General features: G+C 42.7%; 1 protein-coding gene across 1 annotated transcript; it reads left to right on the top strand.

Annotated features, from left to right (window-relative positions):
• Window positions 1–14,706: 14,706 nt before the first annotated feature.
• On the top strand, window positions 14,707–73,510 carry LOC110501646 (anosmin-1). Its single transcript, XM_021579348.2, has 14 exons — window positions 14,707–15,000; window positions 21,709–21,756; window positions 46,308–46,370; window positions 46,767–46,989; window positions 50,689–50,873; window positions 51,313–51,442; window positions 54,002–54,207; window positions 55,295–55,442; window positions 55,694–55,837; window positions 65,240–65,328; window positions 70,440–70,611; window positions 70,872–71,089; window positions 71,983–72,124; window positions 72,339–73,510. The coding sequence occupies exons 1-14, from the start codon at window positions 14,806–14,808 to the stop codon at window positions 72,395–72,397; spliced, it is 2,022 nt and encodes a 673-aa protein (XP_021435023.1). The 5' UTR covers window positions 14,707–14,805; the 3' UTR covers window positions 72,398–73,510.
• The last annotated feature ends 41,751 nt before the right edge of the window (window positions 73,511–115,261 follow it).

Here is a 115,261-nt window from a genome sequence, read left to right as displayed (position 1 = left end):
CCTATGTAAGAATGCTGTTTATTGACTACAGCTCAGCATTCAGCACCATAGTACCCTCCAAGCTCAGCATTAAGCTTGAGACCCTGGGTCTCGACCCCGCCCTGTGCAATTGGGTCCTGGACTTCCTGACGGGCCGCCCCCAGGTGGTGAAGGTAGGAAATAACATCTCCACTTCACCGATCCTCAACACTGGGGCCACACAAGGGTGCGTGCTCAGCCCCCTCCTGTACTCCCTGTTCACCCATGACTGCGTGGCCATGCACGCCTCCAACTCAATCATCAAGTTTGCAGACAACACAACAGTAGTAGGCTTGATTACCAACAACGACAAGACAGCCTACAGGGAGGAGGTGAGGGCACTCGGAGTGTGATGTCAGGAAAACAATCTCTCACTCAACGTCAACAAAACAAAGGAGATGATCGTGGACTTCAGGAAACAGCAGAGGGAGAATCCCCCTATCCACATCGATGGGACAGCAGTGGAGAAGGTGGAACGTTTTAAGTTCCTCGGCGTACACTGAAGACTGAAATACAGCTTCTATCTCAAGGCCATCAGACTCTTAAACAGCCATCACTAACACAGAGAGGCTGCTGCTTGCATACAGACTTGAAATCATTGGCCAATTAAATAAATGGATCACTAGTCACTTTAATAATGCCACTTTAATAATGTTTACATATCTTGCATTACTCATCTCATATGTATATATTGTATTTTATACCATCTATTGCATCTTGCCAATGCCGCTCAGTCATTGCTCATCCATATATGTACATATTCTTATTCCATTCCTTTACCTAGATTTGTTTGTATTAGGTCGTTGTTGTGGAATTGTTAGATCACATGTTAGATATTGCTACACTGTTGGAACTTGAAGCACAAGCATTTCGCTACACTCGCAATAACATCTGCTAACCATGTGTATGGGACCAATCAAATTTGATTTGATTTGATTTAGTAACAATTTAGTTTCAGCAGAACTGCTAAATGGGCTCGTATATCAAAAGCATCATTCATAGGTCAAATTGAATATCAATAGAATGAATTGGAATTTCTATGTTATCATGACAGGAAATCCCCAAATACATTATATAGTGTTTAACATCAAACAATTCTTTAGAGTGAAGTTGCTGTTTTTTTGCATCACAGATATATCTGGAGACATATGATCTCGCTTTCACTCTATAATTGTTTGTAACAACTATCTCTTTACTATCCAGATTAATGAGATATATTGGCTGTAAATACAGATTCAAGTGTTTGATCATATTCAACTTCACATTGTCTTATTACATTATAACCCCCTTATTTATTTTTACATACACCGGATAGGTGCAATGAAATGTGTTGTTTTACAGGGTCAGCTATAGTAGTACGGAGCCCTTGGAGCAAATTAGTGTTAAGTTCCTTACTCAAGGGCACATCCACAGATTTTTCACCCTGTCAGCTCAGTATTCAAACCAGTGACCTTTCGGGTTACTGGCCAAACGCTCTAACCACTAGGCTACCTGCCTACCTTATTTATGGGTCAAATGAGCAAAAACATGGACTTTCATATCTGCACGTGTAGCCACACTATCCAGGCCTCTGGTGATGTTGTGTTCTGAGATACATGTCTAGCTGGCTATAGTTTTCTGCCCTGAAGTACACCAATGGCCCTGAAGTACACCAATTCTTATTGCTGGGCTTTATTTGTAGCCTGTGTGCACAGCTATTAGTGTATGTGTGGTAAAGAGCACTTCCTGCCATGGTGCTGGGGCTGACCTCCTAACAAAGAACAGGTTCAATCTGCTTCCCCTCCCCCAACCCGGGAGACTGATGAGGGTCACATGACCTTTCTAGGCGGCACTGAGCGGGGGATGGTAATATATTGATGTGGGGGAAGGGTGCTGCTAGTCACACCACTCTTGTTTGTCTGGTATTAGGCCTGGGAAGCGCTGGCAAAGCACAGCCTCTAGCTGGGATTATCCAGCTGTGTCTCTGTTTCTCACAGTGCTGCAGTACCATCAACATATTGGATTTAGCTCCCAAGCCCTCCTGCTTTATTCATACCATAAAGAGATTACGAGCACAGGCAGGGTGTGAGTCAGTCTGGCAGGGCCAAGACCATCCACCCACCAACACAGAAGCCTACTGTGTGTGTGTTAGAGTGTGTGTGCGCGAGTCAGCGCCTGTGTATGCCTCTGTGAGTGCATGCACGTGTGTGTGTGTGAGGAAAGGCTTTGTGTACTCAGTAACACTGAACCACCCCTCCCCCACTCCCATCCCTCCCATCCCCCACTGCAAGCAGCCACACAGGCGGGAGACGCATTAGGGTTTCTTTGGTGCTGTTATGTCATACAGACCCATTTTCCAGACACAGCAACACATCGTACAAGAAAAACAAAGCTATTTTCAGACACAGAATTTGAGTATGTTTACCTTCATATGAAATTTGACTTCACAGAAGGAATATACTTTTTATATGACTACACAATTTCCTGCAAATGTATACAACCTTCTTCTTACATAGATCTATACTTACATATTACATTTATTTTTGTCATTTAGCAAATGCTCTTATCTGGAGCGACTTACAGGATATGTCTCACCTACTCAAAATCACATTTTATTTGTCACATTCGCTGAATACAACAGGTGTAGTAGACCTTACAGGACACCTACAGCACCCGATGTCACAGGAAGGCCAAAAAGATCATCAAGGATATCAACCACCCGAGCCACTGCCTGTTCACCCCACTATCATCCAGAAGGCGAGGTCAGTACAGGTGCGTCAAAGCTGGGACCGAGAGACTGAAAAACAGCTTCTATCTCAAGGCCTTCAGACTCTTAAACAGCAATCACTAGCACATTAGAGGCTGCTGCCTATAGGAATAGACTAGGAATCACTGGCCACTTTAAGGAATGGAAAACTAGTCACTTTAATAATATTTATATATCTGGCATAACTTATCTCATATGTATATACTGTATTCTATTGTCACGTCTGCTCCTGCTCCTCCCCTCCGGCGTACGACGTCGCCAGAGTACTAACCACCGGTCCTGGGATTCATCACAGGTGTGCGTAATGATGAGTGCCAGGTGTGCGTAATGATGAGTGCCAGGTGTACGTAATGATGAGGACCGGTGGTTAGTACTCTGGTGACGTCGTACGCCGGAGGGGAGGAGCAGGAACAGACGTGACATCTATACTATTCTACTGTATCTTAGTCACTTAGTGTTTACGTATCTGGCATTACTCCTCTCATGTGTATATACTGTTTTCTAAACTATTCTATGGTATCTCACTTAATAATGCATGCATAGCTTGCATTACTCATCTCATATGTCTATACTGTTTTTCTATACTATTCTACTGTATCTTAGTCCGTTTCACTCTGACATCGTTTGTCCGTATGTATATAGTCTTAAGTCATTCCTACTTAGATTTGTGTGTATTGGGTAAATGTTCTGTAATTTGTTAGATATTACTGCACTGAGGGAAGGCTTTGTGTAACACTGTACCACCCCTCCCCCACTCCCATTGCGGTCAGAGGCAGAGCAGTTGCCATATCAGGCAGTGATGCAACCAGTCAAGATGCTCTCGATGGTGCAGCTGTAGAACTCTTTGATGCCAAATCTTTCCAGTCTCTTGAGGGGGAATAGGCGTGCCCTCTTCACGACTGTCTTGGTGTGTTTGGACCATGATAGTTTGTTGGTGATGTGGACACCAAGGAATTTGAAGCTCTCAACATGCTTCACTACAGCCCTGTCGATGAGAATGGGGGTGGCTCAGGTATTCAAACCAGCAACCTTTGGGTTATTGGCTCAACACGCTTAACCACTAGGCTACCTGCCGCACTACAATAATTATCTGCTAAGATAGGAAATATGTACAGTACCAGTCAAAAGTTTGGACACACCTAGTCATTCAAGGATTTTTCTTTATTTTGACTATTTTCTATATTGTGGAATAATAGTAAATACATCAAAACTATGAAATAACACATATGGAATCATGTAGTAACCAAAAAAGCGTTAAACAAATCAAAATATATTTCACATCTCAACATCAACGTCCTTTGCTCTGATGAGTCCAAATTTGAGATTTTTGGTTCCAACCGCCGTGTCCTTGTGAGACGCAGAGTAGGTAAACGGATGATCTCCGCATGTGTGCTTCCCACCTTGAAACATTGAGGAGGAGGTGTGATGGTGCTGGTGACACTGTCTTGTTATTTATTTAGAATTCAAGGCTCACTTAACCAGCATGGCTACCACAGCATTCTGCAGCAATACACCATCCCATCTGGTTTGGGCTTAGTGGGACTATCATTTGTTTTTCAACAGGACAATTACCCAACACACCTCCAGGCTGTGAAGGGCTACTTGACCAAGAAGGAGAGGGATGGAGTGCTGCATCAGATGACCTGGCCACCACAATCCCCCAACCTCAACCCAATTGAGACGGTTTGGGATTAGATGGACCACAGAGTGAAGTAAAAGCAGCTACCAAGTGCTCAGCATATGTGGGAACTCCTTCATGACTGTTGGAAAAGCATTCCTCATGAAGCTGGTTGAGAGAATACCAAGAGTGTGCAAATCTGTCATTAAGGCAAAGTGTGGCTACTTTGAATAATATCAAATATAATCTAAATGTTTTGGTTACTACATGATTCCATATGTGTTATTTCATAGTTTTGATGTCTTCACTATTATTCTACATTGTAGAAAATAGTAAAAATAAAGAAAAACCCTTTTGACTGGTACTGTACATATGTTCACACACTGAGGAATGCAAAGGGTTACTCCAGTGCATTCTTTCTCGGCTATAGTCAAATGCCTTACAGACCAAAGGGAAGGAGAGAGGGAGAGAAAAGGCGGGAAAAGCAGACATATCAGAGATTGAAGGGCTGAGGTCAGGGGTCAAGGGTTGATGACCTGTGGATCCTGCTGCTTCCCCTCCTCTCCTCCCTCCATCTCCTCCCTCCTCCTTCCTCTCCCTCACCAGGCACTCAAGCAGTAAGTGCTACAGAATGGCATTACAGTTTATGTCTCTAGGAGGCATGTCTTCTAATGTACTGTGAATGTAGAAAATAATGTGGAAAACAGGTAATAGCTGTGGATGAAAAGCAACTTAATTCCCTTCATAATTGAGAAGTTGTCTCTTATAGAAAATCTATCTTTATTTGGCTCTATTACAACAACAATCAGAATCCAAACTGCAGTCTGTTTACTCATAATCTGGGCATAATACTAATCTAATACTGCTCAAGATGTCTTGGGTCAAGAAAATGTCAGAAAGGCTAAATAAAGCCTAAAATTTGCAATGATATCGACATTCATTTCAAATCAAATCAAATCAAATCAAATGTATTTATATAGCCCTTCTTACATCAGTTGATATCTAAAAGTGCTGTACAGAAACCCATCCTGAAACCCCAAACAGCAAGCAATGCAGGTGTAGAAAAACAGTGGCTAGGAAAAACTCCCTAGAAAGGCCAAAACCTAGGAAGAAACCTAGAGAGGAACCAGGCTATGAGGGGTGGTCAGTCCTCTTCTGGCTGTGCCGGGTGGAGATTATAACAGAACATGGCCAAGATGTTCAAATGTTCATAAATGACCAGCATGGTCAAGTAATAATAATCACAGTAGTTGTCGAGGGTGCAACAAGTCAGCACCTCAGGAGTAAATGTCAGTTGGCTTTTCATAGCCGATCATTGAGAGTATCACTCCCGCTCCTGCTGTCTCTAGAGAGTTGAAAACAGCAGATCTGGGACAGGTAGCACGTCCGGTGAACAGGTCAGGGTTCCATAGCCGCAGGCAGAACAGTTGAAACTGGGGCAGCAGCACGGCCAGGTGGATGGGGACAATAAGGAGTCATCATGCCGGGTAGTCCTGAGGCATGATCCTAGGGCTCAGGTCCTCCAAGAGAGAGAAAGAAAGAGAGAAAGAGAGAATTAGAGAGAGCATACTTAAATTCACACAGGACACCGGATAAGACAGGAGAAGTACTCCAGATATAACAAACTGACCCTAGCCCCCCGACACATAAACTACTGCAGCATAAATACTGGAGCCTGAGACAGGAGGGGTCAGGAGACACTGTGGCCCCATCCGATGATACCCCCGGACAGGGCCAAACAGGCAGGATATAACCCCACCCAGTTTGCCAAAGCACAGCCCCCACACCACTAGAGGGATATCTTCAACCACCAACTTACCATCCTGAGACATGGCCGAGTATAGCCCACAAAGATCTCCACCACGGCACAACCCAAGGGGGGTGCCAACCCAGACAGGAAGATCACATCAGTGACTCAACCCACTCAAGTGACGCACCCCTCCTAGGGACGGCATGGAAGAGCACCAGTAAGCAAGTGACTCAGCCCTTGTAATAGGGTTAGAGGCAGAGAATCCCAGTGGAGAGCGGGGAACCGGCCAGGCAGAGACACCAAGGGCGGTTCGTTGCTCCAGAGCCTTTCCGTTCACCTTCACACTCCTGGGCCAGACTACACTCAATCAAATGACCTACTGAAGAGATGAGTCTTCAGTAAAGACTTAAAGGTTGAGACCGAGTCTGCGTCTCTCACATGGGTAGGCAGACCATTCCATAAAAATGGAGCTCTATAGGAGAAAGCCCTGCCTCCAGCTGTTTGCTTAGAAATTCTAGGGACAATTAGGAGGCCTGCGTCTTGTGACCGTAGCGTACGTGTAGGTATGTACGGCAGGACCAAATCGGAAAGATAGGTAGGAGCAAGCCCATGTAATGCTTTGTAGGTTAGCAGTAAAACCTTGAAATCAGCCCTTGCCTTAACAGGAAGCCAGTGTAGGGTGGCTAGCACTGGAGTAATATGATCACATTTTTTGGTTCTAGTCAGGATTCTAGCAGCCGTATTTAGCACTAACTGAAGTTTATTTAGTGCTTTATCCGGGTAGCCGGAAAGTAGAGCATTGCAGTAGTCTAACCTAGAAGTAACAAAAGCATGGATTAATTTTTCTGCATCATTTTTGGACAGAAAGTTTCTGATTTTTGCAATGTTATGTAGATGGAAAAAAGCTGTCCTTGAAACACTCTTGTTATGTTCGTCAAAAGAGAGATCAGGGTCCAGAGTAACACTGTGTGTCATCCGCATAGCAGTGAAAGTTAACATTATGTTTTCGAATGACATCCCCAAGAGGTAAAATATATAGTGAAAATAATAGTGGTCCTAAAACGGAACCTTGAGGAACACCGAAATTTACAGTTGATTTGTCAGAGGACAAACCATTCACAGAGACAAACTGATATCTTTCCGACAGACCAAACCAGGCCAGAACTTGTCCGTGTAGACCAATTTGGGTTTCCAATTTCTCCAAAAGAATGAGGTGATCGATGGTATCGAAAGCAGCACTAAGGTCTAGTAGCACGAGGACAGATGCAGAGCCTCGGTCTGACGCCATTCAAAGGTCATTTACCACCTTCACAAGTGCAGTCTCAGTGCTATGATGGGGTCTTAAACCAGACTGAAGCATTTCGTATACATTGTTTGTCTTCAGGAAGGCAGTGAGTTGCTGCGCAACGGCTTTTTCTAAAATTTTTGAGAGGAATGGAAGATTCGATAAAGGCCAATAGTTTTTTATATTTTCTGGGTCAAGGTTTGGCTTTTTCAAGAGAGGCTTTATTGCTGCCACTTTTAGTGAGTTTGGTACTCATCCGGTGGATAGAGAGACGTTTATTATGTTCAACATAGGAGGGCCAAGCACAGGAAGTAGCTCTTTCAGTAGCTTAGTTGGAATAGGGTCCAGTATGCAGCTTGAAGGTTTAGAGGCCATGATTATTTTCATCATTGTGTCAAGCGATATAGTACTAAAACACTTAAGTGTCTCTCTTGATCCTAGGTCCTGGCAGAGTTGTGCAGACTCAGGACAACTGAGCTTTGGAGGAATACGCAGATTTAAAGAGGAGTCCGTAATTTGCTTTCTAATGATCATTTCATGAATACATAGTCTCGTTGGAAAGTAAACATACGAAAGCTTTTAGATTGTAATACAGGCTAAATTAATATTAAAGGTCCTTTTCCACAGCCAGACATGATATTTGGTGACATTGTCTCTGATTTCAATAGCCAAAATAGAACGTCTGAAAAGAGCACTGGTGTCATAGGGCATGTGTTTGCTATAGCATGAAGTGTGCCCCAGCATGTGCAATGCAGATTACTTTAATGGTACTGCTAGTTGAAATGTCAGCAATTCCAGGTTTCCATGGAGATATACCCTTCACACTCAGTAGCTTTATAGAAACTAAAATGTTCTGTTCTAATTCACTGTCCACGGAGGTGACAAAGCTCACTCAAAACCATGGTTTGATCTAACTTTAATTCAAACCAATGTGTACCACCACCGCAATGCTATCCAGTAACAACATTGTGAAGGACAAAACCTGTTTTAGTATGCAATTAGACCTTGATGATATTTATACATCATAAAACAGGATTCAATTTCATGAAAGAGGAAAGCAAGCCACATACAGTATTAACATGACACATTTCAGCCAACAGTGTCTGGTTTTTACCTTCCACAATGCCCCCTATGGGCAACTAAATGCTTCGGATATGGTTAATGATTTCCACCTAACAGCCTGGATACATCTTAAACAATTTATGATTTATACAGAGAGAAATTAGTAAATGTAAATCTCACTGGAGATCTGATACCGACAATGTATTGTTTGCTGGGGGATGGGGATGAATGCTATAGCTAGTTACTGCTGTGTAGTCAGTGGATTCAGCCCAGAGTTTTGTCATGTCAGCATATTGCTGTGTAATGGGGCCATCCACTCAGCCAATGACAGTTGTAATGCAGCTAAGTGAGCTGTCACCCCACACTATCACCTGGTTTTACTTACAGGATTGTTTGTATGCATTGGGTCTACTTAATTACTGAGCTGCATGCCCTAGTCCCTACAAAGACACATATCAATGACACTGGCTGTATGCAGTATGGGCCAGGGATTTTGCATGTGGCAGAGGAAAGGTGTTGTGTAAGGTGGACTGGAGGAAAAGACAAGCAGTATTTATCTCATCATGATAAAGGTCATTCATATGAGGTTGACAAGCCCTTCCTGATGATCTTTTACCAGGTGAGACGAGAGTGATAGAACAATGCCAATCAATATATCATCTAGTAAAATAGGTCATAAAATCATTATACAAATGTTGTATATGTTTGTGTGTGTGTGTGTGTGTGTGTGTGTGTGTGTGTGTGTGTGTGTGTGTGTGTGTGTGTGTGTGTGTGTGTTTGTGTGTGTGTGTGTGTGTGTGTTTGTGTGTGAGAGAGAGAGAGTAAGAGAGGAGAGAGAAAACAAAACCCATTTAGAATCCAAGACCTGTTCTATTTTCCATTATATATCTTATTTTGGTCATTATGATCCTCAGACAAGAAAAACAAAAGTAATTATCCATTGTTTACTATTAATGCTGAATCTTCTCCTGGAAATAATTATTTCCATATAAAAAGTACGAAACAAAGTAGAGGGCTCAGCATCCAAAAGTTGTGTGTGGCAGCATTGCCATCTAGTGGACACTAAATGCACTGACGCTAGAGTGGACAAGTCAAGGTTAGCCCACCCAGCAAAATAATAAACATTGAGTTTCTCTTTCTACCCGGCTGACTGCCGCTGAGGGACACTCACACATCAATCAAAATACATTGAGCACATTAAAGTATATAATTAAATTCTACAGATATTGGAAATAACTAAATGAAGCTGTCCACTTTGGGAAGCTTGTAGAGATGGTAGAGATGAGAATAGCAGCATGCTGATCTGAGTACCTACAGTGCTGCACAATGCAGTGTTGTTTAGGGAGCTGCTGGTGATTGTCAGAACAATGTTCCCAGGGCGTCTATGTTTAGAACTCTTTCACACTGAACAGTTTTTCCGACCTCATACAGAGGATAAATATTGTCACAGGGAATATGGGAAAGTCTTGTGAATAGATACTGCCTATTAAGTCCAGTTTAGACTCTAGAGTTACAAACAAAGACTACTGTACCAAATTGAGAGGGGCCATTGTAAGTCTGAGGAGAGTGTAATAATTTCCTAAGACTGGAATTGTGACATACTCAGTTATTTTATTAGAACCCCGTGAAATGAAGCCCAGCTCTCATGGTTGAATATCTGGCCAATGTAAAAAAAAGACACTAATTTAAGTCATGGCTTTTAAATCTGATAAACCAAGATTAAAGTCTGTAGTATTGGCAAGGAGTTGATAACTGTCATCAATGCATATTGAAATGTTCCAAAAGAAGCCAAAATACATTCTCTCAAATGATGCCCCCTGGTTGTAGGAAATAAAACCGCCATGTCAAGAATGAAAAACATTTCGTGACTACACTAGAATCTAGATCTAATCGTTATATAATTTAAGATACTGTAGTGTTTGTGTTTTAAATGGCACCATTTCAGCCCTACTTGCCTCCACTTGGAAGATATCTTGCATCTGTTGTAATGATGTCATCCCCGGTGTCAGCACTCATGATGCCATGAGACATCATCATGTTTGCTGTTATTTTTGGCTTTTGAGCAGCTTATACGGTATCTCAATATCATCCCAGAGACCTCAGCAATGTGCAATCGTGTCGTGCTTTTAAATGAATAAGGGATCATCTGTAGCGATGAAAGACTTGTATGGGAGGGCTTGTATGGGAGGTCTGGGAACTGTCCCTTTCTTTTGCCAGTGGTCTGTTTTCTCTGCAGTAGGCTGAAGAATATCATGCAATGGCTATAGATAGTATTGTCTGCTCTGAGACCAAATAGAAAGTGTTGGGGGGGAATACGTGAAAATGAAAGGTGAGCCAGCCATGTAAAGGTGTTCTGCATTCATTCCACAACAGAAAGTGTTGGATTTATTGGAGGGGTTAAGGTTAAAGGCCCAATACAGCTGTTTTTATATCAATATCAGACCGTTTCTGGGTAACAATTAAGTACCTTAGTGTAATAGATTTCCATTAAAATGGGCAAAAATAGCTTTCTAGCAAAAAACTATTTCTCAAGTAAGTATTTTGCAAATAATGTCTGGAATTGGTCTGAGTGTGGAGTCTATTAACCAATTTACCGCAAGGGGATGTCACCATGGAAAGCCAAAACTCCCGCCCATGCAAACCTACTGATTAGAAGATCCTGTGGAGATTGTATTATCACCCAGCAACTATAAGGAAATAACACGGATCACATTTTGAAACACTTTGACAGTGTTAGTTTTATAAGCTGTTGTACAATAGGACATGTATTTTGAATTTTGATTGCACTGGGTTTATAAGATGAGTGACTTACACATTCCACATCGACCTCTATATATTGTGTTTGTGATGGTTGTAGCAGAGGCCATTATGGTTCAGAGATACTCATCTATAATACCACTGTTGGTGTTGACCAGGCTACTGACTGACAGAGTCTGTATGACCAAACATGGGCTTCAATGAAGAACACTGGCAGATGGCAAAGTGAGGAGGTCCATGGGACTGTTAATACCTTGATGTATTTCAGTTAATCATACTCTGTTCCTCCAAAGACGCTAGTTATAAAATAATCAAATGTGAACTTTACAGGATAAGTAACAAGAGCAACGATCAACATGATCACAATCACTATCAGAACCTATACAAACGAAATGACCTCATTTAATTTGATCGATAATGTCATTGGTACACACATAGAGGTAGGCAACTTTCAATCTGTCTGCTTTTGTTTCATGCATTGGATAGGCTACTGCTTGAACACTAGAGTATTTTACAGCTTATGTACTTAGTCTGCCCATACCTCACTAAAATAACTCAAGCTATCTTGTTCTTGATCATCAGTCAGGATCCTGTACATGCTTGTCCCTTCTGATCTTCATACCACTGCAGTCACAGGTGTGTGTAACAATGACTACACCTGCAGCCTTTGGGATCAAAGATGGGTGCTGAGCACTTCTTCGCTCAACAACATCAATACTGGGTGAAAACGGATGCTGGTTTGTTATCAATTCAAAAACTTTTTTTTCCATATCATGTGTCAAAGCCCATATTTGTGTAACCTGGGGGAAAAAGCAGACCATGCAACCAGTGGAATATACCAGACTACGGCAGCTTGGAAGTCATGCTCAGTGAGATTGACAGTTTGACAGAGGGTTTCCTATATAGAAGCCCTCAACTGGCTGAAACACCACTATTTCCACATATTTTGCAGGCAAGGAAGTGTACCCATAACAACCTGGCATGTCACACTCAATCATCTCCAAGATACTAGAAAATTAGGGTACTTCACATCAATTCTCAGTGTTTGGTTTATCATTGATATTTTGTTTATGTTAAGGCACCATTTTGTGTATGGGTCTACAGCTTGAGGTCAAAGGTTGAGGTCAGAACAGAGGTCATGGGGTGTGGTGGTTAGGGTCAGGCCATTCAGAGGTGATGCAGGGATTAGGGGATTTTAGAAAGGAAGTTCTGGTTAATGGGCTTCAGTTGACATTGTCCTGGAATATATTAACACACAAAGATTCTAACCAATGATTGCAATGATAGCATTATGCTCTCACCCATCTCCTTTTAGAGAAGAATGCCAACAGGGCAATCATACAAATTCTATATCCAACAATACAAAACAGTGTCTTTATACTTTCTAGGTAGTTACCCTATAGATGGCTCATTATAGAGAATTCAGACTTCTGAGCCAAGTACACACTGGTTTATTTATGTGTGTAAACATCAGTTGCCAGTAGAGACCCCCACAGTAATTAATGGAGCGAATTAACACAGTGACGTGGGTAGCTGAAAAATCAGGTTCCACCTCTGCCCAGACAAACACCTCCGCTCCTACTCTGGCTTTATGACCTGAGTTCAGTATTGGCAGATTTTTCCCAGTCAATGAAACACTGGAGTCGGTCAGAGGAGGGATGCATGCGTGTCCTACAGGCTGTAGGAGACATTAGGACCGCACACAGGCACCGTGTTTCCTTCACCACACACCATAAAACCCCTACCACACATGGCTGTAATAAGCCAGAAAATGAAGCCATTACACCATTTTTAAGGTACACAGACATCCGTGTTTAAATATTTTAAGAGTGGCAAGGGATCTCTCACCACAAGTTACATTGTACTCTGGGACCACCAGGGAAATGGACACCCATTCAAATAGGGGTTCTGCAGCCACGGGGATGTATTTACACACCATGCAGCAGCATCAGAAAGCCTTATCTCTTCTATAATCACAAATCATACCCTAGCAGACATGTATAGAGGGTTAATAACCTACAGGAGGCTATAGAATATGTAAATGATAAAAACTGCATTGTTATTGGAAACAGAAACTATTATTTTGGGGGTGATCCCTATCCTTGGCACTGGCAGCCTCATGCTTTCCAGGATGTATTTGTATGGCTGTATTAACAGACCCATTTCATTAGAGAGAGAGAGAGAGGGGTAAGGGCTGAAGTGCTTGGCACAGAGCATCGCTAGCCTAGGGCGAGCTGCATGGCTACCTGAGCCAAAATCTAATGATTGTGTTAGTCTCCGTTTGGATCCCATTCTGCAGACTGTTTAAGAGCAACACTTATAAAAGCTCATTACAATACTTCTGTAATGGTGTACGGCAAAGTACTCCATAAGCTGAGAACAGCAGAGAAAGAATGTCTAGTAGACCCCCTAGGGAACTTCCTTATTAAAGATGGATGTTGTTTTTCTTCTTCTTCAAAGATTTCAACCTTTTCCTACATGTCATATTTGCTCCATTCCCTGGGCTATGAAACAATGCCAAATTTTGGGAGACCATGTTGAGGAATTTGTTTTAGGGCGGTTTACATTTTTTCCAGGTAGAATAGTTTTTCCAAGCTACTGTTTAACGTTGAGGCACAGACTGGTGGAAAGGGATTCCCTGATATGTTGGCAGGCTTTCCAGGGGCCATATGTGGGGGCTTGGTTTAGACGACCTGTCTATTCTGTATTTCTGATGTATTGTGTCATCAGTAGGTGGCAGTAGGTCGAATACTTCCTGCAATCCGCTGCACACATGAAATGTGGAGCTTCCTGTAAATGGTGTTGCTTATGTATGAGCCATTTATGTTTTGGAGAGATTGTCTATAATTAAGATCTGCTGAACGTCTCATTGCACACACTAGGATAGAGGTTTTCCAAGTGGACCTGATAAACTAGGCTACCCTGTTTATCATGCAGTATTACAATGTCATGAGGTGGCAGGTAGCCTAGTGGTTAGAGTGTTGGGCCAGTCACCAAAAGGTTGCTAGCTTGAATCCCTGAGCTGACAAGATGAAAAATCTGTTGATCTGCCCTTGAACAAGGCACTTAACCCTAATTGCTCCAGGGTCACTGTCAATCACTCTTATAGAGTACCTGACTGTGAGGCCACTCTGTGAGAGTGTTTCAGGGGGAGTTGGGATACGCAAAAAAAACACATTTCCCATTTCACACCTGACAGGTTACCCACTGGTACATGCAGGTAGAGACAGTTCAAATAATCAATATATTTCCAATACATTTGAGGTGACATTGAATATAAATGTTATTCATAACAATTGTCTTAATTGATTTTCAGCACAAAATCATTCAACCATCTACTCAAATAGAATTCATATTTGAAAATGCTTGATAGTGAGTCCATAACCTCTACCTGCTGCAAGGCACTCGCAGTATTTGCCAATCACCACGGTATCCGCCAATCACAAAGCGCACGCGGTTCTGACTCCTCCCCAGTGTATAATTGAAGTTTCTTTAGTTTCTACAGCCGAGTCAACACGCAGTGTAGCCCGATCAGTGAACGCATAAAAAGCAGCACCCGTCGTCGAACAATGTTGCCCAGGAGCTTAACTGTATGTGTGACCCTGTGTCTATGGATTACAGTGTTGTCGACCCATGGAACCTTCGCTGCGAGGACCAGGCAGGATGACTCGTTCTTCACTACTAGCATTTACCGAGCAAGATGCGCCTCGAGATGTCTCAGCCTGCATATCACTCGCATCTCTGCTTTTTTCAAGCACTCCCAGGTAGGAGCGTGTTGCTCACAGTCTGTCCAACTTTTACGCTTCATGTGTCCCCCTCAAAATAAAAAAAGTGTGTGTGTGTGTGAGTGTGTGTGTGTGTGTGTGTGTGTGTGTGTGTGTGTGTGTGTGTGTGTGTGTGTGTGTGTGTGTGTGTGTGTGTGTGTGTGTGTGTGTGTGTGTGTGTGTGTGTGTGTGTGTGTGTGTGTGTGTGTGTGTGTGTCACCCCATATGGATGAGTTGATGAATAGGCTATTGGACATGAATGCGTCTGTCACATTACAAATGAAACAAGGCATAAATTAAGTGGTTCTGAAATGTAAACAAAATAGCCTACTGATAGTTTTGTTGGACTTCACTTGTCACACAGTGACTAAAACAGTGGCAGCTGATGACCCTATAGGACTTGGAGTCTATTGGTTTTGCTTTCCACAGCTGCAAATTTGATGCATATTGTGTACATACTGTATTGTGGGCACTTATTATTATTATTATTATTATTATAGTGGAAGGACATTATAGCCTTGCTGTTTTGTGCATGTGAAAACCTTTTTTGTCAAACTGGTTCATTAATTCTCCATAGTAAGAAATATGAGGGCTGCTTTTGATTTTGAGTCTTAAGAATGTTGTGCTTAGATGTTTGATCTGATTTGTTTATATCCCTCTATCAAAATGGGCCAGTTTTATTTTTCACCCCATATATTCAATTACCTCACAATTAGCACCCACAATAACCCAGAAAATGGGTCACAATATGATTATGCATACCGAAGATGACCACCAAGCATGTTTCGATGCTCTTCTAGAATTTGAGTTGGAAGAAGTGATTTGCTGTGGAATTAACCTTGTAATTGGGTGATTTGGTATGTGGTGTCAGAAGTTGTTTTTCACCCTCCACTAGACACATTGTTCTCTCCAAGGACACAGTAAAAAGATCATTTTCTTCCCCCAACTGTCTTTCACCTCCTATCTGCACTCAGTTTTTAGTTTTTACTTAAGAACATTTGCAGGATGAAGGCTGGGCTTATACTCTCTATTCTATTTAATTACTGATTGCTGTGTGTTTTGGAATCAATGTTGGGAGAGCTCGTCAACTGTTATTAACTATCATTGAGTGCTTTGTCTCCCTCTCCTGTCTTCTCTCTTTATATTAGTTGGTTTTATGTTAGGAAGCATTGATATATTTTATTTCAGATTCTTTATTATACCATTTAGTCTAGTGAAGTTCACCGAAATGAAATGAAGATAATTTCAACAACTTCTCAGCACTGCCCATGTTCTTAATATGGAGGCCTATAATCAATCACTATTTGACTGAAAAGTCTTAGAGATTGAGATGAAATGTATTAACTCCCCTGCAATTATAATGGGTTAATTGTCTGATAATTGACTGCTGAGCCCCAGAAGTTGTATTCAACCTCTGTTGTGTTCAGAGGGCAGGAAATTAGGAGGATGTGTTTATAAAAGAGAGGTGCATTTTTGCTCCGTGATAAGGGACTGGTTGAGCATGCTTGGAGCTCCAAGAATAGAAGCCAATTGTTGTTGATACGCTGAGTACTGTTAAATGTATTGTGTTCTCAGCAGGCTCTTTCATGTGGAAATGGGAGGTCTGGTCAGCTGGAAAAACATGCCTCCCCCTGCTCTAGCCCATGGCCCTAACCCTTGCCACCAAATGCCAGCATCACACCTCATAGCGGGGACACTGGCCCACTGATGCTATCCCCAGTGAGGTCACCTTCCTGCTAAACGCAGAGGCCCACTTTGGCTAAATGTGATAAGCTCTAATGTACTGTTGCCATAACACTGGAGCCTGCCCAGTCAGCGCTCAACGTGCTGCGACCTACAGGTGGATCTGCTTCCTCTGACAGATCTCATTACAGAGCAGGCCCAGCTAGGCGGGGGCTTGCCTCCAACCTCTACCATGATTGAGACTGCAGACCTCTTAATTCAACTCAGAAATCATTCATGCTTAGGATTAATGTAATACTTTATAAGGACTCCAAGACACACAACGTTTCCAGTTTCATGGAAATAGACCCTTTCAGCAATACGCCTATAGAAACGTTAAAAAAAAAAAAGTTTACTGACTTAATTTTATTTTAAAAATTCTACACAACCTACAACAAATTTTCGAAGTGAAAGAAAGTTTTTTGAAAATGTTACAAATTAAGAAACACCTCCCCTGAAATATCATAATTGGATAAGTCTCCACCCCCCTGAGTTAATGCTTGGTGGAAGCACCTTTGGTGGCCATTATAGCTGGGAATAATTTGTATCAATATTTTACCAACTTAGGGCATCATATATCCATCGTTTTTGTCAAAATTGCACAGACGCAGTAAATTTGTATGGGGATCATCGATGGACAGTGATATTTAAACCGTGTGTTTGATTATTTTTTCTTTTTTTTAAAGCAGATTTAAGTCCGACTGAGACTTGATCGGTCAGGAACATTCAACACCTCTTTGAAAGCAACTCTGGTGTATTTTGCATAAAAATGTGTTTAATCCTCCCCCATAAAAAATAAAACCCTATCTCAGAGTTAGGTTATGTAGATCTGTATGAAAAAATCAAATTGAATCCCTTATTAGAAAAAAATGAAGGAAGCATAATGTGAAAAAGTTTAAGGGGGTGTACGTTTTTTGTATTGTCCTTTGTAGAAGTTATACATACATTTTTTGCATATTGAAATAAAACATTTTAGCAGTTGAAGCTGTAAACTCCCACAAGTCCTCCTTTGAACTTGGCCGAATCAGGATCCAAAGATAATTGTCAGTGATGAGTTACTGAGCTCAGCAGGAACAGATACAGAGTTGGAAAAAGGCATGACCTTTTGGGCTTTGGATTTATGGCAATTTAGGATTTATAAATGTAGAAGTACTTCCAAAATACAGATGTATTTATTGAACATTTCCTTCATATATGGGGGACTTGTCACCCTGGTACAATAGACAGAGAGAGGGGAACACCCAGTTATAAATATGGTCACTGGACATTTAAAATGTTAGGAGTGAACTGGGACCTCTGTTCACTAATGCATTCTGAACGCATCAGTCTTGTAGTGGATTATTTATGACTACCCATGAAACCAAAAAACAAGGTGTGTCCATGTGGTCTTGTTATTACATTTTAAGTCATAAAAATATAACATTTTAAATTTGGTCATTCATTCCCAGTGAGCGGGGGGGTGCTGAAAGTTAAAGTATTGCACTTGTGAGACCTGTGTTCATAGCGAAGGAAAGAAAAACATGGGAAAGTAGTTTTTCCGTATCCCCTTGTTTTTGTCTTTTGATATTAAATAAGTTGGGGTGGAATCAAACCACAGCCACTGCTCGTCTCATGTGTGGACTTTTTCATTAGTGAAGACAGGGGATGAATAGGGCTCTGTGTAGCTTGGCCTCACCTCTCTGTAAAAGCTTTTAAACCACGACCGTCATGTCTGTAAATCTCGGCTCCCAGTGAGTGCTACTGCCTGCTACACCCTCTAGTGCCTCCTCAGACAAACATTACACATTCCTAACGGGATACAGGCTCAACGTCTTCACCATTTCAATTTGATACAACATTCACTTTCATATTAACCTTGATGCTGAAGAATATGACTGAGGAACCTCACTGTCACAATCCATGCATGTCAATTCCCTGATTTATTTGCTTCGAGCCCACAGCTATTTGACCAGTCAACAGGGGAACCTGAAGGGTTGCTTAGTTATTTTGGTCCGGAGAGGCTTCTGGGTTGTTGATAGACATATAGAGAGGTTGCCAGCTCTTTGAATTGTCTCTACCTGGGGTTCCAATTGCCTATGAAATCAAACACTTTGCATGGGGTGCTTTGCCATTAAAAAAAAATCCATAATATAAAAAAAGATGGTCTGCACATCCCTTATGTGCTACACATATTTTATTGGTTGACAATGTTTTGATCCAAACAGATTTTTGTCAGGGCTTTTACCAATGTCAGTGATGTATAAGTGACCTATTGTAATTTCTGTGCGGAAGTGCTGAACTTAAAAAAGCAGGACATTCATCGCTCATCAGCACTGCGGGATGTAATGTAGGCCTACAGCGACACGATAGTTGATGAAGGGTCAAATGGATTCAGAAAGTGAACACTGAACAGAGATGGATGGGGAAACAAAATGTATAGCTGTTTTCAAAAGAAGGAATGCTGTACTCAAACGCAGAGCAGGCTTTTTGTCTATGTTCCTCAGACGTCTAGAAAAACAACATGGCCCTGGTCACCTGCTCTGCCTTCTCAGCTGGCACAAGCCAGAATACATCTCTGGGGTGAATCTGTGTTTACATGACTTTACCAGTGACACAGAGAAAGCTGTGAGTTCACCTCTGCGTTCAGACACACAGAGCAACTATTTGGCTCTCCAAGTCGTTCTAGTGAATATCCGGATGTGGAAAGCATTCATCGACCGGAGTCTTAAACAGTTCCTCGGCAGCACTGCATCATATTGAAACTGCTGAGGAATGCCACTGAGTCGTTGGGATGAAGTCCTGACCTATAATTATTCCCCATTGGTCCATGACATGCTGAGGTCAGGCCTGGACAGCTGGGGCAACATCCCACAGAGCCCTGCCGGTGCTGCAGAGATGCTGTCACTGAGCAAAATTAGCCCCTCCACAGATCTCTTTCTGTTGCCACTGACGGATGGGCAAGAAAATGTGTAAAAAAAACTGTGCCTGTGATTTAGGAGCAGGCTGGAGTCATGTCAATGTGTATAAATGATCTTGAGTGATTGCCAGGGTTTTATTTACAGAGTCAGTGGCACTGATATATTATTTTGACATGTTTGATTGATCTTTTTTGGGTATATTTAGTGCCATTAGATTTGTATTACACATGTTTTTTAGATGTACATCATGTTATTACACATGTACATTCATCATGTTATAGAACATTTCAATCAAAATACAGTACATATAGTACTACAGAAGAAAAAAGTTTCATTTCCTGCTGCAGCCTGCCTTTTTAAGGTGAATTCTTCAGGTTTTCCTGTTCCAAACTAGGGCTGACTATGAAATGTAAGCTATAGGTAAAACATGTCTATTTGTTACCTACATTTCCGTCTATTAATTTGCTCTTTGTTTAGTAGAATTATGAGATTTGTCACGCTTGCATCCTATTCATTAGTAACGTGGATTTCTTCATGATGTTATTACAATTAGCAGTAGGGCAATTCCACGGTAGGGCAAATCTCCTTCAGTTTTACTTTGTTACCAAACTTTCTATCTGCATTGTTCTTCAAGTGAATGTATTTCTGTCAAATGGAAATCAGTGGAAATTGTTTTGCTGAACTTTGCAATCATTGTTTTTTTATTTGCCATATACATTTAAAATTGAAACATCAGCGTCTCACTGTCACTCTGTTACCGTTGCTGTTAAGCCTCTGCTCTAGACTTCCCGATGCACCATGGGATGCTTTTTAAACTGGCTGACCATTATCCTTGACACCTAACACACACTGGTACTGGATGGCAAATGAAATCCTTTAACGAGAAGTTCTTTCCCGAGGTCTCACTGGGAATTTCCTCTGGATTACATTGTTTGAGAATACTTTGAACTTGACATTGAACTTATGCAGACTTTCTGGTTCACAGACCCTTAAGGTTTGGCTAGTCAGTCATTCCTGGTGCAGTGTCTTATTGTAAGGAACAAAGCACGGATTCATGTATAACGGTGACCTTTCATTTTTAACATATGGCTGGTAATGGTCATTTAGAGTCATCGCCTTTAATGAGAAGGTTTCCTTTCTCTACATTTGGAATTTCCCAACTATTCATAATGGCAGACAAACTTCAATGGGGATTTGAGTGAATCAATGAAACACTTGCACCCAAGCCTTCATACCTAGAACCTTGAGTTCAGGGAAATTCCACGGTAACAAAATGATGCTGAGACTCAGATTTTTCACTTTAAAATGTATATCAAACAAAATCATTGTTAACTTTTTTTTTTAGCATACACTTTAAAGTGAAAAATCTGGGAATCGGCATCATTCTGTTACCATGGAATTACCCCCACCAGCGAATTAATCAACTGGTCAATTTGTCTGGGCGATCATTTATCTTACATTTAATGTCCAAGTGAAACCATAATTGAAGATAATAGCCTTGTGGTTTCTTGGAGCTCAGGAAATGGACACTTGAGCCAGGCATTTAGCCCATTGGAACTTCTCAAGATGACAGGGAGACACTCTCTTTAGCCGGCACAATTAGGACCAAATGTTTGGCTTCATGGAACCCAGAAGGTGGCACTTCCACAGCAATTAGGGGGAATTGGAGGTGTCTGCAGTCTACACAAGAGTGCTGACATCAGTTCCTGTGTGAGTGACCTCTGGGATGTCTGTTGTGAGATCAAACGCAGGCTGATAAGAGTTGAGGTCACAGTGCTCTGCTGAACGACACTGAAACTGACCAGAGATCTGCCCCCACCCCTCTCTGACCTTGCTTAGGTTACACATAGGGGTGTATTACTCCGTTCAAAGACTAAACTGAGTTTTGATACATTTCCCATGGCTTCTAAATAAAGAAATTAGAAAGTTTTGTGGTGAAACTGATTCAGAGCATTCTTTCTGTTTTTGATGTTCTTATGAATTATTGTGTGAATAGCTACTGGACTGAATTATGATGTGTTTAGCATTTAATTGATCATTCTTGAATTGAAAATTGTAACTCATAATCTGCTCTCTATTTTCATTACAGAATAATGGATCCTTGGTTTGGTGTCAGAATCACAAACAGTGCTCAAAGGTAAGTATTGACTGCATGTGCTTTAAATAAAATAACAAACTTATAAAGCAAGTTTATACCCAAACTTTATACAAGTTTTAGGTGAACAATTTCAAACCATGATAGCCGTTACGTGAACACACTTCACCTTTTCATCAGTCAAGTTCTTCTAGGGTTATTGAGATTCCACCACCCGTCTCTGACACCACTAAACAAACCCCTGTTCATTAGAATTACAGTAGTCCATTTTATCCAGCGTTTCCTGAAGGTCTTGTTTGGTTTTCGTGCCCTGTCCCAAAGACAGTTGGTACAAAGATGGTGTTGACAGGTCCTCTGAAAGGATGGTGCTGACACGTCCTCTCAGCTTCTCTGGGAGCTGTTGACAAGCCCCTCACTGTGGTGCTGAGCCCACTGAGTAGACAGTATACTGAGGACAGGCTCAGCCCAGGGCATTCTGAGAGGACAACCAGGAGGGAGGATGATGATGATGACACAACAGTGGGGATCAAAGACATGGGGCAACTTTGAACCCTATTCACAAAATAGTGGACTACCTTTCAGCTTGTCCCTATGTGACTCTGGCCAAGATTAGGGTACTGCAAATAGGGTGTCATTTGGGACAGTAACTGATACCCTATCTCTGTCAAAGACTCTTCTGTTCATATCAACCAGGACAGCAGCAACCAGCCTACACGTTGTTCATGATGATGTCATCGTCGGAGGACTAAATTCCACCCAGGATGTAAATAGAGTGTTGTCATTCACACTTCTACGGATGCTTACAGTTTTCTCTTTCGCGAGAGTGTGTCTCTGTTTTGTTTTTCATCTCTCCCGTGTTTTCCTTTGCATTTATAAAAATGTTGTCTTAATAGCTTATGGGAAGCGTGCTGTTGCGGAGGCGATGACAAATTGGATCTCATCCTTGTCTGTACTGACTACTTACTCGTATGGCTTGTTCATGCAGCACGGGGAGAGAAAACAATGACTCTTGAGTCATTGTTTGCATTTCTTACACTGTTTTATTTGAGGTTTTATTATAAATCATATATTTGGAAATGTCCAAGGACACCCAGTTTATTTGTTAGAGCCTGTATGCTGAACATTTGGTCCCAATCAGTGTTCAATGATTTATTAATGAGGATTTGTCTATGGTTGGGCTATAGCAACTTTAGATTAAAAAAAACAACAACAAAATAATATGGGTAGCCTAGGCCTGTCTGTGTGTGCCAAAGCGCAGAGTGAGTAACACACTGTCAATCATCATAGGGTGCAGAGCAAGCAACTCTGTTGTTCCCAGAACTGGATAATGATAATACCAGTTTCATATCTTATTAGGCCTGGGGTACTATGGGTTGTAGGTAGCACATTGCTAGAATAATATGCCGATAGGCTACGTATCGTTTCTTTCAGGTCACAGCTCTTTTGACTTCTCATTTGATTTTTCCGTCTTGACATTGTTTGCTCAATTTGACTTCTTGTGGCCTGAAATATGTCATTCAAAATGTGATTGAGAATAGCATAGACTCTGACTTTCATAATTGTTCCCATTTTAATAGCTGCAACTTTAGGACATTAAACACTTTATTGGAATGTTTGGGAAATACTCTTCATAATTTTAATTTGTCTTAATGCTTTTATGATATTTCCATTAGTAGGATAAGGCATTTGGATGTTTGGTTTGCAACGGCAAGGATAGATTTTGTCTGGCCTCGCATGCATTTCTGTCTTGAACTGTAAGGTTTGTTCAAATATATAATTCGTTTTTTTCTATCTTGCTCATTGCTATTGGTTGTTCCATCTCCCTCAATATTACCTTAGTTTAGGACTACCATGGTTTTAGGTTATTCATAAACAACTTAAACTTCCTTAAATAGCCTGGAACTCCATTAGATTCAATCACTGTTTGATCATGAAATAGTGTGACGGGGGAAATCCAGTATGCATTAAACTGAGAAAATGTCTTAATAGTCATATTGATATCAAATTGAGAGAGAATAGAACATTGGGCTTCTATAACATTAAGACACCAGAGCGTCTTCTGTAAAAAGGAACTTTGGCTTTTGACCCAGATCATTCGAGAGGGAAAAAACGAAAACACATTTTCTTACCGGACATTCTGTGCTGCTTTGGTAAAACTCTTAAGGTCTGTCTACATTGTTCTTTTGCATTCTGTAAATATAACACATTTATTGTAATAGTCTGTAGCAAATAGGAATATATGCAGTTTATTCAGATTGTCATCCGTGCAGTGCTATGCTGTGCGCTTCTTGACTCGGCTCATTACTGTGTGCCAGCAGTCAAGTTGAAATGGGTTTAGGTATCGTCTGTCGCATCACGACGTCATCGCCATCAACGATGGCTGTCAATCATCCTCGATAGACGATACTATCGTAATATTGCCCAACACTAATTTGGGCTCCCTTTTTTTTATATTAATGACTACATGGATAATATGAAACAGTGAAATGTGGAACTGCTGAACACTCTTTACTGACTTTGCAGTATTGCATTTGTTATGAAGATTCATTACAATCAACTTCTTGTATTCACGCCCACATGCAAACCATCCCCTTTTATTTGAGATCTAAATATTTCTATATTCCTTTGATATTTAAATCAAATCCATGTGGATTGTGATTAATTGAAAAAGGTTTTGGGAACGTCAGTTTTTCAGGTCCTCATACAGGCGTGTGTGTGTGTGTGTGTGTGACATGCATATGTATGTATGTGTGTGCGCAGTACCAGGCAAAAGTTTGGACACCTACTCATTCCAGGGTTTTTATTTTTACTATTTTCTACATTGTAGAATAATAGTAAAGACATCAAAACTATGGAATCATGTAGTAACCAAAAAAGTGTTAAACAAATCAAAATATATTTATAAGTAGCCACCCTTTGACTTGATGACAGCTTTGCACACTCTTGTTCTCTCAACCAGCTTCATGAGGAATGTTGGAAGCTTTTCCTTCGATCCGCGGTCCAACTCATCCATAACCATCTCAACTGGGTTGAGGTCGGGTAATTGTGGAGGTCAGGTCATCTGATGCAGCACTCCATCACTCTCCTTGGTCAAATAGCCCTTACACATCCTCGAGGTGTGTTGGGTCAAAACAAATGATAGTCCCACTAAGCATAAACCAGATGGGAATGGCGTATCGCTGCTGAACGCTGTGGTAGCCATGCTGGTTAAGTGTGCTTTGAATTCTAAATAAATCACTGAGTCACCAGCAAAGCACCACCACACCACCTCCATGCTTCACAGTGGGAACCACACATGCGGAGATCATCCATTCACCTACTCTGTGTCTCGCAAAGACATGGCGGTTGGAACCAAAAATCACAAATTTGGACTCAGACCAAAGGACAGATTTCCACCGGTCTAATGTCCATTGCTTGTGTTTCTTGGCCCAAGCAAATTTCTTCTTATTATTGGTGTCCTTTAGTAGAGGTTTCTTTGCAGCAATTCGACCATGAAGGCCTGATTCACGCACTCTCCTCTGAACAGTTGATGATGAGATATGTCTGTTACTGGAACTCTGTGAATCATTTATTTGGGCTGCAATCTGAGGTGCAGTTAACTCTAATGAATTTATCCTCTGCAGCAGAGGTAACTCTAATGAACTTATCTTCTGCAGCAGAGGTAACTCTGGGTTTTCCTTTCCTCTGGCGGTCCTCATGAGAGCCAGTTTTATCATAGTGCTTGATGGTTTTTGCGACTGCACTTGTCAAGAACTTTGAAAGTTTCTTCATTTTCCTTATTGACTGACCTTCATGTCTTAAAGTAATGATGGACTGTCATTTCTCTTTGCTTATTTGAGCTGTTCTTGCCAAAATATGGACTTGGTCTTTTACCAAATATGGCTATTTTCTGTATATCACCCCTACCTTGTCACAACGCAACTGATTGGCTCAAACACATTAAGAAGGAAAGAAATTCCGCAAATTAACTTTTACAAGGCACACATTGAAATGCATTCCAGGTGACTACCTCATGAGAGAATACCAAGAGCATGTGAAGCTGTCAAGGCAATGGAAGAATCTCAAATATACAATATATTTGAGCATTTCTGTGGTTTCAACATAATTAATGCAGAAAATAGTACAAATAAAGAAAAACCCTTGAATGAGTAGGTATGTCCAAACTTTTGACTGGTACAGTCTGTGTGTGTGTGGATACCTACATATGTGATCATATGCATAGTATCAGTACATTATACTGTACAGTATGACATTTACACATGCTTATAAGTAGGAGCTGCTAAATGACTAAAGTATGTTCAAAGTTAATATTTCTGTGCTTCAGAAGATTACGTTTTGAGGTAATTTGTAATGACCTTGTCGGGGTGTTTTAAATGATATGTATTTTTTAAAGTAGAGCCTCCATTGTTTTCACTATAATGCAGCTCAACTTGTTTCTTTCCTTTCCATAGTGATGGCCAACATCGTTTCTTGGCACCAGCCATTCCCTTGTCATTCATCATGAGTTTTATGTTTGAAAAGGCTTTTGCTGGCTGCAAGTCAATGCAGAGCATACTGTTTTCATAATCAACCGGCTACATGGCTGAATCTCTGAAAATGCCAGAGATTCTTTAATGGACCTCTTGTTCTCTTGACAAGCATGTGACTTTGCACTCATTTACCCTCTGTCTGTGTGTGTGCGCGTGGTGTTACAAATCAGTTTGCACTTGTTTAGCCTGTACTTTCAGACATGATTTATTGGAGTGTGAACATGATGTAGCATCTTACAAAGTAATATTCAAAGCACCATCATAATACTGAACTCCAATTTGTTGATGAGACCTGTATCCTTCTGGTATATTTTAGAACTGAGCAAATAGGAGTTTGGTTATTCAAACAAGGACTAGAACCCTAAAGTTCTGTCTTGTTTAATGAGCATACATGCGCGCACACACACTTCATATCGACATAATTGAGTGTTTACAGAGTCTCACTCTGAGCCTCTCAAAGCACAGGGGCCATTGTGTCAGCTCAAACAATCACTACAAATGGCCCATGTCGTACAGTGCCTCTGTTTGGATGGCTCTACGGATTCTGATTAGCTTCTCCTCACTTCATGAACAGCTCACAGTCAAACAGACGGACAAAAGCAGTGGCTAAAAAGACCTCCCCCTCCCTGGACCGGTGTTCTTTCCATCCAAGTCCATAGTGGGGGTCCCTTTGTGAACAATGTGTGGTAAAGACTGGTTAATTATTTAGACAAAGATGCTATGACTCTCCGTCTGTCAGCGGTTTAGGAAATCAAAGCCTCCCAGTTTACATCTTAGACGGGGGAACGGCCGGAGTCACTCCCATTGCCTCCTAACTCCCAGCAGCCCCCTTTGTCATGGTGATTAACCCGTCTTCCCGCTTGCCGGGGCAGGGAGAGGTGGCGGGCAGTCATTAGCATGCCGTAACACCAGGCCAGCCCCTATTCAGCTAGGGGACACCAGGAGGATAGAGCAGAGTGTAGGCAGCATTTGTATGAGCTATTGTCATTTAGTCTACTCTGCTTTGATAGCTTCCCACTTGAGAGATTTGGATAAGGTACTCATCGAAACTTTTCAAACTACAGGGCGTTCTCTCTTTTCCTGCTCCTTGTGCTAAGAATGTGTGTGTCAGCCAAAAAGCTTTCCACATGCAGAGTATGACTGACATTTAACAGGGCTGATTTCCCAAAGGGTGTGATCCATGCTCCAAATCAAATGCTAGGATTGACTTGAGACTGTTAAATGCCAGTTTGCAAATAAGCAATGTACTTCATTACCCACACGTGTGCTACGCTCGGTTACACTTGTCTGGAGAGATGTTGGAATATAACCAGTTTTCAACCAGTTTCTCCAATATCCAGTTTAAAAAATTTGGTGTATGACCAAAGTGTATTTTTGATTTAAGAAGAAAATCATGCTTTGAAATGAAGATATAATGCCATGTACACTTGTTGACCAGGGAGATGGATTTGAGATGAACAAAAGTAATCCATTAATCTTTAGTCTAACATCCCTTAGCAGTGAACTAACGACTTCTCCTCTCTGTTTTCCCGGCCCGCCACATCACCAACCCACCAAGGTTTTCAGAGCTTGCCAAGAGAAGCTTTGTAAAGCAACATTGTATGGACAGCTTTTTAATGTCAATGCATGTCCTTCCTGGAACTGTAATGCTCCAGGTGTCTCTTTTGACTCTGCTTACCCATCATACCCAATGAACTAGACATCCCTGCATTAAGAACAAACAACATCTGTTTATTCTATTGGATAACACATGTCTCAACTGAACCTTTACATTTTGTGAAGAATGCTTCAGTGCAGTTTGCCTGAATAGCAAGAACTAGAGAGCTATGTACGTCTCTCATTCAAAAGTGTCTTTCAAAGCCCGTCACCCCCCCTTTCTTACCCACTAGTTTTCTCACGCCAATTTTTTTTTATCCGACTTCCCCAACAGTAGTGTTTTTCTAGGTCAATCAGTCTATTGGTAGTGTTGGCTCGGTCCTCAATCTGCATTAATCGTCATTAAAAAAGAAAATAATGGCATGCGTTCTGGGAAAATATAGCATTCCTCATTGGCTACAAACTTGAAGTGTGTCATGGCAATTTACTAAGGTCATTTGGCGGAAGGCAGTATATTTTGGAGGCGCAGTGAACATATCTGATTTAAGTAGATGCTGTGTGGATGGTTTATGGTCGTGGCATGGCTGGGTTTTTGTCTGCTTGGACGCACTTCAAAGCACCTTTTGGTGACAATTACTGTCAAGTGTGTGCCGCAGTGGCGGTCGGTGTCGTTTTAAGATGAGGGAGGACAATTATTTTTTTATGAGCATGGCCATATTTCTATTACAGCATATTGTCATTCCTATTCCATTCACACAGCTCAATTTAACATCAAAAGGTTTAGGCTACTACATGATACTAAAATGTTCCCTATAGCTATCATGAGGTTGCTACAACCTAGCCTATGAAAAGTTTACAACGTAGGTGCACAGGTCGAGAGAAAAATGTGAGTAATCAAGGTGACAGACAGTGACACATTCTATACAGCCTTGCACACTCTTGCCTGCATCTAGGGTGTCATCATTCATCCAAAATGAGAGTTTCTATTGGACAAATGTGGGTATTTTTATCCCCATTTTCATTCCGTTTGCTTCTGTTTAAGTAATGTTTTTTTTCAACAGAATTGGTTGATTGAATATACCCCTGATCACACGCGAACACAGTTCACGTTCATAGCAACCACATACAAACAGCATGATCTGCTCATTGTATAATTCCTTCTCGGATCGATGCGCTCCCCTCCTTTCACCATTTCCCTTCACTTGTGGACTTCAGTGCACAACACATCAGCTGTCTATGACCAGTTGGAGAAAAAAAAAATCCAAGCCAAACCTTCATATCATGACTGCTACACACAGCCTACATCGTTGTCACCATATTAGCTAACGTCGTAGTTAACATAGCTACTAGAACTAACAAGTTTGTAAACCCGCTACAATCATGCAGTACAGTCAGCAAGCAGTTTAGTAGTTACACAGGCGAGCCCCGGTGGAAATCAATAAATCCACAAGCTTACCTTGACTTGGACGAGTTCCAGTGTTGGATAGCCATAGCAGGGCTAGCTAACATAGCATCCCTCTCTGTTTGAGCTGGGTGTTTGAGTAGGCTAAACTGGCTAGCTGAATTCACTAACTAAGTGAAAGTTAGAGTGAAAATGCAACAAAATATAACTAGGTCGCTCTCTCGCTCTTGCTTCTCCATTTAAAAAAAATTAATTCATTTGATCAACTGTTCAACTATTCTGTCTTTGAATCAACTACTCACCACATTTTATGCACTACTCTGCTAGCTCGCTATAGCTTATGATTTCAGTACTTGATTAATTCTCTGATCCTTTCAGTTGAGTTGATAAACTGTTAGTTCATGCTGTAAAAGCTCGGATAGGTTGGAGGATGTCCTCCGGAAGTTGACATAATTATTGTATAAGTCTATGGAAGGGGGTGAGAACCATGAGCCTCCTAGGTTTTGCACTGAAGTCAAAGTACCCAAAAGAGGATGAAAAGTATCTGTCCTCCGGCTACACCATTATGCTACCCTATAGAGTGCTATTGAGGCTACTGTAGACATTCATTTAAAAAAACAATGTGTTTTAATCAATTATCAGTAACGTGTGTGTGTGTGTGTGTGTGTGTGTGTGTGTGTGTGTATGTGTAAACCAAATGGTAGTTTTGTCTTTGTTTCGCTATTAAATATTTTCTGAAATTCAATAAGGAGGATTGTTCTCCCCTTCCTCCTCTGAGGAGCCTCCAGGTGTGCTGCTAGAGTCTGACTGAAGATTAAAGCAGACCAAATATTGAGATGAACAGTGCATTTGGAAAGTATTTAGACCCCCTGACTTTTTCCACATTTTGTTATGTTTTAGCCTTATTATAAAATTGATTAAATATTTATTTTCCTCATCAATCTACACACAATACCTCATAATGACAAAGCCAATTTTTTTTTATAAAAAAAAAACCTTTTTAGCAAATTTATTACAAATGAACAGATACCTTATTTACATAAGTATTCAGACCCTTTGCTATGAGACTTGAAAGTGAGTTATGTTGCATCCTGTTTCCATTGATCATCCTTGAGATGTTTCTACAACTTGATTGGAGTTCACCTGTGGTAAATTCAATTGAATGGACATGATTTGGAAAAGTGCATACCCCTGTCTATATAAGATCCCTCAGTTGACAGTGCATGTCAGAGCAAAAATCAAGCCATGAGACCGAAGGAATTGTCTGTAGAGTTCCGAGACAGGATTTTGTCAGGGCACAGATCTTGGCAAGGGTACCAAAACATTTTTGCAACCTTCAAGGTCCCCAAGAAAACAGTGGCCTCCATCATTCTTAAATGGAAGGACTTTGGTACCACCAAGACTCACCCTAGAACTGACTGCCCCGCCAAACTCTGCAATCGGGGAAGAAGGGCCTTGGTCAGGGAGATGACCAAGAACCCGATGGTCACTCAGAGAGTTCCAGAGTTCCTCTGTGCAGATAGGAAAACCTACGAAAAGGACAACCATTCCTGCAGCACTCCGCGAATCAGGACTTCATGGTAAAGTGGCCAGACTGAAGCCACTCCTCAGTGGAAGGCCCATACCAGCCCGCTTGGACTTTGCTAAAAGGCACCTAAAGGACTCTGACCATGAGAAAAAAGATTCTCTGGTCTGATGAAACCAAGATTGAACTCTTTGGCCTGAATGCCAAGCTGAACATCTCTGGACAGACCTGAAAATAGCTGTGCAGTGACGCTCCCCATCCAACCTGACAGAGCTTGAGAGGATCTGGAGAGAAGAATGAAACTCCCCAAATACAGGTGTGCCAAGTTTCTAGCGTCATACCCAAGAAGACTCGAGGCTGTAATCTCTGTCAAAGGTGCTACAACAAAGTAAAGGGTCTGAATAGTTATGTAAATGTGATTCCACTTTTTACATTTTTTATAAATGTGTAAAAATGACAACCTGTTTTTTCTTTGTTATGGGGTATTGTGTGATATTTTAGAATAAGGCTGTAACAAAATGTGGAAAAAGTCTAGGTGTCTGAGTACTTTCCGAATGCACAATTATTATCTGGTATTCCTTCACACCACTTATTTGTCTCATTGGACAGTGGTGGTAGTTGTTTGAGAATACTTTTTATTTAGGTTCATTTCTGTGTGCACATCTCTTACTCTTTTTATTCATTCCACTCTCCGCCCTGCACTTTTATACTTGAATAGTGTTTGAGTCTGAGGCCTGTGTGTGTGGCGGAGGAGGAGTGTGAAGCAGGGCTGATCAGGCCTAGCAGGAAGGATCTGGACATGGCTGTTAAGTTTCATTGACTGAGGGGGGTTGCTCCATTGCCTGCTATCTGTGGAGCTCATTATACACAATGTGGGTGGCAGGGAGAGAACCCTCCCCCCCCCCCAGAAACACCAGACCATCGACGCTGGAGACCCGCATTCTCTCCTCACTGAGGTTACAGCCCCTAGACTTTCTCTAGTGGTGATGGTTCCCTTCCGGAACATTCCAATGATTCTGAGGAGGTGAGGAGTAGCTGAAGGAAAAAGTTGCATTACCATGGGTGTCTCCTCTATGGCATTGCTTGGAAATGTGAGTCGCTAATATAAACAGGTATTTGTTTGTCATTTCAAGGAGCTATTTTGATCACTTCCTGTTCAACCATGCATCAATGTACGTTTTTAACATACAGAAAGCATCTTCAAATGCCCCAAATAAACTGTTAAACAGAAATAAGCTTACACAGCTACAACGACACATCTCCTTGTCAAATGTCGGGCTTTTTTTTTCTTCGTGTTCTTTCTTTTCTAGAAGGATCATTGTAATCACAACTGCTTGTCAAATCCTTTTCAAGCAATAATGACCTGTCAAGCCGAGACAATCTGCTCTAATCCATGTTGTTTATTTCCATTCTGCGGACGAGGAGCTCTGTGCTGTTTTCTATTGGCCGCGAGGCTTATCAGCACCCACAAGCTCAGCCCATAGCTTAGTACTCTCCTCTCCTGATGTTGCCATCTCTACTTTGAGAGCTCTTAGATTATAATGATCTCTGAAGGAAAGGTTGGATTGTTAGTTTGTTACACAATCAACAGGAGGGTGTTTTTGACAATGGATATTTTTTTTATTGAATCAATCACGTCATGTTCGAGATGGCCAAATCCTGAAATGAAACTGCACAGATCTTGTGTGACATTCATTTGGGCATCACGGGTATGATGAAGTCCATAGTAATACTCTGATAATGTGGGCGTTAGTGTGGTCAGTATGTCAGCAGAGGAGTAATTTACACAGCTAGGATTTCCAAAGGCTCCAAATGTCTCTCTAATCGAAATTGACCATTCTGTCCTAAGCTCTCGCTTGATCCCTACAAACACGCAGCAGTGTAAATCCAGTGACCTTTGACCTGGCCCTATGGCCCTCTGGGTAAAGCCTTCCATGCTCTGAATATTGATATTCTGGCTGTTGTGTTCCTCAATATGTTCTCATTGGTAGAGATAATACAGATCACATTTTGTTTTTGAGGAAGAGTACTACCGTTTGTGAAAGTTAGTGGGGGCTGGTTGAGTGGGATTAGTGGATTTGAAGTGTTTCTTTAACCTCAAATAACAGGAGATGGCAGTGGAATGTTATCAGGTCAGTCTCACTCCCTCTGAAGACTTTTCATGTTGCAGATATTTCTGGCCTAGATAGGGAGAGTGGTCTGAAGTCTCCTGACTCCAAATCCTTCACATTTCATTTCTAATTCCTCGAGTCCCAGTCCAGACACAATTCCACCGCATAGTGTGTATGGGCCCAGCAGGAGCATGTTTTAACGAAGCCTAAATTCATTTATTCGCCCACTATCTCCCCAATTCACCACTGACTACACTGCCCATAACAGAAATTGTATTTTCTCTCACTTCTACTCTGTGGAAAATATGATCTGATAATCACAACTTGAAATCTTGCATTGCGAACAAAACCTAAACAAATGACTCAGTGATGCTGGGAAAGTGCATTAGCTCGTACTCCCATTCTACGCTACGCTTTCATCCGTCCATCATCAGGCAGGATGATGTGGTGGTTCCCATCATCACTGGTATGGGGGAGCTGCTAGAGTACAGTAAATCAGATGGGACGTTAAGCAGAGTGGCGTGGGACAGCCACAGAGTCAGAGGGCCCAGCTCTTTCCCAGGCCACCGCAGCATAGTAAAAGGACAACTAGACATGTTTTTAACCCATCTGACCCCATCTGATTGAGACATCCTGTTGAGTCTATTTGTCATGACGTGTCAACCTAGCCCTGAGAAAGGTGATAAGTGAGGCTCACGTTACCGGCCACTGTAATATCCATCTCTTGTCTGGCTGGTGGCGTAATGTAACAACCGTTCCAAAGGACCAGAACGTAATGAGTCACATCAGCTTCGTTGCCGCTTTGGTTGTTGTGTTGGTATGCATTTTCAGAAATATAGTAGTGAGAGGGATGTCAGTGGTTTGTTGAATGGCTGTTATGGGTGAAACTTCAGTCATGAAGTAATTAGTGTGAACTGCTATTGCATTCCACAGCAGACAGACAAAGCCCCGATCCTAGCTGGGCTGGGTGTTTATTTTAGCTCATAAATAACGCAGGCAACTTCGATTGTGGGGTACATTTATAATGCATGAACTCCTCTGTTTTTTTTTTCCCCTTTCTGGCAACATATTCCTCCAAGGCTCTGTTCCCTTCAACTGCATTTCAATGAATAATTAAAGTGAAACTCAAAGAATGTCTGTGATACCACCTGCTAGGTTGCTCATCGTTTCCCGCTCTCTATTGAATAACATAATAGCATGTCTTCAACCATATAGATTTCAGCCCATTAGTGGCAGCACAGCGCTGTTTTTGTTGGTTTGAAAACATTGGATAAATAATGATATTCACAACGTTTTGAACTACTCTTTCAAGGCTATATGCTGTTTAGAGGTGACATGTAATGAATCGCTAATTGTGTCAAAGAACATTAAAGGTATGTTGACTTACTTGGCATGCATGCCTGCAGGTCTTCATTGTTATTACCCTGTTAATTGCAATTGGTGCATGAGCTATAAAGATATTCCAGGTCATATTTAATTGCGTTATGCCTTGACAGCTTATGACTCCCAACAAATGGTAGATGAGTAAATCTATTTGAATTCAATCCCTTTTTGACAGCTCACCTTTTGATTTGACTGAAACCTTCCACACATATTTGATTATTGTAGAAATGAACAGAAAGTGACTTTTTAAACCTGAATGGCTAAACCTTCAAGAGATAAAGGTGCTCAAAGTTGATCCATGTTGCATACCCCACCATAGCATTAGACAGCCATGTCTTCTTCACTGAAAAATATAAATGGTTGGGATTGATATCATTTAAAAGCTTACAGACAGGGTTGTCAAACTATTTTATAATTTCTGTCGGGAAGAATTATTTGACTAAAATTGTATTTATTTGACCTTTTTTAATGTAAATCCCCTATCTGACCTAGATATTAACATATGTTGTAGTTTAGACCCTAATTTATATAATCTAAGGGTTTTGTGTTGTGTCTCGACCAATAGCGTACACAACATGCTCTTGAATACAAGGTGGCTGTCATGTTTTGGCTGATAAATGTACTAAAATGTGAATACAATTTTTAAATGTCAACTTTCAAATGGTACAACAAAGATGGTTGGAAGTCCACGCATCAGAGAATGTTTACTTGAATGGAAATATCTGTTACATTTTTGTGGTACTAACTAGAAGTTTAAATGGACATTTCAACGGTGTACCAGCTAAATTGCAGTGGTCTGAAGGGACAGCAATATGAAATCCAAGTTTGTGTTTTTAGATAATTGACATAATTTTTTTCAAGAAATTCTAAAATAGTTTGACAACCCTGTCTAAGTCTTGAAATGATATCAATCCCAACCATTTTGATATTTTCCAGTGAAGAAGACATGGCTTTCTCCATGGTATGTTGGTATGCTAACTGGCTCAACTTTGAGCACCTTTATCTCCTGGTTTTGTCATTCAGGTCTAAAAAGGCACTTTCTGACCACTTCTTCCATGGGCAAACATGTCTGGAAGGTTTTGTATAAATGAAAAAGGGATGCTGTCAAAAAGTGATTTGAATTCAAATGTAATTCCCCAGATAGCAAGTGATTGATAAATGACTTTTGGAAAAGATTTGAGATGAAGACCAAGGGCCTTATGAAAGGAGTTGACGATCTCCATAGGAAGAGAGAGATGGAAACCAGATGGTTTTTCCTCCCCTAGTCTGTTATATGACAGACATTGAGAAGAGGCATGTCTGTGTTATCCTTGCTCTGTGCTGTGAACTAATGAGAGGGCATATGGTGGACATGAGTCATGTCATCCATGGTAAACATCATAACCAACACAAACCCATGGGATGGACTTTGAAGTCTGAGTTTTCTTGAGTCCTACCAGGACATGCATTGTGATAAAAAGGTGTGTTTGTGTGCTGGGGAGAGGGATGTAGAACCATGTTTCAAGTTTGAGCACTTCAGTTCATCGGTCTCCTCCTCCAACCTTGAAATATCTAATCCACTCACACACCCTAGTGTGGCAGCATGTCTCAACTGCTTTTTCAAACCAGCACCTGTGTTGGTTTACTGGAAGCGCAGAGAGAGCGACAACCGGAGAGTCCTATGCACGACCACACCTCATCTTACTCACAGTCCACTGAAAGAAAAATGTGGAAGGTACACTGAACTTTATTGTTTATCAGTCACCGTAAATCACTCCACACTTTATTCTCCACATTTTTACAATCCTACGAAAGTTAATGACAAGTCAATGACATATTGGAAAGCCTTTAGGACGTACAATTTTCTACCTATTCACATCACAACCCAACACTCGATGAAATATGTTTAAACTGTTCTGATTTGTTGACCTCCGCTTGTTTTGATACTCCCAGTGTGCATCAGCTGACAGGCAACTCTTCACCAGCTGTACAACTTTAATTCTTTCATTTCAAATATGTCACGGAATTCACTTTTTGAATGTTTTCTTGTACATGGTAGAAAACAAACACTTGACTTGAATATGGATGTGGGCCCTAATCTATAGATTTCACATGACTGGGCAGGGGATTGGCCTGGGAGGGCATAGGGTCCAGGCCCAGTCAAGCAAAATGTGTTTTTCCCCACAAAAGGGCTTCATTACAGACCCCCCAGCCCCAGCCCCACTCAGAAGATCCTGCAGGTGAAAAAGCCGGATGTGGGGGTCATGGGCCGGTCTGCGGTTGTGAGGCCTGTTGGACGTACTGCCAAATTGTCTAAAAAGTATTGGAAGCAACTTATAGTAAAGAAATCAACAATCAATTCTCTGGAACAGCTCAGTTGGACTATCCTACAGTCAGCATACCAATTGCATGCTCCCTCAAAATGTAAGACATCTGTGGCATTGTGGATGGTGGATAGATTATCTTGGCAAAGGAGAAATGCTCACTAGCAGGGATGTAAACAAATGTGTGCACCAACATTTAGAGAAAATAGCTTTTTGTGTGTATGGAAAAGTTCTGGGATTTTTTTTTTTCAGCTCATGAAACATGGGACCAAGACTTTACATGTTGCTTTTATATTTTTTTGTTCAGTGTAAATCAAGCTGACTTTGAATTATCTAATGCAGTTTGAAGTGGGCCTTCTGCCATGAATAAGAATGAGGAGGGATGTAGGGAACCATTAAGAGTAATGGTGCTCATAGCAAGGGAGTGATGGAGGGAGAGAGAGAAAGAGACCGAGGGGGAGAAAGATATACAGAGAGCGAGAGAGATTAAAAAGAGAGCACTTTAACCACAACACCAGAGTAGGTCCTGGTGACCAGTGGTAGCTTCTGTGTGGGTCGATAAATATGAGCGGGGCGTCTAGCAAGCACCGCTGGAGTAATTGAGTCTGGTGGTGTGCATGAAAAGCGCCAGGGCTGCAGAATAGATGGGTGATATTTACAGCGTGTGATCAACGGAGAGCCCCTCCCTATCACTCTATCCCAGAGGAGTCTGGTCACTCCTGCTGCAGCTCTGCACACTCCCAGGGACTCCAGACATCCCCACCGCATTGCCAAGCTGACGCTAAACTTCAGGACCATGATCGACAGTTTCTAATGGCCCCAGCCATCTTTTCCTTTATGGGATAGATGGGGGGGGGGGGGACTTATACAATGGATTGGAAGGCCTGTTATGTATTCATAGTGGCTAGGTGACTTTATAGTCAACTTCATATTTGAAGGGATGTATGGAAAGCTCTCACATTTTGGTTATTCATGTGTAGAAATATTATGTTGTATCCATACCCATTGGATGCAGTGATCACAATATAGTGGCTATATCTAGGAGAACCAAGGTTCCAAAAGTGGGGCCTAAAATAGAGATCATCAAAAGTTTTCTGTGACTCTTATGTGGAGGGTGTAAAACATATTTGTTGGTCTGATGTGATTTAATAAGGAGCATCCAGATGCTGAACTTAATGAATTTATGAAATTGCTGCTTTCAATTATTGATAAATATGCACCTGTTAAGAAACTGACTGTTAGTACTGTTATGGCTCCATGGATTGATGAGGAATTTAAAAACTGTATGGTTGAAAGAGATGGGGCGAAAGGAGTGGCTAATAAGTCTGCATGCACACCTGACTTACTGCAAATTGAGAAATGATGTGACTAAACTCAGCAATAATAAGAAGAAACTGTATTATGAAGCCAAGAACAATGATCAAAACACTTTAGCATATTTTAAATGACATTATGGGCAGAAAGACATTCAACTTCATCTTTCAATTAATCAGATAGCTTACTCATCACAAAACCATTTGATGTTGCCAATTATCTTAATGATTACTTCATTGGCAAAGTGGGCAAACTTAAGCGGGAAATGCCAACAACGAACAGTGAGCCATCATATTCATGCGTAAAAAAACTAATGAAAGAAAAGCATTGTAAGTTAGAATTTTGCAAAGTTAGTGTGGGACAGGCACACTAGGCATTGACAACTTAGGAGTGGCCATACACAGTAGACTTCCATCTGTCTGTCATATCTTTTAATCTGAGTCTAGAGGAAGGTTTTTGTCCTCAGGCCTGGAGGGAAGCCAAAGTCATTCCGCTACCCAAGAGTGGTAAAGCGGACTTCACTGGTTCTAACCGCAGACCAATCAGCTAGCTGCCAGCTCTTAGCAAACTGTTGGGAGAAAGTGGTGTTTGACCAAATACAATGCTATTTCTCTGTAAACAAATTGACAACAGACTTTCATCATGCTTATTGAGAAGGACACTCAACATGTACTACACAAAGACTGATGATTGGTTGAAAGTGATAAGAAGATTGTTTGAGCTGTACTGTTTTCAGTGTAGCCGTTGATATTATTGACCATAACACAAGTTCTCAACAACAGGTTATGGCTTTTCAACTTCTGCTATGTCGTGGATTCAGAGCCATCTACCTAATAGAATTCAAAGGCATCTCTGTCAAACATGTAGGGTGTGGTGTACCGCAGAGAAGTTCTCTAGGCCCTCTACTTTTTTTTCCCTTCTATTTTTACCAATGACATGCCACTGGCATTAAACAAAGCCTGTGTGTCCATGTATGCTGATGATTCAACCATATACACGTCAGCAACCACAGCTAATGAAGTTATTTGAAATCCTTAACACGGAGTTGCAGTCAGTTTTGGAATAGGTGGCCAGTAATAAACTGGTCCTGAACATCTCTAAAACTAAGAGCATTGTATTTGGTACAAATCATTCCCAAAGCTCTAGACCTCAGCTGAATCTCTAGTAATGAATGGTGTGGCTGTTGAACAAGTTGACACTAAATTACTTGACGTTACCTTAGATTGTAAAGTGTCATGGTCAAAACATGTAGATTCAGTGGTTTTAGAGATGGGGAGAGGTCTGTCCGTAATAAAGCTTTTTTACACCACACTGCTAAGAAAGACCTAGTTAAGCTGCAGCTGGCCTAGAACAGAGTGGCACATCTTGCTCTTCGTTGTAATCAGAAGGCTAATTTAAATACTAGGCATGCTCTCTTGCCTAAGAGTTGATGAGACTGACTGCATCACTTCTTTTTTATAAGAAACTATGTGTTGAAAATTCCAAATTGTTTGCATAGTCAACTTACTCACAGCTCTGACACACACACTTACCCCACCAGACATGCCACCAGGAGTCTTTTCATAGTTCCCAAATCCAGAACTAATTCAAGAAAGCGTACCATCTTATATAGAGCCATTATTGCAAGGAACTCCCATCTCATATTGCTCAAATGAACAGCAAACCTGGTTAAAAAACCCCCCCAGATAAATCAACACCACGGCACAGCGTCACTCCAGTATCTGACCTAGATATTTTGTGTGATATGTAGGCTATGTGTGCTGTGTGTGTGTGTGTATATATATATATATAGTGTATTAAGAAAGGAGTCAGACCCTTGACTTTTTCCACATTTTGGTATGTTACAGCCTCATTCTAAAATGGATAAAATACTTTTTTCCCTCATCAATCTATACACAATAGCCCTAAATGATAAAGCAAAAACAGGTTTTTACACATTTTTTCAAAACAAATAAAGAAATACCTTATTTACATAAGTATTCAGACCCTTTGCTATGAGAATTGAAATAGAGCTCAGGTGAATCCTGTTTCCATTGATCATCCTTGAGATGTTTCTACAACTTGATTGGAGTCCACCTGTGGTAAATTCTATTGATTGGACATGTTTTGGGAAGGCACACACCTCTCTAAGGTCCCACAGTTGACAGTGCACGTCAGAGCAAAAATCAAGTCATGAGGTTTACGGAATTCTCTGTAGAGCTCTGAGACAGGATTGTGTCGAGGCACAGATCTGGGGAAGGATACCAAAACATTTCTGCAGGATTGAAAGTCCCCAAGTTTGGAAGCACCAAGACTCTTCTTTGGTCAGGGAGGTGACCAAGAACCTGACGGTCACTCTGACAGAGCTCCAGAGTTCCTCTGTGGAGATGGTTGTCCTTCTGGAAGGTTCTCCCATCTCTGCAGCAATCAGGCCTTTTGTAAAAGGAGGCCCAAACTGAAGCCACTCCTCAGTAAACGGCACATGACAGCCCGCTTGAAGTTTGCCAAAAGGCAACTAAAGGACACTGACCATGAGAAACAAGATGCTCTGGTCTGATGAAACCAAGATTGAACTCTTTGGCCTGAATGCCAAGTGTCACTTCTGGAGGAACCCTGGCACCATCCCTACTGTGAAGCATGGTGGTGGCAGCGTCATGCTGTGGGGATGTTTTTCAGTGGCAGGGGCTGGGAGACTAGTCGAGCCCGGACTTGAACCCGATCGAAAATCTCTGGAGAGACCGGAAAATTGCTGTGCAGCGACATTCCCCATCCAACCTGACAGAGCTTTAGAGGATCTGTAGAGAAGAATGGGAGAATATGTGTATGCCAAGCTTGTAGCCTCATACACAAAAAGACTCAGGGACTGTGGACACTACCAAAGGTGTTTCAACACAGTACTTTTTAAAATATTTGAATACATTTTCTACAATTCTAGAAAATATTTTTTTTGTCATTATGGGGTATTGTGTGTAGATTGATTGGGGAAAAAAAACAATTTAATCAATTTTAGAATAAGGCTGTAACATAACAATGTGGAAAAAGTCACGGTGTTTGAATACTTACACAATTCACTGTAGATCTGTCCTTGAGCAGTTCTTGTTTATTAATGTTCTGTCATGTTTCATGTTCTTTGTGGACCCCAGGAAAAGGGGCTGTGGCTTTCACAACTAATGGGGATCCTAATAAAATAGCAAATTATTTGATGGATTGCAGTATGGTAACGAAATGAAGGAATCATAGCTTGTCGTCAGAAAACCACTCATCTCTCCTAAACCCGCCCTATGATTGTACAAATATGCTCAGGCGGTATGGGAAAATGTCTCCTATACGTAATACATTAGCATGAATGATGTTCATGCCTTTTGTTATGTCTGCAGTGCATATGTGAAGCCCGAGGCAATCTCTACTGGTAGCGGTTCACACTTCATTAACTGAAGCAAAACACTTTCTGTGACATTTTATACAATACATTTTGTCAGAGTTTGTTTTTTCAGCTGTCCCCGTTGGGAAGTGAGTCTTTTTTTACGTTGGACCGAGAACCAGCGCACCCCTACCCCAGCCGCCTGGGGAAGTGGAAGTTCTAAGATGCACAAGCGCGCGCACACACACACACACATAGCCGAGTTGTCTTACCCCCCTCTTCCCCTTCGCTGTGACAAAGTGAGGACGGTGCTGTCGCATTGGCAGCCATTCAGTCCCTGACTCTCACATCGGCCCCACAGAAAGCCTTTCAGGGCTCCACAGTGCAACAACTGCTGTGTTTTATTACAGCGTGAAATGGGGAGTGAAAGGGCTCCAAGGCTGGTCCTACTTACCCATGCAGAATGTGTCACTTTTTTGGAAGGACGATAAGGACACAAAGGGAGAGTCGGGAGCACAAATGCTTTTGTTGGGAAACTGCTACAGCCAACTGCTTTGGTGGAGCTCTGGCCTCAACCAATAGCCAAAGTCCTTGTATACATCTGGGAATGAGAACAGTTCAATTCAACATCATTTAGTGTACTAACTTGCATGTTTATGCATCATAGAACATTTTCATGTGGTGTTGTTATGCCAACATATGTTAGCCTGGATGCCAGTCTCAGACTTTAGCTTCAACACCATCTCAGGCTGGCACCCAGGTTAACTAGACAGATGCAGCATGTCTATCCCAATTACCCGCCTTCCCTTCCATGTTGTCTCTGCCCAGCTGAGATCTCCTACACTGATTAAAAATATAAATGCAACATGCAACAATTTCAAAGATTTTACTTTGTTACAGTTCATATAAGGAGATCAGTCAATTGAAATTAATGCATTAGACAATCTATGGATTGTGAAATCTATGGATTTCACTTGATTGGGAATACAGACATGCATCTGTTTAAGGCACAGATAGTGCCTTAAAAAAATGATAGGGGTGTGGGTCAGAAAACAACCAGTCAGCATCTGGTGTGACCACCATTTTCCTCATGTGGTGCAACATCTCATTCGCATAGAGTTGATCATGCTGTTGATTGTGGCTTGTGGAATATTTTCCCACTCCTCTTCAATGGCTGTGTGAAGTTGCTGGATATTGGCGGGAACTCAAACACGCAGTCGTACACGTCAATCCAGAGCAGCCCGAACATGCTCAATGACATGTCTGAGTATGCAGGTCATGGAAGAACTGGGACATTTTCAGCCTCCAGGAATTGTGTACAGATCCTTGCAATATCGGGCTGTGCATTATCATGCTTAAACAAGAGGTGATGGCGGCGGATGAATGGCACAACAATGAGGCTCAGGATTGCGTCACGGTATCTCTGTGCATTCAAATTGCCATCGATAAAATGCAATTGTGCTCGTTGTCCGTAGCTGCCCATACCATAACCCCACCTTCATCATTGGGCCCTCTGTTCACAACGTTGACAGCAAACCGCTCGCCCACACGAAGCCATAGACGCTGTCTGCCATCTGTCCGGAACAGTTGAAACCAGGATTCATCAGTGAAGAGCACACTTCTCCGGCATGCCAGTGGCCATCGAAGGTGAGCATTTGCCCACTGAAGTTGGTTACGACCCCAAACTGCAGTCAGGTCAAGACCCAGGTGAGGACGATGAGCATGCAAATGAGCTACCCTGAGACGGTTTCTGACTGTCTGCACAAACTTTCTTTGGTTCTGCAAACTGTTTCATCAGCTGTCCAGTTAGCTCAGGGGTGGGCAATTCCGGTCCTCGATGGCTTGATTTGGTGTCACAGTTTTGCCCCAGCCCCAAATAACACACCTGACTCCAATAATCTCCTAATCAAGATCTTCAGTTTAGAATGCAATTTGATTAATCAGCTGTGTTTGCTAGGGATGGAGAAAAAGTGTGACACCAATCAGGCCCTCAAGGACTGGAGTTGTCCACCCCTGGGTTAGCTGGTCTCAGACCATCCTGCAGGTGAAGAAGCCAGAAATAGAGGTCCTGGGCTGACGTGGTTACACAGTCTGTGGTTGTGAGGCCGGTTGGACGTACTGCTAAATTCTCCTAAACAACATTGGAGGCGGATTATGATGGAGAAATGAACATTACATTCCCTGGCAACAGCTCTGGTGGACATTCCTGCAGTCAGCATGCCAATTGCACACTCTCAACTGTGTTGTGTGACAAAACTGCACATTTTAGAGGGGCCTTTTATTGTCCCCAGCACAAGGTGCACTTGTGTACCTGTGTAATGATCATGCTGTTTTCGGCTTCTTGATATATTCCACACCTGTCAGGTGGATGGATTATCTTGACAAAGGATAAAATGCTCACTAACAGGGATGTAAACAAATTTGTGCACAAAATTTAATAAATAATATTTTTTGTGCGTATGGGACATTTCTGGAATTTTATTTCAGCTTATGAAACATGGGACCAACACCTTACATGTTGCATTTATATTTTTTGTTCAGTAATGGTTAAACCCCATGTTAAAGACTCACAGAAGCAGATATTGTTGGAGTCAGCAGCAAAACTGTGCCAATAAAACTGTGGTTTTTGATTGAGTCACCTTTTTGTAATTATACGGAGCGTCTCCTATTTGCTTTGGCAAGACATCTGTCGTCACTCACGCCCCCTCCTACTAAAATGTCAGTTATGTGGGTGTGGCTGAGGAAAAACGCTGACAGATTGTCAATTATCAGCACACCTGTGGAGAGCTCTCACAGCGAGGAACTCAAATGCTTATCTTTTTGTGATCCTCATATCCACTCCCTCAAAGAGTGCAAAGACTTGCAAAATCCATAGGAATGCACTTCCTTTATTTGTAATTTGCCTTCGTTTTTTCTATTGTATTGAAAACACCTCTCTTGGACTAAATAATTTGTGTGTGTGTGTGTGTGTGTGTGTGTGTGTGTGACACATTGACGAGGTAGACATCATGCACTAAATTGGCTTGATTCCGCAGCTTACATGTGTATGCTCAGTGATTTGTAGAGGGGATTTTAGGCCTTTGGCATGTGCCGTGTCTGTTGGCAGAGGTTCCTTTAGACTAGTGTGACTGCTGGAGCAAAAGCCATTGCCTCAACACCTCAATGTGTCAGCATGGTGTCTCTGGAAGGAAGACTGGCTGCCCATTAGTGCTACTACATGTACTGTAGGTGTTCATCAAATCATATTCCCATGCAGTATGTGGGGATAGTGACATTGCAAGACTCTTATTTCAGTTTTTCCCACTATGTCATTCTGTGGAACCCACAATGGTTTCTTTTGAATCTCCAGGGGTTCATTCTGAACTCCTGCTCATCACATAGTATAGCCTATACTTGTTTTTATGGGAAATATGAACTACTGCTTCCCTACTGCCTCCTGTCTCCCTTTTCTCAGTCCTGTATCTCCTCCTTAACACTTCAGTGTCCAGATGGTCTTCTTCCAAACCCGCTCCGTGGGAGTGGAGTGGAGTGGAGTGGAGTGGATTGGAGAGAAAAAGCGAGACCGAGTTTTAACTGAGAGACCACAGTGTGTAATTGAGAACTGTCAGGCAACCCAAGTGTAGGGCCCTGATTGCGCCATGTTCCTCCTAGAAGCCAGGTTTACACTTCAACATGTGCCCGCCCTACGCACTCCATAAAAAGCAAGTCAACTTTTCACTGGCAATGGCATAATAAAAACAGGCTGCTAATGAGCTGATTAAAGACACATAAACACAGCTCCCTGACTAAGGTGTAATTTCTTATGTTGCCTTTTAAGACAATCTTATTCTCATGCAAGTGTCTCTGTACCATATCAGTAAAACATGGGCACATACTGTTTTATGCTCATCGAATGACTCTGTCTCTCTCTATATATCTAATAGGTAATGTTCTCTGAGATTGACGTGAGACATCCAGAATGTTCTGGTTCATCAAAGATGATTCCCCCCTGCTGACCAACATATTGGACTTTCCCAATACGAGGAATGCGGTGGTGGAGTCTGACAGTTAGCTGCTGGGTCTCTGTATTGGAGGTGGGTCAGAGAGCCTAAATTGAATGGGGCTGAATGGTCACTGTGGTTTGGGCCTGTCCCAGTGGCTGCCCAGAAGCAGCAGCCCAGCAGTGGTTCCTCTCTGGGAGACTCTCCTACTGGCTATAGCAGTACCACTGGTTCTGTAGCAGCCAGCTAGCAGCACCCGGAACACATCAGCCTCCAGCCACTCTATCCTATGAAGGTTCTGAACACATGCCCCTTTTTCTGCGGTGGCATCTGATGCCTGATTCCCTTGGACATGCATGAACTTTCATGTTTTATTACATTTAGCCTTATTGAGTTTGATTAGTTGAGGGCGAGCGGTTGTATTTACAGCGAGAGGAATTTGACCATTATTGGTGTATTTTCATTTTAAATTCTTCATCCGATATGTTGGGCTAAACGACTTGCCCTGCAGTCTCTTCTAGGATCCTCTTTGATCCCATGCCCGCGCCAATCATCCAGTAAATAAGTTCCACATGTTTGAAAAGGGAATCCCAAGAACATTTTAACTGGGTGTATTATCTATTAACCATCCTCTCTGTGTACAACTGGAAGAGGTAGGGAGGGAGAGAGGGCGGGTCCAGACATGCGGTGGTGGAGAGAGCTGGTGAGGGGGGGTTGGGGTTTATGCTGATGCATTTTTGTAAGGATTATGTCAAGGGCAGAAGAGCCAGACAAAAAATGATAGCTATTGAGTGGATTTTGGGAGTCACAGCGACTGTGCTCTATTCTGAAACGAATCCGCTTTGGCCCTTGGCCTGTTACCTTCTTTTGTAGAAAATTGTTGATGTTCTTTGAAAGTATGTGGGGATTCTGTAACAAAGAGGTGTGAATGCTGATTGTGGTGTGTACCATGGAAGTGGCTGTGTGAGGTGCTTGGCAGTCAGAGGGAGTGAGACAGAAAGAGAGCAAGGGAGAGCAAGAGATAGCACCCTCTCAGGCTTCGCTCACACTAAGCTCTTTAATGTGGCTGGCTCTTTGAAGCACTGACACCCTTCCTTCTCCCTTTCATAGTGCCTGGAGCCCTGCAAGGAATCCTGGGACCTGAAGGAAAATCAGTGCCAGGACTTATGCGAGGTACGTATGTCACTATTGCCACCGCCTCTGAGTTTGAGTGCTCCCTCTGGAGTGGGGAAAGTCTGAGGGAACGAAGAGCGTCAAGCAAAGTAAAGTGGAGGCTCTTTTTTTTCTCTCTACTGTAATGTAATGTAATGTAATGTAATGGCACTCCGTGTAAGATTGAATCAAAGCTGTTTAACTTACTCACCACTCAAATTAGTCATCAGGTTCAATGTAAACAGAAGAATCCCTGTTAGCTCGCTGACCTGCCTGTTCAAGCACTGGCACACTCAACTCTACAAGTCACCTGACACACATTTTTCATTTGCCTTTCCTTCTCCCCCTCCTACCTCGTCCTCTTTGTCCTCTTCTTCTCCTCCTCCTACTACCTCCTCGTCCACCTCTACCCTCCAGCCCCTCTTTCCCAAGAAGCACTATGAGTGTTTGACTAGCTGTGAGTTCCTGAAGTCTGTAGAAGGGGTGAAACAGGGGGACTGCTCGGCCCCCGAGAAGGCCAGTGGCTTCGCTGCAGCCTGCGTGGAGAGCTGTGAGGAGGATGGAGAGTGCTCCGCTGTCAAGAAGTGCTGCTCCAATGGCTGCGGACACACCTGTCAGACCCCCAAGAACCTCTACAAAGGTACAATGACACGTACTGTACAGGCGCCGTATGTGACATCATTGGGTACAACACTAACGCTAGTTACTGTACACAGACCTTTGTCAGATTCGGTTATTCAAATGCAACAGTAGCTTTCAGCGCCATAACTTTTGTCCCTGAATATTGTAAATCATCTTCTGTTATTATTTAGCAAGGCTATGCCTTTTTAGTGTGTGTTTGTGTATGCACGATATACCAAGTTTCACTAGTAGTGCTGCAAAATCCATTTAGCTATGCAGTGAACCATACATTTAATTTTATTCAAAATAGACCAATATTTCACTTGAGTTTCTTTGTCTCCACGCAATCCCCACATTCTGTACATGCTGTATTTTATGATACATCCAGTGTGTGAAATTGTTCTAAATCCGCTTTAGGCTCACAAAAGAACAGATGCATAGAGAGAGAGAGAGGGAGGGAGACCTCCAGTAAAACTGTTTTAATGGCACTGCCTGAGGTGGATGTTCAGAGAGGAGAGGAGAGCGCACAGCCCATTGTGGAAGAGCGAGAGAAGACTCTCTCAGTGCCTCTGGGCCAGGAGATGGAAGCTGGATCTTCTTCAGTTGTGTTTGTCAGCAGCACACTGACTCTCTCAGGCTGCTGACAGCCTTGGACCATAACAAGGCAGGAGAAGTGGAACGACTGGAACCTGCCTCTTTCAGTCTTTGAAGCAATGCAGTGACAGAGCTGTGGCTATTATTGAAGTGCACACAGACGTGTGTGTGTGTGTGTGTGTGTGTGTGGGGGGGGGGGGGGGGGGGGGGTCTGTGTTGAAGCATACATTAATATATTCTGAAAGAATGGATGTACAGTAAAGGCAGTGTCATGGCCTGGAGATTCACAGCCTGTGTGGATGGAGAAAGATAAAAGGAGATTTGCACATGTTTTAATTCGCAGTCTGCTTTAAGTCATGTTTGAATTCCAATCCTGATCTCCATTGTTGAAGGTGTAATTATGTGCTCACGGTGTGGAGAGAGTAATTGTTTCTGTATGTGCACAAGTGTGTGTTCAAGATGATCCATAATGCTGGAAGCCATTATTCTGACGCGAGCCGGGTGAAATGGAGTGTTCCCCCCCACGGAGATCGCTCTCAGATGTGTGTTTGTGTGCCCTGTGTGTGTGCAGGTGAAGGTCCCCAGCGAGTGTGTGACAGTGGAAGAGTGCGCTGTAGAAAGCAGAGCTCATTGTGTGTGTTATGTCTTTTGAACACAAATACACAGAAGACAACTACAGGGCCTTGGTCCCATATGTAGAGATTTTTTCTTGATATCAATAGAAGCCAGTGATGTTACATACTATTCACTAGACTGTAACGTCTTCTTTTTTGTTCAAAGCTGTACTAGCAAAGTGGAGTTTTGAATAAGATGTCTTTTCCCTCAGCCATGATGTGTTGGCAGTCATTTGTGATAGATGGTTATTCTGTCACCATAATGGAGATCACTGAGAGACCAGTGTGGAAAGGCAGTCTTGTTCTCAGCCCCGTGTCCTTATGTAAATATGTCAGTCTTTACTTATGGTCTCTCCCTCTGGAGACGCTATGATGCTTGATCCTCACACTCGCCAGCCAGCCAGCAGTCGTCCTCCCCAGCCATTCACAGCTCCACACCCCTAATGGATTTAAAAGATTGAACAGTGCATGACCATCCTGGGGTATGGATGTATTGCTGCCTCTGTGCTCCAAAACAAACAGTCATTTGATGCACATAAAATATGAAGCATATCTTTACTGTTAACCGTCAGAGACCTATGTAACCATGTATATTGATGACTCTGGGAACCATGGCATGACACTGAGCACTCATCAGTGTTTGAAGTCTATGGGAGGCCATTGTACTACAATCACCTTTTGAAGAATGTATTGTTGGATGTGTTCCTCCCACCTTGATTGGTGCTTGTTTGCCACTGCCCCAGTAATTAGCCTGGTCAGTGTGTGCGTGAGCACTCAGCATTATAATCCAGGAGCATTATTGTTGGAATGCACAATACATGAATGAATGCTCAGCTCTTGATGACTGTTCATCAAGGCAAACTTCATGGTTATGTTTTTTAGATGGGGCAGAGCAAGCATGTGGCCATTGGACGATGAATCCTGCTAGTACTTGGATGGATGGATTCTTGGATGGGATCTGGCCCCATAGGGGTAATCTTTGTAGGGGTGCGAGCTAAGAGCGGGTTTAGGGTTTGTCACTTTGCTGCGTGTGGATGGTTGTTGGATGGAGAGACGGGATGTGTGTGGCTGAGGGAAGATGAATCATGGCGAAGGGAGTAGGAATGCTGTGGTATTGTGTTCGTCTCACACACACACACACACACACACACACACACACACACACACACACACACACACACACTGGAGCTGTGAAACATCAGCACAATGGCACACAGCTGTTACTCTGTGTAGAGCCTCTATCTACGAGACTCAAGACAGACTCTGTGTCTGGCAAATGGGCCCACCTCCATCTCCCACCCGGCATTCAATGAGTATCAATCAATCACATTAAAAAGAATCAATAGAGATGTAACAAGTTGAAGCAGCCTGCTTATGCAGCACAGGCAATTCAACACTATTTTCAGCACCTTGTTTGCAGTTACTTTGACTTGAGTATGTGTGTTTATACTGTGTGCATTTCATGAATGCAGAGCAGCGCTAGGCGCTCGCTCTCCTCGGTTCGAGGGGTGAGGTCCTTGGGTAAGTAAGTGTGTGAGAACGGCAGGTGATTTATTGAGAGGTGTGGGATTTATTCAGTGTTCTTCTGTACTCCTGAACGCTGCGTTTCCAATCTCCATCTCATTAACACTCAGCCCGATGCTCAATCAACAACTCACTACATCTCAGCTGAAATAAATCCTCAAGGAGAGAGTTAGTCTGTCATGGACACTCACTTTTCCCTACACCGCACACTTAATAAATCGGCTTTATCGCACATGGGCACATTGACAGAGTTTAAATGGGTTGAATGTGAGGGACAATGAGGCAAATGGATTGTACACGTGTGTGTGTGTGTGTGCGTCTGAGTGTGTTTTGACATGGAGAGAAGATAATGTAAGCTCCTCGGCTTTCCACTACCTCACATACCCAGAGGCTAACTATCTGTGTCCTCCCCAAAGAGACAGCTGGTAAAACATGTTCTCTCTATCCAAGAGTATATCACGGTCCGTCACAGCACAATGACCATGATATTGACCCAGTGGACAGTGTCTCGGACAGTGTCTGTCAATTTCAAATCTGTGCTGTTTCTCCCAAAGTCAGTCTCACAGTGACGATGTTATATGTCTGTCCTCAAGCAAAGATTATCTATTTTATTGACAAGATAGCCAAGTGACCGCTCTAACAATGGAAATACATGTCCTCAGTGATTTGAAGGCAGGCGAGATCAGGTGGGACCATTCTAGACAATGAGGGCAGATACGCGTGTGAACAACAGGCATAACGAAGTGTTTTTTTTTCTCAAAGTTGGTGATATTAGTACATTTATAACAGCCTAAACATTACGAGACTTACATTCATTCAAATAAGCCTCACGTAATTCTACACTCCCATAGACCTCCATACAAAAAAGGACTTATCTAAATCATCTGGCTTCGCCTCTTCCTCTCTGCCTAAAGTCACTCACAGTGATGTCATGCCCCATTCTCTCCCTAACTCTGTCTCACAGTGATGTCAATGACTGTTTTCAGGAGCACCCCTGAAGCCCAGAAAGGAGCTGGTGTTTGCAGAGCAGCCGTCTGGAGGCCTGGTGATCCGCTGGTCCTCTAAGTTCAACATCTCTGTGGAGCCTGTCCTGTACGTGGTGCAGCGCCGCTGGAACTATGGCATCCACCCCAGTGAGGACGACGCCACAGAGTGGGAGACCGTGGCACAGGTAGGGCACCACACCAGGCTCCTTCTCTGACTACCTCAATGCTGCTGGAGGATTGCTCTTTCATTCACATACAGTATATTATAATCAAATAATTTCCTGTTTAGTTATCCTAAATTAATAACATGGTCAGTGCTTTTTAGGAAGATGAAGAATCAGTGATGCATTATTTTGTGGAAAAACCAACCCTAAAACTAAAGCATAATATGTTTTACACAAAAGAGAGAGACATAACAATGTCGGGGTGGTACTCCACAGCTGTGGAAGCACTGCACTCAATCACACTGTCGCACACTGTTGCACATTCCTTAGTTGCAGTGTCTTTGAAAGTTTGGCAAAGAGAAACAGACAGATGACTGATGTGGCAGCAACACTCACACGAGCTGCGACCCTGTGTGACCTTTAACCCCTGTGTGGCTGCTCTCTCCCATCTGTCGCTCAGACTACAGAGGAGCGCATCCAACTGGCCGACATCAGAGCCAGCAGATGGTACCAGTTCAGAGTGGCTGCCGTCAATGTACACGGGACCCGCGGGTTTACTGCCCCCAGCAAGCACTTCCGCTCCTCCAGAGGTAGGCTGTGTCTGGGAGAGTGTGGGGGTTGTGTGTGTTTGTGTGTGGCCCCTACTCGGTGTCAGTTCCTGTGTGACACCCTATCCTTACATTTACTACAGTCAAGGGCTATGAACAGGTGGAGACTTTGGGACAATCCATCACAGCCTGATTTGTCTCAGTAACGGCCAATTTCCCCATTTTGTTCATGGACAAATTGTGTTTTTTTGCATGTTTGTGAGTGTGTCTAACTTTTGCCTGAAATTCAAGCCACCCTGCAGTGAGGGGAAACACCCACACTGCAGGAACGTAACATTGTTCCTGTGCTGGAATATTCTGCAAGATTACACCCGTAATGCTCACATTTGTTAAAAGCAAATAACAAAATGGTTTTGGCACAGTGTCTTTAAATATCCATCACAACCATATGTAATCTGTTTCTTTTTCTTTCCCCTATCTAACAAACCCGAACCTTAAATCAGATTATTAAGCATTCCTCGTCCCTCCGTCCCTAAAGTTGTCCGCTGAGCTAAATGGAAATTGATGCACACTGATGCCAAACAGAACATAGAAAGTCATCAGAAACCCCTGTGCGTGCAGAACATGTGCTTTTCTCCATAGCGATGCAGCCACACCTTTGTACATTTAACTCTTCAAAGGTGGGGCTTTCCCTCTTTACAGCTGTATAAAATGTCATATGTCCAAATTAGTCAGGATATTGCAGGTTTCAACTGCATGTAAGTTATTGTCTGGCTTCCAGGGAGAATGAGGTAAGGTAGGCTGCTCAGTGCTTCAGATCTGTGTTACAGATTAGCATTGTGTTTGATAGTGGGCTGAGACTGTGCTGATGCCTGTACTACTCTGAGTGTTTCTATGTCGAATGACTCTAAATAACCCTTTAGTCTGGATTACAGGTTTATGAATGTAATATTGTGTCTAGATTTCATCTGAGGTAGAGCAGATAGTTTGGTTTGAGGTGTAGAGGCAGAGCTGTGAGCAACGTTCTGCAGTTCAGTTGATTTGGCTCCGGATTTGGCCCTTTGTCTGAGTTCTTGTGGTGTGTTTGCTTTACCAACATGGCTTTGGCTAGAGATTTTGTCTAGCAGGGACCACCTTTGTCTTCGTCTTCAATATGAATAGCTGAGGAAGTAATGAAGGCATTTCTTTTTTTACATAGTCTATGACAAGATTGTGGTGCAATATTCACCAGGGAAGCAAAATTAAGTACCTTGCTTCATCCTCATATGTTTTGTGGTAGTGGTAACTGTATGCTGCCTGAATGACCTTCCTTGTCATTTATATTCTAACATGAAGTCCCCTGGGTGTTCTGACAGGCTGCGTGACATCACCAGACACCAGGTGGAAACAGGATTGTGCTGCAGGCCTGGAAACTGACCTCCAATCAGTCCCACAACGCTGATGGATGGATGAGAGCTGTCACATGATGAGCGATTGATTCTGTCATTCCATTGTTATTTACACAGCTCAGCCTGATCATCTGATTGCAATTTCGCACCACCATACTTAGTTTGGGCAATTTGCAAAAAACTCACTGCTTATTTATATAGCGTGGATATAATTAGCTGGTTCACTCAGAAACGATGCGTCCAATTGCACTTTGAAACCACCCCAAATGTGTTTCAGGTGGGAGAAGGAAGAAAGGGGAGATGAGCTAACAGTAACAGGGCTGTAGTCTCCATCATTTTCTCAGGAATAGGCCTTTCCCTCTGGTCTGGCACCTGGCCCTGCCTCTGCCTGGCCCTGCCTCTGCCTGGCCCTGCCTCTGCCTGGCCCTGCCTCTGCCTGGGACCCATGGCCTGACATCAGTACTGACTATATGCGGCAGCCGGCAGCAATCCTGGGGCAGACCCCATCTGGCCAGGCTCTTAACAAGCTCTGAAACATCATCTTACACACACACTCGGATGCACACAGCTAGGTAGACTCAAGTTAAGATGGAATGTGAAAGTGAGGAGCATGTGTTTGGTGACCATTGAGCCGAGCTCTCTGTAATGTGTAACACTGCCGTAGACGTGACACCTGTCATAACATTTCATGACAGATTGTCAGTGGTGGACTAATAACTTTACACCATCATACTGGCTGGGCCTCTCATATGGGCCCCTCTTATTCTGGTCTCTCAGCTGCACTGCAAAGCTGTCTTAACTGGTGCAAATGTATCCTGGTTAGACACATTAAACCAAACGTCTGATATGATTTTAAGCAAGGATCAACACATTAATGTGGTTTAAGTGATCGTCCATTTGAATGAATCTCAATATTTAGTTGATTAGTGTTTTGGTCTGTGAGTCTCCAGTCACTTATTAGCACCAAAAAAACATTGCAGCTGTCACTTTTCTGCCGGCGCCGTTATTTGTGGTCGTTCCCAAATTGTACAAACAAAAACAGCTCTATCATGATCTCTTTCTGTCTTCCATTAAGAAACAATAGTCTTTCTGTGTCTAACATTATCCTCCTCACTCAGTCCCTGAATTAAAGCTTAACAGCTGGAGAGAGAGAGAAGGAGAACTGCTGTGGATTACATGACATTAGAGTACTGTGTTCCTGGTCTCTCTCCAGATCCCGCCGCCCCTCCCAGACCAACCAGCCTGCATGTTACTAACATGACGCTGGGTGCTGAGGGGACGGTGACAGTCCATCTTAACTGGACCCTGCCCTCGGAACCCGACATCCCCGTCCATCACTACAAAGTCTTCTGGAGCTGGACCGTTCCCAGGAAGTCGCTGGTGCCGTCCAAGAAGAAGAGGAGGAAGACCACCAACGGGGTAAGCATCGGCTCTTCTCTTCCCGTCTGGGTGATGTGTCTGCGGGTTGGGAGGCTAGACACCCAAGGGCCTGGATGGGCTGATTGGATCAGACCCATCTCAAGCTCAGCCTCACTCCCCTAGTCTCTGCACTGTAAATAAGAACCACAGGCCCCACAATGGAAAAAGATCAGCAACGTAAGCCATTTAAATACATAAACTCTTAAAGCAATCACTCATGCAGCACGGCACACTGCCCTTTTATTGTTTTATTTCCTCAGACAAATTAAATTACCCTTAAACGCTTGGTTAGGCTTTGAAAGAAAACATAACATATAATGTATTCCTCATTTACGGCTAGATAGTGTCACAGGGATGTGTTCCTTTGATAACTTAACCCATATTTGTCAAGGTTACTGTTATTTAGATTGACTACTGGTAACTGAGAATAAGTCCAGGTCCTTTCTTATTAATTGAATAACAATTAACAAGCTGTCAAATGAAGTGGTTTAACAAGTGCAATAGTATCAAATGTCTGTTTAGCTTAGCATCGCTATGAAGAATAAAGCAAAAACGCTATTGTCTAGACAGTCATTCCACTTGTGCTGACTTAGAATCCGGAATTAGTGTTGGTAACCAGATGCAGATGTGGCATGGAGGTGAGAAAGCTGGGAGACACCAGATATCTTTTGATACTTTGGCACCTCAGGGCTTTGAAAGCTACCTGCTGATGGTGGAATATCAAAACAAGCACTGGTCAATAACTGGAGCCTATCAGGCTCATGCTGCTGGAGGAATGCTGAGACCTAAACACACTGTAACGAAGCCCCAGGGGATGGGGATAACACTGCTCCCTCTCACAGCGCGTAAAGCCTCAGGCCTAAGACTCTATCACTATCTCCATGTTGGTTTAGACCAGCACACGTGTTCCCAATAAGGATGGTCCTTATTCCCACAGACCTGGCTTCGACTGGGCTAGCCTGGGCTGGGACTGGAATGGACTAGACTGGGACAGGGATCTGAGTCATCTGGTTTGAGTGATACGGTTGTGGTCTGGCCACATTGTGTTCTGGCTGTGGTTGATGTGGTGTTGTCTCTGGGATTTCAGGCCCAGAGCTGGGTGGATCTGGAGGGCCTTCTGACTAACAATAGCTACACAGTGGAGCTGCAGGCAGTCACCTACTGGGGTCAGGTGCGTCTGAAGAGCTCCAAGGCATCACTCCACTTCAGCACCGCTGCCCAGAACAATGACTCTGGTAAGGCATCATGGGACATTGAGTCTAAACAAGGCTGCACCCATCTGACTTAGTGATAAATAATGACACTGTTTAATAGTTTTTATGAGTTCATTTTAGAGTATTTATTAGCATAACTATTGGTACGATAATATATGTTTAAGCATACTGTAACCTTCCCATATTAGAGCTTTGAGCTACATTTGGAGATTTGATGAGATTAGCTGGACTAGAAATCCGATGTTAACTTCTCTTTTCCTTCTCCAACCCAGTGAAACCAGTGTCCAAGAAGGAGGAGGTTATGATGCCTGTTGGCTCCACCCTTGGCAAGCGCCCGGCCGGCCCTCTGGAGGTGGGCACACCCTTCTACCAGGACGGCCAGCTACAGGTCCGCATTTACTGGAAGAACCGAGGGGGTACGTACCATATTATTGTAGCGTGCGTGGGCCTTGGCGCCGACCCTACTGTAATTACCACATTCTGCCCTTCATCAGGCATCCTGCATCCTGCATTGGTTAATCAATGTCGAGAAATGATTGGTTCTCAATTGAGATAAATCTGTAGGAAAAGCTATTGGATATTGTAGATTAACTAAATGAAACGGGTTGTCTTTGACATGGGCAATACGAGCACAGGGTGAGTTTAAATCTACTGTGGACCAGGAGGAATGGCGGCCTAGGGTGTTCTGTTATGTGGGACGATAGCATCCCACCTCAGCAACAACCAGTGAAATTGCAGGGCGCCAAATTCAAAACAACAGAAATCCCATAATTAAACTTCCTCAAACATACAAGTATTTTACACCGTTTTAAAAATAAACTTGTTGTAAATCCGTCCACAGTGTCCGATTTTCAAAAAGGCTTTACTACGAAAGCACACCAAACGATTGTTAGGTCAGCACCCAGTCACAGAAAAACATTTTTCCCGCCAAAGAAAAAAAGCAGAAATAGAGAGAAAATGAATCACTAACCTTTGATGATCTTCATCAGATGACACTCCCAGGACTTCATGTTACACAATACATGTATGTTTTGTTCGATAAAGTTCATATTTAACATCCGGTGATTTTGCGGAGAGCCACATCAATTTACAGAAATACCCATAATAAACATTGATGTTATGCATGGAATTTTAGATCCACTTCTCCTTAATGCAACCGCTGTGTCAGATTTCAAAAGAACTTTACGGAAAAAGCAAACCGTGCAATAATCTGAGTACGGCGCTCAGACACAAAAACAAGCCATGCCGATATCCACCATGTTGTGGAGTCAACAGAAGTCAGAAATAGCATTATAAATATTCACTTACCTGTGATCTTCATCAGAATGCACTCCCAGGAAACCCAGTTCCACAATAAATGTTTGTTTTGTTTGATAAAGTCCATAATTTATGTCCAAATACCTATTTTTGTTTGCGCGTTTAGTACACAAATCCAAACTCAGGAGTGCCGGGCAAGTCCAGGCGAAAGTTCAGATGAAAAGTCATATTACAGTTCATTGATTCTATACTTCGTTTGACATGATTCTATCTTTAGGATGTTTTTATCATAAATCTTCAATAATGTTTCAACAGGAGAATTCCTTTGTCTGTAGAAATGCAATGGAACGCAGCTAACTCTCACGGGAGTGCGTGAGACTGAGCTCATGGCACTCTGCCAGACACCTGACTCAATCAGCTCTCCTTCACAGTAGAAGCCTCAAACAAGGTTCTAAAGACTGTTGACATCTAGTGGAAGCCTTAGGAAGTGCAATATGACCCCATAGACACTGTATATTCAATAGGCAATGACTTGAAAAGTACAAACCTCAGATTTCTCACTGCCTGGTTGGATTTTTTCTCAGGTTTTTGCAGGCCATATGAGTTATGTTATACTCACAGACATGATTAAAACAGTTTTAGAAACTTCAGAGTGTTTTCTATCCAAATATACTAATTATATATGCATATTCTAGCTTTTAGGCTTGAGTAGCAGGCCGTTTACTCTGGGCACCTTTTTGTCCAAGCTACTCAATACTGCCCCCCAGTCCCAAATAAATTAATATGAGCCCTCTCTCATATATTAGTGTTGAAACCTTACATTTTGTTTTACAAGACCTGACGTCACCCTCCAGAAACACACGGACCACATGTAAGAGTTAAAACATTCACCCCACTGCAGTGTCCACAAATTCCTTAGATCCCGTTCCCCAGCCCCTACGAAAATATGGAAACCTTGAAAGGCGTGCTCCAAAGGTAAGCCAGTCAAGTCCCATTCACTGGACTATATTATGTTGCTAATATACACTACTGTTCAAAAGTTTGGGGTCACTTAGAAATGTCCTTGTTTTTGAAAGAAAAGCTCATTTTTTTTGTCCATTAACTCCTTGACGCACCTATCCCGTTAGTGGGATCATTTTCATCAACACCCGCTGAATTGCAGCGCGCCAAATTCAAATTAAATTACTAAAAACGTGTATTTTTCATGAAATCACAAGTGCAATATAGCAAAACACAGCTTAGCTTGTTGTTAATCCACCTGGCGTGTCAGATCTCAATACAGCTTTTCGGCAAAAGCATAACAAGCATCTATGTAAGAACATCTCTCTCGGTAGACAAATATTACAAACACTAGCAGCCAAGTAGATTGGTCACGAAAGTCAGAAAAGCAATAAATTAAATTGCTTACCTTTGATCTTCGGATGTTTGCACTCACGAGACTCCCAGTTACACAATAAATGTTCCTTTTGTTCCATAAAGATTATTTTAATATCCAAAATACCTCCATTTGTTTGGCGCGTTATGTTCAGATATCCACAGGCTCGAGAGGTCACGACATCGCAGACGAAAATTCCAAATAGTATCCGTAATGTGCACAGAAACATGTCAAATGTTTTTTCTAATCAATCCTCAGGTTGTTTTTAAAATATATAATCAATAATATATCAACCGGGACTGTAGCTTTTTCAATAGGAGAGGGAGAGACAATAGCTGCCCCACTCTGTTGCGCAAGCAAAACTCTGCGAACACCCAGCTATCCACTGACGTGATGTGATCTTTCTCACTCATTTTTCAAAATAAAAGCCTGAAACTATGTCTAAAGACTGACACCTTGAGGAAGCCATAGGAAAAAGAATCTGGTTGATATCCCTTTAAATGGAGGAAAGGCATCCAATGGAACAGAGAGCTTTCAGGAAAAACAGCACTTGTTGGATTTTCCTCAGGTTTTCGCCTGCAATATCAGTTCTGTTATACTCACAGACAATATTTTTGATAGTTTTGGTAACTTTAGAATGTTTTCTATCCTAATCTGACAATTATATGCATATTCTAGTTTCTGGGCCTGAGAAATAGGCAGTTTCAAATGGATACGTTTTTTTTTAGCCAAAAATGAAAATCCTGCCCCCTACACTCAAGAAGTTAAAATAACATCAAATTGATCAGAAATACAGTGTAGACATTGTTAATGTTGTAAATGACTATTGTACCTGGAAACGGTAGATTATTTTATGGAATATCTACATAGGCGTACAGAGGCCCATTATCAGCAACCATCACTCCTGTGTTCCAATGGCACATAGTGTTAGTTATTCATTTTTAAAAGGCTAGAAGGCCAGCATCCTGGAATCACCGCTTCACTGTTGACATTGAGACTTGTGTTTTGAGGGTACTATTTAATGAAGCTGCCAGTTGAGGACTTGCGAGGTGTCTTTTTTTCAAACTAGACACTCTAATGTACTTGTCCTCTTGCTCAGTTGTGCACCTGGGCCTCCCACTCCTCTTTCTATTCTGGCTAGAGACAGTTTGCACTGTTCTGTGAAGGGAGTAGTACACAGTGTTGTACGAGATCTTCAGTGTCTTAGCAATTTCTCGCATGGAATAGCATTAATTTCTCAAATTAAGAATAGACTGATGTTACGGTTTTCTTGGTGAGAAGGAGAGTCGGACCAAAATGCGGCGTGTCTATTGCAATCCATGTTTAATGAAATAACACACTAAACACAAACACTATCAAAACAATAAACTTAACGAAAACCGAAACAGCCTATACTTGTGTAACCTAACACAGAACAATGACACTAAGGACAATCACCCACGACAAACTCAAAGAATATGGCTGCCTAAATATGGTTCCCAATCAGAGACAACGATAAACACCTGCCTCTGATTGAGAACCACTTCAGACAGCCATAGACTTAGCTAGAACACCCCACTAGCTACAATCCCCATACATACACACCACCTACAAAAACCCATGCCACACCCTGGCCTGACCAAATAACTAAAGATAAACACAAAATACTTCGACCAGGGTGTGACAGAACCCCCCCCCTAAGGTGCGGACTCCCGAACGCACCTCAAAACAATAGGGAGGGTCCGGGTGGGCGTCTGTCCATGGTGGCGGCTCCGGCGCGGGATGTGGACCCCACTCAATCAATTTCTTAGTCCCCTCTCCTCGCGTCCCTGGATAGTCCACCCTCGCCGCCGACCATGGCCTAGTAGTCCTCACCCAGAACCCCACTGGACTGAGGAGCAGCTCGGGACTGAGGGGCAGCTCGGGACTGAGGCAGCTCGGGACTGAGGGGAAGCTCAGGCAGGTTGATGAATCTACCAGATCCTGGCTGGCTGGCAGATCTGGAAGAGTCTGGTCGGCTGGCAGATCTGGAAGAGTCTGGTCGGCTGGCAGATCTGGAAGAGTCTGGTCGGCTGGCAGATCTGGAAGAGTCTGGTCGGCTGGCAGATCTGGAAGAGTCTGGTCGGCTGGCAGATCTGGGAGAGTCTGGTCGGCTGGCAGATCTGGGAGAGTCTGGTCGACTGGCAGATCTGGGAGAGTCTGGTCGACTGGCAGATCTGGGAGAGTCTGGTCGACTGGCAGATCTGGGAGAGTCTGGTCGACTGGCAGAGTCTGGTCGAGTCTGGTCGACTGGCAGAGTCTGGTCGAGTCTGGTCGACTGGCAGAGTCTGGTCGAGTCTGGTCGACTGGCAGAGTCTGGTCGAGTCTGGTCGACTGGCAGAGTCTGGTCGACTGGCAGATCTGGGAGAGTCTGGTCGACTGGCAGATCTGTGAGAGTCTGGTCGACTGGCAGATCTGGGAGAGTCTGGTCGACTGGCAGATCTGGGAGAGTCTGGTCGACTGGCAGATCTGGGAGAGTCTGGTCGACTGGCAGATCTGGGAGAGTCTGGTCGACTGGCAGATCTGGGAGAGTCTGGTCGACTGGCAGATCTGGGAGAGTCTGGTCGACTGGCAGATCTGGGAGAGTCTGGTCGACTGGCAGATCTGGGAGAGTCTGGTCGACTGGCAGATCTGGGAGAGTCTGGTCGACTGGCAGATCTGGGAGAGTCTGGTCGACTGGCAGATCTGGGAGAGTCTGGTCGACTGGCAGATCTGAGAGAGTCTGGTCGACTGGCAGATCTGGGAGATTCTGGTCGACTGCCAGATCTGGGAGAGTCTGGTCGACTGCCAGATCTGGGAGAGTCTGGTCGACTGCCAGATCTGGGAGAGTCTGGTCGACTGGCAGCTCTGGCTGCTCCATGATGACTGGCAGCTCTGGCTGCTCCATGCTGACTGGCAGCTCTGGCTGCTCCATGCTGACTGACTGCTCTGGCTGCTCCATGCTGACTGGCTGCTCTGGCTGCTCCATGCTGACTGGCTGCTCTGGCTGCTCCATGCTGACTGGCTGCTCCATGCTGACTGGCTGCTCCATGCTGACTGGCTGCCCTGGCTGCTCCATGCTGACTGGCGGCCCTGGCTGCTCCATGCTGACTGGCGGCCCTGGCTGCTCCTTGCAGACTGGCAGCTTTAGCGGCATCCTGCAGACAGGCAGCTCTGGCGGCTCCTTGCAGACTGGCAGCTCCATGCAGACTGACAGCTCCTTGCAGGCTGGCAGCTCCTTGTAGACTGGCAGCTCTTTGCAGACTGGCAGCTCCTTGCAGACTGGCAGCTCCTTGCAGACTGGCAGCTCCTTGCAGACTGGCAGCTCCTTGCAGACTGGCAGCTCTGGCTGCTTCATGTAGACTGACAGCTTCATGTAGACTGACAGCTCAGGCTGCTCCATGCAGACTGGCAGCTCAGGCTGCTCCATGCAAACTGACAGCTCCTTGCAGGCTGGCAGCTCCTTGCAGACTGGCAGCTCCTTGCAGACTGGCAGCTCTGGCTGCTTCATGTAGACTGACAGCTCTGGCTGCTCCTTGCAAACTGACAGCTCGGACTGCTTCATGCAGACTGACAGCTCAGGCTGCTCCATGCAGACTGACAGCTCAGGCTGCTCCATGCGGACTGACAGCTCCTTGCAGGCTGGCAGCTCCTTGCAGACTGGCAGCTCCTTGCAGACTGGCAGCTCCTTGCAGACTGGCAGCTCGGGCTGCTTCATGCAGACTGGCAGTTCTGGCTGCGCTGAACAGGCGGGAGACTCCGGCAGCGCAGGAGAGGAGAGAGGCTCCGGCTGCGCTGAACAGGCGGGAGATTCCGGCAGCGCAGGAGAGCAGAAAGGCTCTGGCTGCGCTGAACAGGCGGGAGACTCCGATAGCGCAGTAGAGAAGAGAGGCTCTGGCTGCGCTGAACAGGCGGGAGACTCCGGCAGCGCAGGAGAGGAGAAAGGCTCTGGCTGCGCTGAACAGGCGGAAGACTCCGATAGCGCATGAGAGGAGAGAGGCTCTGGCTGCGCTGAACAGGCGAGGCGCACTGTAGGCCTGATGCGTAGTGCTGGCACAGGACGTGCAAGGCTAGGGATGGGTACAGGAGGCCTGATGCGTGAGACTGGAACCAACTTCACCAGCCGACTAAAACGGACCTCAGGACGAGTATGGAGCGCTAACCCAGGTGCCATCAAATCCCTGACACGTTCCGTCAGGCGAATTCTATGCAAAATGCACCAACACAGCAACTCCCTCATTTCTCTCTCCTCCAATTTCCCCATTAACTCCTTCACAGTCTCTGTTTCGCTCACCTCCAACACCGGCTCTGGTTCTGGTCTCCTCCTTGGCTCCTCACGATAAACAGGGAGAGTTGGCTCAGGTCTGGCTCCTGACTCTGCCACACTCTCCCTGAGCCCCTCCCCAAGAAATTTTTGGGGCTGACTATGGGGCCTCCGTCCGCGCCGCCTTGCTTGCTTCGCAAACTCCATTCTCCTATATCCTTCCGCGCACTGCTCCATCGAATCCCAGGCGGGCTCCGGCACTCTCCCTGGGTCGGCCGCCCACCTGTCGATCTCCTCCCAAGTCGTATACTCCATACTGTACTCCTCTTTGGGCTGCTCCTGTTGTTTCTTCTCCCGCTGCACCTTTGGGCGGCTACACTCCCCTGGTTTAGCCCAGGGTCCTCTCCCGTCGAGGATTTCCTCCCATGTCCAGAAATCCTTATTGCGCATCTCCTCGTGCTGCTCCTGCCTGTTGACACGCTGCTTGGTCCTTTTGTGGTGGGTGATTCTGTTACGGTTTTCTTGGTGAGAAGGAGAGTCGGACCAAAATGCGGCGTGTCTATTGCAATCCATGTTTAATGAAATAACACACTAAACACAAACACTATCAAAACAATAAACTTAACGAAAACCGAAACAGCCTATACTTGTGTAACCTAACACAGAACAATGACACTAAGGACAATCACCCACGACAAACTCAAAGAATATGGCTGCCTAAATATGGTTCCCAATCAGAGACAACGATAAACACCTGCCTCTGATTGAGAACCACTTCAGACAGCCATAGACTTAGCTAGAACACCCCACTAGCTACAATCCCCATACATACACACCACCTACAAAAACCCATGCCACACCCTGGCCTGACCAAATAACTAAAGATAAACACAAAATACTTCGACCAGGGTGTGACAACTGATGAGTTTAGTTATTTGTTTCTAGCCATTTTGAGACACAAATGAGGATGCTCCAGATACCCAACTAGTCTAAAGATGGACAGTTTTATTGCTTCTTTAATCAGAACAACAGTTTTCAGCTGTGCTAACAAAAAAAAAGGGTTTTCTAATGATCAATTAGCCTTTTAAAATGCTAAATTTGGATTAGCTAACATAACGTGCCGTTGGAACACAGGAGTGATGGTTTCTGATAATGGGCCTCTGTACACCAATGTAGATTTTCCATAGAAAAATTGCCGTTTCCAGCTACAATAGTAATTTACAACATTAACAATGTCTACACTGTATTTCTGATTAATTTGATGTTATTTTAATGGACAAAATATGATCTTTTTTTTTTCAAAAACAAGGACATTTCTAAGTGACCCCAAACTTTTGAACGGTAGTGTATGTCATCGCCAAGCCAAACTCCACAGAGTGGAGGCAGGAATGCCCAGGCTGGCCTGGCTGAGGAGAGGCCCAGTGGTGCTTCTGATGGAGAAGCCATCTGCTCAGTCGCAGAGAGAGAAAGAGACCATGAAGAGATGGAAGTCTTCCTGGTCCAGAGTGATTAGCAGGGCTGGCCCGAGCTCCGGAGGCTGAGTGATTGTGACTGGGTCGGCTAAGCTTTCAGTCCCAGAGTGTTGTGGAGTTAGTTCTGGGCTCGCTCCATGGCCTAGCCTGGGGGGGATGACTACACTACGCTGCAGCAGTCCTAGTCTGTGAGGGTGATGGTGTGGCACAGACTCAGCCTCTAACTGGGCTGATGATGGATGCCTCTGGGTCTGGGTCTGCGTCTGACCACCCGGGTTATACTGGAAGAAGGAGAGAGAGAGAGAAACCTGGTCCCTGATAGCCTAGGATCATTTTTCTCATCATCAGACTCTGTGTTCAGAACTTCAGATTGAGGGACAGATTAACTCAACACTGCTGATTACTGCACTCGCTCATTCAGAGGCAGCTCAACATTGGGACACATCTGGTCAAGTAGAAATGTCTATCTGTACTGTTTCATAACACATAGGTTTATAAAGGACTGTCTCAAAGGGTGAGATAGTGGATCACTGACACAGACAGACAGACAGATCAGTAGACTTCTGAGGCGAGCTCTGCCACGCTGCTCTATACCTGATTTAATGTTCCTTCCCTTTTTTTTTACGTACCTCTACTTCTCTGTCAGCTCAGCTACGCATATCTTGTTTATTTTCCCCTAATTTCCCGCTTCCCCTTAATTCCTCTCTTCTGCTTCCAAACTGCTGGGAGGCTGAGCACGCCAGATCCGTGTCGAAACCTTCAAAGGCCTCCTTTTATCTCCCGACCGCAATCCAGTCCCCTGCCGAGGGCTAACACAGCGTAACTCAATTATTAATCGGAGAAGTATAATTTCACATCTGAACGCACACAGCCAGATGAATAATAATTCCTGTCAAATATCAGGGGGCAATGGGAGCATAAACAGCGCTGATTAGGCAATGAGGGTCTACGGTTTAGTAATGAAGCGAACTGGGGCTGGGACCCGGTGTTTGAGACTGGCGCTGGTTCACCATTGCTGAGGGTAGGCCTTTAAACATAGCCACGTTCCGCTGATGAGATGATTCAACACAACATTTAGGAGAAATATTTGTATGTACGTATTTAGTCGTTCAAACTCTTTTTATTTCTTATTTTATTATGTTGACATTAATGTCATGTTGAAATGAGTCACAGTAGGAAATGTAAGAATCGTGTTTTAATGTGTTTCACCAGCTAGTGTATCAGCAGCATCTGTTAATGCCTGACAAGATCAGACTGATGGTGGGACACTAATAGAGAGTACTCAGACAGTCTGACTGGGTGTTATTGTAAGATGATGTATTATACGATAAGATCGTTTTACCCAACAAGCAAGTATCATGTCTGATATTGTCTTTGTCATCGGGTCCTTTGTTGTTTTTGCACCAGGTCATTGAATACTCTCATCTCTCTCTTCTTCCTCCTCTCCTCCCAGATCCTTTGGTGAGTCGTTACCATGTCCAGTGGATGCCTGAGTACTGCAGTCACAACGAGACCAGAGGACCAGAGAAGTCAGTCACACAGGTCTGTCTCATACCCCAAATCATCCTTCTATCAAAGTACAGTCATTGCGCCAAGTTTGTGTCTGGCTGTGTCTTGTTCAAAACATGAAGCAGATTTCATTTCTTTATGAAAGCAGCTCTAGTGTCAGAACCAAACAGCATGTTGTCATTCAGTCACTTGTATTTATTTTCCAATATATTTGACGTACAGTAGGTTTTTAAAGGACCATAGAGTTTGGTCTGCTTTGTGTTTTAATTTTTGTCAAGGAAAAAATATAGCGATGCTGGTATCGTCACAGCCCTACATCTCAGTGGTATGCAAAGTGCCCGCCAGCCTTTTGTCTGGCACTAAGAAAAGACATCTCGTGTAAAGAAAAGGGCCCCACTCAGCGCCTCAGTCCTGCTGTGCAGCTTTGCAGCGGGTAAATCAGCGACTGTTTTGATTATGACTCAGTCGGTGTGGTCAAACATGGTGCACTGCCCAAACATGGTGCGCTGTACTAAAACAATGTTTTCGGGAATGATGGACCATGCACCCCCAGCATGAGCACATTTGGTGTGTGTGTGTGTGTGTGGGGGTGGGGGGGTGCGCCGTTTGAACTCAGCACTGTTCCAGGATGGCATAGCCTGGCAAGCAACACATTCTTCAGGGAGCCCTTCTCTGGTTGCTAGGAAATACACATCCTTTTTCTATAGATCCCTGGGAAGGATTCCAGCACAGCGCTGTCCTTGTCTCTTGTGTGTGAACATGGCGCCTTGGTTCGTTTTTAATCAGGGCTGTTGCATATCAGAGAGAAAACACTCGCCCTCTGAGTTCACGACTATTAGTGTAGAATGTCGTTATTACAAATGGAAGATTTAATTCCAGTGAGACACTAAGAGAGGCACATCCAATCCTTAAAAGTTGTCTCTTTGCTGTTATACAGATTAAAAACATCAATTTTCGGTGGATTGACAATGGAACCCTGTTTAAAGTATCCTCCTTTTTAAATGAAGCCATACAGAGTTGGCTACAATTCAAATGTTATCTTCCAGAAGAGGCAGAACATTTATTACAGCAAATAATATGGCTAAACTTCACTGTACTGATAGAGGGTAAGCCCATGTTTTTCAAGATAATGTATAGTATAAGGTGTCATGTTTATGATGTACTTTGGAAACAACTTTGTTAAAATTGTCATACAAGCAGTTAACCTTTCTGATCTCCCCATCCCGGATCCGGGTTCGTGAATACAGACTCAAGCTCATTACCATAATGCAACGTTAACTATTCATGAAAATCGCAAATGAAATGAAATAAATATGCTAGCTCTCAAGCTTAGCCTTTTGTTAACAACACTGTCATCTCAGATTTTCAAAATATGCTTCTCAACCATTGCAAAACAAGCATTTGTGTAACAGTATTGATGGCTAACGTAGCATTTAGCATTAGCATTCAGCTGGCAACATTTACACAAAAAAACAGAAAAGCATTCAAAAAAATAATTTACCTTTGAAGAACTTCAGATGTTTTCAATGAGGAGACTCTCAGATAGCAAATGTTCAGTTTTTCCTGAAAGATTATTTGTTTAGGACAAATCGCTCCGTTTTCTGCGTCACGTTTAGCTATGAAAAAACCCCTGTATCCAGGATTGTGTAAATCTATCAGCAAGCTCATTAGCATAACACAACGTTAACTATTTATGAAAATCGCAAATGAAATGAAATAAATATGCCATCTCTCAAGCTTAGCCTTTTGTAAACAACACTGTCATCTCAGATTTTCAAAATATGCTTCTCAACCATAGGAAAACAATAATTTGTGTAAAAGTAGCTAGCTAGAGTTAGCATTTCGTGTTAGCATTTAGCGTTAGCATTAGCGTTAGCATCCAGCACGCAACATTAACAAAAACATAAAAGCCTTCAAATAAAATAATTTACCTTTGAAGAACTTCTGATGTTTTCAATGAGGATACTCTCAGTTAGATAGCAGATGCTCAGTTTTTCCAAAAAGATTCCTTGTGTATTAGAAATAGCTCCGTTTTATACATCACATTTGGCTACCAAAAAAAATCCATAAATTCAGTCCTCAAAACGCAAACTTTTTTCCAAATTAACTCCATAATATCGACTGAAAACATGGCAAACGTTGTTTAGAATCAATCATCAAGGTGTTTTTCACATATCTCTTCATTGATACATCGTTCTTGGACACATGCTTTCTCCCCTGAATCAAATGGTAAAGTAGAAGCAGCTGGCAATTGCGCACCGAATTCGACGCAGGACACCAGGCGGACACTTGGAAAATGTAGTCTCTTATGGTCAATCTTCCAATGATATGCCTACAAATACGTCACAATGCTGCTAAGACCTTGGGCGAACGACAGAAAGTGTAGGCTCATTCGTTGCGCAATCACAGCCATATAAGGAGAGAATGGAAAACAGAGCTTCAGAAATTCTGCTAATTCCTGGGTGATGCATCATCTTGGTTTCGCCTGTAGAATGAGTTCTGGGGCACTTACAGACAAAATCTTTGCAGATTCTGAAACTTCAGAGTGTTTACTTTCCAAAACTGTCAAGAATATGCATAGTCGAGCATCTTTTCGTGACAAAATATCGCGCTTAAAACGGGAACGTTTTTTATCCAAAAATGAAATAGCGCCCCTAGAGCTCTAACTGGTTAATCAAGGTGTATGGAGATGTATGCTCAATACAAAATGATAACAACTCATTGCAGTTCTGTCACAAAAATGGAAGAGGCAATTACTTAATTTGTTTGTCTGCCAAAAATGTTAACCTTAACCTCTAGCGTCGAGCAATCCCTTATCCGGGAGCGTAATCATAGCCTCAAGCTCATTACCATAACGCAACGTTTCCTATTCATGAGAATCGCAAATGAAATGAAATAAATATATTGAAACACAAGCTTAGCCTTTTGTTAACAACACTGTCATCTCAAATTTTAAAAATATGCTTTAACCAAAGCTACACAAGCATTTGTGTAAGAGTATTGATAGCCTAGCATAGCAGTAAGCCTAGCATTCAGCAGGCAACATTTTCACAAAAACAAGAAAAGCATTCAAATAAAATAATTTACCTTTGAAGAACTTCGGATGTTTTCAATGACGAGACTCTGTTAGATAGCAAATGCTAATTTTTTCCAAAAATATTATTTGTGTAAGAGAAATAGCTTCGTTTTGTTCATCACGTTTGGCTAAGAAAAAAAAACGAAAATGCAGTCACTTACAACGCCAAACTTTTTTCCAAATTAGCTCCATAATATCGACAGAAACATGGCAAACGTTGTTTAGAATCAATCCTCAAGGTGTTTTTCACAATTCTATTCGATGAAAAATCATTCCTGGCAGTCGGTTTCTCATCAGAGGCAAACGGAAAAATGCTGCAGCTGGAGATTACGCAATAATTGCGACGGAGGACACCAAGCGACCACCTGGTAAATGTAGTCTCTTATGGTCAATCTTCCAATGATATGCCTAAAAATACGTCACAATGCTGCAGACACCTTGGGGAAAACGTGGAAAAGGTAAGCTGACTCCTAGCTCCTCCACAGCCATATAAGGAGTCATTGCCATGAGGCGGTTTCAAAAAATGCGGCACTTCCTGATTGTATTTTTATCTGGGTTTTTTCTGTAACATCAGTTCTGTGGCACTCACCGACAATATCTTTGCAGTTTTGGAAACGTCAGAGTTTTCTTTCCAAAGCTGTCAATTATATGCATAGTCAAGCATCTTTTCGTGACAAAATATCTTGTTTAAAACGGGAACGTTTTTCATCCAAAAATTAAAAGAGCGCCCCCTATATCGAAGAAGTTAAAATGACCCATGTAAAATGTGTCAGTTTCACTTACGGTCAAGAGGGTTAACAACTATGCCACATAAAATTCAAAATGGTTGGGCACAGATTTACGATGTCCCAATAACATGGCATCGGGTTTATGAATTGATATACAAAACAACAATTGACACATGAATTCTTTCTTTTCAATTTAAGCTATTATATAAAAATTATTGTTACAAAAAGAGTCAGTCAGCCTTGTGCAGACTATGCCACGAGGAAGCCGAAGCAATAGAACATATCTTTTGGTACTGTCCATCGGTGGCTTGTTTTTGGAGTCGGGTCCAGGAATGATTGTTATGTCAATATCAGAGCGCGGTTGGACCACAGTCAGTCAATAGGAAATATCATTGTGCTCTTGGGTAAAATGTTTATTTTGGGGGAAATTTGGACTGAAATGTTGCAGATGGAGAGTTTGAAGTCCCTCGTGAGACACCGTGGTAGAATGAAGTTTTGTATTGCAAGAGGAAATGGTAGAATAATGATTTAATGAGAAAGATGGGTTGATCTGTGTCTATCTGAAGGTTGGAATGATGGAGTGTGGGAATTAATACATACACACATGCACAGTATCATGTTTGAGGTCCTCCAATCAGGTGTGAGGGTGGGGATGTGATTATTGTATGTTTTGCATTTAGTTAATTCTGTTTTCTGTTTTGGTTTCACACTGAGCAGTGTGTGTGCTGGTCCTGGTGGTTGGGTATGCTCGCTTCCATGCCCTCCCGGGCGTTGGGCGGGGCTTGGTCCTTCCCGCCATTGGAAAATCCCTTCGGGCCAGGGGCGAGGGCTTTGCCCTGCTGGCGTCTGGGGACGAGCTCACCCAATGAACAGACTGATGGGAGCGGCCATTCATATTATACTGCATTGTTGTTTTTATTCAAAGAAATCATAATAAAAAAGATCAGCCACTCACTCAGCAGGAAATCTTCATGTTTTCTGGAAAAAGTGTCTGAAGTAATTCATTTAACATGTCATTTTCATTTCAAATGAACCCGAAATGCATTCTTGTCCCCTCGTCTTTATCAGATACCTCCTTTTTATATTTGTGTTACACTTGGAACCCATCAAAATAATGTAATCTTTTGTTCATTGTAGTTTTAATGGAGGACTAGTGGGTTAACCCCTAACATGTGAATGTTCAAAGTGGTTCAGTAATGTGGGCCATGTTCCAGGGCATAGGGAGGGAACCTGATCCTCTCTTGGCTCCATGTATTTAATTATCTGTGGTGGTTCCCTGGGATGTGACCTGGGTGATATCATGTCAGGGCTCTGAACGTTTAATGCGTCTCTTGGCTCAGGAGAACTACATCAACCTCCCGGGCCTGCTCTTCTCCTGCAAGTACAAAGTGACTGTTCACATGCTCAAGTCCAAGAGGCGCGCCAAGGACGAGAGCACCACCTTCCTCACCCCGTCCTGCACCACCATCAGGAGCAAGAGCCACAAACACATCCCCTGTCCTGGGGAGGAAGGTGAGTCAGCTGCCCAGTACAACCAAGTCATGTTATGTTCATACTCTTATTATCATGTTGCATTATGTGCCTGACTCCAAGACTCTCCACACGGTTGTTGAAAGAGGCTGCTTCTTCTCATGTTATAGTAGATTTTTGCCTTATTTATTTACTATGACTTATTTCTTCCCAGCCTAGCACATACAGTTTACATTATGCCAAGAATACATGTCCATCAGACGAGTGTTTTTCAACATAGTTATTCCGATCTCTCTCTGCAGCCCCACTTCCCAAAGTGTTGGCTAAGTCGGAGAATCTGACAGCGTCCTTCTCCATCCACGAGGGAAACATCACAGGCAGCTTTCTGTGGCGGGTGTCACAGGTCCTGGCCCATCAACGAATCACAGGCTTCCAGGTCACCTGGGCTGAGGTCACCACTGAGAGCCGACAAAACAGCCTGCCCAACAGCATCATCTCTCAGTCCCAGATCCTGCCTCCAGTAAGTCTATTCAACTCCATAATATTCAAATAACTATTATTCCTGTAGTGAAAATTCTTGTTTGGAAAGGTACATGCAGTCACTCACTTTAGAATTGCTTATACCAGGAAGTGGCTATTGTAATTTATTTGCTTTTGCTGTAGGACACAACATTTTAAGGAAAATGTTATCAAGAATATATTGTACTTTTCCCAGGGACACTGCCCTCTGTGTGCTGAAAAAATAAGTGTGATCTTCAGCATTTCATTATACAATGCCTGCCAGGAGTGGAGGTGTTTTTAAGGATACACTGCATTGCCCTCTTTACATGAAGAACTAGATAAGCAGTGCTGTGCAATCATACACAGAGATCTGAGGGAGGGATCCCGTTAGAAGTTCTCCTCCTCCTGTGTTTCATCTACCTTCCCTGCTTCCTCTTTCATCCTGTATGAGCGCGCTGAAAAACCCACTGTTTTACATAATCTACTCGATCAACAACACGTTCCGCCTGTCTGCGCCACCCAGTGAGCCGCTTGCAGCTCTAAAAAATAAAAACACTCATCACTACACTCAGTTTATCAGGATAAGTGTTTGTTTACCTCTGTGGCTGAATAGAGAGCAGATGGTGGATGGGATGTAGCCCAGGTTTACCTAACAGATAATTCAACATCTTAACAACAGAACGGACAAAAACTCTAGACTTCTATGGGGAAAAAGTTATACAGGTACCAGAAAGTTATACTAGCCCTGAAGTCCAACCAAGATTAATGCTTTAAACAACAGTCTGTCTGTGAGAAAGGTATTCAGCCAATCTTGGAGGACAATTAAAAGTTGATAGAACATTGCTGCTCAAATCCTTTACAGTTGTAGAAAAGATGGTTAATGGTCTTCTCTTGTGCTGTTGACCCTTTCAGGACCATAGTCTGCTGGTGGTGTCTAACCTGCGGCCAGCCACGTACTACAGACTGGAGGTCCAGGTGATGACGTCAGGAGGTGAGGGTCCTGCCACCATTAAGACCTTCCAGACCCCCAGTGTGTTACCAGTCCTTCAACACCGTAAGTACCAACTCACTGACCACTGACTGTTGATCTCCTGTAGTCAGCCACATGACTCATAGCTAATTTGAGAAAATCTGTGACGCTCCAGTGACATCTTCATCAATGACCAGTATATTTCTTGCACGACAACACATTACTCTATTTTGATCATTATTCTGTAGTACCATTAGGAACTGAAATTGACATGTATTTGTGTTGTGTTGTGTTGTAGGACCCAGACTCAGGCAGCACCATCCACATCACCAGAAGTCCTCAGCGGAGAGACATTGAGACCCCTGACCCATCAGACCCAGTGCGACAGGAACCAATGTCTCTCAGCACTTTCACCCAGGGAGGGAATACAGTGTGGAACCAAACTGCAACACAGCAGACCATGAAATCTGACCCCAACCTATGTGAAATGGGTTCACCTTCAGGCTGCACAGCATATGCTTTCCCCTCAGTCCTTCCTGATTCCATCCACTGACTGGACTCTCCATACGGTTAGATGCATACTGATATGTAGGACTCTTTTCTTTAGGACTGGCTGGTTCATTCTCCTGTTATTTATGGGACACTAAGACTAAGTTGGTTTAGGAATTCTCAAACTGTTTGTTCCAATAGAAACAATAACAAAGCAACAGTATTTTATCAATTCCAATTGTATATCGTTGTATATCTAGAACTCAAAGATTGTTAGATTATAAAAGGACAAGAAAAAAGTCAATCAGATTTTGTTTGAATATCATGGTAACTTAACTGAAGACACGTTAATAACCGTGGAGAGAACGGCATACAATTGTAAAACACAATCATGTATTCATTGAGAAAGGCGCGTGTTCACCTATTTATTTTGTTTCACCAAGTAAAAAGATGTCGCTTAGGCATACCCTATGTAGTGATGAATAATGTAACTAAAACCAGTGTAGTTTAACCCAGAATATTTCTCATAGTATGTTGCATGTAGAACATTAGAATTTAAAACTGTAAATAAATTACAAGCTTCAAATTGAATGCTTGTAATGGTTTTGCATGTCAAACGTTAGTGTTCTGTAGGCATGAACATGTCTGTTACCTCTTTTGGATATGTTAGCAATGTTTCATTAACAGTTAATTATATGGGGATTCATATGTCATGTTTATTAATGAAATTATAACGTTTATGTGGAAATTATGGAATTTTATGTTCTTGACTGTAGAAATATTTGTTGTGGAACAGTCAGTGAATGTCTATTTATTTGTGTGTGTGTGTTGTGTTTTTAGTCTAGTGTTTTTGAACCGGCAAAACATCTTGTAAAGACATTTTGTAAAAATGGAATTGTAAATATAGTCTCATGTTACATGTTATTTTTCCATGGTAGAAACTGTACAAACTGGTAAGTAATAAAATAATCCTTAACCTATTCCTTATGCTTTATCCTCTTCATTGAAATTGCTGTGAGGAGTCAATATCAAATAGTGTATATTGTCTAAACATTGGACTATTTGGCAGATACTGGTGCTTATGTTGGCTGTGTGGTCCATAACGCCAGACTCCAACAAAGCATATTCACTGATCTCCCCAGAAGCTTGAGACATACAGTCCAAATAAACAGGTCATTCAGAGCTTACCAGCAAGCCATGGCTGGAGTTGGGTGCCCTGGACATAATACTCTCCTTTAGACTACAGTATTGTGCCCTGCCAGTTGCGTAAAGTGTGCTGTTTGTATTCGAACAGCTTTAAATCCTTTTTGTCTCAATCCCTTCACTTTTTCAATATGCTGTGGAATGTTGACATTTTTGTGAGTACTTAAATTCTTATGGTATGAGAGAGAATAGAGTAAACTGTGTGAAATCGACTAAAATTAGCATAGGCCAGAGGTTTGTGGTGTTTTCCTTGCGTTTTGATATTAATCATACCTCACAGATGCCAGTGCTACTTAATGGTTATTTGTTGGCTGTGACGAGTCAGTCAGCTGTCTGCGACTGACTCATACCTTCTACGCTTGTGCCAGTAACACCCATACAACACCCATCAGCGCTGGCCAAGTGTGTTGCCTGATGTAGTTTTTACATAGTCTGGACATCCTGACATTTGTTTTGGACAACCCAGCATGTTACACTTGGTTAGCCCTTATGTCCCTTGTAATGTCTACAGTGCTGTTTTTGACCTCAAATTCTGGTTTGCTTTTCATATACACAACTGACAGACAGCCGATTTACTGTAGCTCTCCCACAGACCGCTAAGCGTTCTCTGCATATGGGTTTTATACAATGGTATGGTCTCAAGCTATTATGGGATCTATTACTGTTTATTAATGCAATATCATGAATCTGTGAAAAGTATGATAATTGCACTGTTTTGTGGTATATCAAGATTCATGTTCAAGATTATTGGATTAGTGTACTGTATATTGCCAAGTCTTCAATCCCAGTTGCCATGTGCGCGTGTATGCTTTTCCGTGTGTGCGCGCACTGTGCTTGAACAACTTTCTCTGTGACAACCGAGACCCTAGAAGTCTAGACTGTAGACGATTGGCTGCTGGGCCTCTAAGGACGTCCAAATTTCCAAGTGGTCAAGAACCAGCCCTGTCCTTCCACGGTTGGCAGCTAGGTAATTATTCAGAATCCTGCTTTTCCCCCACTCAGGCCCTCTCCTCTCCAGTCAGTCAGAGGCTGTCTTTGGATGTGGATGAGACTAAGGAAGTGGCAGGCCACTCTTCTCTCAGGATGTTGTTTATGTACAGTTCTATAATGTCACAAGAGATGAGTTCATCTCAGTCCATGCACACTAATCCTCCCCTGTGCTGCTCTGTGCTCCAGGACCATGGCCAGTGTTTTGCCAAGGCCTCCTTTCTCTGTGAGCCAGCTTCTCTCCCTTTCAGCCTGTCACAGTCCTCTCTACACACACACACCAAATACCACAGCCCTCAAGTGTGAAAATGTTAAAACAAAGGCCTCCATCCTCCTTTGAGCCACGCTGCACTAAGTCCAAGTCTCTGAGGACATAAAAGGAAAGAGAAACTGTAACTAAATAAAAGGCACAAAAGCTTGTCTCAGACTCTACAAGCCCAGATAGTGTTTATTCATTTTGCGTGACATTACAAGCTCATTGTTCCAGGCTAGGGGATATTGTTCTCCAATTGAAACATATTTTGGTAAACAATTATTCTCTTTTAGGCCCTCAAATAATCACGATCAGTCAAATATTTACCCTTCTGTTCGATGACATTTTGTCTTTTTGATTAAATGAGGTATGTAAAAACACTAACTCCTTTCAGTTGACAGCAACAACGATTGTCTGTGTTTCCCACACATTTCCTCTGACCCCTCAGCACCCGTTCTGCAGATTAGCAATGCACTGAGCCATGCTTCGCCATTTATCAAACCTTGCACGCTAGTTCTGTCTCCCCTTTTCACTTACAATAGACTCGCCACGTCCTAACGCAAGCACACACCCAAACAATATCAGCCGTACCTCATAAGGAATCAATGGATTTCAGATGGTTTTCATGCCCTGCAGTGTTGGGGTTGGGGCCCTCCTAATATAGTATTTACATTTCATTAGGCAAACTTAAGGACATCTCGCTAAACAGTAATTTCCCATTCATTGTCATTCGTGACGTTACCAGTTATGATGAGTAACCTTAATGATTTGAATGCTCACCCGTTTATTCCCATGTGAGTTCCAGGTCAGTTCCATTGCCATTGATGGAGTATGATATTCTTTTTAGATCACAACCACCTGGAACTATTCTATTTCCATTGGGACTTATATGAATGGTTGGACTGGAATACATTGTCTATGAGATTGATGCAAGGTAACTTGAATGTTATTTTTCAATTAGAGCAGGCAATGTTGCTGTAATGTTGTGTGCTGGTGCAAACTCTGACCTTGCCCGGGGCTGTGGGGTGTTACTAGTTATACTCTGGTTGAGCAGGACCAGGCTGGGGAGGTGCAGATGAAAGACCTCTGTCAGGCCGGGAGGATGTTCAGCCATAATCTAATGAAGACCAGAACATGTATGGACGTATGTAGACCTGCATGGCACACATTATACAACTATACGACACATACAAAATAATATTTCTGAGGGGAGGATTAGCACATATACTAAGAGTTCTACTTGGGCTTAGGAAGTAACTTTACAAATGTATTGTGGTCATGCCGGATTCGATGACCTTCCAATTTCAAGAGTTTTCATTTCTGTAAGGCACACTGCAGACACACACAGAACATAACTCTGTTATGCACAGAATAGTGTATGGATTCTCAAGGACCCATAAAGTGACAAAAATCATATTAATATGTCTTTCTGAATTCCCTTTATTTGGATAGCTCTATATTCAGAACTCTGCACACTTGTGGAGAAGGGTAGAGTTTTTATTGAGCCTATATTTGACATGAATTTCAAATGACAGTCATTTCAAAAGTAGTCATTGTTTACCCCTCTGTTTTATGGTCGTATATACTGTATCAATTCTACATTTATAAATGATATATTGTTCTCTAATCACACAGGTGATCCTCCTCTTTGTGGGAGCAACACTTCTCACTTTTCACCCACTAGCCTAACGTGTTGAATTACAAACACGCAATGTTAGGAGGACCTGCCATTGAGTTCCTCGAGCTTCAGGTCAAAGGTAAACAAGAGGTCCATTGAGATCCCACTAAGTGTTTACTAAGAAGGCCTCCCCTGAGAAATCATTATCCAGATCCCTCTCTCCTAACCAAACATCCTTCTCAACTAACAGGCATACATAGTGGAGAGAGATCAGTTTGAAACTATCATCCAGACGAATAATATCGGTTTCTAATCTTCTCAGATTTGCTCTTGGACTTTTTAATGGTCCTTCCTGGGAAGGAAAAAATATTGACCAACGTTACCTGCTCATAATGAATAACGTTAGGATGTTAAGAGGTTAGGATGTTGAAGGTTAGGAATAGGCCCTATTGGCCTATTCCATCTATCTATCTTCCATCTATCTTGGCATGCTCACTTCCTCAAACGTTCAGCCCATTTACGTGCAGATATTGATTGTAAAATACATACTGTAAAGGTCAATACACAATTCTGTGTACTGTAGTACTAGGTGAAAGGTAAGATTATGTGTACCGTAAAGCTAAGTGAAAGTTTAGATAAAGGGAACTGTGATTTGATTTGAACTCAGGTTACAGCCACTAGTCATGGAATAATTTACCCTTGTCATCATGTCACAGTTGCCTAAAGCTTTAGGAGTGACCAGTGGCCAGGGAGTCAACTTTAGATCTAGTGTTTCCTCTCTGTCCTCTGAAGTCCGTGGCAGGACCCCGGGTCACAGAGCTGGACGGTAGAGGAGCCTCAAAGGCAGGTCAGAGGTCACCGTCCCCCCAGAGGACAGACACTGCAGCCGGGGCCCGTGGGAGGGCAAGGGGCAGGGCAGGACCTGGGTGGGGGCTGGGGGACAAGGAGCCGGGTCAGTGGTCGACTTCAGAAGTTGGGAATCCACTCACAGGATGTGAGAATGGATAGAAGATCAACCTCCTCCTTAGTTCCACCTGAATCAAAAAGTGATCATATCAAGCAGATTGTTGTTACGTGAGAGGTTGTCTTGGTAGAGGAGGGATTTGGTCCTAAGATTGTATGGAAAATAACTTTCAAATGCTTAGAAAAATTATTGACAATTCAACAACATCTGTTCATCTCCTTCTTCCCTGTTTTTCTTTTGATAAACTAATGAATTGGGCAACCTGGCATCTCTTTATCTGGCATCTGTCTCATGCAACTGGAAACAGGTAATACACCGTGATAACATCTAGTTGGTTCAAAGAGCAGTGTGTTTCTGTTAAGTAACAGAGAGAAAGAAAAGCTGTTCTATTTGGTTCTGATTGTTCCTGACTGGAACAGTCTGCCTATCAGAATATACAATCCACATGTCTGCACTGCTTGGAATTGGGTGTTCCTTATGTAAGGTCTGCTAAGCATCAGGTCACATCTGGTTCAAAACCAGACAAATTAATGTCACTTGTTTATGTGTAATAAGAGGTCGACAGAAGTTGATATTACTCATAATATTGTAATTATAGCCGTTGTTGTGCTTTATACCTCTGCTAAAGCCATTTTCCCTTCTGAGAACCCAACAGGAGGCAGGAACCGAGAAGGTGCATGAAATTGATTACACTGTAAAAGAATAGCATGGATGTCAAAACTATTCGGCACTTAAACTATTAAGTCATTGGAAACAGGGAGGGGGCACTCTGAAATGATTGACTTCACTAATAAAACATCATCAGGGTAATTTGACGTGTTTTATATTGTACCCATACGCTGCTGCTTCTAAATATAAGACAGGCTGCAGCCAACACATGGCTCTGGCAAACCACAGTGTTTATAAAATGAATCCCCAGTCTGAGGCATAAGTCCTGCCCCATTTGCGTGTGTGAATATGTATGCTATAGTGAATGATCGTGTGTGTGTTCCTAGGCCGGGGGGTGCACATCCAAGCATGTGTGTGTGTGTGTGCACGTGTGTGTTTGTGCTCCTGGGCTGAGAGCTAATTTCCACCCTGATGATCACAGGCACCATTGATTGTAATCACAACGAGCAGGCTGTTCTGCCCCGTGGCACACAAAGGAATCTGGACGTGTTTAAAGCACTAACTTTTATGTTTTTTTTTTTATACTTATATGAAGTTAAGTTATAATGTTGTCGGCAGCTGGCTCTCATTAACAATACATGATGTCAAACAAGGGGACGTGCTGGAGGGTGGATGAGAGCTGCTCTCTCTTTATGGCCCAGTAGTGAAGACCCCCACTCTCTGTACTGTATACATGTATGATAAGCCTTTGATAAGCCGTTCATACGCCTATGATGAGCCTCTCTGTGCTGGATGGTGAGAACATAAAAAAGTAGAAACTGCAGGACACCTTTGGGTACTATTAATCCCTAGGGTTTGGTTGTCTCTCTACTCTCATTTTCATTTAGTGAATTTTGTCTTTTTGCTTGCCATTTGTTTACAAAAAAAAAAAGTAAATAAATATGTTCCCATTACTGCCAATTATCATGTTTTTCCTGGGTTTAATGCAAATGATTTCTGTCTTTACTGGTACTCTGCCTAGACTACAACGGTAAGGAAATTATTCAAATGACAGTAATAACAATCTATCACAGCATGTAAGTGATCTGAAGCCAATTGAAGTGAGTTATTGGAATCTGGCATTGCCTCTGACATTATCCTGCCAACTGCCATACTTTCAGACTGTCACATTAATGCATCACAGTGTGATTAATAAAACCTTATTGGGTCCCTGACAGTGGCGGTCGGTGCCATTCTAGATGAGGGAGGACGATCATTTTTTTAATGAGCATGGCCTTATTTTCTATTACAAAATAGTGGACAACTGTCATTAATATTCCATTCACCCAGCTCAGTGTAACATCGATAGGTTACGACTACTACATGATACTAACATTTTCCCTACACCCATCATGAGGTTGGTACAACCTAGCCTATGAATGAGAGTTTACAAAGTAGGTGCACAGATCGAGAGACATTTGAGTAATCAAGGTGACATAAAGTAATACAACCAAAAGCTTACCCTGACTTGGAAGAATTCCATTATTGGATAGCTATAGCCAGCTAGCTAATGTCAAATCAAATTTTATTTGTCACTTTCCCCAAATACCTTACTGTGAAATGCTTACTTACAAGCCATAACCAACAATGCAGTTTTAAGAAAATAGAGTTAAGAAAATATTTACAAAATCAACTGAAGTAAAAAATAAAACATTTAAAAAAGTAACACAAAATAACAATAATGAGGCTATATGCGGGGGTACAGGTTAGTCGAGGTAATTTGCACATGTAGGTAGGGGTAAAGTGACTATGCGTAGATAACAAACAGCAAGCAACAGCAGTGTAAAAACAGGGGGAGGGTGTCAACACAAATAGTCCAGGTGGCCATTTGATTAATTGTTCTGCAGTCTTCTGCCTTTGGGGTAAAAGCTGTTAAGGAGCCTTTTGGACCTAAACTTGGCTTAACATCCCTCTCTGTTAGAGCCGGGTGTTTGAGTAGGCTAAACTAGCTAGCAGCATTAGCTAGCTAAGCAAGTGAAAGTGAAGGAAAAAAAAGAAATATAGCTAGCTTTCTCTCTCACCCTTGTTTCTCTTTCATTTATTGAGAAATATATTTGTTCAAAACTGTTCAACTATTGTCTTTCTCTCTCTTTGAGTCCACTACTCACCACATTTTATGCACTGCAGTGCTAGATAGCTGTAGCTCCCTCTGTAGGGAGCTACAGCAGAGGGAGCTGTTTCCTGAAGTCCACGATCATCTCCTTTGTTTTGTTGACGTTGAGTGTGAGGTTATTTTTCTGACACCACACTCCGAGGGCCCTCCTTCCTGTAGGCCGTCTCGTCGTTGTTGGTAATCAAGCCTACCACTGTAGTGTCGTCTGCAAACTTGATGATTGAGTTGGAGGCATGCATGGCCAAGCAGTCATGGGTGAACAGGGAGTACAGGAGAGGGCTCAGAACGCACCCTTGTGGGGCCCCAGTGTTGAGAATCAGCGGGGTGGAGGTGTTGTTACCTACCCTCACCACCTGGGTGCGGCCCGTCAGGAAGTCCAGTACCCAGTTGCACAGGGCGGGGTCGAGACCCAGGATCTCGAGCTTGATGATGAGTTTGGAGGGTACTATGGTGTTAAATGCTGAGCTGTAGTCGATGAACAGCATTCTCACATATGTATTCCTCTTGTCCAGATGGGTTAGGTCAGTGTGCAGTGTGGTTGCGATTGCGTCATCTGTGGACCTGTTGGGGCGGTAAGCAAATTGGAGTGGGTCTAGGGTGTCAGGTAGGGTGGAGGTGATATGGTCCTTGACTAGTCTCTCAAAGCACTTCATGATGATGGAAGTGAGTGCTACGAGCGGTAGTCGTTTAGCTCAGTTATCTTAGCTTTCTTGGGAACAGGAACAATGGTGGCCCTCGTGAAGCATGTGGTGACAGCAGACTGGGATAAGGATTGATTAAATATGTGCGTTAACACACCAGCCAGCTGGTCTGCTCATGCTCTCAGGACGCGGCTGGGGATGCCAGCCTTGCAGCCTTGCGAGGGTTAACACGTTTAAATGTTTTATTCACGTGGGCTGCAGTGACGGGGAGTCCGCAAGTTTTGGTAGCGGGCCGTGTCAGTGGCACTGTATTGTTCTCAAAGCGAGCAAAGAAGTTGATTAGTCTGTCTGGGAGCAAGATATCCTGGTCCACGACGGGGCTGGTTTTCTATTTTGTAATCCGTGATTGACTGTAAACCTTGCCACATCCCTCTTGTGTCTGAGCCGTTGAATTGCGACTACTTTGTCTCTATACTGACGCTTAGCTTGTTTGATTGCCTTGCGGAGGGAATAGCTACACTGTTTGTGTTCGATCATGTTTCCGGTCACAGTGGACCCAAATTGACTGATATCATGAGGCAAAATCAAGTTGGAGAAACATCAGATTGGAAAACTCACACTGGATTAGGAAAAGACCGAAATAGAAATCGTCATCAGCGCTACTGACTTCTACTTAATCAATTTAATGTTTCTCTAAAAATGTATATTAAATTGTGTATCTCAGGGACCAGTGGAGGCTCCTCAGAAGAGGAAGGGGAGGACCATCCTCCTTGGTGAATTTCATAAAAATACAAATATTTAAACATACAATTAGTAAATGTTTTAGATAAAACTGTACTAAATATATTTACGTCACCAAATAATTTATTAAAACACACTGTTTTGTAATGAAGGTCTACAGTAGATTCAACACACACTGTAGGGTAGCATCATGGTGTAGCTGGAGGACAGCTAACTTCCCTCAGTTTATGCTGCAAGAGCTCTGATAGATTGGAGGACGTCCTCCAAAAGTTGTCATAATTACTGTGTAAGTCTATGAAAGGGGGTTAAAACAATATGCCTCCTAGGTTTTGTATTGAAGTCAATGTACCCAGAGGAGGATGGAAGCTAGCTGTCCTCCAGCTACACCATGATGCTACCCTACAGTGTGTGTTGGCTTGGCAAGAGTAGCACATTGCTTTAACTCACAGTGAGTAGAGTACAGTCTTCAGAAGGGGAGCCCATGTGTGCTGCTCTCCTCATCTCCCATCATCATCTGCATCCCAGCTGTTATTGCAAAGTCAAAGTTCCAAACCACACAACCATTTAATATTTCATTTCACCTATATTACTGTAAATGATTAATAAGAAAACATTGGCACTAGGCCAACATGCCAAAGCAGCATTAGAAACATAGGAACACTGTTTTTGACATTTCAATTGTGAATATACCTGGACAATGACTCTCAACCTTGGTTCGAAATCAATCAGAAGCGTAACAGCTATGGACATTTTGAACATATATCACTGTTTTTAATGCTTCATTTCCTGGAGGCTGCTCACAACAACATAAACCGTTCCGATTGTGTAGAGGTGCTGAGAGCGCCCCAGATTTAGGTGAGTCGTGGGAGCGCTGTGATTGTGTGTCAGGATGGGCGACTGTGGCTGCGCTGCTTGTAACACGTTTATGACACACACAGGACCGGAACATATGGGATATGTGTTAAGGAGCTTTACACTGCACAGCTAGGAGGGGAAATGATCCCTCTGTTTCCACACTTTGATGATAGGTGACCATTAGCCACGTATGCACCTGGGATGGATGTCATTACTAACTACTAACCTAGCTAATACTTTTCAGGACCAGCTTGCTCTCAATGACATTGATATAATGCTAGGTCAACATTTAGTGGTTGTTAATCTCTGTATTGTCATGACATCATCTGTCAGGTCTTATGTAAGGTTCACTGGACACTGATCACTTCAATGTGTAAGCACATTTTTACATTGGGTTACTGTCTGAGTTATCTCATCAAGAGAATCCATCTTCATACAGGCACAATCAAACAAGTAACAATACATGGAGGACTAATTCATACCATGTGCTGATATTAGGGTGAGCTTCATGTCAGATTTCTCATATCTTGACTTTAAAACAGCATGCCAATTCCAGGCTTCAAGGGATGGCTCATGAATCACTGAGTCATCAGGGAAGGAGGTAGAGTTCCCATAGCTTAGTGTGTTCATCAGGGAGGATAGAGTCGGATCAGATATCACCCAATACAAGGTCTTTGATCCACATTATGACTTCAGATTCACATGAGACGAGCAAATGAATATTTTCCCCATTTGATTCAGATCAGATTAACTATTTCATATTTTATATGCACAGTGTATTGGCATTGTTGGCTGCCCTCACGTTAACGAATGTATCATGTTGTTATGATGTTGCCATGCCCCCCCCCCCCCCCCCACAGCTCATCTCCACCTCATTGGGTGGAAAGGCTTTTATAAAGAAGCAACGCTCCAAAGACAACTTTAAATATTGTACTGTTTGAGGAGCTGATTGAAACCAGCTCCTCTGATGCGAACCGTGAGGTCTTTCAGACGTGTCATTTCACGTTTCAAAACAGACTGTTTGAAATAGCTCCGTAATTTGATTAAAATGGATTGACAACACACCGAGTTGATGTCAGCACGGCTGGCAGTGGAAAGATAATGTTTTTGATTACTCCTGAGGGGGAATCCTTCACTTCCTGATAGCTAGTTGTTTTAACTTGAAACACAAGTCTTAATACATCACAGTTCCTTTTCAACTCTCACAATATTTAACCATCGTCACCTTCTGGTTGTTTGGAATGAGCTGTATATTATTCATCTTAATGATACTTTAAAGCAAAGTCACTACTCTCTTTACTTCTATGAAAGTCAGTCTAGTTTTTGGCAGAGAGTGTCAGACATACAGTACACTACTTTGTTAAAACTCTCCTACACCCTTTGATATCCAAGTTAGCCATAGAGTATCAGAAGTAAAGTTTACTGGACTTTAGTGCCTCCATATGACTCTGTAGTCATACATGAGACATTCCCACAACTGTTGAGCCCCCACAACTAACTGGTGTGGTCGATCAGGTTCATCATAATTTGGTGCTTTTACTGTCATGTAGCTTACATCACATTACATTTCTGAACATCTTCAGTGACATTAATTGTTCTATATTTTCCACAAAATAAAAGGAGAGGAGTGATATTAGTCCTAAAACTACTTAAATCTGTCTAAACTTTCTCTCACTGCTCTTGAAATGGAGTAGAGGTAGTAGTTCCTGAACACAGCAGTTTGGTTTGAGGGGCTCATAGGTGAAGTCTTTGGTAGCATGCAGGACCAAAGATCCGACACAAACAAATCATTCCATGTAGATAATTAAAGCAGTGGTTTAGCTGAATGTTGCCATTCCCTCAGCTCAGCACTCCCTCCTCTGGGTCCCTATTCCAATCCCCACTGTGGTTATGGTATTTCATAGGACTGCATTACCCAAGCCCATCACGCTACCTACACCATACACTACATCTGTCTAGAGACTGATTAACTTAATTAGCACGGCCAAATCAGAACCAAGGTGCCATAATACGTATATATAATAGGAAAGCCAAACATTTTATGAACCAACCACTCCAGTGGTCATGATAGACGTCTTGCTGCAGGATCTGTCTTTCATAGAGGAACCAGTGCTGGCTGCCAAGAATAGCACTCTAGCTGATGTGTCTGGCTCTTGTTAACATCAGATAGGTTCCTCTCAAACAGCTATTCAAAAGAAGACTTTCCTCAGGCTGTGTGTGTTGTTGTGGTTGTGTGGATCGTGTGCTATTGTGTGCGATCACTCACTGACAGATGTCAGAACCACTAAATAACACACCTCCTATCAACTGATGCCTTGCCAATGGGAGTTAATGTGAGTCATATTTATTTCTTTATTTCATTTGGAGGGCCCCCGTAGAATGCTTTTGAACAGGTGTCATAATGTAGTCTTTGTTGCCTATCTCCTGTATCTCTCTCACACACCTCTCTTTTTTCTCTATATATCTATCTTCATCTTTCTCACACTCTCACTGTCTGTCTTCCACCTGATTACATCACCAGAGAAAAGATTCTGGCGACCTCATATTACTGGAAACTCTGAGCAGAGATGCACCATATCTTCACTAGATTTCGTTCTCTTACGATTTATGTGCTCCACTTTTTCTGGACACAAATTCTTGCTTCAGGGATCATTCTGACAACGGTAGAATCCGTTCAATAAAAGGTTATAGTTTAAGATGGCCTCTGTATTCAGCCAAGTAATAGTTATGGGAGAAGATTGAATTTAGTCTCATTTTCATGCATGGATACTGAGGTTCTCCTCAATCAAAGGGATTACTCTGACTTTCTGCCATGTCTTTCTTTTGAGTCTTAAGTTATACCTTAATGGTATTCTGATTCTCTTTCAATATGAACCTACCCACAATTATGTCCAATATCATTCTCTTGAAGGTCTGCCAAACATTTAGAAAGCCTGTTTTGTATTGACTCATTGTCCACATGGTTGGAATATTCAGAAGATTTTGCCATGGGCGCTGCTAGTTTTTCTTCTCATCAGGAGCTGCTGACGACGTATGGGTGGACCTCAGATCTCACATCTAGATCCAGTAATTTAATAGATGGATTCTGATTCATGTTTTAAGGAAGTTACTTTCCTATTGAAATATTCATGGACTTCTGTGCCTGCAGGGGGGGATGCGAGAAGAGATAGTTTAAGGAAACCTGTGGACAACAATATCAGCAGACCCCCCCCCCCCCCCCCCCCCCCATAGTCTGCTTCTCATTACAGACATTCTCAGGGCTGCCATCCTTCCCTGCATTCCATTACCCCTCTCCCCCTTCAAGATGGACGCCACTGGGGAAGATAATGGGAAGATATGTGGTGTCTGGAGCCAAACCTAAGTGGATGTAATAGCTGGTTTTCCTATTGTCATGGGAAACTACTGACAATCGGATGCTGCAGTATTGAATGTGCTTTCTGTGGATAGTGGAAATGCATCTTCCAGAGAATATGCATTTGTTTTATTCAGCTCGTTCCACAACCAGTCCTATAGACAGACTGAGATTGACTGCTGTAGTAATGGCATGGCATTTGAAACATATGACAGGTGTCGCCTAGGGCAGCATGTCTCCATCCGTCATCCAATCAGGGTCCTTATTCCAACACCAAGCTCCACTTGAAAGCTGTCCATTGAAGCAGGCCTGTCAGTTCACTACAACACAGAGCCTCTGGTGCAGGCACCCTTCTGGCATAGCCCATATATCACATCATTAATGGTGTGGAATAAAACAAAAAGCTGAATAGCATTTAGGCAGGATTTAGCCAGCATGCCATAGCTGTTCACACTTACGAAGGCCCCTTCATGCCAAATATGAATAAGGCTGTGATGGATGTGTTACAAGTGCACACTAGAAGTTTCCTCCACTTATTTGGTCCACAGTAACAGCAAGTGGTAAGTTGACAATGTAAGTGTTAACTACCATTTGGAACTGGCTCACTCAATGTACTGGTATGATAAAATCCAAACAGGTTTACCAGAGGGTAGTGTATGGAAGGTGTAACATGCAACATCTTGTCATTGGTAGGAACTGAATTCTTATTCAAGGACAAAATCCAACACAATGCAGAGATTCCTTCAAGGTGCTTCATACCATATATCTCATACACTGACTCACACAATGCAAAGTCAATGGAAAAATCCAGAGGCTTATTGGATGTTTATTCTGACACCCAAAACAAAGACCCCATGAATAATATTGAGTGGTGAGAACAAGCAACAGGAAACCCACCATAACCCTCATCCCTGACATGTCATGGTTAGTAAGGAGGCTTCCTCCTTCTCCTCAGCTTCTCCAAATCCCACCACAAAATGTGGGACATGCAACCCTGAATGCCAAACAATTTTTATTGGGACAATAAACATTAATTATATTTGTCTGTCAGCTTGTAACTGTAAAATAGTACTAAACGCACTCCGCTCAGCTTTTGACACAACATGCAGTGTTGCAAACACACTCATTACTCGTATTTCAATGTTTTACCCCCTTCTTTTATCCCCCGATGGAGTGAAAGCTGTCTGAAAGGACCTGAGATTTTCTTTCTTTCCATAAACATGTTTTGAATAGAGGATTTAATTAAGCGAGTGTGAGTTTGTTTGGGGAGACTGGGCAGGCAGCACGATAATAATACCTCTGTTATCCTGCCAGAGAGTCAAAACAGCATGCTATTAAATACACAGCTCACATTTCGGCCATGTTTGCCATCATGCATAATTTGTCCACACATCTTTATTTATGAAGTCTGTAGGTACGGGGCCAGAGCATTCCTCTCTGATGTTGATGCAAAGCAACAAGGCTTGGCCAATAGCAGGAAAAATCACTGTAAAATGAACCATAAACAAAAACATCATCATCCAATACTTTTTCCTATACTTAAAAACGGACAAGATTCAAGAGTTGTGCTCCCATTACCAGAACGTTTGTGCATGGTTTGAATATTTAAATTCTTGGAAATTACGTTCGGTGTGGTATTTTGTGGTCGTTGTGAAAATACATAAAAAATCTAATCAAATTGTATTTGTCACATGCGCCGAATACAACAGTGAAATGCTTACTTACAAGCCCTTAACCAACAATGCAGTTTTAAGAAAATACCTGCAAGAGATAAGAGTAACAAATAATTAAAGAGCAGCAGTAAATTACAATAGCGGGGCTAATTACAGGGGGTACCGGTGTCAAGGTAATTGAGGTAATATGTCCATGTAGGTAGAGTTATTAAAGTAACTATGCATAGATAATAACAGAGAGTAGCAGCAGTGTAGAAGGGGGGGGGGGGGGGGGGGGGGGACAATGTAAATAGTCTGGGTAGCCATTTGATTAGCTGTTAAGGAGTGTTATGTTTTAAATGTAGAAGCTGTTTAGAAGCCTCTTGGACCTAGACTTGGCGCTCCGGTACCGCTTGCCATGCGGTAGAAGAGAGAACAGTCTATGACTAGGGTGGCTGAAGTCTTTGAACATTTTTAGGGCCTTCATCTGACACCGTCTGGTATAGAGGTCCTGGATGGCAGGAAGCTTGGCCCTGGTGATGTACTGGGCCGTACGCACTACCCCCTGTAGTGCCTTGCGGTCGGAGGCCGAATCGTTGCCATACCAGGCAGTGATGCAACCCGCCAGGATGCTCTCGATGGTGAGGCTGAAAAACCTTTTGAGGATCTGAGGACCAATGCCAAATATTTTCAGTCTCCTGAGGGGGAATAGGTTTTGTCTTGGTGTGCTTGGACCATGTTAGTTTATTGGTGATGTGAACGCCAAGGAACTTGAAGTTCTCAACCTGCTCCACTACAGCCCCGTCGATGAGAATGGGGGCATGCTCTGTCCTCCTTTTCCAGTAGTCCACATCACATGTCTTGATCATGTTGAGGGAGAGGTTGTTGTCCTGGCACCACACGGTCAGGTCTCTGACCTCCTCCCTATAGGCTGTCTCATTGTTGTGTCATCAGCAAACTTAATGATGGTGTTGGAGTCATGCCTGGCCATGCAGTCATGAGTGAACAGGGAGTACAGGAGGGGACTGAGCACGTACCACTGAGGGGCCCCTGTGTTGAGGTTCAGCGTGGCGGTTGTGTAGTTACCTACCCTTACCACCTGGGGGCAGCCTGTCAGGAACTCTAGGATCCAGTTGTAGAGGGAGATGTTTAGTCCCAGCGTCCTTAGCTTAGTGATGAGCTTTGAGGGCACTATGGTGTTGAACTCTGAGCTATAATCAATGAATAGCATTCTCACATAGGTGTTCCTCTTGTCCAGGTGTGAAAGGGCAGTGTGGAGTGCAATAGAGATTGCATCATCTGTGGATCTGTTAGTGCAGTATGCAAATTGGAGTGGGTCTAGGGTTTCTGGGATAATGGTGTTAATGTGAGCCATGACCAGCCTTTCAAAGCCTTTCATGGCTCCAGACGTGAGTGATACGGGTCGGTAGTCATTTAGGCAGGTTACCTTAGTGTTCTTGGGCACAGGGCGCATGCTCGGAGTACACATCCTGGTAATCCATCTGGCCCTGCAACCTTGTGAATGTTGACCTATTTAAAGGTCTTACTCACATCGTCTGCGAGTGTGATCACACAGTCGTCCGAAACAGCTGATGCTCTCATGCTCTCAGTGTTACTTGCCTCGAAGCAAGCATAGAAGTTATTTAGCTCGTATGGTAGGCTCGTGTCACTGGGCAGCTCTCGACTGTGCTTCCCTTTGTAGTCTATAATAGTTTGCAAGTCCTGCCACATCCGACGAGCGTCGGAGAAACGTATTTTGACTTGCTTAAACAAAGTTGGAATCTTTTCTCTGCATGTTGAACAAGTAGATTACTCAAATCAATGGTGCCAACTATAAATACTTTTTGGGATATAAAGAAGGATTTTAACAAAACTACCATGCATGTTGTCGCTTGGATCCTTGGGATTGCAAATCAGAGGAAGATTTTTAAAAAGTAATTGAATATTTAATCGCTATTTGTGATTTTACAAAGCCTGTGCTGGTGAAAAAATATTTTGATGTGGGGCGCCATCCTCAAACAATCGCATGGCATGCATTTAGCTGTATAGCCTATTGTAAATCGGACAATGCAGTTAGATGAAAAATACTTTAAGCTTTTAACTGATATAAGACACTTATACAGTATGTACCTAAATGTTTAATATCCATCATTTGTATGATTATTTATTTGAATTGCACGCCCTCCAATTTCACCGGAAGTTATCGACAGGTGTCCCGCTGGCAGGACGCCTATCCCAGGGAGGTTTTTTGCTTGCAAGCAGGAATCAGGAGGATAGAATTATGGTCAGATTTGCCAAATGGAGGGCAAAGGAGAGCTTTGTACGCATCTCTGTGTGTGGAGTAAAGGTGGTCTCTGGTTGCGCATTTAACATGCTGATAGAAATGAGGAAAAACTGATTTAAGTTTCCCTTGCTTAAAGTCCCCAGCCACTAGGAGTGTCACCTTTGGAGGAGCATTTTCCTGTTTGCTTATGGTGGAATACAGCTCATTGAGTGTGGTTTAAGTGCCAGCATCGGAGTGTGGTGGTATGTAGACAGCTACGAATAATACAGATGAAAACTCTCTAGGTAGATAGTGTGGTCTACAGCTTATCATGAGATACTCTACCACAGATGAGCAAAACCTTAAGACTTCCTTAGATATTATGCACCAGCTGTTGTTTACATATATGCATAGGCCCCCGCCCCATGTCTTACCAGAGGCTGCTGTTTATCCTGCCGATAAAGTGTATCCTGCCAGCTGTACGTTCTTAATGTTGTCGTTCAGCCACGACTCTGTGAAACATAAAATATTATGTCCCATTGGTGAGATTTGCGTGCTTTCAGTTTGTCACATTTATTTCCCAGCGATTGAACGTTAGCTAGCAGGATGGAAGACAAAGGCAGATTAAGGCAGACAAAGGCAGATTAGCCGGGTGTCTGTAGTATATTCCTCCCGTCCAGCTCATTAAAGAAAAACTCTTTGTCTAATCTGAGGTGAGTAATCGCAGTTTTAATGTCCAGAGGCTCTTTATGGTCATAAGAGACGTTAGCAGCAACATTATGTACAAAACAAGTTACGAACAACGCAAAACAAATGTCAGTTCAATGTCTAGTTTTGATTTATACAACTCATACAGAGTTGTCAACTAACATGAATTCAATGTGAAATCCCCCCAAAAATGTACCATGTATGTTGATTTAGGTTATAATTTGGGTGTAAAAGACAACATTCCCTTTTTTCAAATCAAACTTTTTCCAAATCCACTCAGTTTTCCACGTTGATTCAACGTCATCACATAGATTTTTTGTGGGAAAAAACATTGATTTAATCAGTTTTTGCCCAGTGGGAAAAGAAGTTCCATTGTTATGCATCAACGTGTCTCTTTGTCTCTCTGTGTGAGGAATATCTTCTCTCTCTGATAAGCAAGGCTCTATTTCTAAATAGGAACGGTGGAAATATTACACAATCGATTCCCAGCAGAGCCTTTGAAGTCAGAGATAAATTGGGATGAATCATAATATCCTCAGGCTCCCATTTAGTATTTGGGAAAATAAACAGTTGTCAGCCAAGCCTGATCTTGTGTGACTGATTGTGAACATAGAAGTCTGGGAACAGTGACAGTGGTATTTCTACAACATAATTAAAATGATTGGTATTTAGAGATGATCTCGTTGTGGAGTTGTGTAATTCATATTGCGTAACCCAGTCTGAGTACACTGAGGATCAGGTTAAAGATACTGGTGGGTACAAAAAAGTTGAACAGTGTGTACTGTATGTACATGGATCCTTTCACTTCAAGCATCTACTCCAAAGCCTTTTAGAGTTTCTCACTCACTGAATGTTGTGTTTTGATGAAAGCTTGAATGCCAAGAGGAAATCACATACATAATACTGTATTATTGATATATATACACAATGAGTAACCATCATTTGGCTACATACACAGTGGCGAGTCGATGTGCAGGGGTACGAGGAAATTGAGATAGATATGTACATATAGGTAGAGAGAAAGTGAATAGGCAACAGTATAGATAATAAACAGTAACAGCAGCGTATGTGATGAGTAAAAGGAGTAGCTATTAGGCTAACTATTTAGTAGTCTTATGGCTTATGGGTAGAAGCTGTTAAGGGTCCTGTTGGTTCCAGATTTGGTGCATCGGTATCGCTTGCCGTGCAGTCGAAGAGAGAACTGTATGTGACTTGGTGGCTGGAGTCTTTGACATACCCATAACATAATGCTGCAACTACAATACTTGAAAATACAGAGGATTTCGCTCAGTGTTGTGTTAGATTGCATTTGACCCAAACCTGTAGTTTTTCACTTAGCCAAAAAAGTGTATGTCTTTGCCATTGTTACTTAACAACCTTGTTGCAAACAGAATCATTTGGAGTGGATTTTTTAAACACAGGATTTCTTCTTTTCACTTTGTCATACAGGCTAGTAATGTGAGGTGAATGCAATGTTGTTGATCCTCTGTATTTTCGTTCATTGTGGTGGCATCATCATGTTATGGGTATGCTTGTCACCAGCAGGTACTGGGGAGTTTGTTCGGATCAAAATAAATGTGAAGAAGAAGAGCTCTGGTAAAAAGGTAGAGGAAACCTCCGTCTTCTGAATACCTAACTCTGGGATAGATTTTATTTTTCAGTGGGACAGTTACACACATTTTTATGCTGAAGGCTCACCTAATGGCTTTCGAATAAGTCTTGAGTATTCCTGAGTGGTCCAGTCACAGTCCTGACCTAAATGTGCTTGAAAATCAGATACAAAGTTAGAATATTGCTGTCCATCAATGATTCCTAACCAAATGTACTGAGCTTGAGCAATTTTGATAAAAAACAATGGATATACTGTAATGGTTTTGACTTAGGTTATTAGGGGTGGGTGCCAGGTAGGTTGGGCTACCAGAGAAATGGTATGATTTCTCCTTTTTGTCTGTAAGGGAATGAGTCCCGTCTTGTCCTTCAAGTCTATACCAATACAAAAATGGAACATAAACCCCATTAACTTCAAAACAATGGTTATTTTCCATTTGTTGTGTTATACAAACTAAATTATCACCCAAACAATAGTCCAAAATAATATGTTACTCAGGAAAGTCCCGTACCTTGGCCTTAAAAATAGTCCGGCCCGGTAAATGGTTCAAGTGAACCCAAGTGATCTCAGTCACATAATGTTCGTTCATGAAGTGAGGTGTAAAACCGGTCTCATTATACATTAAAAACCTCTTGCTCCTACTTGAGACGCAGACGTCTCATCTAGACACCTGGAAATGCAAATGCGCTACGCTAAATGCTAAATGTACTCGTTCAAACTCAAATGTTCATTAAAACACACATGCAGGGTATTGAATTAAAGCTACACTCGTTGTGAATCTAGCCAACAAGTCAGATTTTTAAAATGCTTTTCGGCGAAAGCATGAGAAGCTATTATCTGATAGCATGCAACACCCCAATATACCTGAAGGGGACGTAAACAAAATAATTAGTGTAGCCGGCGCTACACAAAACGCAGAAATACAATATAAAACATTCATTACCTTTGATGATATTCTATGTTGGCACTCCTATATGTTCCATAAACATCACAATTGGGTATTTTTCCCGATTAAATCCGTCCACGTATGCCCAAAATATCCATTTGTATAGCCTGTATGGTTCAGGAAAAAAGCTCTCTTCCAACACGCAACGTCATTTTTAAAAATTATATAAGTTGCCTATATTCTTTGACAAAACACTTCAACCTACTTTTGTAACCCAACTTTAGGTATTTGTAAACGTTAATAAGCGATCAAATTGATCACTGGGCGATCTGTATTCAATAGCAGCTACTCAAGAAAACAATGTCCTTTGTCTCTCTTCCAAAATCGATTGCTGTATGCTGGACGGAATGAAGGATCTATTTGTCATTACACAAAGGATTTTTGTCAATGAAAATGACGTTTTTGGCTACATCGTGTGGAAGTTGTAGGAACTGCAAGCTCCCTGCTATATATTTTTGCTTGCAATAAACAACTCAGAGACTGGCGGATTAATACTTTTCTGTGGTTTTTGTGACCAGGTTTTTCTTGGGATTTCGCTTGCTGTTCACGTTCTGTTATAGTCATAGACGTTATTTAACCAGTTTTAGAAACTTCAGAGTGTTTTCTATCCACACATACTAATCATATGCATTTACTATATTCCTGGCATGAGTAGCAGGACGCTGAAATGTTGCGCGATTTTTAACAGAATGTTCGAAAAAGGAGGGGGTAGACTGAACTCAAATCCCCCATTCCACACAACAAATAAAGATGATAAGAACTCACAGTATTCTTCCCCAACAATTGAACACCAACTGCCTTAATTTTGCTGGACTCAGGAAGAGTATCTGCTGCCTTGGCAGCAACTAATTGGGATCCATAATACATACAATTACAAAACAAACACAACACGGAGTAGATCACAATAAAATAAATGAAATACCACTTAGGAAAAGTTGTTAGTCAGTCGGTTAGTCGTCAATGCAATCTGCCAACAGATCTCTGGCATAGAAACACAACGGAGAACAACGGAGACCAACAGAGATGTGTAGTCCAACAATGGAAATTAGAAAGGTCACTTAGAAACAACTTCAAAACAATTGTTATTTTGCATTTGTTGTATTACACAGAATAAAGGATCACACAAACAATAATCACTAAATAATAATATAGGTTACTCAGGGAAAGTCCCGTACCTCGGGCCTAAAAACAGTTCGGCCCGGTAAATGGTTCAAGTGACCTCAGTCATGCATTGTTCTTGTTCTTTCATTAAGGGAGGCGTAAAACCGGTCTCATTACAGTGCCATGCGAAAGTATTCGGCCTCCTTGAACTTTGCGACCTTTTGCCTCATTTCAGGCTTCAAACATAAAGATATAAAACTGTATTTTTTTGTGAAGAATCAACAACAAGTGGGACACAATCATGAAGTGGAACGACATTTATTGGATATTTCAAACTTTTTTAACAAATCAAAAACTGAACAATTGGGCGTGCAAAATTATTCAGCCCCCTTAAGTTAATACTTTGTAGCGCCACCTTTTGCTGCGATTACAGCTGTAAGTCGCTTGGGGTATGTCTCTATCAGTTTTGCACATCGAGAGACTGACATTTTTTCCCATTCCTCCTTGCAAAACAGCTCAAGCTCAGTGAGGTTGGATGGAGAGCATTTGTGAACAGCAGTTTTCAGTTCTTTCCACAGATTCTCGATTGGATTCAGGTCTGGACTTTGACTTGGCCATTCTAACACCTGGATATGTTTATTTTTGAACCATTCCATTGCAGATTTTGCTTTATGTTTTGGATCATTGTCTTGTTGGAAGACAAATCTCCGCCCCAGTCTCAGGTCTTTTGCAGACTCCATCAGGTTTTCTTCCAGAATGGTCCTGTATTTGGCTCCATCCATCTTCCCATCAATTTTAACCATCTTCCCTGTCCCTGCTGAAGAAAAGCAGGCCCAAACCATGATTCTGCCACCACCATGTTTGACAGTGGGGATGGTGTGTTCAGCTGTGTTGCTTTTACGCCAAAAATAACGTTTTGCATTGTTGCCAAAAAGTTCAATTTTGGTTTCATCTGACCAGAGCACCTTCTTCCACATGTTTGGTGTGTCTCCCAGGTGGCTTGTGGCAAACTTTAAACAACACTTTTTATGGATATCTTTAAGAAATGGCTTTCTTCTTGCCACTCTTCCATAAAGGCCAGATTTGTGCAATATACGTCTGATTGTTGTCCTATGGACAGAGTCTCCCACCTCAGCTGTAGATCTCTGCAGTTCATCCAGAGTGATCATGGGCCTCTTGGCTGCATCTCTGATCAGTCTTCTCCTTGTATGAGCTGAAAGTTTAGAGGGACGGCCAGGTCTTGGTAGAATTGCAGTGGTCTGATACTCCTTCCATTTCAATATTATTGCTTGCACAGTGCTCCTTGGGATGTTTAAAGCTTGGGAAATCTTTTTGTATCCAAATCCGGCTTTAAACTTCTTCACAACAGTATCTCGGACCTGCCTGGTGTGTTCCTTGTTCTTCATGATGCTCTCTGCGCTTTTAACGGACCTCTGAGACTATCACAGTGCAGGTGCATTTATACGGAGTCTTGATTACACACAGGTGGATTGTATTTATCATCATTAGTCATTTAGGTCAATATTGGATTATTCAGAGATCCTCACTGAACTTCTGGAGAGAGTTTGCTGCACTGAAAGTAAAGGGGCTGAATAATTTTGCACGCCCAATATTTCAGTTTTTGATTTGTTAAAAAAGTTTGAAATGTCCAATAAATGTCGTTCCACTTCATGATTGTGTCCCACTTGTTGTTGATTCTTCACAAAAAAATACAGTTTTATATATTTATGTTTGAAGCCTGAAATGTGGCAAAAGTTCGCAAAGTTCAAGGGGGCCGAATACTTTCGCAAGGCACTGTATGCATTCAGATCACTCAACTCAACTCACATTGCTTTTCCTCAACAATTTAACACTATCACGTTTCAGGTAAGACCCAAATGCAGATTGTGTTGAAGTAACCATGTTTATTACAGCAACAGGGGCAGGCAAACGACAGGTCAAGGCAGGCAGGGGTTGATAAACCAGAGTAGTGGAGCAAAGGTAGAGGACAGCAGGCAGGCTCAGGGTCAGGTCAGACAGAGGTCGGTAATCCAGAGTAGGAGCAAAGGTACAGGATGGCAGGCAGGTTCAGGGACAGGGGCAGGCAGAGTGGTCAGGCAGGTGCGCTCAGAGTCAGGACAGGCAAGGTTCAAAACCAGGAGGACGAGAAAAAGAGAGGCTGGGGAAAAGCAGGAGCTGAGACAAAATGCTGGTTGACTTGACAAACAAGACGAACAGGCACAGACAAACAGAGAACACAGGTATAAGTACCCAGGGGATAATGGGGAGGATGGGTGACACCTGGAGGGGTTGGAGACATGGGGCTATGAGACATGGATTTACATCTAGATACATGAAAAGTAGAAAGTATACGGAGGGTACGGAGCAACAGAGGACAAATAGCAGAGGGGTAGTGGTTTTGGAGCAGGGTGGAAAGGTCTCGTAGATCACAAGAAAATAAATGAAATACCGCTTAGGAAAAGTTATTAGTCAGTTGGTTAGTCGTCAATCCAATCCGCCAACAGATCTCTGGCATAGAAACACCATAGCGAACAGCGGAGACCAACAGAGATGTGTAGTACAACAATGGAAGTTAGTGGATCCAATCCTTGTTGATCTTGCGACACAGCTTCAGTGCACACTTTTAAATACAACAAAAACAAAATGGAGTAAAGGAGCTTTGGAACTGAACAATTGAACTTCCTCTCTCGAGCATCACGTCACCCTGTTTACGCAGCTGATGCTGGCTATATAATGGGAATTTAAAGAGGAAGCGCAACGCCAGGAGGAGACGCACTGACACAGTTCAGACAACTGACATAAAGCAAACTTGGATGAGAAATCTTTCAGCTTTTGAATACAGATGAGAGCGTAGCCACACCCGATCACTGACCTGGAACTGCATGCCTTGTCTCTTCTTATGACAGATCCTCTTCTTCTTGAGATGGGCCTTGATCAGGACGACTCCAGGGCTGCAGGGCTGACTCCAGTGGACTCTTACACAGCAGAATTTAGAGCAAAATAAAACTTGTGAAGATGCTTGTCCCAGTCTTTGTGCTGGGTCCCTGCATAGGAAGCAAACATCGTATTCAAGGTTCGATTCAGCCTCTCTTGAGGTTGGTCTGTGGGTGATAGGCCGTGGTCATCTTCTGTCTCAGGTTCCATCTTTGGCAGGTCTCCTCAAAGAGATGAATTTGGAACCTCGGTCAGACAGGATGTGATCAGGAATTCCCATACATTCTGATTTGACTAGGACAGCACCAAGTCCAACTTCACTTGCATCAGTGTAAATAACAAAAGGACAGTCGAAGGTTTCAAAGGAGGTCTATCGGCCATTGGAACTTCGATCCTTTACGCTCCAAAGCATTGAGTGGTTCTGCCATCAGGGAGAAGTTTGACACAAACCGATGGTTTCATCCTGCTATCCCAAGGAACCTTTGAAGGGCCATGAGGGTGGTTGGCACAGGGAAGTCTTACTAGGGAATACCGGATACAATATGGCCAATAAACGTCAGGGAGGTTTGGAAGAAGATGCTCTTCTTCATGTTCACTGTCAGACCGGCTACTCTTAGCTTGTCTAACACTACCTGAAGATTTTGAAAGTGTGGTACTCTCGTCTGGGAGAAATTATTATATCGTCCAGATAGACTAAACATATCTTCTCTTTGAGCTCACCTAACACATGAGTCTTTGGAAGGTGGCAGGCTCGTTCTTTAATCCAAAAGGCGTCATCTTAAAGGAAAACAGGACCTTAGCACAGACCAAATAATTATTGTCCTTGCTGTCCTGGTCCATCTCAACCTGCCAATAGCCACTATTGAGGTTGTCGGTGGTGAACAGCACAGCGACAGACAATGACTCCATGATCTCTTGGATGGTGGGAAGAGGATAGACATCAGTCTGGGAGACATTTTTGGTCTTCCTGCAGTCTACACCTAATCTGATACCACCGGTCTATTTGTGGATGAGGACAACAGGAGCAGCCCAGGGAGAGGAGGAACGTTCAATTATATCTTGTGTCAACATATCATTAATGAGTCCCTTTTGGATGATGAGCTTTGCTGGTGACAACCGATAGGGCTTCTGCTTGATATGCCTTTCCTGTGTATGGAATATCTTGTTCTTCAGGAGCCCGGTGCGTCCCAGCTTTGATGTACAGACATTTGAGTTATTCTGCAGCTGTTCCAACAGTCTCAACTCCTCTGGCTGTTCCAGCTGAGCTCTTCTCACAGCCTGTAAAAGTAGATCATCAGCAGGATTACCGGGGGTTAGCTGTACCGGACCAATGGCAGAGAAAACTGCCTCACTTGGAACACAATCATGTAACTTAGTAGCTTCTGCTTGGAAGTAATGCTTTTCGCTCTGATTGTGTGTAAACCAGTAGAAATGGTCTGTGATGTCAATCTAGACACCACTGAAGTACACAAAATGAAGTCCCAGAATGACAGAAAAAGCAAGGGTTTTGGATGGCAAAATAACTGAAGGAATCATGTAGGAGGTTACACAGGTGGAACTCAACCCCTCTCCATCCAAGTGATCATTTAGCCTTACCATCAGTGAGATACAATGGACCTTCTGTCCAAGGTTTCTTGTTGTCTTGTGGACCTTTCACCTCCTTCCATGCTTCTCATTGAGCAGTGTAGGATGACCCCGTGTCCAGGATGGCTCTTTCTGTCCAAGGGCCTATGGACAGGCCTATGGACCAGCTGGTGTGGTATTGGCTGAAAGGAAGGGGATGTCGATGGGTAGTAGGCAGTGACTCTTGGGGTTTCAGCTTTGGTCAAAGCCCCCAGAGTAGGATGGTCGTTCTTGTGATGGGAGTTAGGTGTGTTGACCTGTTGTGGATTGTTGTATGGCTTGTGGTTTTCTGGAGTAGTTTGCTTGATACTGATTTGGACATGTGGCTGGAGATTGTCCCTCTTTCCTATGTCTCCAATAGAACACCTGAGGGGTTTTGGCTGGATGCTCTGGCTGTGGTTGATGCTTTGGCTTGGGTGACAGAAAATGGAGGAAGGTTGGGGGGGAGAGAGCTAGCTCAGAGGGAGGGCTAGCTCAGAACTTCCACACAGGTCCATGTCAATAAGAGAGTGACTGGTTAGGCCCATAGCCGCAGGAAGTACGGGTGCTGAGGTTGCTGAAAATTCATAATAAAAAGGTTACAAATTAAAAGAAGATTATAATATAAGTAGTGCGCATGGTTTTTAATAGTCCTGTAGTAGAGCAGTCTGTAGAACGGGCAAAAAAATGTTTTCTCCTTTTTATTTGTCAAGGAATGAGTCCCGTCTGGCCCATCAAGTCTACACCAATAGGCTAGAAATGACTCATGAAAAACTCTTTTCATAAACCCTTCAAAACATTAGAAACCACTTCAAAACATTGGTTGTTTTGCATTTGTTGTATTATACAAAATAATCCGGCCCGGTAAATGGTTCAAGTGACCTCAGTCACGCAATGTTCATGTTCGTTCATGAAGGGAGGCGTAAAACCGGTCTCATTATGCATTCAGATCACTCAAATCAACAAATAAAGATAAAGGACTCAAACCAACCCAACACTGAGTAGATCACAAAAAACATTATGAAATACTGCTTAGGAAAAGTTGTTAAGTCAGTTAGTCAGTCGTCAATCCAATCCGCCAACAGGTCTCCGCCAACAGGTCTCCGGCAGAGAAAGGCCACAGAGAAAAGCAGAGACCAACCGAGATGCACAGGCGGGTCCAACAATAGAAATGAGTGGATCCGATCCTGGTTGATCTTGCAACAAGGCTACAATGCATACTTTCCCTATTTGTGCAGCTGATTCTAGCTATTCAATGGGAAATTAAAAGGGAAGCACAGCATCAGGAGAACTGAGAAGTTTCAGACATAATTCGGAGCTCTCACAATACTGTATGTTGCCCTAAGACAGGGGTGTCCAACTAAATTTAAATGTACATTTTATTTTAAGGCAGCAAAATGTGAAGACTGTGCAAGGGGTGTGTAGATTTTCACTAGGCACTGTATATGAAATGGCAGAATAGAACCATCTCTGTAGTTTGTATAATCAGTGCACTCCACAGCAAAATATCACTTTGGGACAGTTGCTGAAGAACACCCCCCCCTAAAATAATGGTCTAACCGATCATAATCTGCTGTACAATGTCCTGATTTATTACTTCTTCAAGTTTCATGATCTGGGGACAAATTGTCCTCCCCAAAAATGCTTTAGATGAAAATCAATTCATGATGTTGCCGACTGTCGGGATGTGGGCATCACTGTACCATGTCAGATTAGGCTAGGTTACATTTATTATGACCCACAATACTGTTCCTTTGATATGGTGCATTTCATTAGCTTAGAGACAAACAGGGCTGCCCTCCGCATGCTTGAGGTGACAAAGACACACTCCTGCTGAATAGGTGCGACAAGACTCCCCGTGATACGAAACAAAAGCATTGTGAGGCAAAACAGGCCATTGTGCCAAAACACTCATGAACTGGCAAGTCACAGATCTCCACATCTTGAGAAATAATCACTCCCTTCTGGATGTGTTTATGAGGGCAGTGTGGCCTTGGCTATGACGCCGGTACAATATGCTGGGAAGAAAACACACAGTGCAGCTGAACCCCTTCAGATAGAAGGGACCAAGCCTTATGTGAGTTAAGAGAGGGGACCTGCTAAAATTATGCTTTCCTATCAATAAATATATACACACAATATATATTATGTATACAATATATATACAGTGGGGAGAACAAGTATTTGATACACTGCCGATTTTGCAGGTTTTCCTACTTACAAAGCTGGTAGAGGTCTGTAATTTTTTATCATAGGTACACTTCAACTGTGAGAGATGGAATCTAAAACAAAAATCCATAAAATCACATTGTATGAATTTTAAGTCATTCATTTGCATTTAATTGCATGACATAAGTATTTGATACATCAGAAAAGCAGAACTTAATATTTGGTACAGAAACCTTTGTTTGCAATTACAGAGATCATACGTTTCCTGTAGTTCTTGACCAGGTTTGCACACACTGCAGCAGGGATTTTGGCCCACTCCTCCATATAGACCTTCTCCAGATCCTTCAGGTTTTGGAGCTGTCGCTGGGCAATACGGACTTTCAGCTCCCACCAAAGATTTTCTATTGGGTTCAGGTCTGGAGACTGGCTAGGCCACTCCAGGACCTTGAGATGCTTCTTATGTAGCCACTCCTTAGTTGCCCTGGCTGTGTGTTTCGGGTCATTGTCATGCTGGAAGACCCAGCCACGACCCATCTTCAATGCTCTTACTGAGGGAAGGAGGTTGTTGGCCAAGATCTCGCGATACATGGCCCCATCCATCCTCCCCTCAATACGGTGCAGTCGTCCTGTCCCCTTTGCAGAAAAGCATCCCCAAAGAATGATGTTTCCACCTCCATGCTTCACGGTTGGGATGGTGTTCTTGGGGTTGTACTCATCCTTCTTCCTCCAAACACGGCGAGTGGAGTTTAGACCAAAAATCTCTATTTTTGTCTCATCAGACCACATGACCTTCTCCCATTCCTCCTCTGGATCATCCAGATGGTCATTGGCAAACTTCAGACGGACCTGGACATGCGCTGGCTTGAGCAGGGGCACCTTGCGTGCGCTGCAGGATTTTAATCCATGACGGCGTAGTGTGTTACTAATGGTTTTCTTTGAGACTGTGGTCCCAGCTCTCTTCAGGTCATTGACCAGGTCCTGCTGTGTAGTTCTGGGCTGATCCCTCACCTTCCTCATGATCATTGATGCCCCACAAGGTGAGATCTTGCATGGAGCCCCAGACCGAGGGTGATTGACCGCCATCTTGAACTTCTTCCATTTTCTAATAATTGTGCCAACAGTTGTTGTCTTCTCACCAAGCTGCTTGCCTATTGTCCTGTAGCCCATCCCAGCCTTGTGCAGGTCTACAATTGTATCCCTGATGTCCTTACACAGCACTCTGGTCTTGGCCATTGTGGAGAGGTTGGAGTCTGTTTGATTGAGTGTGTGGACAGGTGTCTTTTATACAGGTAACGAGTTCAAACAGGTGCAGTTAATACAGGTAATGAGTGGAGAACAGTAGTCTTCTTAAATAAAAACTAGCAGGTCTGTGAGAGCTGGAATTCTTACTGGTTGGTAGGTGATCAAATACTTATGTAATGCAATAAAATGCAAATTAATTACATAAAAATCATACAATGTGATTTTATGGATTTTTGTTTTAGATTCCATCTCTCACAGTTGAAGTGTACCTATGATAAAAAATACAGACCTCGACATGCTTTGTAAGTAGGAAAACCTGCAAAATCGGCAGTGTATCAAATACTTGTTCTCCCCACTATATATATATATACACTACCAGTCAAAAGTTTGGACACACCTACTCATCCAAGGGTTTTTCTTTATTTGTACTATTTTCTACATTGTATAATAGTGAAGACATCAAAACTATGAAATAACACATATAGAATCAAGTAGTAGCCAAAAAAGTGTTAAATAAATCAAAATCTATTTTATATTTGAGATTCTTCAAAGTAGCCACCCTTTGCCTTGATGACAGCTTTGCACACTCTTGGCATTCTCTCACCCAGCTTCATGAGGTAGTCACCTGGAATGCATTTCAATTAACAGGTGTGCCTTGTTAAAAGTTAATGCGTTTGAGCCAATCAGTTGTGTTGTGACAAGGAAGGGGTGATATACAGAAGATAGCCCTATTTGGTAAAAGACCAAGTCCATATTATGGCAAGAACAGCTCAAATAAGCAAAGAGAAACGACAGTCCATCATTACTTTAAGACATGAAGGTCAGTCAATACGGAAAATTTAAAGAACTTTAAAAGTTTCTTCAAGTGCAGTCGCAAAAACCATCAAGCCTTACGATGAAACTAGCTCTTGTGAGGACCGCCAGAGCTACCTCTGCTGCAGAGGATAAGTTCAGAAGTTCATGCAGCCCAAATAAATGCTTAACAGAGTTCAAGTAACAGACACATCTCAACATCAACTGTTCAGAGAGACTGAATCAGGCTGAATCAGGCTTTCATGGTTGAATTGCTGAAAAGAAACTACTACTGGAGGACAGCAATAATAATAAGAGAATTACTTGGACACGAGCAATGGACATTAGACCGGTGGAAATCTGTCATTTGGTCTGATGAGTCCAGATTTGAGATTTTTGGTTCCAACCACCGTGTCTTTGTGAGACGCAGAGTAGGTGAATGGATGATCTCCGCATGTGTGGTTCCCACCATGAAGCATGGAGGAGGTGTGATTGTGTGGGTCTGCTTTGATGGTGACACTGTCAGTGATTTATTTAGAATTCAAGGCTCACTTACCAGTATGGCTACCACAGCATTCTGCAGCGATACGTGATCCCATCTGGTTTGCGCTTAGTGGGTGCATCATTTGTTTTTCAAAATGACAATGACCCAAAACACACCTCCAGGATGTGTAAGGGCTATTTGACCAATAAGGAGAGTGATGGAGTGCTGCATCAGATGACCTGGCTTCCACAATCACCCAACCTCAATCCAATTGAGATGGTTTGGGAGGAGTTGGACCGCAGAGTGAAGGAAAAGCAGCCAACAAGTGCTCAGCATATGTGGGAACTCCTTCAAGACGGTTGGAAAAGCATTCCAGGTGAAGCTGGTTGAGAGAGTGCCAAGAGTGTGCAAAGCTTTTTTGCCTATTACTTGATTCCATATGTGTTATTTCATAGTTTTGATGTCTTCACTATTATTCTACAATGTAGAACATAGTAAAAATAAAGAATAACCCTTGAATGAGTTTTGACTGGTACTATGGAGGACATTTAATTTCAGGTACTCTACAGAGCCAATCTCTCTTTCGGCAGTAATACAATCAGTATTGCTGAGGGTAGCACATGGCTAGCGTGACATTTCTCAAGCAAATTACTTATATCCGTTTGATGATTGAAGAGAAAAAACTCATACTTTATTCAATTTTAAGCTATGGCTTTATATATCAGAGGTGTTCCACCACATATGCTCCTTATCAAATCGTAACAGGCATACATTAAAATGCGCTAGAAAATAATTTATTCTGGCACACGCAAGCTTATATAAGTTTTGCAGTAAAATCAAATATTAATATGAGAACGAGAGAGAGAGAGAGCGAGAGAGAGGGAGAGAGAGAGAGTTCATTCCAACACCTCAGTGAGAGAGGGAGAGGAGCAGAGCACCATCCAGAGAAAAACACATTTTTATTCACATCATTGGAGCCAAGGAGTCTTGGACAGCAGACTACATGCAATCACCTTTAAAAGCAGTGCAGGACACATGCATTCATAAAAGACACAGTAATAGGCCACAAGGAACCATGAGCAATGAGGGAGGAAAACCACAATTCAAAGAGCCCCCACAGGTCTCTGCATACTGTACAGTAGAATTTAAAGTATGACTTATTGTATTTTAGGTTAAATACAGCGGTGTTCATAAACCGGGTGTGGGTGTTAAAGCACTGGGTTGTTTGTTAACAAGTTACAGATGGATTAGGATTGAACAGATAGATATTTTCTAGCCGAGCTTAAAGTAATTCCCCTTCAAATTCAGAGATGTTTTTTTTTCTTTCCATTTTGAAACAGCTCTTTCAAACTGATGGTGATGTCGAGAGCACATGCCATGGAGGGGATTTGAGTTTTCCTTTTATGATTTCTGTGTCATTGTTTATTCTTAAGCTTCGTGATCCCCTAAGGAGCTCGGGGAAAGCCTGACGTTTGTTTGTTTGTTAGCAACCCATTTCTAACAGATCGAAGTTTCAAAACAAAGTCCACGATCACAATGTTTATTTTCATCATTATATTCTCCTCAGTGCTTTTGAATGAAGATAAATACTTAGGAACATCACATAGAGGTGGCTGATTGGATTCAGTTTTATATCGAATTCAGAATCACCCGTCAACTGACAATCCTTTAGCATGAACATCACCAATATGCACAAATACGTCTACTAGTCTATCAATTAAAATAGATTTACAGCATTGGATCCCATCTAATACCTCAATTATGGGATTTACTCTGATTGGTTTAGTTCTATGTTCTTTTGCATTGCATTGAGATTGTCTGAAGTGCAGGATGAAAGAGCTGGAGTTGCATTGGTCCCAGAGTCCACACTGAGTCCACACTGAAGGCTTTATATGTCTCACTGAGCTTGTTAAGAAGCGAGGGGGAATGTCATGGAATGCACATGTGGATATACCATTCCCAGAAGAGCAGCTCCAAGTTTAAGAGACAAATCTGCTCAATGGCCTTTGCCAAGTTTTCATGAATGGCTGTTGCTATCAATACATTTGATTAAATATGAAAATAGTTTTATAGAAGACAGTGCCAACGATGTAAGATGCAGTCAAAAACTTTCTTGGAACACAACTCGGAAGTGCAGTAAAAGTGTGTTTGTTGTTGTTATGTCTTGGGAGTCTTGGCTATTGTGTTAATACACAGTGTCATTGACTTTGCCATGGCTGTTTTTCAAATTGTCTGCCAACCAATGTTTTAGTGTTGATTTTGATTTGAATGATGATTTGTTTTTAACACATCACGTTGGCACATCAAGCGGTTACAGTTAATAGGACTGAACCACAAGGGCTATTCTTGTTTCGGTTGGTCTTTCCAATGTATGTCTACAACAGTTCCCATGTACACATTTACAAGACCTGTGATGAATATGGATGGTTCTAGCAGGCCTCATCACCACCACACATGACTGGGGTTAGGGTGTACTGTCGCCCCATCCGCTGTCTGCAACAACCGCCCTACATCCTTACAGGTCCCCGTGGCGGGTACTGGTGACAACGCATCAGCCCATACAACAAAGTCTTCAAGCCAATGGCTCCAGGCTGCAGCCTCAAATCACCTTAGGTTCAACTTTGCCATTTATCATTACACCACTCACTGGTATGGCATGAAGTATGGTCTAAGATAGTTATGAAACCAAGAGCACACTCTTTGATATGGAAATAAAGAAACACATCACGCCCAGGACTTCCCATTGCTCCGAACAGCCCAACTTGTGCAAATGACATTGATAGTAATTGCTCACCATGTGAGGGTGTTGCCTCATGTTATTTTAGATTTGATTTTCATTTGGATCTAAAGGACCAGGGATCAATGGAACATCACACATGGGTGTGTCTGGAACCAATTTCCCCTGTGTCTGATCCACTGTTCTGAGGTGTCGATGGGAAACGAGAGCCACCACTGTAGTCGCCACGGCAGAGAGCAGATCTATCAGTCTGCCGACTCTCTCTTCATCCCTCTCTCCATCCATCCATCCATCCCTCTCTCTTTCCATCCCTACTCCTCAGGCACGGCTACAAGCAGGAAGTGCTTTAACCTTGAGGGCAAGGCATTGTGGAACATGTGCAAGCAATTTGTTTAGAATAAATAAATGGATGATCTTCTGACAGTCAGTTCAGAGCAGCTGCTCTAGTGGCTTTGTTGTGAAGGCTGGAGGAGGCAGCAGTTCTCAGGAGGCGTCACTGAAGTGGCGTTACTCTACTGTCAATGTGGTGGAGACACCATAGAGTCCAGCATAAGGTCAATGACACTGACTCATTGGACAAGACCTGGAACACACAGGCTTTGTCCACATATTTGCCAATTCATTTATGACCACCACTTTCATCTTCCAAGTTTTCTCAGGTCAGGGGGGGGGGGGAGGAAACTAGTCATGGAAAGATGTGTAATTTGTAAAAGTGTATTTGGAACACACTGTCAGTCTCAAAGACATTAGGCCTACCATGTTATATATGCTTTATATTCCTTCAGTTTTTCCGATCCACAACAGTGGAGGCTGGTGGGAGCAGCTATAGGAGGAATAAATGGATGGGGTCAAACATGTCATTTCCCTATGTTTGATGTGTTTGATACCGATCCATTTATTTATTCGCAGCCATTACAACGAGCCTGTCCTCCTATAGCTCCTCCCACCAGCCTCCTCTGGCACACAGGATCTACCCAAAGACATGCTTATCTTCTGTGAATCTATAGTCCACGGGAAATAGTTTCTTCACACCTCAGAATGACACATATGTACAGCCTTTCTATGGTAGTAGAACCTGTGCTCTTAAAAGCCCCATTTATACCTACTGCTTACATCTTTTCCTGATCTTGCCAATTTACACTTAATTGTCTACACCTGTCTAAAAAGGTGGGCACAATCAGAATGAGGACAAGATCAGGACAAAGGAAGCATGTTAGAATCAGGTATAAACGTGGCTAAATACTGGCCCAGTCACATATGGACTTAAATACTCCACCAGCCACATATGGAGGGTGGGGAGCTATGTGGAGAATGTCTAACAGTGTGTGAGCAATGCATCATAAACTTTTGCATCCATAGCCTATCACAGATCTTTTGTAGACTTGATGATTCATACCAGCTTGGAGAGCAGAGCTGGAGCGTTTATAACAAATGGCTGTCTGCATGATTTTTTCAGCCCATCCAGTTTCTCATGCCATTCAGATATCCAAGGGAAGTAAAAACTTCTAGTAAAAAGATAAACCGCGGGCCAAAACCGAATCACTCATTCTCCTTGCGAAGTCAAATAATTTTGCCAGTGCAGGTATGGATTATGGATCTGGTAATTTCCTTTACCTGAGTCCAAGAGCAGATGGATTGCACATTAAAGGAGCACAAACCTAACAATGACCATTTATTAAGCAAGAAAAAGGGGGACTTTTGATGGATCGTACCTTTAGGAAGGTGACAGATTTAGAGTGCTATGATTTCCCATATGGCTAGATGACCTGGAGGCACTCAGAGAGCAGAGACTGATGAAGAATAACCATCTAGAAGTATGTGAGTGACAGTCATGGCTGGATCCTCAAGGACATCGTATGAGAATAACTAACTTTGTGACTAATAGAAAGAGGATTGAAGTGGTTGTAGCACGATTCCTTCTTTTATTAAAAATAAATTGACTCCGTTTTTATTCTACTGAAAATGAAATGAAAATATCACACATTTGATGTTTTTTGTGTAGTCCACCATTTCTGTACAACACACTTCAACTCAAACAGTTCAGTAATGCAGAAACAAATAGAACTGTAAACTGCATTCAACACCGCTCAGTGACTCGTGACCGACTGTCATCCAAGAATACCACAGAAAACAAACTCGTTTTTATAAAACCCCACAGTCCCCATGGCTGTGAGGAGGGGCAGTAAAGGGGATACTAAACCCCTGTTAAGAGACTTGATGGCCTCTGTGGTTAAGGTAACAGCTAATTGTTTCACTAGTGTCCTGAAGATATCCACACTGAGCTCATGAAGTCAGCATGTGACTTATGCAACCAGCCACATCCTCTTTCCCTCCCTCTTCCAGCAGCAAGCCTCTGATTTATGGCTGGACAGTGGCCTGAAGAGGTGTTGGATTAAATGAAATACAAGGGAGAAGAACATCTGGAAAGGCTATTGGCCCTGGATTCCCAGCTTGGGCCTAGTTTGATAGTAATGGCTGATGGAGGCCTATTGGCCTAGGAGGCTGGAAGGGAGATGACAGAGCACTTCCAGGGACACTGTGGTTTCTTGCTCATTGCACAGCAATGCCTGAACTGAGGTTATTCACACATAAAGCAGATTATTCTCAATGTTCCACATCAAACCAGTAGGTGAGCTAACGAGCTCCTGAATGGGCTTTATCGAGTCTTTATCGAGTCGGTTATGTTGTCATAATTTATACCAGATGTACCCCATTAGTGATGCTGGTGTCCTTGATAAAAAAGAAGCTTGAGGACAATAATTACAATTAATAAAAATCATATATATAGCTTCTGGGTCCAGTTTCCTGATAGCGATGGAATTTAGGCTGACGAGTGTTTTAACAATGACGACCGAAAATGCAACATGCGCTTCCCCAACAACCAAGCAGAAAGAACGTTCGCTTAGTGCATTGTTGGAGCATGTTTCGATACGGATAGGATTGAAAGAAAGGGAGCTCTCGGATCAGGTTTCTCAATTAAAATCTTACATTTCACAATTAAAGATAAGCTCCTAAATAGAAATTACCAGAAATTACCATGGTGATTTGGCACAGCATTGCGATCATGTTAGGCTACACATCATGAAATATATTGAGACAAATTACAGACAGTACCCAACAAGTAGAAAAATACAACTCAAATGACTGAACATGAAATGTATTTCAATATGATTAAAATAGGCCTATAGCTTCTGTTTATATTTTAATGCAGTCATCTCAGTTTTCATTTAGTGGATTACCTATGGGAGGTTGAGACAGACGTCTCTGGAGTGGCTCTGTGTGTGTTCTCCCCATCATCCCTCCATATCTCCCTCCCCACAGAGATCTCTGTCTCGTTAACACAGCGCTATACCAAGCCAGTCTCTGTCCTCCTCTTCCTCCACCACCCTAGTGGAGCCCTGCAGACGGCAGACAACCTAGTCTGCAGTAATGACTCACATATTACACAGTCCCAGCACAGCACCATACTACATCACCCCAGGTTACTGCTGTCTGCACAGCACCAGCCCCAGCAGCACATACCCCCAGTCACTCTAATGAGAGCTCTGTAATGTCTATACAGCATTTAGAGAGAAGAGAGAGTGGGGGAGAGAGAGAGAAGGGGTAGAGGGGGGGGGGGGGGGGGGGGGGGGGGGGAGAGAGAGAGAGAGAGAAAAGGGGGAGAGAGAGGGAGAGAGAGATGGAGAGAGCGAGAGAGAGGGGGTGATAAAGAGGAGAGGAAGAATTGATAGCTCACATTCCTTTGCTAACCCTTCTGAACATGCTAGACCAAAGCCAAATAAAGTGTATTAGTCTGACACCAAACAGGCATTATTAGGTTATCGTAAACAAAAAGGGAGGCTGACGTTAGAGTTTCGACACACTGAAACACTCTTAAACACACACACTGTAGCATATAGTGTATGTTGTAAGATAATTATTAGTCTCTTTAATCTTTGCTAAGGATCTTTTAATGAAAACATTCATCATTGTCATTGAACAGACTAATTAATCAGTCGTCAGTGGGGTGAATACCTATTGCATGGCACTCACAGCCACTAAAAACGCATAGAGTAAGGGTGTGCCTCATTCATTTCTCAGCAAACTTGGAGTTTCCATAAGACAGGCATCCTGGGTAAGAAGAGATGGGAGAGGGGAAGAGAGGAGATGGGAGAGTGGGGAGGGCGGAGAGGGGTAGATGGAGGAAGAGAGAGGGGAGAGGCTGGCGTGGCGTGTCCCACGTCAGAGGGCCTGTCAGGGGCTGTCAGAGGACGGGATCCAGACCCAGGCAGGGCCAGGACAGGAGGGGCCAGGCCAGGCAGCTGTCACCTCCCTGACACTGGGTGAGACCATCCATCTGGCCTGTATGGGGAGGCCCACAGTGGGTGGAGAGAAACAGTGCAGATCTCATGACACACACACAGGAATACACGCACACAAAGACACACGTTGCACATGCGCACACACACACGTGTGCGCATGCATATAGACACATGTGCATTACACTGAGCTAAATTATTCTGGGTGATCACTGAGTCAATCTCTGGCTTGTGTCCAGATTAATCATGCTCTTGCTGAGAGATCTGGGAAACAGGACTGACGCGCTGCCATCACTGCCCAACGAAGATAAATAAACAATAACAACACATGTATGTAATGGTCTCCTGCATGTAACTTTCACTGCCTCCACTGAGTGCTTTTAATGCTGACAATCTCACACCGCTTTTTCCATAAATCTACCCGCCGTTAGCAAGTACATAAAAAGGCACAGTTCACTTACTAATGGTGCACAATATATTACTAAAACTCTGAAAATGACTGAGGGAGCTTATAAACAAAGTGACAAAGTTCCTCTTCCACGTTTAGTTATGGTGCAGTAAGTCTGTCTGCCATATTTCTCTTGCTGTACTCACCATCCCTCCTCTACCAAGATATTCATTTAGCAAAAACATGCTAGAGGTGATTAGTTAGTTTACTACAGAGACCATCTAACATACCGTTTTACAGCAGAAGAGCCAGTGCAGGTCCTTCACATACGGAGAACATCTAACATACTGTTTTACAGCAGAAGAGCCAGTGCAGGTCCCTTACATACGGAGAACATCTAACATACTGTTTTACAGCAGAAGAGCCAGTGCAGGTCCTTCACATACGGAGAACATCTAACATACTGTTTTACAGCAGAAGAGCCAGTGCAGGTCCTTCACATACGGAGAACATCTAACATACCGTTTTACAGCAGAAGAGCCAGTGCAGGTCCTTCACATACGGAGAACATCTAACATACTGTTTTACAGCAGAAGAGCCAGTGCAGGTCCTTTACATACGGAGAACATCTAACATACTGTTTTACAGCAGAAGAGCCAGTGCAGGTCCTTTACATACGGAGAACATCTAACATACTGTTTTACAGCAGAAGAGCCAGTGCAGGTCGCTTACATACGGAGAACATCTAACATACCGTTTTACAGCAGAAGAGCCAGTGCAGGTCCTTCACATACGGAGAACATTTTGAGATGTCCCGGCTCCAGATCTCATACCACAAGAAAGCAAGACTGTTTGTTTTGTGTCTCATCTTTTGGGTTTGATATTTAAGACTAATTAGTGAGGAACATACCACAACAAGCTCATAGCCAGGTCTTCACCTGTATCCAGTCATGATGGAATGTAGCTACCCCATTGAATAGTAGAGCAGGTCAGATATTGATATGAAAATTGGGTCAAATGAATCTAAATGTTCAATGGCGACCTTGCCTCTAAGCCATTAGCACTGGCTCAGATAACCAATTACAGCAATGCACCAAGGAACAATGTCCTATTGGGATGACCTCTGTTTTGTCAAAAGGGACAGGAGACTTTAGTTACTTACTATCTACAATGTGTAGATATCGATTGAAAAATGAATTAATTACAGATTTTCAGCCTAAACACCAACAGATTTCTACATTCGGAAACTATTTCAGAGTTTTATACTTTTATATTTCTTTGCCATCTGGAAAATTATACTCCCACAGAAAGTGTGTGCAATAACAAAATCTTGCAATCTGGAAATGTTTATTTAGTAATAGCTGTGATCACTGTCCCTGCTGTCCATAGAGGCTCTACAGTAGGCCGTGGTGACTGGTGGGTCAGAGCCATGCCATCCTATTGGTGTGGACAGCTGCTGTAAATACATCAGGTTGGCTAAATTACCCAGAGAGAGAATGCCAACACATTTTCTCCAGCGATTATCAGCAGGGATGCCTGCTAAGTATTAAAGTCAAGTGAAGGTGATGTGTGGTTTTTCACAGTCTTGGACAAAGACCCTCATTGTTGTGCAGTTTGTGGTATGGGAATAAGCAGACCAGGCACCGTTGTTCTATCCTGAGACTCTGCTACCACTTCTACAGTCAAGACCCAGTCTGAGTCTCCTTAACCGAGTGACTTGATGGGGAAGAGTGAGTAAAGGGAAGTGTGTGTGAGAGAGAAGTAAAGGATAAAGGGCTTAGAGAGAGAGTGAGTGAAGGAGAGGAGAGAGTGAGCGAGTGAAGGAGAGTAGAGAGAGAGAGAGAGAGAGTGAGTGAGTGAAGGAGAGGAGAGAGAGAGTGACAGATCAATGATAATGTTAACTGATGTCATAGACAAGTGAGCTGTTTCCCTTGGTGGTCTCGCCATCTACCAACTCAGAGATGAAGAAAGTCTACTTTGTTTGGATTGGCTTATGAAGGAGGCAGCACGCAGCGAGAGTGTTTTCCATTTTGTCACATGAGAATCATGTCAGGTCTGCGAGTGCACAAGCAGAGATATTTCAGCATGGCACATTGACAGGCAGCTTGTTCAAATAAAGGACCCACAAAGCTCTGAACTCAAAATCTATTTACACGAATACACACGCATGACAACACAAAACAAAAACAGAACCATTTCCTCTGTTGTTTCATAGTATATTGTCTCTATGGGGCGTTGAGAGGATACATATCCAATTGTTGAAAAGGAGAGTGCATATTTTCCTCTGAAAAGTTCATTACAAATGGTTAGCCCGTTGTCTAAAAATGCGAGCAAATGGAAAACATGAGCTCTCTGTGACAACTTAACTCTTTTTATAACTGGGCACCAGGGAATTGAACAATTTGAACAGAGTTTATCTATGACTAATAGAATCAGATGGTCCTCATGGACTTCAACAGAATAGTGTGAAACCAGATGATGAGTTTGTGGAAGGCTTGTGATAGCATGGGAATATTTAAATGAGAGACATGTTTTCAGTAAAACTCCATTGTCTCTCTGTCATAAGGACGTCTGTACAGAGCAGGTTTTCATTTGCTCTAAATGACACTGATTTCCCTCAAGGAAAAACTAAAAATCACATAAATTCGTATGGACCTTAATCGAATTCAAACTCATAAAAGAGTTTCAAACCGGTTGCCAAAAGCCGTTATGCATCTTAGATATTAAGGAGTGTGTTGCTTTTACATGGTTCCGTAATCTGTCTGCTCTGTCCGTTTGAATGGACTGGACAAATGATGAACCACTCAAGGTCCCTATTGGGACAGCAGTTCATTAAAAATAGAGGGCACACATGGAAATAATTTTTTTGAAATTAATGCCTGTATGAAACCAACATGAAAACACGCAAAGACTTTGAGACTTTTGCTTGTCTCAAAGCCGACCCCCCCCCCCCCCCCCCAAAACTGTATTATTTACTTTTCAAATTGGGTTTACAGTAAACATCTCCTCTTGCAGAAAATATTTCCATGAGTTTGTCTGACAGAGAAAGTAGTGCCGACACAAATGAGTCTCCATGAAATCAACGTCCAGCCAAAGCCACAGAGGGATGTTTTGAGACGGGCTACTATGGTTAGACCTGGTCTCTGGATGGTAAGGGGTCTGCCATGAGGATGAGGCTCACACAAAGGGGCTTTATCAGCCTAGGATGCCACTGCATCGCCGACCACAATTGTTCAACCTTGGAGGTCTGATACACACTTTTTACACTGTGGTCTCCAAAATATGTCTCCAAATACGAAAATGACAACAGAGTTGTGTTTAATAGACAGTGTTTAATTCAAACAGATTTATGTTAACATCCTCAAATTAGGTTTCCTATTAGAGGAGTCATGAAGAAAATCATGGCAGCAGGAGAAATCGGCCCCAACAAGGACCTGTTTAGCAAAGTACAGGTGTGTAAAATCTTAATTTGAACAGTTTATCACAGCAGGAAAATAATATTGCAGCAACAGGAAATGTGAATTATTGTGTGTATTAATTAACATTTTGGCAGGGGTTGATCCATTGTTAGGGCAAATCAAGTCTGAAATTGGAAATGACTAACTTTTGAAGTATTTTTAAACCCTGACCAATTTTGCATTTCCTGCTGTGCAACAACAGGGTGATCAAATTAAGATCCTACATCTCTAGAAGGAGATACCTGAGAGGTACGTAGAAACTTGTCACTGGAAGGAAAGTGTTGAGAATGATTCTAGAATTTGATTTAGTTTGTCTCCTTCCATGTCTGCCAGTGTTTAAGGTTCAGAAAAAAGCATAGTCTTTAAAGAAAGGCTTTGTCAAAGAAGCAAAATGGTTTCAAGGAAGGTATTATCATCCTAAGGAAGTGGCCCAATTGTAAAAGGTAAGTGAAGAAGTTCAATAACACTAACACTGTCTGAGCCTCTCCTCTCCTCACGGACAGGAAAGAAGAACGCAATGTTTGTAACTGCCCTGGGTACTTAAGTGTGTGTGCCTTGGGCCCTCTTAAATGTTGCAAGATGACCAAATGTTAACAGCGGAATGGAGCATATGGATTGGGCTTGGTCCAAATACAGTAATAAACCCACACAGCATCCTGGAAGACAGACACAGCCAATACAAAGTGATAACAATTTCGCTGAACAATTCCCTCTTATTAACTCCTGGTATTCCCATAAAAAAACGGATCTGGAGACAAATCAGGTCTTAATTGAGGTCCGGGACAATAATGGGAAAGGAGTTTTATTCATTATTTCATTATGGCGTCTCGGCCACTCTAAATGATTCATTCACATAATGACCATGGGCACAGAGTTTGCTCTATCACCGTAAACCGTTGCACAAAAAGAGGCATTCATACAGCCACTTTTATTGAACTGATATTAATTGATTCATCATAAACCACCCTGATCTG

The sequence above is a fragment of the Oncorhynchus mykiss genome, chromosome 22, assembly GCF_013265735.2.
Source record: "Oncorhynchus mykiss isolate Arlee chromosome 22, USDA_OmykA_1.1, whole genome shotgun sequence".
NCBI classification, from domain to species: Eukaryota; Metazoa; Chordata; class Actinopteri; order Salmoniformes; family Salmonidae; genus Oncorhynchus; species Oncorhynchus mykiss.
Note: the sequence above shows the minus strand (reverse complement) of the source record. Positions and strands in the feature narration are given on the sequence as shown.

Bases quoted from the DNA above. Each gene is read 5' to 3' on its own strand.
- LOC110501646 (XM_021579348.2), top strand. From the start codon at position 14,806: ATGTTGCCCAGGAGCTTAACTGTATGTGTGACCCTGTGTCTATGGATT. The intron at 15,001-21,708 runs GTAGGAGCGTGT...TTTTCATTACAG, and splicing joins CTTTTTTCAAGCACTCCCAG to AATAATGGATCCTTGGTTTG. The intron at 46,990-50,688 runs GTACAATGACAC...GACTGTTTTCAG, and splicing joins CCCCAAGAACCTCTACAAAG to GAGCACCCCTGAAGCCCAGA.